The 106721-nt window shown below is 38.9% G+C and overlaps 3 protein-coding genes across 4 annotated transcripts; 1 reads left to right on the forward strand and 2 right to left on the reverse strand.

Moving 5' to 3' along the window:
• Positions 1-11002: 11002 nt before the first annotated feature.
• Positions 11003-11700, forward strand: LOC135717312 (multiple coagulation factor deficiency protein 2 homolog). Its single transcript, XM_065239310.1, has 3 exons — positions 11003-11197; positions 11254-11477; positions 11534-11700. The coding sequence occupies exons 1-3, from the start codon at positions 11046-11048 to the stop codon at positions 11671-11673; spliced, it is 516 nt and encodes a 171-aa protein (XP_065095382.1). The 5' UTR covers positions 11003-11045; the 3' UTR covers positions 11674-11700.
• An 83-nt stretch (positions 11701-11783) lies between these two features.
• LOC135717313 (uncharacterized) lies at positions 11784-18320 on the reverse strand. The gene is made up of 3 exons (XM_065239311.1): positions 17882-18320; positions 12366-12486; positions 11784-12083 (listed from the first exon to the last, which is right to left on the reverse strand). The coding sequence occupies exons 1-3, from the start codon at positions 18155-18157 to the stop codon at positions 11803-11805; spliced, it is 678 nt and encodes a 225-aa protein (XP_065095383.1). The 5' UTR covers positions 18158-18320; the 3' UTR covers positions 11784-11802.
• An 8672-nt stretch (positions 18321-26992) lies between these two features.
• Positions 26993-98760, reverse strand: LOC135717389 (uncharacterized). Of its 2 annotated transcripts, none has more exons than XM_065239450.1 (4): positions 98522-98760; positions 74707-75065; positions 50555-52992; positions 26993-27543 (listed from the first exon to the last, which is right to left on the reverse strand). In XM_065239450.1, the coding sequence occupies exons 2-4, from the start codon at positions 74716-74718 to the stop codon at positions 27438-27440; spliced, it is 2556 nt and encodes an 851-aa protein (XP_065095522.1). In that variant the 5' UTR covers positions 74719-75065; positions 98522-98760; the 3' UTR covers positions 26993-27437. The 2 variants fall into 2 exon arrangements, with proteins under 2 accessions (XP_065095522.1, XP_065095523.1); XM_065239451.1 differs by having other exon boundaries at positions 98512-98760.
• Between the last annotated feature and the right edge of the window lie 7961 nt (positions 98761-106721).

Genomic DNA, 106721 nt, shown 5'->3' on the forward strand with positions numbered 1-106721 from the left:
TGTCTCAGACGTCATTTTGATCAGAAGTGACTATTTTGTGCTACAATTTATTGAAAAATGTTAAACACGTCATTTAAAAAGAAAATAAACAATTAGTCATAATTTCATGCAAATGCAAAATGCTCGAGAAAAAAATAATTTTTAAAATTCTGATATTTGGATCATCGATTTGTTGCAGCAAATATGATATTCTGGTTAAGGTCCCCATAAAGATGCCAGTAAGTTAGACATTTAGAATAAGTAGTTGAATATGAGTTATGAATTGTCATTTCCAATTGCTTTGCTGTGATAATCCCGTTTTAGCTAGCATTTTTCGGTCCGCGCTGAATAACTAATAATTGACATACTCAGTAGGCGTAAATATCTAAGCCCCGAGCTCACGTGCCAACCATTTGACTTCTTGTCACAATATTTACCCTTCGTTTTTCGCACACCACATGTCAGTTAGGCAAACCATTGTGTTCTAATTTTTATTAATTGGCGGAATGCGCTACTGTAGCATGAAACGAGGCAGATCCTGCAGCGAAAATAAGCTTTCTATTAAAATGATAGGCGTTGAAGTGCTGCCTGCACGTGCGTCAGTGATTTCATTCTATTCTATAGCAAGGACAAACCTCCACTTCCGTACCATGTAATTATCTGGAATAAAAATGTGTGCTCGCTTTTTATGGTTTTTTTTCTCTTTCTGTTCCCACCGTATGAGTCCTTTAATCTACGACTGCCGAGTTGTGATGAAAAAGCAACATTGCATTAGAAGCAAAGTAACGGTTTCAGTTTTAGCTTAATGTACTAAACCAAATCTAATTTCGGATCAGGATACATACATAGCGAGAGTAGGGAAAATAAAAAAGAAAGAAGTTAATCTATGAAACCGACAACGATGAGCTACCCACATCCATCGGAAAATGGACAAAAAAAAATCTAAAAGGGGGTGGGGTAAAAGTGAAGTTGAAAAAAAAAGTTGAATCAATTACCAAACATAAAACAAAACCATCAAAAGTTTTATTTGCAGAAACGGCAGCAGGCGACGCCGACGACGATGACGAAGAAAAAAAAATAGCTCAACCTTCGAGCGACACATCAAAGGAACCTGGGGAAAAACTTTGATAATAGTCAGCGAACGGTGTGAGTATGTGATGCATGCATGTATGTCTGTGTGTGTGCGATATCTCATTTCAAAGCTACGACCAAGTTTGTCCTCTATCGAATATCGGCAGCTGGCAAATCTCCTGAATGCTCACGTGGTTTTGGTATAGTTACTACTAAAAACTTTACCATAGTACATAATACCATGATCCCATCAGTAAGGTTCATTTCCATTAGCATGCAAGCACCGCATCGGAATCATTTTGGAGCTAATTGTCTTCCAGATTGTGTGTGGAAGCTGTTTCATCTTGTTTTAATCTATCAATTTGCTGATGTTTTGAAGTTTAATCACTTCTCCGAGCCGGGAAAACTTTTTCCACGCATTCAGCTTAGCGTTTCGAGCGAAGACCGTCAGTCAGGAAAAGTGAAAAGCGTTACCTCTAGCGTAGCTATTAGCAACGAATATAGTTTTTGTTCAAACCAGCTGCGGAGCGGGATGGAGTTTCGAGCTTGATACCTAGCGTCATTGTACCAGGCATTGGAGTCCATCCCCAGCTTACTACGTCGTGTGTTATAAGAGTATGATGGGATGGGTTCGATGCTACACTGACAAAAAAAATGAACCATTTGCGCTTTGTGTGGTTAATCTATCCAGCAGGAGCAGGACACTTTTCGCAAAAGTTGATGTAATTATGTATTTTGTATTATCAATCGACGGTGTCATCATGCTTAAATACAATTATTTTTGCAAATACTGCTTGAACCGATTAAAACTTAGTTCGTAGTGTAGTTCTGTATTTTAATTGATGCGTGATTTGAGGTGTTCATGTCGTTGTAGCCCAACAATAGGTGACTTGCTTTGAATCCCTTCGGAAATGTGTTTGTTTTATTCATGATATGACATAGTTTTTCACGATCATCACGAAGTTGTGGTTGTAGTGTCACCGAAAATGTTAGTTCGGTTGTCATCATTAAAGTCAACGTCATGTGCCCATGGTACCATCCGAGAGCTTTCCACGAATCTGTTATCAATTCCAGAAAGACAACATCCAAGGCGTCCACAAGCGTTGAGAGGCAACTGTATTTTAAAAAGCTGAATAATCTAGAGATGGTAAAGTAAAACTGTGGTTGACAAGTTAGGTAATTTAAATTATAATACATATACTTGAAGTATTTAGGTTGTTGTGATAATATCATCTTGGCTGGAATATATCAAAATATTTGAAATATATCGAAATACATTGTTATTGGACTTGGGCGATATGGACAAAACAACTTTCGTCACTCACTCAAGCTAAAGATCATCTTCAAGGGAAATCATGTCTATTATCAGTGTCAAACATGTGTAGTTTTTTCATCATCAAAGGTGTAGTTCACTTTGATGATGAAAAAACTTATTTTTTTTTTGACAAAATTTGTCTGCAATCTGTTTTATACCTTTTAAGTTGTTTTTCCTTTTAATCCTACTACTATTTTAACTACTTACAAACTTCTTCAGTGTCTAGTCATAGAAGTCTATGACTAGACACTGAAGAAGTTTACAAGTAGTAAACGAAATATATAGTTTAATGTGAAATTCGTATCTATAAAGTGACAGTAAAAGTAAATAGAGAAAGTGGGTTAGTGAAAGTGAATTAGTGAAAGTGAATTAGTGAAAGTGAATTAATGAAAGTGAATTAGTGAAAGTTAAATAGTGGAAGTGAATTAGTGAAAGTGAATTAGTGAAAGTGAAAGTTATACAATAGTAGTAGAATAAAAAATGAAAAACTCAATTCTTCCATTGACAATGTCAAAAATTATTCTGTAAATATCACGACAATGACAATTCTCTGCACTGCAGTACCGAGTATGTTCAGTTTTAAATGCACGTTTGTACTGAATAAAACGTTAATTTTCTAAATTATCTGCCCCTAACGTCATTCATCACAAACAATTTTCACTGTGTACATCTCTCCGTGGTAGTTGATGGCTGACAGCAGGGGCAGGGGTAGTAGCAGAACATTTTCTATTTCGGAAGGATCGTTTCCAATATTTTCCAAGGACCACCAACCACCTACACAACCCATCACCAGCATCATCATCGTGGAAAACATCGTAAGCATTGGTCACCCCAAACGAGTACGAGTACGATACAGTACCTATACCTATAGCTATACAACTTCCCATCAGTTTGGAGCATCGCAGCTCAATAAAGCATCGTTTAACCGATGGCTGAACGGTTTTGCCTCAGCCCGAATGCTCGAAATGAACCCGGCTGGGGATGCCAAACCCCTTGACGTATGCGATATGCCATAGGCATCATTACTGCTCACCGTAGAAGGCATCAGCATCCCCAATATGTGATGCCGCTTCATATGAACCGGGCGCCAGAAAAATAGGATGAGAGTCAGAGAGGGATGGGTGGCACAGGCTGCTTGTTTTTCATGTTTGGAACGTATCAGCTTTTATTAGTGTTTATCCAAAATGAGAAAAACGTTTTTGCCTTTATATTTATTGGAAATACATTTAAATGCTTTTATGAAAAATATAACCTATATGGAAGGGAAGCGCAGCAGTAGGAGTGTCTGGGAGGGGGTGGTCGTACGAAGAATTTCGTTTCGTATTCAGGCATCAGGGAGGGAAAAGTAACAACAACCAATATGCGCCATAGCTTTTCACCGTCCATAACAGGCGAAAACCCGAATGAAGGAGCAAAGCAAGAACGCGTGCATTTTACCAAGTGAAAGCTGGCGGGCAGGTACCTAGGTATATATCAAACAACAAAACCGTGATGTAGGAGGCTGTGATGAAACGACGACGTCGACGGTGCGTTGTCAAGGGGAGACAAAGTAGGCGCCGGCGTTGGAGTGTGGGGGTGAGCGCACGTACATTAAGCTTTTTATGCTCTCGCAGATAAAAGGAATCATGTTTTTTTAATTAAGATCGTTTACTTTTTTTTACGTTCAGTTGCTGCTGCTGCCGCCACCGCTGTGATCCTGGAAAACGTTTTAGTAACTGTCCGTAAAACGGTTTCCGGTAAATTGGCTAATGTATCCCGCATAAAATATACATCTTGTTTTGCGTTTCCGACAACCCGTTGATGGTGGTTTGAGAGGATCATGATTTTTTGTTCGAGATTCGTGGATTGGTGAGCTTGTTGTACGGGAAACAAATGTTTTTTAGGGTTTTCTTAGGATTCCGTTTCGTTAGATTTGACTTATTCCCACACCTTTGTCGCTATTTTTAGATCAATTTGGAGAATGGACATATTTTTTATAGTACAACTTCATATCTCACATGATGTGATGTGATCCCAGAAAAGTTCATGGATTCGTATAAATCTGGACATCATACAAGACTGTGTTGGGATTCTAAAATATTTAGTCATTACAACTACATATCCCGCATGATTATATGAGCCCCCATGAAGCTTTTTGGGTTCACTAATTTAGAGAAGACATCGTATAAAAGCTCATTGTATCTGTAAAACATCACGATGTAAACTTCAAGACAATTTGGAGAATGCAACATATTGTGTTAATATCTCACTTGATGTCATGAGGTCTCACGAAGTTGCATGCATTTGTATAATAATTATTGACATCTTAAAAGACTTTGTTGAGCCTGAAGAACATAAAGTCCCAATCATCACGAAAGCTTGTACACGAAGGTCATCAAGATGGAGTGAATCAAGCGAGCCGCCATCCGGGAAGTTGAAGCCTTTATTTAATAAATAAAATTTTGAAACATGACAAGGTAGGATGTAACATATTATTCAGACAGTGATAGATGAGGATCCAGTGAGAGTGCAGTTTCGAACGCCTTTGGATACGGTTGTGTTTTAAGTTTGTTCTCTGTTTTGTGCGTGCGTTCGCGTCCATAGTTTTCGGCTGCATTTGCCGGATTAGCGCTGGCGCTCTGCCTCCCGGACGTTTATGCGTGTGTGATTGGTAGTTTTCTCGCTTTCCGGGAAGTTTTAGAATAGAGAAAGAAAACGTGATTCAACATGTTTGCAAGCATCAGAAGAGATGTCGCAATCTGCGTTATTTGATTTTCTCCCGGACCAGAAATTAGTGGCATTGCGAGTGATAATTTTTAATTGCAGTTTATTTACGCGCTGCAAGGTGCGTGAAAGAGTTTGGCACAATCGGTGTTGATGTTGGCTCGCTTGCAACTTTTTTTTTGTGTTTTCGAAAGAAATTGATCGAAAGTGTACCAAAAGTGCTTCTGAACGTGTTTCGCAGTTGGTAGTGGTGAAATTCTTAAATTCGCGGTTTATGTTCAGTGAAAATTCCGTATCACAAAATTGTTCACCGAGTTCCCTTTTTTTTGCCGTTCGACGACGACGGGCATGCGAGAGAAAAATAAGCAAAAGTAAGTAAAAGTGACCTCGGAGTGGTCGTGAATTACCAGGAATTCTGAAATGGGTCACTGGAGCTGCAATAGAGCTAACACCTTCTAACTCCCGGACTAAACCTGCTTTAATTTAAGGGTAATAAAAAGCAGTTTTCTTCCATAATAACACTGCCGGACAGTGGGGGTTTGATTGTACACACATACACACACAATCATCACGATAACTTGTACACTTCAAAATATTTTGTCATTACAACTATGTATATATCCCGCATGATAATATGGGATTCCATCATGAATTTGGGTTCAAACATTTAGTCGAGACATCGTTTAATACCTACTTGAGTCCATACAAAGTCACAATCTGAACTTCGGGACAATCAGAAGAATGGAACATATGTGGTTAATACAATTTCTTATCTCGTAGGGGTCACATATAACCCCGTGGGATCGAATCGGTTAAACATCCATATTGATGAATGAGGAAAATTTGGAGTTACGGTTATGTGAAAATTGAAAGTCTGATGCGTGGAGGGGCTGAAAAAATCGGCTCATTACTGTATATATATATACATCTTCAGGAAGATCCAAGCGAGTGTTATTGTAGTAACGATGATGAATGAGTTTTAATAAGTTAATAGTAATTGTTTCACAGTATCTTCTCAATAATTTCCAAATCTATTAATTACTAGACTTACAGTCTATAACTTTTGAAAAGTAAACATCTCTGATGAAAAGGTAAGACCTACACTCAGGCGCTTTAGTTAAATTATACCGTATTCGAGATGTTTGACGAATCTAAGCATTAAATCACATTAGAATTCAAAGATAAGACCATTGGTAGTTATATTGAGAATCCAGGATAATATAGACCACACCCGGACACGTTCCGGGTTCTCCCGGAGCACTAGAACAAAATCATTTAATTTTTCCCTGGTGCTCCGCGTGTAGCAACCACCCCATTTCCGGCCTATTAAGCACAACCCGCACTTAGTCTTTCTTAATCTAGCGCAGTTTAGCACCAAACGGCATGATATTATTACTGATTACCAAAATTATTTACCTTTTCGTATGAACCGTTAGATTTTATAAAGAGAAACCAATCCTTGAGATATTGTCAAAAGTCTAACACTGCTTTTTGACGCCAAACTCGGCCTACGGACTCGAAACTCGGCCTAACGCATTGAAACGCCAATGAATTCACTTCGGCCTATCGGATGAAGATAAAAATTGATTCGGTCGGAGCACTTCTTTTGTTTTGACGTAGGACTACTTCTGTGATTTCTATATGGAGGTACACTTTGTGAAAACCGAAAATGGAACATGTAACAAAATTATGAAAGATTTTGAACGTTAATAACTCAGCTGCCCCTGAACCAATTTCAATAATTTATCACCAATCGATCAGACATATTCCTACGCAACTATTAAATCTTAGACAATATCATTTTTCAAAATGTAACTATTGAAAATTGCACGACTGTACAACTGTTGCTATGATAATTAAAATTATCACCTATTACCTGCGAAAAGCGATTTCCCGAACACAGATTTCAAAATTGAATTTCATCCGGTCTCACCAAACGGTGTTTATTCAATCACCGCGGTGTGAGTGGTAGTGTTCTCCAGTACACAACGAAAGGCTACCTGCAAGCAGCGAACTGCAGCCCACATGAGCATCCATAGAAGGAGGAAGAAGCCGCACCGCTATTGATCAGAATCAGTAGCTCTTCGTGAGTCGCTGTGGGCCATCTATGCCAAGCGCGTCATGCTAAGGCTAAGATTTACCAACTTGTTGAGAGGAGGAGTTTAGTGAGAAAAACTAAAAAGGGGAAGGAGCTTTAGCTGATATTCTACGGCCTTTCAACCTGTCGCAGACACCAGTTCAACCCCTGTTCAACAGCAGACTCTTGCCAGTGCTCAATCATTGAACTGAAAAATATGGGACTGTCCGATTTGCTGATCCAGCTGCCTACACGTCATCATCATCTTCCAAAGGCTTTAAGCCTGTACTAACATCGGCCCTTTTCAGGACCACCAAGATTTTCCAAAAGAGTTAAACTTCTGAACCTGTCCCACTAAAATGCATATCAAAAGGTTCTTTCCAGGAAGAGTATAAACAATGCATATACAAAACAAAATCTCCTGCTGCAGTTAACAAATAACATTTATGATATAAGACCACGTAGTCCTACGTCACCATTGCGTACAACCCCATAGGGCTGTCCCTTGTAGTTTTTTGGGAATAATGGGTGCAAACCTTCATATCACGCGTTCTCATTGACTTCGTTCCGTAGCTTATTAACTGAAGTATCGTACCAAACGCAAGCGAAATGGCAGCAGTAGCGGAAAAGTCCGATCGGAGTAAGCCTATTTGTCGGATTGAAAACTAGTTAGAACCAAATCGACTTCGGTTAGGCATCTTAATGCCATTTTTGACAACTGTCAAACTTTCCGTTTCCGTTCCGCTTCCGCCCACATTGCGTTTGAGCCTTTACCATCCATTCTCCAAACTGTGATGAGTCGGACGACTAATTCTTCCACAATTTTGTAGCACTAAGGACTGTTCATTATTGAAAGTGGACACCTGTTTATCAATGGCTTAGGGTTAAAACGTAACGAAAAATTGGGAATAAGTGAGAAATTTCGAGCGATGGGTCGGATCAGCTTATTAACTCGCAGATTATTTCTGCACAAATGGTTTTTCGAAAAGTTGTCGTTTCCAGAATTGGCAAAAAGCATTACTGCACAGTAAATCTACAGTGTTCAAGATTGTTAAGAAGCTTGGAGAAACGTGTTCTCTTGAAGATTTACCGAAATCTGGGCGCAAAAAGAAGGCATTGGAGCAGAAAAAGGAGTTGGCAGCAGTACGCCTTTTGAAATCGCATAAACCGTCGGAACTGTGCAGAATATCAAAAAACGTAACAATATCAGAAACTACACGAAGCATAAAGCACCCAAAATGACGGATGCACAGAAAGCTTCTTCGAAAATACGGTCACGAAACTTGTACGACGTTCTCCTTCAAAAGCCGAACCGGATACCAGAAAATATGTGCCTGATGATGTGCGATACATCCGAACAGAAAAATTTAGAAAAAAGGTTTTGGTGTGGCAAGCCATTTGCTCCTGTAGCTTGAATAGTTCATCGTATTTCACAACGGGCACAATCAATGGTGAAAATTACAGAAAAGAATGCATCAAAAACAGCTTCTACTCATCTACCGAAAGCATACTGATCCTTCATTGTTTTGGCAGGATCTGGCATCTGCTCACTATGCTTATGCTACGTTGGAGGTGCTCAAGAAGAAAAAAGGCGATTTTGTCGAAAAATTCCAAAATCTCCCAAACTACCCTGAACTGCGTCCTATCGTAAGATACTGGGCAATAATTAAACGGCTCTGTTGACTGCTTTAAGAAAATTTGGTCAGCAGCCCAACGGAAAGTTAAGAAGAAAGTTTTGCAGAATCTAATGGGCGGTATCAAGAGAAAAGTCCGAGCGTTCTGCAGAAATGAGAAGTAAACATTCAGACTCACGTGAAATCGGTCATATGTATGTTGATTTTCATTTATATAAAGTAAACTTATGAATTTGTTCGAAAATAAATATTTTCTTATGAAAAACAGGTGTCTACATTTATAATGAACAGTCCTTAGTATGAAGCTTCAAAATGGCTACCAGCATGAATGCCTCGGTTTCTCCCTTTCTCCTCTATTCACGATACAAAAGAGGTTAATAAAATGTATAATGAATGTTGATTCAAGTGTTTCTTAAATGAGAATGATCCATGCCTTCGTCAAATGACTAAGCAACTGATATCACCAATTCGAAGAAGGTCCTCTTTGTTAGCTGATAGCTGCTTTTCTAATTTTCATCAAAAATGTTCAATTGATTTTGAGAATTTACAGCACTGGCTTGTATAGTCGTATCCGGTGCCTTTTCTCATTTTTTATCAATTTCATTTGCTTTCTCCTGAGGGGTGATTATAAGCCGATCGTCATCATTTTCATCTTTGAGGGGTGAAATGGGTTTGGGGTGCGTCTTTAAGACCTTGGCAACTTTCCAGAATGGTCTGGAGCGGTCGTCCAGATTCTGAACAAGCCGCCCGAAACTTTCGTTCTGGAGTGAGACTATTCTGGAAGCAATCTCCTTGTTCAGATTGGTCATTTCACGTTTCCTCGCTAGTCGGAATGTCGACTAAGACTCCGTTTATGTGTAGCATATACTAAATTGAATGATATCAAGTGACTTGATATCATTCAATTTAGTGTATGCTACACATAAACGGAGCTCTAGTCGACATTCCGGCAAAAAATCTAACCCAACCCGACACCAAGCTGACTCCTACCAAACCCCAACCCGATGTTGACCCGACATTAGCCCGACACAAACCCAAAATTGACTCGTCGTTGACTGTCGTATATCAAATGGTAGTGAGTGACTCAATTGACAGTGACGATGAGCTTCGAATGAGAAAGGGGCTCTTCAAATTATGGTCATGTGAGAATTCGTTTTCACAGAATTGATTGAATGATTGTATTGGTTCAGCTTCATTCGAATGATATGAACATTAACAGCACTATCAAGCTATGCGTACTGTACTGTACAAGATGGCGTGAGGCAAAACTGTCGTGTATTTTACCAAACAACCCTCATTTTCATTTAGTTTGTTTATACTCTACATGTTTGAGTTCAAGTGACGTAGAATTTTCTTTTCAAATTTAGTCTAAAGCAAATTTAAAATTAGTTCTAACAGTGCATTGTCATAACAGACATATTTCGACCAAACAACCCCAAAAAATTGATCCATATGTATACTGAACTAAACACATGTATAGAACCACCCTACAAATTTGGTTTTTATCTGATAAATACGTGAAATCTGAGAGCAAATTAAATGCGTTGCAATAATTTCGTGTTCGTCCTTTAGTCACAAAGGCACATAAAATTAAATTCTTTATAAGCGCAGCTTTTGTCTTTGAGAATAATGATGAATGTTAACATTAAAATTATGCGTTCTTATACACACTTAGATTTTTTCACCGAGATGGGCACCACCGAGCAGCTCGGCATTTTATTTTGCTGGATCTCAGTGAAAAACTTGCCGACATTCAGCTAACAAACGGGAATTTTGCCGAGATCTCAGCTAACAAACATATTTTTTGCTGAATTTCCAGCAAAATAAAATGCCGAGCTGCTCGGTGGTGCCCATCTCGGCAAAAAAAAAAATCTAAGTGTGTAGATGTTGTAGTAGCTTTTGAACTAAGCTATCGTGCCAAACGTATGATTGATTCGTTCACGTCGAAATCATTGATATATTTGATGTATCTGCTCGATGTGACGGAAATACGCACTTATGCCGAAGTAGTTCTCTACCCTACTACCCATAATCGCATAACAGTCCCATATGGATAGAAAATTATGCAAAGATGGGACTGATGTGCGATTATGGGACCGAGAAATTGCGTCCACTTGATGCGCATGCGCGCCATCTGTCAGGACGAACATCAATCCTTGGTCTTGAAATTGCTGCTATCAATTTAATTCGCATCCCTTTCGTGCCTCGACTTCACTGTTACTGTAGTTTGGATTCGTTCAGTTTGTTTTGGTAAAACTTTTCCACCATGATGACACAGCTGGTATTCGTTATTCTGAACACACTAGTCGTCGTAAGTCGGTTTGACTCTGCAGTTGCCAAAGGACCACATCATCCAAGAGGAGATTTCTCCCCCAGAAGCAAGAAGCATCTGGATGAGCATCTCCATGCCCAAGATGAGTGAGTCTGCGATGATGTGTTGTGATTTCTTGAAAATAATGACAAACCTTTTCCAGACACATCCAACAGGACATGAAGGAATTTTCGTTCGGTGAGCAAGAGTTGGCAAACATGTCCGACGAGGAAAAGAATTTCTACTTTTTCAAGTTGCACGATTCCGACAATAACGACCATTTAGATGGGCTGGAAATAATGCACGCAGCGACGCACCATTCGGACGGCCATGTACGCAAACTGGATCGGGATGGAGAAGATGAATTGGAAGATAATTCCGTGATTGGTAGCATTGTTTCCTCATTTCATAATCATTATTTACCGTTATGATTTGCTTCCTAGATGTGATCGATGATTTCATCGCCTACGCTGATTTGGACCAGAACGGCCTACTAACTTACCCGGAATACATGAAAGCGATCAACACTGATGACTGGAACAAAAGAATGGATGTTACTGAATCGCCTACCGCGTTGATCTAGATAACTTTGAAATAAACAGGAACGGATGTCATCACTCAACAAAAACAACTTTTCTTTTAGCCAAAGCTAACTTCAATATTGGCGGGAATGTTACACTATACACAAAAGTACACTACTGCGAACGAGTGCTTACAGGTGACAAGGATAGATCATGTCGCATGGTGCCCCCTGAAGACCTTCCATGATGGCTCGATCGAGCTGAATCAGCATCCGGTTGTATTTGCTGCTCTTCGGGATTTCCGGATCGAAAATTTCCGCTCCCTTGACCAGTGCGTTGGCGGCTCGGGCGTACTCGTTGGCCGTGTGCGGGGACATGCAGGCACTTTGCAACATACAACCCTCCTGGCCAGAACCTTCCGCCGCAAGGTAGCCAATCATCAGACCCGATTCACCAGGTTGGAAAAATGATCCTATCGCGTAAACGAGGGAAAATTATACAGCGATAAAATAATGCTCGTGCTGGTGCTAGAATTGCATCATTTCTATTGTTACCGCACAGGGTGTACCAACATATGTGTGTCGCCCAATTTACCTAGATAATTTCCCTGCCTATTGTCTCCGAAGGCAGGAAGACACACAATGGCGGTTTTGGTTGGTTACGCTTTGCAAGTTTAGGTTAGGTTGTGTGGCGCGTGGTTGTTATGACATAGTCAGTACAGTAAGGAAATAACCTACTGTGATTTGAAACTTACCACCTTCGCTTCTTCCTCGGCCGTAAGCACCCCAATTGCCCGCTCCAATGAGTCCAGCGGCAAAGATGAGCGCTTTCAGTAGAAATAGGATGAGCAAGTTTGTGAGGTTCAGACTCAGAACCTGAAATTATGGGGAAATGTTCAAATTAGATGTAAAGAATTGATAAAGAACAACCGTAGAAGTTTTTCGATTAGTTGCTTGACCTGCAGTTTTCAACGGGTGTTTTTTTAGGACTGGAAGCTTTGTTGACTGATCTTTGATAAGTATGATTAACATTAATTTCAAAAAGATTCCTGATTAGTCCGAGTAATTATCAGTAACTAGATTTCAATGATTGATTTCTTGGAGAGAATCTCATCATGGTAAGATGAAATTCTAAATGGATAACTGTGCAATAATATTTGTACGGGCAAGCTGATGAGGATTTCTGAGAAATTAAAATAAAATGTTTTTCAAATGTTTAACAAAGGAAGCAATACGGCAAACAGTAATGAAGGAAAATATTTCTCGGAAACACAAGCGACAAGGATTAATTTAATTTTAATAAGCTGACGTTCAATGCCATTCAATATCAAAATTCAAACAAACGGTCATCGGACTGTAATGATTCATGTTATCAGCTTAAAATCTGCTTTCATCTACTAGCTTAGTGTCACTGATTCGGAATTATTTAACACATTACGTTATAATGTTCCCAATATCAGGTAAACAAGGGGTTTTTTTCCGAGGGGCATGCAGGACCGGTGCGTCGGACTACAAAATGCAAGTATTTTAAAGTTGTAATTCAATTATTTTGCCGTACTTATTGTGATTAAAAGTACTCAAAATGTAATTAATGGTGCAGAAAATGTTGTTACCGGACTTTAGTTGTGAATTTAGGACTGTAATTCATGGACTTCACAGAAGTTGAAAGGGAGTATTTTTTCCGCGTCGGAAATAAATGTTATTTTCGGATTTTTCGCAAGGTTCCTAGTGATTTTAACACTCCGAATACGATGCCTCCGAAAAACGTTAAAAATAGAATCGTCTTCTTTCTAAAATGCGAAAAGAATTGTTACACGTTTTTTTAAAGTGTTTTTTATGGGTTTTGCAATTGACTTAATTAGATTTATAATCTATATTAATAGGCACAAATGTTCATAATTAGTTTGAATATTTTCATGGTTACTATACATGAATCGTGGAGACGCCGGAACGGTCCTCCGGCAAATCAGGAACATCCGTAAAAGTGGTCAATCCACGAAACTGAGCCTAGAGCTCCGCGTTTTTTTAAACATTAGGAACTGTGATATAAGACTGAATTTGTGGTCGTGACATAAACATGGACCTGGATGGCCATGAGACTGGCCTCTGGAAGATATGGAAAATCCGTAAAAGTGGTTCAGTGGTTTCTTATATCACAGTTCCAAGTGTTTATAAAAGAACTGCAGAGCTCTAGAATCAGTTTCACAGATTGACAAATTTACGGATGTTCCGAATCTTTTAGAGGACAGCTCCATGGCCATCCGGATCCATGTTTATGTTACAACCATAAATTCTATCTTATATCGCAGTTCCAAGAGTTTAAAAAAAAACACGTTTTTTCCCAGTTTCATGGATGATCCACTTTTAAGGATGTTCCGGATCTTCTGGAGGACGGTCCAATAGCCATCCAGGATTATGTTAATGTCTCTATTCCAAATTCTTTCAAATATCACAGTTCGAAGTGTTTTCGACAAAACTACAGAGCTCTAGAATCAGTATCATGGATGGATCACTTTTACGGATCTTCCGGAGGACGGTCCCATAGTCATTCGGGTCCATCTTTATGTTAAGATCCCAAATTAATTCTAATATCACAGTTCCACGTGTTTTCGAAAAAATCCTGGAACTCTTGGATCAATTTTATTGAGTGACCATTTAACGGATGCTATTGATCTTCCGCACGGCGGTCTAATGGCTATCTAGGTGCATGTTTATGTCACGTCACGACCCCAAATTCATTCTTAGGTATATCACAGTTGAAGTTTCTAATGTTTTTGGATAAAACTGCGGAGCTCTAGGATCAGTTTCATTGATTGACCTCTTTTACGGATGTTCTGCACTTACCAGAGGATGACCCCATGGCCATTTGGGTCCATGTTTATGTCATGACCCCAAATTCTTTCTTATATCACAGTTCCACATGCTTTCGAAAAAACCGTTAAACTCTAGGATCAGTTTCGAGGATTGAGGACGGTCTCATGGCCATCAGGGTCCATGTTTATGTCACGACCCCAAATTGTTTCTATCATCACAGTTCTTAGTGTTTTTCAAAAACTGTGGAGCTCTAGGATCAGTTTCATGGATTGACCACTTTTACGGATGTTCCGGATCTTCCGCTGGACGGTCCCATGGACATCCAGGTTCATGTTTATGTCACAACCCCAAAATATTTCTATCATTACAGTTCCTAATGTTTAAAAAAAAAACGTGGAGCTCCAGGATCAGGATCGTGGATTTACCACTTTTATGGATGTTCCGGATCTTTCGTTGGACGGTCCGATGGCCATCTGGGTCCATGTCCCAAATTAATTCTTATATCATAGTTCCTAATGTTACAAAAAACCGCGGAGCTCTAGGATCAGGTTCATGAATTGACCACTTTTATGGATGATCCGGATTTTTCGAGGACCGTTCCGTTGTCTCCAGGATCCATATCTAGGAACCATGACTAATTGTGAACATTTGTGCCCATTAATCTAAATTACAGATCTTGCGCCAATCTTTTTACAATCAAATATTCTACAGACCCAAGGGATTTTAAAGGTACCACATTTTTTTTTAAATTAATCAAGAAATGGCTAAGTTATGCCATTTCAAACTTGCCGTTACACGTTTTTCGGAGGCTTCGTAGTTGGCGTGAAGTTTTTTACCACCGTATTCGGAGTGTTAAAATAAATTGCCCACATTTAGGTGCAACGGTGCATATTAAGAACTTTTGACGTAGGACTACGTCTGTGATTTCTATGTGAAACCCAGAAATGGAACATGTAACAAAATTATGAAAGATTTCGAACGTTAATAACTCAGCTGCCCCTGGACCAATTTTAATAATTTCATCACCAATCGATCAGAAATATTTCTACACATCTGTTAAGTTTAAGACTTTATCATTTTTCAACATGTCACTATTGAAAATTGCATGAATCAGGAACTGTTGCTAAGATAATTAAAATTATCACCAATTGCCTGCGAACAACGATTTCCTTAACACAGATTTCAAAGTTGAATTCCATCCGGTGGTGAGTGGTGGTTTTCTCCAGTACACAAGCTCCCCGCAAGCAGCTAGCTATCAAGGCTGACCTCATCCGCTGATCGGATTCAGTTCCAATCACTGTGTGTGGTGGTGTGTGGTCGTCGGTATCAACAGCAGCAGCAGTGCTTTCGGCGCGTGGCTTTGAACATTGTTCTCCAGTACACAACGAAAGGCTGCCTGCGATCGGAATCAGTAGCTCTTCGTAAGTCACTGTGGGCCATCTATGTCAAGTGCGAGAGGCTAACAGTATATTCTTTTTGCCTTTCTCGTATACTGAGATTTTAAACAATATCTCAACGATTTGTGGCACTTTATCAAATCCAACGGTATATATGGAAAGGTGAATAAATTTAGAAGTCATTGTTGCGTTTGCAACCGCATGACGAACCCCTTGAAGAAATGTGTGATATTGTTGTGTGTTTGTTTGTCGTTCTTCGGGGTTTTCTCCGACACGCCCGTGCTGTTAATGATCAGGCACAATAGATCAGTGAAAGCAAGCGACGGCACGGGTGCATTGGAAGAGATAATCGTTCTGTTGGCTGTTCTAATGCGAGAAAACACCGAAGTTGTAAGTACAGCAATTTGTAATATATTGTGTTTTGATATGTCTTTTGATATGTATTTTAATTATATAAATAATACAGCTTTGTAGCATGTGGCAAATATTGCAAATGTGCATTTTATTTGCTCTGCTGAAAGATCAGTGCCCACCGCCATTGTTTTCAACAGTCATCTTTGACATAAATATTCCATGTTTTGTTTAAACTCGAAAAGAGAGGTAAAGTGCGGGTTGTGCTTAGTAGGACGGAAATTAGATCAAAAACCCTATAATAATTGCAAAAACTTGCCCAGGAAACACTTAAATGTATGTATGTCCTATGTGACCATCGATGATCAACCAATGCACAATGGGAATTTTTTCAAAAAAAGCAATTTAGTTCAATATCTCAAAATGCCGCTGGATATGATGGGATATTTATACATCAAAAGTTAGCTTTTTTGACTAAAAATCAAATGCCTAGATGGTTTTGCATAACACGAATAATTTTCGGGTAGTTTGAGGCATAAATAAGGAATTTTACTCTATTTTTAGTGCCTTTATTTGTGTTATAGTCGATCACTAAGTGAAATGTCAATCGTTTTTAATAAAACCAGATTCATTTCAAAGCTAAAATTGTCCTTCATAATTGTATGTGTCAAATTGAAAATAGAACTTAAAATTGTTAAAGTTCAGCAGAACCATTAGCAGTAAAAACAATAACAATATGTGAAAATAGTACTTTTTTTGAGTTTATAGATGCAAACTGAATAAATCATATCATTTCTAAACGAAAAAAACCCCGAGGAGGTTTAATTCTGGTAAAAATACCGAAAGTTGGGATTTAAGTGGGTTTTGTCCTCAAATACCCTTTATCATTAAATGGTTAGTATTTATAATTAATTTTTTTACAATATTAATTTCAATTTAACACATACAATTATGAAGGACAATCTTAGCTGTGAAATAAAACTGGTTTGATTGAAATCGATCGACATTTCACTTAGTAAACGACTATAACACAATTTCAGACACTAAAGAATAGGGTAAAATTCCATATTTTTGCCTCAAACTACCCAAAATTGATTCGTGCCGTCCACTACCACCTAGGTATACGATTTCTAGTCAAAAAAGCTAACTTTTTATGTATAAATATCCCATCATATCCAGCGGCATTTTGAGATATTGAAATAAACGCCTTATTTTGAAAAAAAAATCTCATTGTGCAATAATTGTGTACCGATACCGATTGCATATGCTTAAAATTTATTTCCCTAGGAGAAAATCACATTTCCATTTATTCCTCCAGGGTATATTATGCAATTGGTTCATTCTAAGGTTTATATTGTAGCATGATAATGTGACTTCCTAACACACATGATTTAGAATTAATCTGATTCTTATTGTTTGGAGGAGCCATGCTTTTAAAGTGTCTTTATATTTATTTCCCCTAGTGTACAGCTTTCCCCCAAAGAACACTGAGTTCTACCCACCGCTTTGTCTCGGTGGGTTTTCAACCAAGCACTCTGATTTTATGCGAGTGACTAGATGTTTATTGGCACTACTCACATGCGAAAAATCAGACCGACTAGTTGAAACCCCGCCGAGAAAAAGCGGAGGGTGCAACTCAGTGGGTAACGCGTTCTTCGGGGGATAGCTGTACAATCGGTCACTTTTCTAAACGCTCAATCCACACTCACCTGGCTATTTCCGGCGGATCGACTGATCATTTCCTTCGCAAACGAAACTGCCATCTGGCCGGCTGGACTCATTATCAAGTCCTTCGCCGTATCCGCAAATCCTCGTCCCATCGATGAAGACGACGACGACGACGACGAGGAGCTCGGCTGTCTACTGTTCACATTGTAATTCAAATCATTCCCATCGAATTCATGCACATTGCAGTTAATTTCACTGATGATCAACGCCAGAAGCACAGCTCCTACTGCCAACAGAGGAATATTCCAGAATTTCATCCTTTCCCGTATTGATCTTAGCACGTAAACACACGCACTCGTTCTTCCCCAAAAAATATCCGTGTCCTAATTTCCGACCAACACCACTTCTGGTATCACTGAAAGGTTGCACAAAACTGAGCCCTGTGTGACGATCGAAGTAATATAAATATCTTTTCCTCTAAGTACGTATCCCTGTATGACTGGAATGTGTCTACCTGCGCTACCTATCGTCCTCCGAGTAATGATTGAACAAAACAAAAACGCAACAATAAAATATGCCTTCAGCAAACGCAAAAAAAAAAAACAGAACTAGCACGTGTAGGAGGAAAAGAGAGACTCCCAGCGGAGTGCTCTTCTTCCGAACACTTTTTCCTAAAACTGACTCATTTTTGCCCTTGGCTAACGACAAGTAGGCAGTGGTCTTAAGAGACCTTTTTTCCTAATGACTGCGCGAACACAATAGATCCCCGACCATACCCCTTGCATACGAGTAGGTCCGCCAACGACGGTGACATTCGCACATACAATGCATCATACCTATTGCTGTCATCAAAGCACACATTGGTACATTTGCCATTTTCCCATTGTTATGAAGATGGTTGTGTTTTTCTTCCTTATGTGATTCTGTCACAGAGTGGATCAAATTTGAACCAATCGAGGTGGAAAATTTGGCCATTTTTATGATGACTCGGTGGTGCACACCAGAGATCACCGATCTGCTGCTTTACAAATGACTTTGACTTGGCTAACAAGAGTGATTTCTGCTGATTCTCTTATATAATGCTTCGTTCCTGAACGATGAGAGGTTGCTGCATTTGGTAATCGAAAGGTACACGGAAAGGCTTTTATCTGGCGTCTCCTCGTTAGAGGGAAAGGATAATAAGAAATGTTATTGACGGATTGACTCATTATGATCATAATCGCATATCAGTCCCATCGTTGCTTAATTTCCTGTCTATATGGGACGTAAGGGCCTCCCTTAGCTCAGCCGGTGAAGCCGCAGCTATAAAACAGAAGGCGACTAGGTTAGATCCTCGGTCCGGTCTAGGAATTTTTCGGGTTGACAAAATTTTCGACTTCCTCGGACATAGAGTATGATTTTACTTGTCACACAATAATACTAATGCAAAAATGGTACAGGATTCTGAGCCTAAATTGTGTACCCTTTAAAATCCGCACACAAGTCGGCGCCCGTGGTGTAGTGGTAAGCGTGACTGCTTTCTAACACCCCGATGGGTCTGGGTTCAATCCCAGCCGAGGTCGGTGGGATTTTTCTGAGGCATAAAAATCTCTGGTCACGTCTTCCTTCGGAAGGGAAGTAAAGCCGTTGGTCCCGGCCCATGTGTGTTGAATGGGTGCGATATCCTACGCAGGTGTGGAAGCTGCCTTCCTGCACATTCGATTGCCGTCAATGGATGACAATCGATGTCCGTCGGTGATTGGCACTAGATTGCGGAACAGAGACCGACGTTAAATAAAGGAAAGAAGAAGGATTTATATATATATATACTAGCTGAGTGTGCCCGGTCTTGCTCGGGATTCAATATTAGCTTGAGTTTATGCGCCGATTTAAAAAAAAGCATGCTATATTGTACGTAGCCCCCCCCTATTATCTAAGGGGCTACCCCCTATGATTATTTCCTTATACCCCCACACTCGCCCCCACATGCCTAATTTGGTTCCATTTGCTTGATTAGTTCTCGAGTTATGCAGAAATTTCTGTTTCATTTGTATGGGAGCCCCCCCTTACAGAAGGGGGAGGGGTCTCGAACCATCATAAGAACCTTCCACGGCCCCAAAAACCCCTGTATACAAATTTTCACGCCAATCGGTTCAGTAGTTTCCGAGTCTATAAGGGTCAGACAGACAGACAGACAGACAGACAGACAGACAGACAGATAGACAGACAGACAGAAATTCATTTTTATATATATAGATAGATAGATAATATATATATATAATATATATATAGACTCGAACCATCATAAGAACCTTCCACGGCCCCAAAAACCCCTGTATACAAATTTTCACGCCAATCGGTTCAGTAGTTTCCGAGACAGACAGACAGACAGACAGACAGACAGACAGACAGACAGACAGACAGACAGACAGACAGACAGACAGACAGACAGACAGACAGACAGACAGACAGACAGACAGACAGACAGACAGACAGACAGACAGACAGACAGACAGACAGACAGACAGACAGACAGACAGACAGACAGACAGACAGACAGACAGACAGACAGACAGACAGACAGACAGACAGACAGACAGACAGACAGACAGACAGACAGACAGACAGACAGACAGACAGACAGACAGACAGACAGACAGACAGACAGACAGACAGACAGACAGACAGACAGACAGACAGACAGACAGACAGACAGACAGACAGACAGACAGACAGACAGACAGACAGACAGACAGACAGACAGACAGACAGACAGACAGACAGACAGACAGACAGACAGACAGACAGACAGACAGACAGACAGACAGACAGACAGACAGACAGACAGACAGACAGACAGACAGACAGACAGACAGACAGACAGACAGACAGACAGACAGACAGACAGACAGACAGACAGACAGACAGACAGACAGACAGACAGACAGACAGACAGACAGACAGACAGACAGACAGACAGACAGACAGACAGACAGACAGACAGACAGACAGACAGACAGACAGACAGACAGACAGACAGACAGACAGACAGACAGACAGACAGACAGACAGACAGACAGACAGACAGACAGACAGACAGACAGACAGACAGACAGACAGACAGACAGACAGACAGACAGACAGACAGACAGACAGACAGACAGACAGACAGACAGACAGACAGACAGACAGACAGACAGACAGACAGACAGACAGACAGACAGACAGACAGACAGACAGACAGACAGACAGACAGACAGACAGACAGACAGACAGACAGACAGACAGACAGACAGACAGACAGACAGACAGACAGACAGACAGACAGACAGACAGACAGACAGACAGACAGACAGACAGACAGACAGACAGACAGACAGACAGACAGACAGACAGACAGACAGACAGACAGACAGACAGACAGACAGACAGACAGACAGACAGACAGACAGACAGACAGACAGACAGACAGACAGACAGACAGACAGACAGACAGACAGACAGACAGACAGACAGACAGACAGACAGACAGACAGACAGACAGACAGACAGACAGACAGACAGACAGACAGACAGACAGACAGACAGACAGACAGACAGACAGACAGACAGACAGACAGACAGACAGACAGACAGACAGACAGACAGACAGACAGACAGACAGACAGACAGACAGACAGACAGACAGACAGACAGACAGACAGACAGACAGACAGACAGACAGACAGACAGACAGACAGACAGACAGACAGACAGACAGACAGACAGACAGACAGACAGACAGACAGACAGACAGACAGACAGACAGACAGACAGACAGACAGACAGACAGACAGACAGACAGACAGACAGACAGACAGACAGACAGACAGACAGACAGACAGACAGACAGACAGACAGACAGACAGACAGACAGACAGACAGACAGACAGACAGACAGACAGACAGACAGACAGACAGACAGACAGACAGACAGACAGACAGACAGACAGACAGACAGACAGACAGACAGACAGACAGACAGACAGACAGACAGACAGACAGACAGACAGACAGACAGACAGACAGACAGACAGACAGACAGACAGACAGACAGACAGACAGACAGACAGACAGACAGACAGACAGACAGACAGACAGACAGACAGACAGACAGACAGACAGACAGACAGACAGACAGACAGACAGACAGACAGACAGACAGACAGACAGATAAATACAAAACTGGCTCCTAGATTTTCAGGGTCCGATTAGATGTACAAAAATCCTGAATTTGCTGAAGTCGCCTTAGCTTTAGCCTTCGTCTTTGTCTTCGTGTCTTCGTGTCTTCGTGTCTTCGTGTCTTCATATCTTCATGTCTTCGTGTCTTCGTGTCTTCGTGTCTTTGTGTTTTCGTGTCTTCGTGTCTTCGTGGCTTCGTGGCTTCGTGGCTTCGTGTCTTCATGTCTTCATGTCTTCGTGTCTTCGTGCCTTCGTGTCTTCGTGTCTTCGTATCTTCGTGTCTTCATGTCTTCATGGCTTCGTGTCTTCGTGTCTTCGTGTCTCCATGTCTTCATGGCTTCGTGTCTTTATGTCTTCATGTCTTCGTGTCTTCGTGTCTTCACGTCTTCATGTCTTCGTGTCTTCATGTCTTCATGTCTTCGTGTCTTCATGTCTTCATGTCTTCGTGTCTTCATGTCTTCATGTCTTCATGTCTTCATGTCTTCGTGTCTTCGTGTCTTCGTGTCTTCGTGTCTTTGTGTTTTCGTGTCTTCATGTCTTCATGTCTTCGTGTCTTCATGTCTTCGTGTCTTCATGTCTTCATGTCTTCATGTCTTCGTGTCTTCATGTCTTCGTGTCTTCATGTCTTCGTGTCTTCATGTCTTCATGTCTTCGTGTCTTCGTGTCTTCGTGTCTTCGTGTCTTCGTGTCTTCGTGTCTTCATGTCTTCATGTATTCGTGTTTTCGTGTCTTCGTGTCTTCGTGTCTTCGTGTCTTCGTGTCTTTGTCTTTGTCTTTGTCTTTGTCTTTGTCTTTGTCTTTGTCTTCGTCTACGTGTCTTCGCCTTCGCCATTTCAAGCTATTAGCTTATAGCTTATTTGAGTAAACCAACAAATTTAGCACCACAAATGTTGCCATGACAATCAAATTTTAAAAGAACAGCATTTCAATTCAAACTTTTGAAAAAGAAGTTAAATATTTGAATGAAAATTTAAAGACTTGCGCTTAAATGTATATGCTTAGGAGAATCAGCTAATTATGATAAGTCTTTAGTGGGAATGACACTGATGAAGACTGCACATTGTAGCCGAAATACGTATCTGAAGATAAATCTTTTTTGTTGTTTTATTTAAGCATTCCGCTAACAAAACAAATTTCATTACTTCCTTCAAATTAATGATTTTTATGTTGATAGGGTTAATTGCCTATTGTTGCACAGCTAAGCACGCACTTTTGGTTATTTAGCGAGATTACTTACCTCAAGAAATCATCAATTGCGATTCATGAAACATTACCATAGCTCATTTGCAATTTATATTCGTTAATTTTTCCTTATACTATAATAAATCTTTTTAATGTGTCTCATAGCCCGATAGCTACACGCACCATTTGCAAGATGGTGGCCATCGGTTCAAGAAAAACTGTCAAATACCCTACATTATGGGATGACGTGTAGAGGCCGGAAATCGATGCCAGATGCCATTTTGAAATCCAAGCTGGAGGCCATCGGTTCAATAAAAACTGTCAAATACCCTACAATATGGATATTTCCGAAAAGGAGACGACGTGTAGAAGCCGGAAATCGATGCCAGACGTCATTTCAAGAAAATCTACACGTCGTCCCCTATCCGAAAATACCCATAGATTTCAAAATGGCGTCTGGCATCGATTTCTAGCCTCTACACGTCGTTCCCTTTCCGAAAATACCCATATTGTAGAGTATTTGACAGTTTTTCTTGAATTGATCACCACCATCTTGCATTTTAGAATGGCGGCTGAAATCGATTTACAGCCTCTCTACACGTCATCCCTATTCCGTTTCGTGTCCTCACATTGTACAGCAACATCTTATATGGACAAGTTTTCCAGACATAACATATTGAGAAAGTTCATATGAACACTAGCGCTGCGTAGTGAGAGAGTTCTTTAATAATATGAACACTATACAAAAGGACTTGGCACCTGAACAACTTTGCTGAAGACAGCAACGTTCTATATGGCCAGGTTCTCGAGATACAGTTTATATAGGAAGTTTGCATACTAGCGCTGCGTAGTGAGAGAGTTCTGAATTAATATGAACACCATACAAAAGAACATGATCACTAGGACTGATGCAAAATTTGAAAGTTTCACTCCACTATGCTTAAACGGTTCCAAATTGGGCCCAGCTTAGCCTCCCAGAATTTGAACTACTTTAGTAAGAAACTGACTTGGCACAAACCATTTCAAGTTTATATGGGAATTACTATGGGAAAACTTATATTTTTGTTCATATCTGTCTAACAATTCACCACATGAATATGCTTTTGAAAATTATAACAGTGATTGTAGCAAATTTTCTCAGCTACAACTTTGTTGAGAACCACTTTTCAATGAAATGCAACGAACAAAAGTTATTAATGATTCAAGTCGCTGGTGTCTTATGATTATGCTCATTCAACTGTTCAGCAGGCAACATTGGTGTTTCTGGTGCGAAGAATAGAGCACAAATATCATGGCTACTATGTCACACTGCAGAATACAGTGTTGCCCACAGAACAGCTGCTTGATCATGCCATAAGGTTATCAATCTCTCAAACGATTAATAACAATTTAATTTGACATTTGGCTGAAAAACGATATTCTGCAAAGTTGTAGCTTAGAAAATTTACCGTAAGAATAGATATAGAAATTTTTGAAAAAGCAATATGGAAAATGGGTAGAAGACAATGAACAAAAACTTTGGTTTTCCCATAGTAATTTCCATATACACTTCGAATAGTTTGTGCCAAGCCAGTTTCTTGCCAAATGAGTTTAAATTTTGGGAGTCTAATCAGGACGTGATTTGAAACCGTTTGAGTACTGTGGAGCGAAAATTTCAAATTTTGCATCAGTCTAATGATCACCTGAACAACTTTGCTCAAGACAGTAACCTTCTATATGACCAGGATTTTGAGATACAGCTTGTATAGGAAGCTCATGTGCACACTAGCGCTGCCTAGAGAGAGAGAGAGAGAGAGTTCTGAACTAATATGGTCACCATCCGAAAGGACTTGGTCACTTGATAAACTACAAGGGACAGCCCTAAGGGGTTGAACGCAATGGTGACGTAGAACTACGTGGTCTTATATAATAAATCTTATTTGTTAACTGCAGTGTTTTGTGTAGGAATAGGAATTTGAGTGAGGTTCTCTCTGTTTGTACTCTTTAGTTTGACGCGCTTGACATAGATGGCCCACAGCGACTCACGAAGAGCTACTGATTCCGGTGCGGCTTCTTCCTCCTTCTATGTATGCTCATGTGGCCAGGTGCACGCTGCTTGCAGGCAGCCTTTCGTTGTGTACTGGAGAACACCACCACTCATTGAAGAAACACCGTTTGGTGAGACCGGATGGAATTCAACTTTGAAATCTGTGTTAGGGAAATCGCTTTTCGCGATTTTAACTATCGTAACAACAGTTGCACATTAGTGCAATTTTCAATGGTGACGTTTTCAAAAATGAGAAAGTCTTAAGGTTAGCAGATGCGTAGCAATTTTTCTGATCGATTGGTGATAAAATTATTGAAATTGGTCCAGGGACAGCTGAGTTATTAACGTTCAAAATCTTTCATAATTTTGTTACATGTTCCATTTTTGGTTTTCAAAAAGTGTACCCCCAGATAGAAATCACAGACGTAGTCCTACGTCAAAACTTTGCTCAAGCCAGTAACTTTCTATATGGTCAGGATAATGAAATATTCTATGTTGGACCGCGCCCGTCATAAGTTACATAAAAGTGAAGCGCCTCTAGTGGCGTAGTTCCCAATTAAACCTGAATACAATGACACAAGCTTGTTGGTCTATCTCAGTACAACAGCTTTGTCGAAGACAGTATAGCGGTATATATTGAAATAAATGAGATAATCCACCACAACCCCCATAAGTGAAAATCCCATAAGATGTGACAGTATATGAACCATTGCATACCTTTAGGCGTTATCTCCATCGACATTAATCCAGGACCAAGCGTCTAAATACGATTCAATTATTGATCATTAATGTCTATCCTTAAAATTTGACATGGTAATTGGATGAACACGGTTTTTTGTTACTGTCTTTTTTACACGGGTTTGTTTAACCGGGTGGCACCGCTGATTCACCATTTACATGGTACGTTTTTAAAGATTTCTCGATAACGATACAACCGATCGATGATTCGAATCACATTATCCGTTTCAAGCCAGAGGTAATCGAATGGCATACTTAAAAAATAAACACAATTTTTTGCAGCAATTGATCAACGATCATGTCATCATGATCGGTAAACGTCATGGTCGGGGATACATACCGCAAAAAGAGCATTGTGAAGTATGCATAAATTGGCAACATACCTTATGTATTCCGAATAGTTTTAAATTTCTAACATATTTCATGAAGTGTGATACATCATTCGCAGTAATTAAAATCTCCAAACCTCTTCTTATACATTTCTTTATTAAATCTTCGCCGCTGATTTCAAATCACAATAACGTCCTATCCTTCTGCTTTAAACAAGACTAAATAGTAAATAACCTATCTCTATTGTTTATAACACTTCATATACGTAGTGTCGTCAGTAAACCTAATTAACATCGAATGTGTAAGTGGACATTACGTTCAACATCGTCATTTAGTGTTTGTTCTGTTAGTTCGGTCAATGAAGTCGTGACAAAATGTGCAATCTCATCTTCTTCCTGCTGACAGGGAAAATTTGTTACGTGGTTCATCTTGTTTGACATTAAAACGATTATGGTCTATCTGTCCGCAATGCGAAACTATAAGGGAACACGCGAATAAATTACGAATTAAATAATCGCTCACATTAATTTAAATAAAATCATAATAAATATGCGAGATTTCTCATTTTGTCAGACATTTGTTTTGGCCCCAAAAAACGTGGAAAGGTCTCAGCGCTATAATAAGTTAGGGTTTGATTATTCATAAACATCGTTACGTTATTCGTCCGTCCGTCCGCGATAAGCTCCTAGTGTAAATATTCATCAGATGGATGCAAAATGTTGCGCTTGGCTCTGAATTTTATGCAATTATTATCTAAAGGCACTAAATACAAACGATACTGTCTTCCGAACCTTAAACTTAACACAATTTTTAATTCTCCTTCCTCTTTTAGCTCAGTTCGCGCTTCCTAATCATCCTTTGGCATTTCAAAATACGGTATGTAGGTGTATGTATGTGGGTTAATGTGTGTGTGGTCAGGTCTTGGGTTGCATCGGGTCTATCTTCGAACCTTCGGGTCTTACTTTGAAATCCAACTCAACACCTGGATAGGTAACATACTCGTAGTGTCCCGCTTTTTTTTTTTTTGATAAACGCAATTTTAATATAAAATCTTTTGAACCACCAGATCCTGGTTGTCTATTGCTTATTCGTTCACAGATGTGGATGTGTGTTTGTGAGTTTTACGTTCGCTGATGACACACAAATCGCGCACAGTCATGCTGTCTGATGGCATCGGTAACCTCCGATAGGTGAGTGGTCAGGCTTGCTCCCAGCGTTGGATGCATCCTAAAATGAAATGGAATAATTAGAGCTCGAAACATCATTCGTGAGGAGAGCCACACTGTTGGAACTCACGCAGTCATACTATATTTGAGAGAGTTACATATGTTGGCTTAATCAACTACTTTCTGACGAGAAGTGTACACAGGATTTAAATCATTTGATCTTTGAAGTGACGTGACGTCTCCATCAAATGCATCACTGCTTTCCCTTACCATGGTAAATTACCTTCATGATGATGATCAGTTATGCATGAGCATGAGAATTTTTCAATTGAAAAATTCTCATGCTCATGCATAAGAATCGAGAGAATCGGATTCTGATAATAATTCTAAATTAATTTTGAAGGAGCAGCAATGTTTATGGAGAGAAACGAAGACAGTAGGCTCTGCCCGCAATCGGTTGGCATTTTAAAAAGCAGTCACGATTTTTCGGTTTTTTTTTCACGTAAGTGATTTTTCGGTATTGTGTTGGTACGGTTGGTCGGTTGATGCAGTCTTTTTGGGGGCTGTTTATAAACTACGTAGACAGTTTAGGGGGGGAGGGCTTTACAATTATCCACGGCCCATACAAATAAAAAAAAATGTATTGACAATTGTCTACGCAGGGGGAGGGGGGGGGTCAAAAATCCAAAAAAAAACTGTCTACGTAGTTTATGAACAGCCCCTTGGTGGCATTGATTCGGTCGTTTGTTTTTTTTAGTTGAAAATTGAGTAGAATTCTTTTTTATAAGAGGCGAGCAGCCCGGAGGCAGGCTCGTAGGCAACATTGTATATGGTGACAGCGGGCCCAGTACAGCAAAACAAACGATTTGGGCCCCGGACATGCTGCCTACTGTCAAACATAGCTGTTAGTATAGGCCTTGTCACCGGTCTGGAGGCGAGAGTATTGCCGTTTCGTCGATGAAGGTTGGAGGAGAAGGAGGAGAGGGTGAAGGAATGGTTTGGTATTTGTGAAGGGTTTGTGAAGTCCTGTATCGAAGTTGTAGAATAACAGTGGGAACGAGAGAAAAGCTATACTGTTGAGACGAAGGAATTTTGAAGATGAAGGATGGCTTCAGAAGTCACGAGTTCAGAAGAGAAGAATGGATGGTAGTGGAAGTATGGTATATGGAATCGGTATTGTGAATGGAAGAAGTGTATAGAAAGAGGAGTGGTGAAAGTTAAGCAGTTTGGAGAAGAACAGGATCCGGTTCAAACTTTAGAGAGATCCATCCATTTAGTAAAAATTAAATTTATTCCAGTAGGGGAAATGGCGCTAAAGTTGGCCCATTGCTAAAAATCTGCTATTTATCAATTTAACGCGTCATTGGGACGGTACTCAAGGATATTTTTGATTAACATTGAAAATTTAGTCGATTGCTGAATTTATGTATGGTCCCAAATTAGGGGTATTTAGGCCCACATTACATCCACTTCCCCTATATAACATAAAATGCATATTCAAAAACTAAATACGTTGCCCGAATGCCACGTAACGTGGATAGATCACCTTTTCGTGGTACGTTCCGGGATGTAAGATCTACCACCGATTCCTAGTCCCGACTACTTCAAACTAGGGGAACAGGATTTTTCAGTAATCAAAATCTTAGTCCTTGTTACTTTTTATGCCTTGCTGATAGTGACAAGACTCGACTTTGTCCACCGAGGATGATCTTGAAACAAGGAAAAAAAATGAGTGAGTTAGTCTTCATCTATGTGGTTCCTAATCTTCTATTCGTTGTTCTCTAGTTTGAAGTGGTTAAGACTAGGGTTCTGATGCATGGTCATTATTTGTTGCTAAGGAATCCAATTTTGACTGACAAAGGGGCACGTTTTTGGAGGGTATTCCAACACTCTGAAGGGTATAAATGGCGGGACCTTTCAATTAGAGTCGCATCCTTGCGATAAATGCAAGAATGACAACTGTAAAAAAATCGAATACTTCATCATTTCTCTATAGTGATGGAGTAATACGACATGCACTAAACTAAGGACACGGGATGTACTACAAATTACTGGTCGCAGTGGTGTTAGGTCCCGAACAGAGGAAAATAAATACGATAGGTCATCGTTTGCTGGCTGTTGCCGCGGTTATTGTGGGTTTCCCAGGCTCTTCTTTTCCTTTTATCCCTGAATAGATAATGCGAATAAGAGCGTCTAAAGACTGGAACGCGCAAAAATTGGTCGACAAAAAATCGTTTCTTTCAGTCAAAATTCATATCACAAAGATCTTCTTATTTTTCTTTCGGTAGTTCAATTCATATATTTAAAGGAAAAATGTTCGTTTATTCTTTTGGTTTGCCAAATACAAACTGCCGTGCCTTCCGCTTAACTCCTTCCATTAAATTTTGCACAGTGGTCTCATCGACAACCATGTTGATCGCATCGTACCACTCGATTGCCTTTTTCCCATAGTGGCAGCTCGCCAAGTCCAGCCAGAACAGCACAGGTCTATTATGTTGCTTCAGGAATGGTAGCAGCCGCTTTTCCAGGCACTTCTGGACGTAGATCTCTTGATTGATGGTTCCCGTAGTAATGAAAATGCCGCTTTTTAGACCACACGTGCATATGGCCTGCCAGACGAGATAGTTTTTCGGGAACTTCGATAGTTTGATGGTTTTGAAAATTTCAGCCACCTTCCCTTTTCCTGATGCGGCATGAAACTCCTGTCCCGGAAGCTGCTTGAAATCCGCCTTCACATAAGTTTCGTCATCCATGACGACACAGTTGAACTTTGTGAGCAGATTTGTATACAGCTTTCGGGACCGCTGCTTTGCCGACGTGTTTTGTTTGTAATCTCGGTTCGCCACCTTCACCTTCTTAAACGTCGACAACCCGGCTCGTTTCTTGGCCCACTGCACAGTAGTATGGGAGACACTGAGCTTGCCAGCGACGTCCCGGATGGAGACGTTAGGACGTTATTCTTACGGGAAATTTTCTAAGCTACAACTTTGCGGAATATAGTTTTTCAGTCATATGTCAAATTAAATTGTTATTAAGTGTTTAAGAGATTGATAATCTTATGGCATGATCAAGCAGCTGTTCAGTGGGCAACACTGTATTCTGCAGTGTGACATAGTAGCCATGATATTTGTGCTCTATTATTCGCACCAGAAACACCAATGTTGCCTGCTGAACAGTTGAATTAGCATAATCATAAGACACCAGTGACTTGAATCATTAATAACATTTGTTCCTTACTTTTGATTGAAAAGTAGTTTTCACCGAAATTGTAGCTGAGAAAATTTGCTACAATCACTGCTATGATTTTTAAAAGCATAGTGATGTGGTGAATTCTTAGATAGATATGAACAAAAACATAAGTTTTCCCATAGTAATTCCCATACAAACTTGAAATGGTTTGTGCCAAGTCAGTTTTTTTTACTAAAGTAGTTCAAATTTTGGGAGGCTAGCCAGGACCCGATTTATAACCGTTTAAGCACATTTTTACAGAAATACACCAATTTGAAGTTGACCAATTTTTGCGCGTTCCAGACTTTATGTGATATTTTACTGTACCTGGACAATTAGTATATCCTTTTTCTTAAACTTGTTGAGGACGCCTTGTCTTGCCTCAAATTTTATCCTTTTTAAAGTACTGATCTTCACAACATAAAGGGCACCATTACGGAGCATTAGATTTGATCAAATTATTCGCAGTTCTATTTGTTCAACGCTCCCAGCTGGGTGAGGGGTAGAGGATGACACACACACACAGAAGCAAACTTTATGGAAAATTCAAGGTATTCCAGGAGGCAAATCTAAGGAGTATTCCAAGTGAATTCAAAAGATAGTTTTAAAGATATGCCAAGGAATTCAGAGAGGAGTTCCAAAAGAGGTAAGAGCATCCCAATAGTATCCTGATGAGAATTTCATGGACTTTGTTTTTTTTAATAATTATAGATAATGTTGTGAAGAATTTAAAGGGAACTGTAATTTTATCTTAGACGTCATTTAGATTAGATTAGCCGTTTTCATGCTACGATTTATTGAAAAATATCGAGCACACCATTTGAAAAAATAAGGCGTCAGTCAAAATGACTGAATACCGGCACAAACTTGGTTCATTGGTTCATTGGTTACGCAATTTCATGGAATATAAAATTATCCTGGAACTCTAATCCCAATCAAAATTTCCTTCTGAATATTGGAATATCCAAGATTGAGTGTCAAGTCTCAGTATTTAATTAGCTAAAATCTTAAAGATTTAAGTATACTGGATTTCAATTTCAATGTTCAATATCTCACTATCCACATTTCAATCTAATGAACCATTCCGTCCGATAGCTTTTGATCCATAACCATGAGGATAGGCAAAAGAGAGGTGGAGGATAGTGTTCAAGTTTCATACAGAATTGAAAAAAGGGACAGGAAGCGTTTATGAAGGCTTGACATTTAAACATAAGGGACATGGCTCTAACGTTGGCCTATGAATCTAAGAATGGGCCCATCGCTAAAAATCTGCTATTTATCAATTTTATCTAGACGAACGCGTCATTGAAAATTTAGTCGATTGCTGAATTTATGTATGGCCCCAAATTAGGGGCATTTAGGCCGTCATTACATCCATTTCCCCTATATCAAAAAATGAGTTACAGAAAAACGCAGTAGGCTCTGTGCGCGAACGGTTAGTTTTGTTTTCGCTGTCGTTGATTTTGTCTGTTTTCCGCATATTTTGGCTAAGTTAAAACAATATTATATTTCACGTGTGGATAAGTGTAAATTAAGATCGATCCTATTTTATGAAGTTTTTTTTATGAAATTGCAACAAAAGTGAAAACTCTAGGACAAAAATTTGTTTGGTTTTTGTTTTAGCCTCCCTCCCAAAAAGAGCTCTACCGGTTCTTTATCGTTTTATGGTGCTGCCGTTCTGCCTTCCAGAGGATGCACGTGAATTAGGTGGCAACAATTATGTGCAAATGAAAAACTTCGCTTATGATTCAAAATGTTGTGTTCGGTTGTAAAAAAAACGCGGAAGAATTTTTAGCGCAAGTGCTCTTTGGAGGCAGAATTTGGTGAGATCTATCTGATTATTAATCAATCCTAAATGCCTATTTCTATATACTACTAAATACGTGCTAGATTTCGAAACTTCACGTTTCGAACTGTGGAAGTGTGTTATTAGTACCTACCATTATCCACATGATAACGGTAGTGTTTACTTGCGGGGCTTATTGTATGTGAAAGTGACCTCGGAATGGACGGGAATTACCAGACATGATGAAATGGGTTGCTGAATCTGCAGTAGAGATATCACTTTCTGACTCCAGGACTAAAATAGCTTTCAATTATCACAACATGAACTGGGGTTAAAGCTGGACGAGTTATCTTTAAGATAATTAAATGTAAACATTTCAACCAGGTTTGCAAACAAAATCGAGCTGGTTACAATTACAGATATAAATGTCCTGTTAAATATGCTATAGGCATCAATCAAAAACATTCAAAGTTGTAACTAGTTATCAAGAGTCCAAGTATAATCCTCGACAATACTTCCATTTACACGTGACGTTTAGGCTTCCGCAGTGCCAGGACTATATCCAAGGAAACGACTGCCAGCCAACCCTTTACTAATTCAAGGCTTTTGCCACAATTTCCACGTATTAGTAATTTATACCTGTATTCCGCGCGTGAGGCTCAAACCATTGTAGACTACTCAAAGCTATTTTTACAATTACTACTAGAAAAATAAAAAAACAACTAAAAATCTATCATTACCATCGAGGTAAACAATGTAGTTTTCTGTATATGCTACGCAAATTACTAAAATGTCTTTATGACAGTCTCCATATAAAATAAGCCGTTAGAGATAACTTCGTCAAGATACATGATTTATCCATTCATTAAAATTTACCTGCTCAATAAACAGCTTTTACATGTGAAATGCAGCGTCTCTTAAATGCTGTAAGTGTAATTGCACGCTTGATGTGTCATTGGCATTGAATTGAAAACATTTATACCTTTGAAAACTAATGAATTTTGTGAAGCATTATTCAAAAGATGCGGTGTTCTTACTTCATCCGCGTTTCTAGTGTTATATATATGAAAATCACTTCGTCTTTCAATCTGATCACACAAATATCGAGGCAGGAAATCGTTAACTACTTTAAAAATGAACACCATAGTCAAATATACAATTCTTTGCTTCACTGACAGCCATTGCAAAGCGTCCAGCATAAAAGTTGAGGAAGTGAATCTATTACATCTTAAAATCAAACGCATTACTTTATTCTGCAAACGCTGTAATCTCGATATTTGTGTTTCATTGGCCAAAAATAAAATGGAAGCGCAAAAGTCTAGATGAGGGGAGATGATTGATTTGTATAATTGTATTTTACTACCAATAGTTAAATCGTTTTTCAAGCGACATAGAATTCCATACTTCTTGGCAATTTTCTTGATGACATTGTCAATATGAGAATTGAGCTTGAGTTTGTCATCAATAATCACGCCAAGATATTTAATTTAATGTTTAATAAAGTTTATCAAATATCATATTTAATTTCCTGAACGCGATCAATTGTCTTATTATCAATAAAAACAGAGAATACACGATTCCGCGAAACTACCATGAATTTAGTTTTACTTGTATTCAATTTAAATTGTTTATATTGTCAAAACCGTAAAACTCGTCGCATGTCATTAATATACATAATAAATAAAATAATTAAAATGACGTCTGAGAAGCAGTTGTAGGAAATAAAATGATCTTAAGTATAATAATTTAGAAAATAATTATGACATTGAAATAAAGAAAACTCTCAATAACTACATTGACAATTTTCTCAATCGACCCCTCTATTCGATTTTTCTATTTTGTGCATGTGAAGAAAGCTGAATCTTGTTCAATGTTTTGGATGGTAAAATGCTTAAAAGTATTTTCGTGATAATGAGATTTCATTAATTAGCTCATACTCTCCCGTCCAAGCGAGGAAAGATTAAATTTAAGGACATTGTGGATAATATTTTGAATGCCTGATAGGCTTTCCCGACGAATCGCCACTTCGAGGGCTTATTGACCTGCTTGTTCCTATAGTCGGAAACTACTTCAAGCAATTGACTGTATCATGGCCCCTCATTGGTGAATTCATATCTTTCGATGGATAATTCGTCGAGTGAGGATCAAGGTATGATCACTTTATTACAATGGAACTGTCGTAGTTTAATACCTAAATTAGACTCGTTCAAGTATTTGATTCACAATTCTGATTGTGATATATTTGCACTCTGTGAAACTTGGCTTTCTTCTGAAGATGAACTAAACTTCCACGATTTTAACATTATCCGCCTGGACCGAGATGATTCATATGGTGGCGTACTTTTGGGGATCAAAAAGTGCCACTCCTTCTATAAAATCTCAATCCCAATAATTTCAGGCATTGAAATTGTCGCTTGCCAAGTAAATGTGAGGAAAAAGATCTTTGCATAGCTTCTGTATATGTCCCTCCTAGGACTTCCATAGACCGCCGTCAGCTTTGGAGTTCAGTTAATATCCTTCCATCTCCAGTTCTAATACTGGGCGATATGAACTCACACGGTACTGGTTGGGGCGAATCATACGATGACAATAGATGACTATGATTTGTGCGACGATTTCAACTTGACTATCTTGAACACTGGTGAAGCAACACGTATATAATGAGAGAGAGAAGGATTAGTATTTTCCATTTAATTCCACTACTTTATTTGCTTATCCTTGACAGATACGCGTATTTCGTCTACAATGTGCAGACTTCTTCAGTGTCTTGTACTAATACTCGACTCGAGTATTAGTACAAGACACTGAAGAAGTCTGCACATTGTAGACGAAATACGCGTATCTGTCAAGGATAAGCAAATAAAGTAGTGGAATTAAATGGAAAATACTAATCCTTCTCTCTCTCATTATACAGGTATTCCACTAAGACGCCCACATTCATCAGGATTCAACACGTATAGCAAACCCTCCTGCTCGAGAGAGCCGTCTTGACATATCTTTGTGCTCTAACTCACTATCATTAGATTGTCTGTGGAAGGTTATCAAGATCCCCATGGTAGTGATCACTTACCAATTATTATTTCAATTAAATGTAGTCGTCTAAAAACAGATCAGTCAATTCAAGTTCCTTTTGACCTCACGAGGAACATTGATTGGCAAACATTTGTATCGGCGGTAACTCTTGGTATTGATTCTACCGATCCTCTACCACCACTGGAAGAGTATCGTTTCTTAACCGAACTAATCTACAAAAGCGCATTAGAAGCTCAGAAACGACGTGTTCCAAGTGCATCCCTCAAAAGAAGACCAACCCGAATGCACAAAGTTGTATCTTGAGAAATCCGATGCCTTTACAGATTATCGTAGACATGAAAGATCTGAGCTTTTTGAAAAGTATCTAAAGCTTGAAAAAAGCTTAAAAACTTACTAAAAGCAAAGAAACGAAATTACTGGCGTACTTTTATCGAGGGACTTTCTAGAGAAACCTCGATGACAACGCTTTGGAAAAAGGCTCGCTATATGCGAAACCGCTCATCTTCCAATGAGAGTGAAGAATACTCCTCCCAATGGATATTCGACTTCGCTCAAAAGATTTGTCCAGATTCTGTTCCAGCACAACCAACTTTACGGGATACAGCCCGAAGTAACGGTTCTCTGGATGAACCATTCACAATGCTGGAATTTTCAATGGCACTTCTTTCATCGAATAACTCTGCTCCGGGAAGCGATATGATCAAATTTGACCTTCTAAAAAACCTCCCCGATATCGTTAAAAGACGATTACTTAACCTATATAATTCATTTATGGAATTAAATATAGTTCCACCAGCATGGAGACAGGTTAAAGTAATAGCTATTCAAAAGCCTGGAAAACCAGCGTCTGATCACAATTCTTACCGTTCGATCTCTATGTTATCATGCCTGAGGAAATTATTAGAAAAAAGGACCATTGGGTTGAATCAAACAATCTACTTTCAAATACGCAATTTGGTTTTCGGAAGAGTAAAGGAACAAACGATTGTCTAGCGATGCTTTCATCTGATATTCAACTGGCCTTTGCGCACAAGGAGCAATTGGCTTCAGTCTTTTTGGATATTAAGGGCGCATTTGATTCGGTTTCCATAGACATACTGTCAGACAATTTTCACAGTAGTGGACTACCCGGTATTTTGAATAATTTCTTGTATAATTTGCTGTCAGAAAAACAAATGACCTTCAATCTAGGTCAACTGACAACTTCTAGAATTAGCTACATGGGCTTACCCCAAGGTTCATGTTTAAGTCCCTTACTTTATAATTTATATGTCAAAGATATTGATAACTGCTTAGATAATCTATGCACGCTTAGACAGCTTGCAGACGATGCCGTGGTTTCCATGAGAGGTACACGTGCGGAAATCTTGCAAAGACCATTGCAAAATTCTCTAAATAATCTGTCTTTCTGGGCAAGAAATTTAGGGATCGAGTTTTCACCGCAAAAAACTGAATTGGTAGTGTTAACAAGGAAGCGGTTTCCAGCCCAATTGCGTCTAAATCCTTTGAGCAGAGACATTACCCAATCTTTAACCTTCAAATACCTTGGAGTCTGGTTTGATACAAAATGCACTTGGGGTACCCACATTACGTATTTGAAACAAAAGTGTCAACAAAGGATCAACTTTCTACGATCAATTTCCGGGACATGGTGGGGTGCTCACCCGGAAGACCTCATTAAACTATATAAAACGACTATTCTTTCAGTTCTTGAGTATGGCTCTTTTTGCTTCCTCTCGGCAAGAAAAACCCACCTAATTAAACTGGAACGCGTTCAATATCGTTGTTTACGTATTGCCCTTGGCTGTATGCATTCAACACACAATATGAGCCTAGAGGTCCTAGCGGGCGTAAAACCCCTGCAGTTTCTGGGAGCTCTCATTAAGATTATTGATCAAATGTAGTGTCAGTAACAACCTTGTGATTGAAAACTTCGAAGAAATGCTCGAATTGAGCATCCAGTCTAGATTCGTGCGAATCTATCTTAATTATATGTCATCGGATATTAGCCTTCCTTGCTATAACCCCTCTCGTGTATGCTTTACTAACTACAGTTCCCCCATTGACTATGATCTCTCCATAAAACAGGCTATTCAAGGAGTTCCAGATCAACTTCGACCTATCTCAATTCCCCGCATTTTTGCTGAAAAGTACCAACAAGTCAATTGCAATAGAAGATTTTTCACTGATGGATCACGCATTGATGGATCCACTGGCTTCGGCGTCTTCAATGAATACTCAACCGCCTTTCGGAAACTTCAGGAACCTTGTTCCGTTTATGTTGCTGAGCTAGCAGCAATCAACTTCGCATTGGGGATGATTTCCGATATGCCCATAGACCATTACTTCATCTTCTCGGATAGTCTCAGTTCGATTGAGGCTATTCGGTCGATGAAACAAGGTAGGCACTCATCTTATTTCCTTTCAAAGGTAAGGGAGCAGATGAGTTTGCTGGTCGAAAGATCATATATGATTACCTTTGTATGGGTCCCCTCACATTGCTCAATCCCAGGCAATGAGAAGGCAGACTCTCTCGCAAAGGTGGGCGCATAACAAGGCGAGATTTATGATAGAAGAATTTCACATGATGAATTTTTCCCATTAGTACGTCAGAGTTCTCTTTTGAGTTGGCAAAACGATTGGACAAGTAATTCTCTTGGGCGGTGGTTACATTCCATTATTCCAAATGTTTCTTCGAGAGCGTGGTTCAAAGGTCTGGATGTAAGTCGGGGATTCATTCGAGTGATGTCAAGACTTATGTCCAACCACTACTCGCTAGACGCACATCTCTATAGAATAAACCTCGTTGACAGCAATATATGTAGGTGCAGAACCGGTTATGATGACATCGATCACGCAGTTTGGTATTGCCCGGGTAATGACGCCTCCAGAGCACGACTATTGGATACCCTAGTGGCCCGAGGTAGACAACCCTTCCGTAAAGTAAGAGATATATTGGGAACACGTGATCTTCCCTTGCAGGCGATCTACGAATTCCTTTGTTTGTCTGATGTTAGAGTTTGATGTGACCATCTCATCCTTTCCAAACAATTTCCCGCCATTGTGTCCCAGTCTTATTATCCTCCTGTTCCTGTGCTACTTGCCCCTGCCCAGCCGGGATTTGGTCAACCGCCCGAGAGTAGTATCTGAAGGAGGCTTCAGAAACCAGTTTCCTACCTAGCTCCTTCCAATCGAAATTGTTACCCATTAACCTCGAGCCCGCCACGAGTAATTGGTACCCAGTACTAACCTAGAACTACTGCTATTTAAAATGTAAAATCAAACATTACTGATTTTGGCTCCGCAAAGTGTCACACACGACTGAGCCTAGTAAATAAACGAACTAGTAAAAAAAAATATTAATTAGCTCATTCAAGCGTAACTATTCAAATCGGCGTATTTACTTTTGTTAACAATCACTTCAATCGACGGTTGTCTTAACTGCTAACTCACCCACGCAAACAAACACCATCATCAGGTAGGAGAATCTTTCCCCTACTAGCTGGTGTTGTTAGTTTCTGTGAGTGAGCTAGCAGTTGCCTCAAATCGTTGATTGAATTGATTGTTTACAAAATCAAATACGTCGATTTTTTTAAGCTAACTCATTCTCACGATATTGGACATTTTAAAAGTAGGAAATTATATATTAACTTTTCGAATGTTAGTCACGATATCCAGCTATAAAATGTATTTTTCATAAATCATTCTGTCAGAATCACCCGTTCTGTTTTAGACGTAACCGAAGAGAAACAAGTTGATAATGTCCCATATATGAACAGTTCCACGCCAAATGACGAAACGGTCAGACTTGACCTACTCTGATTTACATGAAACTTTGCATAATTACTTGTTTAAGCCAATCATGCTAAAATTCGGTCATAATGAATCATGTTTTTTTTTCTAAATGGCCTATATCTAAGACGAATTTCACACCAGTGGTTGTCAGCAGCCTCTCAGAATTCTTAATGACACTAATTGGGTGTAAAGACTTTGACTTATTAAGCATCTCTACATACTAGTTTTCCGAAACAAATAAGCCAGGACTACTTTTTAAAACGGTCTATTATTTTCGAATTAGGATTTTTTCCCAGTCGTCAATTTGATAAAATGTACCGTTATGTTATGGTATGTTATGTTTTTTTTTTTGAAAAAAAAAACCAGTTTTTTTGCATACACCCTTTTCATAAGTCCGGATAAGTGACATTTTTACTGAAAAATACCACCTTGGGTGGCAACCAAAATATGTGCAAATTTTCATTCAAATCGAAGAGAGTTATCTCTAAGCGATTCGCTATTTTGCGTGGAAATGCTCTATAACTAATCGAAATTACAATTCAAACAGAAAAAAGTGCATGGAATGTACCTATTACGTGTGAATCCACTCGAACGAAAATGGGGCCACAGAAACACTCGAATCAACGCGTGTGATTCATTTAGTCAGACACGCAGGAATTCGCCGCAAGGACTTTTCACTGCCATTTCGCTTGTTGTTTCCCAAGCAGGCAGCCCCAGCTCGGTTATCATTCACCTTAACGCAACACGCCTTTATTCAGTTATAAAACATCACCACAACTTTCTCATGTTTGTATGCTCATTTTACTTTTTTTTTTGTTTATTTCCACATCTCCTCCCCTTCTCCATATAAGAAGGTTGACCAGCGAGGAGCATAGGCTCAGGCATTGCCCGCGGTGAAAAAGCGCATGTTTAGTAGGTATACCTTTGCTTCACCCCATATAGCATAACCGTAGGTCCGTCCGAATCACTTTCGCAATTTCGCGAGCTCATTCCACATTCCTCTGTTTCGATTTTACTCTCATCGGCGTGGCGCGTGATTGCCAAACTTTTAAGATGACGATGACGACACACGTCAGGGCAAGGGCCTTTGCTTGGGCTAGGAGGGGATGAGGAAAATGGCGTAAAAGGACCCGCGCGAAAAATGCACCAAAATTGTCCTCATCCCACATGTACCTGAGGAGTGTGATCTTTCCTCTTTGTGTTACTGGAACAGCACAGCAAGAAGCAACAGGTGAAAGTGGTTTTTCTGCTGCAGGTTACTGCCAGGCAGGGTTGCTTCCACTCAGAGTGAGCGTTCACGAATCATAAAATCGCTGATTGTGACTCTCTGACAGTGAAATTGACAGGTTTTGGGTGTCAAACGCATACTTCACAACCTGTTGTTGTAGCGTACTAGTACAAAGTATCATTATTACATCTATGATAAACATTTTTATAGCTAACTGAGTGGAAGCAACCTTGCTGGGAGGTTCGCGGTCCTGATGGTCGTTTCAATTTTATGCTTTTTAAACATAATCGCGAACGAAAAACACTTGAGCTGTAATAAGGTGCGGCGTTGAGCTAATTGGTACCTACGTCTGAGAATCGATTTGGGAAAAGTTATGTGATGCAATTTATTTATCGTCCTGCGGTGGAATATGCGACGCATTTTAACTTCTTGGCTCAGGTATTGTTGCTATTTTTAAGTTTTACTAGCAATTCAGAGAGGATTTAGCACTATATTAAACAAGGGGTTAGGCAAAGAAGTGTGCGTTTGACTTGTATTGTCGCATTAATGGCCCTTCGCTCATTTTCAACTTCTATTCAATTTTCATACTGCCGTACTCTAACTGAACTGTCTACTAGAGTGGGTCATCGTTATATGGAAAAACGCAAACTTTACCTCACAAATTGAGAACAACCCTTTTTTGGTTCCATTTGGAGTCCCAAACAACTGTGCAAAATTTGGGGACGATTGGTTGTAACTCGGCTTTCCGCATTGCGTTTGAAATTTGAATGGAAATTAGTATGGGAAAACCAAGTTTTTTGCATTTTTATCCCTAGAGACCATAATTTTGCAAGAACCATGCAACTAAGTACTTACAAATATAGTCCAGTAAGTGTCTAACAACTTTGCCAAAGAAAGTACGGTGCTAGAATGTATCTTTAAAAAAAAGTTATAACTATTCAAATATTTATGATTTGATTGATTGATTGATTAATCTTTATTAGGGAGGCTTTCAGCCTGGGGCTGGTTCGCCTCCAAGTTATGATTTGAATTAAACTCCAAAAATCCCTTTTTTCTGCCAACACTGCTGGTGTACCAATGGGAGTCAGATTCCAAACTGAAATATTTTCGGAGTTTCTTATCTTACCGATTTGATATGTTCAGATGAATTCTTCAAAAACATTTGCTCAATCTCATAAGCGTAGTTAGAGAGCGAGGGTGGGGGCTTACTATATGCAGTTTTTAAAACGAAAATTGTTGTAGTGTAAATGTTTAATATCCACTTATCCGTTCATTTTTAGTGAGGATATGTTGTTTGAATTATTAGTACAATTGCTATATTATTTATATGTAAAGCTTTTGTTAGAAATATTCAACTGTCATTCGGTCCAACCGCATATAGAAAATACAGAAGTAGTCGTACGTCAAAAACCAAATACATCTTCACCAGTTTCGTCTCAGACACAGGTACATTCGGATTTCGCTTGTTGGGCTAATTGAGTGGGCTACGTTTCAGTTGGGTTCCCAAGTCAAACTTCATTTCTAGTAGTGCTGATTCCTTTTCTAACTTTTGACCGGCTTCATGCAAAAACCGGCAAACGAGTGGAGTAATGATACAGATTATTTCAATGCGATACAACGAGTTGCTTCCTTGATGGTTGCCAACGATATGGCTGAATGAGGGGTGAAGCTAATTTCTGACTTATCAAATCCACCAGAGACCTAGTTCAACAGCAATATTTGCCACAGGGGATAGAAGAGCATCGAAAAGAGTACCCTGAGAAATCGTAGAATATAATCAATTACAACAATTGTGTGAATGTATCTGACATTGTATATTGTACCAAAAGAGTAGGGAAAGGGAATGGGGGTACTCGCTTTACAACTACTCTTATGAGATTGAGCAAATGTTTTTGAATAACCCATCCGAACAACTCGAGAGATGGGAAACTCGTCTCTAGTCTTTATCTTTACTTTCATTGATATAAGTGAGGACCGGAAAGCATACAGTAAGCCCCCCCCCCCCCCATATCTAACTACGCCTATTAAATGGAGCACATGTTTTTGAATACATCTGAACATACCAACTTGGCAAGATCAGAAACACCGAAGTTATTGCAGTTTGAAGCTTTACTTTCATTTATATGAGTGAGGAGGGTGAGATGAGATTCAAAAATTGTTTGTGAATAATTCATCTAAACATACTAAATCGATAAGATAAGAAACTCCGAAGTTATTTCAGTTTGGAGTCTGACTTTCATTGGTACACCGGCAATGTTGGCAGAAAAAGGGATTTTTGGCATTTAATTCGAAACATTGATCTTTGAACAGCTATAACTTTTTTTAGGGGCATTCTAGCACGACACATCCTTCGGCAAACTTGTTAGGCACTTTCTTTATACTTTAACGTATTTAGATGCGTGGTTTGTGCAAAATTGTGTTTCCCAGTAATAAAGATGCAAAAAAGAAAGTTTTCCTATACTAAAGGGTGATACGGTCAAAATTTGGTCAAGCGAAAACGCGTGTAAATCGGTGAAATCGTTTATTTAAAAAATCAAATTAAATTTCTTTTTCAAGTTCAATTAGTATAAAATTCAGGAAAAATATTCAGTTAGGCTTCCGCTTTTCCAAATCCGAATTGCCGGGCCTTACGCTTGACCCCTGCCATCAGATTTTGTACAGCCACCTTGTCCACCTTCTTCGCCGCAGAAAGCCAGTTTGCCTTGAACTGCTGCTCGCCCTTAGCAGTTTTTTTGGTCTTCTTTAGGTTCCGCTTGACAATAGCCCAGTATTTCTCAATTGGGCGGAGCTCTGGCGTGTTGGGAGGGTTCTTGTCCTTGGGAACCACCTGCACGTTGTTGGCGGCGTACCACTCCATGGCCTTTTTACCGTAATGGCAAGATGCCAAATCCGGCCAAAACAGTACGGAACAACCGTGTTTCTTCAGGAAAGGCAGCAGACGTTTATTCAAACACTCTTTCACGTAAATTTCTTGGTTGACAGTCCCGGAAGCTATGAAAATGCTGCTTTTCAAGCCACAGGTATAGATGGCTTGCCAAAGCAGATATTTCTTTGCGAACTTTGACAGTTTCATGAGCTTGAAAACATCTGCTACCTTTCCCCTTCCTTTTGCCGTATAAAACTCCTGTCCCGGAAGCTGCTTGTAGTCGACTTTGACGTAGGTTTCGTCGTCCATTACCACGCAGTCAAACTTCGTCAGCATCGTCGTGTACAGCCTCCGGGATCGCGCTTTGGCCGTCGTATTTTGTTTATCATCGCGATTTGGAGTCACTACCTTCTTGTAAGTCGATAGTCCGGCTCGTTTTTTGGCTCGATGCACGGTTGTAGACGATACACCCAGCTTATTTGCGGCATCTCGGAGAGAGAGGTTAGGGTTTCGCTTGAAACTACCGGCAACTCTCTTTGTCGTCTCAGCGGCTTCCGGTTTTCGATTTCCCCCCGATCCAGACTTCCTGGCTGTCGACAAACGTTCCCCAAACACTTTAATTACATTTGTAACGGTTGATTTAGCAACTTTTAGCGATTTTGCCAACTTTGCGTGCGAGTAGCTCGGATTTTCGCGATGCGCGAGCAAAATTTTGATACGCTGCTCTTCTTGCTTGGACGGCATTTTGACAACTGAAGAGTGAATTCCAAAATCAAAATAGGAGCAACATTCTACACACACACACCTTCAAAATGAGGGGTGTTCAGGTTTTTTAAATGCAAAATTGAAAGAAATACGTCAAGTTGATATTGACCAAATTTTTAACCGTATCACCCTTTAATTACAATACAAATTTCAAACGCAATGCGGAAAGCCGGGTTACAACCAATCGTCCCCAAATTTTACACAGTTGTTTTAAACCCCAAATGGAACCAAAAAAACATTGTTCTGAAAAAATGATCATGATGACCCATCTTACTATCTGCCTACCCTCTTCTAAGGCCATTCTCTAGCTAATAAATTATCACACTAAAGGCCCAAGCGCAATGAAAGCGGAAGCGGAAAAGCCCGATCTGAGTAAGCCAACTTGTCGGATTGAAAACTTGTTGGAACCAAATCGACTTCGGTTAGGCATCTTGATGTCATTTGTGACAACTGTCAAACTTTCCGTTTCCGTTCCGCTTCCGTCCACATTGCGTTTGGGCCTTAAAGCTTCATCTTAGGTAGCATTTCCAACCAACTCTGAAAACCGCAACATGCTGGTATTTAAAGCTGTGGTTGTCAATTCAGCTGACGCAGGATACTATTTTTCTACGAATTATGCAATATTGCAAGTTTGACATTCGTGTGGGATCGAAATGTGATGTGTTCAAAAATGAACGTAGAGTAAGGGTGGGCAAAAGTTCGACATTGATTGAAAAAATTGACGTCTTTCAATACTCTAAGCATTTGGAAAAAAAAACTAGTTCCATACACAGGATCGCTAGTTCCAGGCTTGAAACTTTCTCTCGCAGAGCCTTGATGAATTTACAGTTCTCAAGGGGGTGTGTATATGTAATTGATTTTCATAGTTTCATGTCAATTGCCACCTTATGCACCATCTCGATGCTGTTCATGTATCTAAAATTTTCAAAGAAGATCGGTTGCTCCATCACATGCACAATCGCGATGTAGTTAAATTGTTACTATTTGTATCGCTATTTTGCCGGAAACTCGGGTCTATTTTGGCCCTATATATCGGTAGCCAATGGGACCACCACCAATTGATTCGGTAGAGTTTTTTCTTCAAGAATAGAATAGATATTCAATTTAGTCAAGGTTGCTTGGCACACTACAAACGTGCAAGAGAAGGTTAAGCTACGTCGGCAGCCACCGAGCTATATGAACTATCCATAAAGAGTAGCGTACTTTACCAGCGCTTGGACAACGGTTACGTGGCGCAATACCAACGTGCGAGAGAGGGTGAAAAGACATCGGGTGCTTGTATAGCCACCGAGATATATGAACCATCCATAGAGAATAGCGAGATTACTCACCGCTAGGGCAGCTAGTGATGATAAAACGAGGTTGGCTGTTTGTATAGCCACTGAGATATATAAACTTTGCAACGAGAGTAGCGAGCTTACCCAGCACTAGATCAACGAGTAGTTGGCGCAATACTACCAACGACCGAGAGCGAGTAAAGTAAGGCTGGTTGCTTGTATAGCCACCTATTCATATGAACCATCATAGAGTGTAGCGAGCATATCCGATGCTAAAACAACGATCGTTCTAGAGACTCTACCTGAAATTTTGGTGACAAAGGATATTTATAAGGAGGGCAGGGGATTTTTGATGATTTGTGCCGTGTACAATCATGGCGATTTTTTTCTCTCCCTCTGTTCGGGTTATAATCCCTTCGACCAATACATTGATCTTTTGTGATATGTACGTGTCCTTTGTTTAGTGCATGTCATAGTTACCTCACTACTAGGGTAAATGCATCAATAGTGGAGGTACGTTAATGCAATGTGTTCCTATAGTGGCTTATGGAGACTCCATGAGCTACTATAGGAACACATTACACTAACGTACCTTCACTATTGGTGCGTTTATCCTATTGAAAACTAAAGATGTATTCACATTCGATACAGTTAAATCATACATATTTTATGTTCTACAAGAATGTGATGTTCTGCATAATTCGAAGCGTTCCACAGTGGGATAAAAAAAAAATGAGACATGGCTATTTGCGATGAAACTATTGAGTGTAGCATTTTGATATCTTTTAGAGTGTTTCTTCATTTTTTGAGTACTTTAATTGAGTAACGATCATTTTTGATTAAGGGGGGTATACACTAAGATGAAAAAATTACATTTTATGTCTTATGAAATTGATGAATATCTATAGAAAAATTGTAGGTAAAGTCATTTTAAGAAACTTTGTCTAAGACATCAATTTTCTATCTCTCAAGTGGACGAAGTTATAGGGTGAAAATGGAGTACCCTCTTAAAAACTGCTCTTTTTACCATAACTTTTTAGTTTGAATTTTCCAATTTTTTTTCAATGTTCTACAAAGTAGTAAGTGCTCAAAATAACGTTGTGATTTGCTGTTAATACCTCTTGATTCTGAACAACATAGAAAAAATCGCAAGGTTCCAGCACAATTTTTATAATGTGGCCACTTTATCGGTCAATCCAGATTATCCGGTGAACCAGGATATGGCCACCATATGCCAAAATATGTAATCCAAGTGAAATACGCTTTGATCTCTTGATTCTGAACAACATAGAAAAAATCGCAAGGTTCTAGGACATTTTTAATAATGTGGCCACTTTATCGGTCGTTCCGGATCCTCCTTTAGGCCAGTAGAGTTTTCCTGAGGGCGTATAGGGTGTCTTTACACCATATATACTTAGTACTATCAATTTCCATTAATATACGTTAAGTGAAGTCTAAAATTATGTCGATAGATAGTGGCATTTCCTACATTACCGGGAACTCGGGTTGATCCCGGCCCTCTAACTCGGTACGCAAAAGTCTCCGGCAGCCGAGATATTCAATTTAGTCGCTGTTTTGTCATTTTTTGCCCACTGTGCAATACCTTGGTTTTCTTTGCATGCACGTAACCTATAGCTCATACCGTAGTAGGCTGTGTATAAAAGAAAATGATTTACTTAGACGCAAATGTCGCAAAAAGACATTTCAATCGCCGTGGGAGTGTTCCGGTGGACCGTCAAAAGGGTTTTAAACCGAGAAAAGAAAGGACAACTATCCGCGAAGGTGGCCACCGGTCGTCCGAGGTCAGCTCGGGTTCCGAGGGTTATCGCTGCTATCAAAAGGAAGATTCGGGTGAATCCAGTGCGTTCAATAAGGAAAATGGCAAAAAAACATGGGATCAGTGGCTTTACGGCACGGAAGATCGTGAAGGAAGATTGCGGGGCGAAGTCGAGGGCACGAAAAAAAACTCACATGATTACCAACCGCATCTGGGAGCTACGAGTCGAACGATGCAAGAAAATCTTGAACTTCCTTAAGCGACAAAATCCGGTAATCCTGTTCACCGACGAGAACATGTTTACCGTCGCTCCCGTATCAAATTCCAGAGCAGACCGGTATATTAGTTCTCTTCCGGTAAAAGACGTGGCCGACGAGCACAAGAACGTGTATCTGATCAAGCATCCTGCTAGCGTTACAGTGTTTGGATTGGTGGCTTCCGATGGCAAAAAAAAATGGACCCGGTGTTCATTCCAGAAGGCGACAAGGTCAACACGGAGGTCTACATCGGGATTATAAGTAAGTATGTTCTTCCGTGGATCAAAGAACAGTACGGTCCGAAGTCATATGTTGTATTTCAACAAGATGAGGCTCCGTGCCACACTTCGAACCGCACTCAGAAGTGGTTGCAGGAACATCTTCCGTTCTGGGCGAAGGATATGTGGCCGCCATCTAGCCCCGATCTTAATCCGCTGGATTACTCAATATGGCACGTCATGAAGGCCAAGGCCTGTTCTAAACGCCACCCGAGTACAGCAAGCCTCAGACAAACATTGACCCGTATCTGGAGAGAAATGGATCCAGACTACATTATTAGAGCCTGCCGTGCATTCCGGAAGCGTGTGGAGGCCGTAATTGCAGCAACTCGATCGATAATTAACATAGTTTAAGACTCTGAGAACCATTTGAATAAATAAAAAAACTCGAAAACGAAATTTTTGAGAATTTTTTTAATTTTCACATTGCTCAATGGTGCAAACATTATCACGCATACAGTACAGATAGCGTTAAAAACTTATAAAAAGGGACTTAAACCTTTAAAACAAAGAGATAGCGATTTGTTTTCAGTAGCAAAACTTTGCAATTTTAGAGCACTTACAACTTTGTAGAACATTTAAAAAATTATAAAATTCAAACTAAAAAATTATGGTAAAAAAACGGGTTTTAAGAGGGTACTACCGTTTGTACCCCATTTTCACCCTACAACTTCGTCCACTTGAGAGATAGAAAATTGACGTCTTCGAAAAAGTTTCTTAAAATGACTTCATCTACAATGTTTTCTTAGATGTTCATCAATTTTAACAAGACATAAAAAATCTAAGCTTTATCTAATTGCTCTCACACTATCACTTTAGTTTGGGTCCCTTCTCATTGCTCTATTCCGGGTAACGAGAAAGCGGACTCGTTGGCTAAGGTAGGCGCTATGGAAGGCGACATTCTCGAGCGACAAATCGCCTTCAATGAATTTTTCTCAATTGCTCGTCAGCAAGTCCTCAGAAACTGGCAGCAAAAGTGGAATGATGGTGATTTGAGAAGATGGCTTCACTCTTTTCTCCCACAGGTGTCGAACAAACCATGGTTTAAATGGTTGGGCATGGATCGTGACTTTATCCGCGTCATGTCTAGGCTCATGTCCACCCTAATAAAAATAACCATAAAAGAGAGCTTAACGACGTGTTCGGGGTATCATCCAAACCATTTGTGGGATAGTTTACCTATCCGGGATACCGTTCGTTTATGGTATTTGTTTATTAGGGCAATCACTTTTCATTAGACTCACATCTCTATCGGATTGGGCTCTCAGACAGCAATCTATGCGCCTGTGATGACGGTTACCACGACATCGAGCATGTTGTTTGATCTTGTACTTTATACTGTGTTGCCAGGCCCGAGGAAAGCAACCTGCTACATCCGTTAGAGACGTTCTGGCTAGCCGCGATCTCAAATATATGAAGTTGAATTACAATTTTCTAAAACGGACTGATTTGAGAATTTACTGCATTAAAGTATTTTAAAATTGCAGAAACATTCCAGAAGACATCACAATGCTACACTCAATAGTTTCGTCACAAATGGTTATGTCCCTCTTTTTGATTTCGTTCCACTGTGCGTTCCAAAGTCGAAATAATTTTCATGAGAATCCTATTTCAATTGAGATGTTCAGTGTCATTTGGGACTGGGGCACCTCTGCAAAGACGCCCCTCTCTTCAATCAAAATAAGACTCACATGAATCCTCATTCAATTCAGATCTATGGACATAATTCTGGGATCTCTTCAAATATGCGCCTTCGCAACAATCAAAATAAGTTTTCTGAGTGAGAAAAACAAACGATGGTACTGATATTTAACCATGCATCGGAACCCTGGTCCGAACCTTTTCTTGTCTCCAATCTCCCGATGGGGATTAGGATGGTTCAAAACCGATGGGGATTAGAGTGGATCTAAATATCGAATTTGTTCCACCCCACTCAATCGATTTTGAATCAGGTCCTGATCATCCTCCCAAAATTTGAGCTCATTTGGTGCCGATCTCATACTGCACTGTCCCATTGAAATTTATATGGGAATTACTATGCGAAAAGTGAACTTTTTGTTCACCTTACCTTTACCTTTCTCCGTAATAACTTATAGATAAACTTACTATCTGTACTTATAGGAAATTTTCTCAGCTATAATTATGCTAAAGACCTGTTAGTTAGTTAATAAATTCCAACATTTCATCGGATGTAAGAGCAATTGGTATTGCGTGAAGGAATGATGATGGGAACATTGTCGTGAATATTCTGGCAGCCAAAACCAGGGTGGCTCCCATCAAACAGCAGTTGTATTGTCAACACTCATGAAATCATCATCTTCTTTGCACTAAATAAATGATAATTTTAGTCCTTTTTGGCAAGTAATATTACACCATATGTCGACACGATTGAAGTGCATCTACTTTGATGAGATCTTAAAACTAATTTTTTGCTGTGCACGGCTGCAATTCAATCCAGAAAGAATTCAGGCAAGAGAAATTTTCGAAAGAAGCAATTGTTTATGTATGCGACTTAGGTCATTATGAAAGCTTAGTAGATATATGATTTATTTGTACGCTTGTGTTTTTCAGAATCAATTGTGATCCAACAATCATTCGAAAAAAATTCCCCATTTGAAACCAGAACTACTCCGAAACCAGGTGGCCAATTCCAGTTCTTTTGAAACATGAAGAGTGCCCGGTTCTTATGAGACCTCAAGGCTCAAAATCGGATCATAAATGGGCATTATTCGAAAAATCATACATCAGTCAGTGGTTCGAGAGTTCATAGCCTTATACTCACATTTCCAGCATGGTGTACATCTTCTTCTCCATCAGCACCACATCGTCCGCGCCCTGTTGGACCATGACGAGGCAGAAGGTTCGCTTGGCACAGGAAGGATTCTTCCAGTTGGTCTGCCTGAGCTGCTGCTCGAACCCGTCCCTCGAGGGGCGCGGAGCATCCCGTTCCACATCCTGCAACGTTTGGCCAAAGCTATCGTCGTACGCTCCGATGGCACGCCTTCTCCGCCGGTTGCGTAACCCATTCGATTGAATGCTGTCGTCGTTTTCGTTTCCACTGTCATTGTCATCGTCATCGCTGTCATCTTGAGATTTCAAATCAACAATCTCAATCACGTCGCCTTGATCGTCGAATTTATCATTTCGGTAGATATCATTATCCTGAACAGTACCATCTTCCAGACGGTACATGTTCACTGATCTTTTCGAGCGTTTAAACGGCTCTTCTTGTTGCTGAACTGGCTCCAACCGAGTAATGGCGGTCGTCGGAACAACCAGATAGTACTTATCTGGATGAGTCTCAATGCCTTCCAATGCTCGCTTATGCTCCAGGTCGTCCAGTTCCATGACCAACTGTTCGCCAGACCTCCTCAGCAGATCCATATCGAAGAATCGTCCAAAGGCAGCGGCACCCAACCCCAGCGCCGCACCTCCAGCCAGCATTCCTAGAGCTGGGAAAACAATTGAATTTGCTGCTGGTGCCACCAACAGATCAGATTTGTCCTTAGCTTCGCTGGACTTCTTCGCGAATCCCAGGTTCTTGGAGATCTTTTGTCCCGCTTCGACCAATGGGTCTAGCACTGGTTTGGCGAATTCATGCACAGAGTGAATTCCGGTTTGAAAGCCATCCTTCACTTGTTCGCTGATCTTGACCCAGAAGGGCCTCTCAGGTTTCACGCGCCTGATGAAGCCATAGTTATACGGGTAGGTGGCTGGCATCTTCACCGGTTGATACATTTCATCGTAGTGATTCTTCTGAGCGAACTTCATCTGAGGAGATGCTTCGTAATAGTCCTTACCCAGCATGGCCGGTTCAATGGCAAATGGCGAATGATCATTGTGTTTGCTAAACTCAACATTGAGGATCTTCTTTGTCGCCTTGGTCGGCTTACTCTCCGGTGGAACAAACTTTGCCGGTTGAACTCCCAGCTCCGGATGGGCGTACTGCAGAACCGGTGTCCTGGAATCATCCAGCTCGCTTTGAATCTGATTCGATCCAGGGATGGCATACATTTTAGACACCGGATAAACCGGGTTTCCCGGATTTTGCAGCATTCTTCGCTGGATCTTCGGTTGCTCGGCATAGATTTCCTTGTTGGGAACTCGAGCTGCGTAGTAGTGCTTCCTACTTTCCTGGTCATTGATCTTCTTAATGTACTCGATCAGCTTAGCATTCGAAACTCGAGCATTATCTGCACGTGAAAATGGGCCAAAGCTCATCGGAACCCTCATCGGTTCCGCATCGTTAGCCCGCACGCTGGAGCGTAAATTGTCTTCAACGCTAAATGGACCGAAGCTTTTCGATTGTTGTTCATTCAGTGGGAAGTTATCGGCCGTCGTAAACGGTCCAATGCTCCTCCTGCGACTCGCCTGTTCACTATTACTGAGTGGCCTTGCGAAAACCAGCTGCCCGTAGGTATCCGGTAAGCCTTCCATTTTCTTCGGAACATGACCCTTCTCATATGGGACCAACTCGCCATTGATCACTCTAGCATTTCGCCATACCTTTCGTTTATCTTCTTCATCATCCGGGACGCGAATACCATGCACAACCGGTATGCCATCCTCTCCGATCTCTTGCAATGCCCGGGCTTTCTTTTTAGTTTTAGCAAAAGGATTATCTTTCATGTAGATTGTATCCGAGCTGATAAGCACGGGTGCAGGAACGTTGGCTGCCACGGTATCATCAACCGGTCGACTGTTCACGGCGATTCTCACCGGGCGACGATCGTTCTTGATCGAGCTCTCGTCTTCATAGAACCGTGCGGGTCTTTCGATCCTATTCACATGCTCCAGGAAGGCGTGGATGATATCGACCGATCCTGGGGAATTATCACTTGCGATCCGATAGCCATCGGACGATGCTGGCCTTACACTCTGAGGCATGGGGACACCTCGAGAATGACCACTCTTATCGTCCCGCTTCTTAACGATGATTTCCACCATCCGGCCATTATTGGAACGGACGTTCAGTTTTTGAACGTTTTCCGGTTCCAGGCTTCGAGCGACTTTCAGTTCCGTCCGGGTGTAGGTGGGTCGCAGAAACCTCAGTTTGGGCTCAGATGGGGAGGATTCGGAAAAAGAGAACGATGACGTTGAGGTTGAGGTTGAGGTTGGGGAGGTGATTGTGGCGGTGCCGTTGCCAATGGACTGAGACGATTGGGCTGCCGTTTGGTCCAGTAGCAGCCAGAGGCTCAGCAGCAACAGTGGTCTGGATGTCTGCGGGTGAGATTGAAGGGGAAATTGTTAATGTGGGCATATTTGTAGAGACGGAAAGTTACGTGTAAATATTTATATTGAGGATGATATGTTTTTATTTGGGAATAACTGTTGGATGATGATGGTCTGGAAAATCCGACAGTGGAAATATTACGTATACTCAATATCCGGGTTACAGACCGGATTCGCTATATTACAGCGATTTAATTTTTTAGGGTTTGGTTTTTTCCGTTGATCTACTGAGTACCAATGCTATCGACCCATCAATTCATAGACCAGGGTCGCATAACTCAAATCTGTATCTCTTATGCATCACGAATTAGAGCGGGCAGAACTTCTAACTGTTACATTCACTGAAAAACAGTAGTGGCTTCTGTTCGATCTGGTTCGTCTTGCATAAGAGATACGGATTTGAGGTTAATGACAGTTGTAGGTAATAACAAAACCTACAAAAGCTCCACACATCATTTTGCGAAATTCTGTTGATGAAAAAAGTTAGGGACAAATGAATGTAAATGAATGTAAATGATTTTCTATGCCTGACTAGAATTACAAAATTTTGAATTGTACAATACTTCTTACCAATAATTCAAAGGATTTTCTGATGAGTATATTTTTGGGAAATTCCAAGGGGGTTCTAAGAATAATTTCTTGGGAATTTTTATCATATCATTTATCATCAAATTTATTATATTCTTTTTATTATTATTTTAATTGTATTTTCTTTGAACCGGAGTTGGAGTCGAGGAGTCGGAGTCAAATCAGAGCAGTTGGAGGCGAAGTCGAAAGATTTAGATCCAACACCACCATGAAATTCTATCTTAGCTCAACATTTAAGGCTCAAGCGCAATAGCAGCGGAAGCGGAAAAGCTCGATCTTAGTAAGCCTATTTGTTGGATTGAAATCTAGTTAATATCAAATCGACTTCGGTTAGACATCTTGATGTCATTTGTGACAACCGTCAAACTTTCCGTTTCCGTTCCGCTTCCGCCCACATTGCGTTTGGGCCTTTACGTTTTTTTTTTGTTTAATCTGTGATGTTTCAATCTGTGGTGTTATTAAAAATTTAGGTTTTTTAAAGACTGAAATATCGAAAAGTTCACATGAATTTTAAATCTGACCTAACCTCAAAAATTTTATCATGTAATCTTCTAAAAATTAACTCAATCAATCTATCACTTTATGAAAAATAACTGATAGTAATATTTACAAACAATTATCTAAATTATAATAGGTACATAATTTCTAGACCAACAATTGAAATAGGCGGAACAACCAAACGTAAACAATGGCTTTAAACGCAAATTCCTCGAGAATCAAAGCACATACAAGAAATCTAACATAATCATCTGATAGAGCAAACTTCCTTTATCGAATTGCTAGTTTGTATGTTTGTGTGACATTGCTAGTTTGTGTGGGAGTATTTTAATTCTCGAGAATTTTGTGTTTAAAGCCATTGTTAACGTTTGGTTGTTCCACCTATTTCAATTGTTGGTCTAGATTTGACAATCACTTGCAAGATGGATCGAAGTAGGTCGCGCTCCGCAAATGACGTGTTTTTCGTTTGCAGCGTCGTTTGTGTGCTTGTGAAAATGTTAAAAATTGCATTTCTTATAAAAACAAAGTGTTAATGTGAAAGTACAGAAGTGGTGTTGAAAAGTGCATTAAGTGAAAATCAAATTCCTCGCCGTTGCATGCGGTGCTGTCTGTTCCAACTAACGCGTAGCAACGCTCAGCTAAGTTTATTTGCCTTTTCGTTCCTCCTTTCTCTATAGGATCATTTTAAAACTTACTAAAAAAGCGTCAATTATACTGCTTGATTGAAAGGTTAGTTTCGGAAAAATCTTTCAGTAGAGACACACGCTAGTCTGGTCCTCTTCCTTTTCGTGTGAAATTTCGACTGGCGTTTGGGGTTAGTTCCCGGAATCGGCGGTACCGGCAGATACGCGAGTGACTTCCTTTTTCCGGTCGCAGTGAAGAGAGAATAGTGTTTCGGGCCTACGGCCAAAACTGACGCAGTAACAACTAGTCCTGTCCCGAGCCTTAGAGTTATCACCTTCTTAGAGCAATAGAGCTATCACCTTCTAACTCCCGGACTAAAGCTGTCTACAATGACCATAAATGCGACATTGTAGAGAGAGTTTTCCATAATAACACTGCCGGCCAGTGGGGGTTAGAGGGAACTTGCAATCTTGGAGCTTTGTACATTTTCATAATTTTTGTTTTCTTAATTAAGTTATTTATCCCTGGATTTATCATTTTTTTTGCTATAAAAATGAAATCCTATTCCTGTATATGTACCTATCCTGTATGAATTTCTAAAGAAAAAAGAACGACACCCTAGCTTTACTTGGAAGAAAACACTAGATCTGAACTTAAGTATGTAGATATTCAAGTATAAATCCTAATAAATGGGTATTTTTGGCTAAAGATAGGAAAAAAATTAAAGTTAAAGCTGAAGAGATTTATAACGAAGAGAATAGCGAAATTTTCTATGGGGAATCTACAGAGTACGAAGGCAAGAAGGATAGACACGTGAAAAGAAAAAAAAAAGTTATTACTCAAGGATGCAGTAGTTTTCATGATAGGTACATTATGAAATAAACTTCATCTTCGGAAATTAAAAAAAGTAATAAAAACTTGAGGAACGAGCAGAAGGGATAGCAATGTACTTAAGGAAAACCTAAATAGTGAGATGCATACTCGAAAGATTTTTGTACGATTTTTTTTCCGCTGCTAAAACACATAATGTTATTTGAAAGTGTGCATATCACAAACAGTTTCATGTATTTAAAAAATAAATAAGTTAAAAAAAAACAAATTATCAGCTCGGTAAGTGACTTCATCATCGAAGGTAAGTCACCATATATATTTTCCCAAAATTATATTATTATGTGGACCAATAAATGCTGCGAATGGGTGGGATTGGGTGCCTTCAATTGAAGCGAAATGGATAGAGAGGGTGGAAATGCCAACTCCCTGTCTTTAACATTTCGTGAATAGAGGGCGGGCCAAGGGGTAAGTCACTCAGCACAGTGTGCAGAATGTAGACTCGACATAGCTTGGGCACATCAACCGGCACACCTTCGGCACAATCTCGTAGGCATTGGATTGTTCATTAAATAAAATGGGAGCACTGCTGGTCAGCTGTCATTAAAGTTGTTCACAACATTACGTGTTGTTTGACTGTGTATTTCAGAAACATACTCTAATTGAATATACTATAGGAACTCAGACCAGCAATTCACTTCTTGGTTCACATTTAAATTCGAAATGTAGGTTTCCGTGGGCTGTCAATTGCTATCGATGCCAGTCACAAGTCTTTCAGCTACTACGCAAATGGAGTGTACTACGAACTGGAATGCAAGAGCAATTTGGATCGATTGGATCGTGCAGTGGTGGCGGTTGGATACGAAAAACTCAAAGGAAAAGATTACTGGCTAATCAAAAACTCCTGATCCAACTTCTGAGGCAACGAAGGATATGCTTTGATGGCGGTGAAGGGTAACAACTGTTGCCTTACCACCAATGCGACGTATGTAAATTTAAGGTGAGAGTTCGGTTTAAATATGAATTAACTAGGTAAAAGAGTAGTTTTATTTTTGGATATGCGTCATCTTGTACGAGATGAAATAAATGGGTTTCGATTTTTGTAACAAAAATAAAAGTTAATTAGGTTGATTGGAAGCATTAAACATTTCGTGTGATTGTGCAGTGAAAAGTAGTCGGTCAATTGGTCGTCTACCAAACCAAACTCATTTGATCAATACCGAACTAATTTTCACGGCACAATCACACGGAATTTTAATAGCTTCTACGCAACCTAATTAACTTACAATTTTTAAACTGAATGTCACTTGTTGAGGTGCTACGATCGAATTCTCCCGGAACTCCAACCCGGTGGTAAAACCGAACGTCTTAGATTGAGATCCTTCTTCTTGGCATAAACCATTCCGACGTCGAAAACCTCCGAGAGCTTCTTGTCCGGAATCATAACCTTCAGCAGTTGCTCTTCCAGATTGAGCAGTAAAGTGTAGTGCTTCTGACCAGCAACGTTCGGACGATATTGGAGTAGTAGGACTTGTAACGCACACCCAGAGCACAGATGATAGATCCAAAGGACAGATAGTTCTTGTCGCTGAATGCACTGAACTTCAAGCTGTAATTGCCACCTGACTGGATAATCGACGTGTAGCACATGTCAACTAGTTGGTATCCACACCGGAGACGTACCTTTCATCCGTCAGTGCCTGCTCGACACCCTCCGACAGTTTGGTATGTTTTACTTTCTTATCAACATCCATAATCTCCATGATGTGATCCTTGAGGTACTTTTTGAATACGTCTACCATCTGATGGTGATAGCCTTGGAGTCCTCCTTGGAGGGCATGATGTACGCAATTGGGACGCTGATGCCCACCGTGTTGAAGCTCTTGTCCTTGCTGAAGGCTCGCCACGATTCACAGAAATCACCCGGGAAGTTGTTCTTGGAGAAGACGCCCAACGTGTTGCCATCCTTGGATCTCTTAATCGCCTCTCGCATCTTTTCAAAATTGGCCTTGTCTTTGTCGTTCTTTTCCCGAACCGTCCTTCTCGATCTGCTTCAGGAAATCAACCTTCTTCTTGCTGGTCAGGAAAAATATTGACTTTTCGCACAGCACCGTAATCGTATCGATCAGCTAGTATCCCAGCAGCCAGGTCTTTAGCGATAGCAGCCAGGACCGCCGTCAGAATGCAATCCACCTTCTGCATGGGAAAACTCTCGTTCCTTCCAGCTGGCTTAGAGGCGTTTGATTTGTCGGTAGAAGAAATCCTTATCGAGCACGATATTCGACATTTCCGGGGCCGTTGCGATTGCAAACCTAAACAATCGAGGTGTCAGAAATACTGGGTTACCAAATATACCATACTATTCGTATTTTTTGAAAAATCGCGGGTTGCTCTTTGCCCGGCACTGCCGGAATAATCGGCACACCAACGGTACACTTGCGGCACACTGAGAAAAATGTTGACCCAAGATTGGTGTGCGGAGTGACCTACCCCTTGGGGCGGGCTCTTCTCTTTACTAATTTGGGCATGCTCCTGTTGGATGGCTTGTTTTTTGACTGGTTCTATGATTCTGCTGTTGGAAGGAGATTCTCAATCATCCCGTAGATGCACGTGGGCGATGTTGTCTACCCAATCCGTTTTTTTGACCCTTCACACAATGACTGACAGGTGTCTTGCTACAATAAACAATTTTATTTATGTTTATTTTATTGTTGTTGCTTTGTTAATACATCACAAATCTATTGAATTAAACAACCGTGGTTCTGACTATCATGCATGTGCCTCGATCCAGAGAGTAATTTTCTCTTTCAACTAGTTTGCCTTCATGTCATACCGTGCACTTCACAATATACCTATGGCAAAAGATATAATGTGAACACCACCTCATTTTCGCTCCTAACACACTTCCCACAGCGAAACGGAACCGACGAATGTCCGATAAATTCAAAACAATCGGCATTAGAAAAAACCCACCACGCTGGATTACAGCATCGCGCGTCCCAAATTATATTATTACAGCATAAGCCGGTAGAGTTGACCACCACGAATGCCACCGCCCGTCCGGCCAAGACTCGAGGAGGCAAATGAGGAAACGAGTCAGTTCACACATATTTGATGCCATAATAATTATCGCGATCGGCGCGCGCTCGCGATCGATTTTTCGACAGTCTCTTTCCGCTCGGTATTCGCCTGGATTCGACAACTCGAGCTTGGACTTGGATTGGACTTGGAGTGACGCATCGCATTGCCACGGCCTCGGTAGGAAAATATTCGGATATTATGTAAGTTCCTTCCTTCTTCGCTACTATTTTTTATATGCTTACTTAATTGCCAGGCGACCGAGATTTACACACAACAGAATCGCGTTGAAATGCGAACAAACAACAAACACGCTAAGGAATGATGCAAAAACTTTCTCACCATCGTCGTCGTCGTCAGGTTAAAAAAGCGTAACACTTTTGCTAATTCGGAGCCGGTGAACTGAGAAAGACGAACTGAATGTGTATAAGAGGAAGAGCTTGATGGCGTTCGGTATGGAACTTGATTGCTATTCAGTTCAACATATGAAAGAGCATGTATGTTTGAACTAAGTGTAATCTTTGGAGAGGGAAAGTTAAGTGAGATAATGAAAATGAAAGTTGTACCTACTTTAACATTTTGGAATTTTGAGGCTCACCATACCGAGAAGGCTTCTCCTGGCACCTCGAAAAAAAAAAATCATTTTGGTTTTCTAAAAATATTGGAAAAAGATGCCAAAAATTTAAGAAAATCTGATTTTCTCTCATTTTTAAAGAAAATTTACATGTAATAACATTTTTTTTTCTAAGTAATCATGACAAAAAGTTGGACTCAAAAAACCGCAAAATCATCCAACTTTTTTATAATTAGATGGAAAAAATTATATGTAAAGAAAAAACTGATCTTCTTGGATTTTTTAACAAATCATTATTAATCATGAGGTATAATTTATAAAACCAAAGCACTGCCTGACTGGTTTCTCGCTCACTCGTGTTCGCCTAAGTTCTCGCGTTGTCAAAAGACGCATCGTACGACCCTAGCATGAGAAAACAACCGCCTTGTGATTGGCACGTGTGAAAATCCAACCGGGAAACGGGGTAGTTTCCAGTTTCTTACATGGACGGAAACCCATTATACGACACTTTAAATCAAATCAGAATTAAAGAATAAGATCATTAGCGATTATATTGAGCTCCCAGATCAATATTAGTCACACTCGGATAAATTCCGGGTAGCTTTGGGAAACCAAAACCTGTCAAGACAACACCCCTTTTTATAAGAAACATCAAGTCACATGAATTTAAAAAATACACATATCTGGCGGTTATACTTATTTAATACCATGGACCACATTGTCCGCTCAATAACAAGAATATTGAGAACCCATGCTCCGGGTACCACCCCGGGAAAGTGATGAAGATCTTACGAAGACTGAAATCACATAAAATCGCATCAACATTCAAGTGATCTTTGGCTGTCATTTTGAGCGCCGAAAGTTGCATTTGCTATACCCTGGCATGTTCCAAGTGCTCCCTAGCTAATAGACAAAATTTGCCATGATCCTAAATTGTACTGCATGAAAATGCAGACAAAGACCAACATATTATTCAGAGATCGTAGTGAGCTGTGCTCGAAGAGAGACTTAGAAAATTTTCAGCCGTCAATTTTTGCTCCGTTTTTTCTAGACTTTTGTGAAGTTGTAATTAGTGTTCCTTCAACTATTTGCCACCCCAGAGTTCTTAAACCACTGATCATCTCGGAACCTAGCACCATTGGTTGTTCTTTGTGGCTCTTTGTGTTCCTTACAAGTGGGTAAGATTCTCCGATTAGCAGCCTGAATCCATTCAGCCACAATTGTGCTTTCATCATCTGACTAATCAACTGATTGGCCATACAAGATTTTTGGTTCGCTTGTCCGATACTAAGAATAGGAAAACCTATTTTCGAGCCCAGTCAACCAACCCTTGAGTATGGAGATCACTGTAACAAGACATCGTTTATGGATCAATTTGGTGAGTCCGTTGCAATTTATTCTGGTGCTAATAATTGGCAGGATCCAATATTGGACAGTTTGATGTTTATAAAGTACTATCAGTTAAAACTGTGTTTTTGAGATTTGTCTATATATATTCTTTGGTGCTTCCTACATCGGTTGCAGGACAGTGTTACCGATTTATATTGGATAATCCAAAGCTATGTTGATCATTATAACATTAAATTTTGAATAACAACCCTAATAAACAAATACCATAAACGAACTGTATCTCGGATAGGTAAACCATCCCACATAGGGTTTGGATGATACCCCGAACACGTCGTTAAGCTCTCTTTTATGGTTATTTTTATGAGGGAAATGATAAGACAATCTTATTCAAATGTCGTAATAATACCTCTGACCAAGGAAGAATGATTTATATAGTTTTCATAAAAGTTGACGATACAAATACTAATGAGGAAAGGAATTCCGCATTTCCTTTTCCCAAGTCCTTTTCCTCTCCTTCCCTTCCCTTCTTCTCTTTTCAGAAAGCGAGTAATGGCGCTATAACCATATGCCATATAGGGCTAGGACAAGAGTTAGTGCTCAGGTCCCAACCGCTAGAAGAAAATGGTAGCGAGCAAGGGCGCTATAACCTAGGCGAATACAGCATTCCCTCCGTATAGGTTACGTCCGCACACCGCTCTCTGTTGTCCTTCGACTGAGGTCGGCTGGATCGATTGAGGGATGGCAGTGGGTTGGCGGTGCCGTCCACGCTTGTACGGAGGGAGGACTGTACGCTCGAACACAAGGGGTAAATACCTGTGTTCCATCCCAGGAGATCGGACAATCAAGGAGTGTACATTAACTTTCTTAGCTCTGTCACTCCCAACGATTTATATAGCCTATTTTCAAATCCTGCATACGGAGCGGTTGGTACGGTATGTCCCCGCTCTTTGATTACCTGTGGATTAAATGTTAACCACTGTCTATACTTATTAAGTAGACATGGTAAACATTCACTTCCACAAAAATTAACTTAACGCTACACAGTAGGCCTGGCCGCTTTATTGTTTGTTTCACATCCTTGATGTGCAGCAGGCATTAATAATGACAAGAAAAATGATAGATGTATCATTTTCCAGGATTCTTTCAAGTACTGGCTGTGTATGTGTAGACTAGACTAGACTAGACTAGACAAAGACCAACATATTATTCAGAAATTATCCTACTTCTTTTCTCGGACTTTGGACTTAAGCATTTTTAGAGGAATTTAAATATGGAGGAAGCGTCAGATCTCACCATAAGGTGGATACATTTAGGGTTTAGGTTTGAGTTTAGCTGCTGATGTGTCCGTGCTTTTCTTTTCGTTTACGCCCAAGTGTGTGTGGCTCTAACTGTATGTTAGGTTCTCTATCTTTTACAAATTTAGCCGAAAATGGATCGACCATTACTTTCAAAAATTCTTCATTGTTTAAATTTATTTCATTCCTAGATGAAATTTGGTTCCACCACTCTTTATGGGGTGTTTACATCTGTGCGGATTTAATCGCACTAGTGTACTCGGCAACTAGCACGAATTTCAGTTGCTCCTGAAATTTCATGCTGGTAGACGCTGATGCCCTGTTTACATTATGCTAGTGAGCTTTTTTGCTAGCAGCTAGCTCATTAGCGCTAGTGAAGTAGCATAAATGTAAACACCCCATTAAGGATAATAAAAAATATGTTTTTCTACTAATTCATTAATTTGCGTGACAATCGCCGAGCAGAGGAACATGGGTTATATTTCAGGTTCCTTCTTATCTCCATATGACAAAATGACAAACGATCAACGAACCGAATGATAACGCTATGTCAGAAGAATAAAGCAATAATGATATAATCTTCTTCCTTTTTTCATGACAAGCAGCCCGTGCGACACAGCTCACTCGGGGCGGTAGAATGAAACGAGCAAATTGTTGGCAAGATCAAGCTATGTCCTCATCCGTGTATTGAATTCTCCAAGCAGGATCTCACGAACACTACACTAATAATATTATTTTACACACACTAGCGTATACTGTCATGTGCACGGTAAGAATCTAACATCCATTTATGAGTAAAAATGAACACATTGTAATAAAAGTGGCACTACTAATTAATGAGTATCTTATTATACCAATTAAGTAGTAACTGTTAGCTACTGTTTGCAGAAAGTGATTGTTGTTTTAATAGTTTACTCATTAAGGTGTAAAGCCACTTTTATCAAAAATGGGTTAACTTTTACTCATAAAAGGTTATTTGACTGTTACCGTGCAAGCGTAGGGTTTGTTTTTGTTTTGTTGTTTATTTTAACTTTAGAATGACAGTTCTTACAGCAAACAAAAAATTTCTCACAGCTAACAAAAAAATTAATCTCACTAACACACGCAAATCGCACCAATACGAACCCGCATGGAGAGGACTATATTGCAACAAAGCAGGCAAGCAATATATCATTATCTTTCTATCACTCCGATCAAGCTATATCACAGAGCGAGTTTGTCATGGTAGTTGTAGCAACCACTTTGTCTGTATTGTTGGTTGCTTAACGTGTTTGGATTCGCTGCTACTGATAGAACAATTTGCAGTGTACTCAAAATTGATGATCTTGGTAATTTTTGGCATGCTCGATCCGCTTTCTAATTTCATACAATTTTCATGTCACGGGGCATAAGCGATCATTGGTTTGCTGAAATGTTGAGCAGATAATTGTTGGGTTGCTAGGGTTGCTTTGATTAATCGAAATTCCAGGTTGTATTTTTTTAATTTACATTAATTTCTAAGCCATGGCCCTAATTACGGGTGTCACTATACGGAGAAAACGAAGTGAAGTGACCAGTTGTCACTCACGGTCAGCGTTGCCAGTATTCCAGATTTATCTGGATTTTCCAGATTGTCAGTCGTCTTGCCAGACACACAGACACATCACGTTTATTTCCAGATTTTTAAATTTTGTTCCAGATTTTCCCTGATTTTTTTAATATGTTGCTTTAACAATATCACTAATGTTGATTTACCGTTTATTTTTCCAAAAATAAAAAGCCAAACCTGCGACTTTTGCTTATTAAAGGCCATCACTGTTTCCATTGTACACTGTTGTAGCATCGTACTTGGAATTGTTACACCATGTTTGCTGCTTGTGGGAGCTGAAATTTGAGCCATTGAAGATTGAAACGATCATGACATCTGCCAGAAATAAAAAATTTCCAACGATTTACCATGAAAAATATGGTGTAAAACAGCAATTTCGAGCATATGTTAGAATTCTTTTATTTTTAACTCAATTTACAATCGAAACTTATTCATTAACAACATAAATTTATAGCATTTTAATATTTTTTGTAAGTTCATCTACCATGAAAATTTGATAAGTTCGAAGATTGCAACAAATTACAGTATTTCGAGGCATGGAGACATTTTTAAAATTTTGAAACTAAGAGCAATGTTTAGAGCTTAAAACAAAAAATTGAGCCTTGGAAAATAAGCATGGGTTTAGAATCTAGACAAATTTTCGGGATCCTGGCACCTGGCCTGGCCTGTATGTTGGTGAGATTTTTGAGGATAATTAATAAGATTTTTAAGGAAGAATTTAAAAGGCATTTGATCATTCCTAGCATTTTTAAAGTATTTTAGAATTCTGAGTTACCTTAGAATTCTCAATTCCTTTTGAATTCTGGATTGCCTTAGGTTTTCTGAATTTTATGTTTATTCTGAAAAGAGTTGATAGGGAAGTGTGAGGTGAATTCAAAGTAGCATCCCAAGAAATTTTGAGCAGACTTGATCGAGCCTCACTCGCGAGTTTGAAATGAGCCGAGTGTAGCATTTTTCTGATGAGTAGAATGCCTACTGCCAAATCATTCCACTGAGCTTCAGAGCTTGTGAGCGAAGGGGATAACATGAGAGTGAGGTTTGCTGCCATTCATGTTCATGTTTGCTCTCACTCTCACTCTGGGTGAACTCTGAGCTTCTTGCGTCGAACAAAAAAGTCATCCGGAGTCATCTTGAAAAGCGCACCTCACGTCAAATCATCCTCTCGCTGTAGTCCTCTCCCCCCTCTCTCTCTCTCTCTCTCTCTCGAGGAGATTTTGTTTATTTCTTCCATATTCCTGGTGCCTCTCACTAGATGTGAGGGCAGGCTAAACTCGCAGGACAAGAGTGTTTCAACAAGCCTGATATTGAGTAGAGTTTCATCGTAACTCAGATGATAATTGCATGGAGAAGAGATTGTGTGGCGAAAGCGAATAGAGCATTTGTAAGGCATAAGGGAATCGTTAAGATATTTTCAATGGAATTCTGACGAATGTTTCTATGAAATTCCGCGATTAATTATAATCAAATGTTGACGAATTTTAAATGAATTCTCGGAGAAGAACCTCAGATAAGGGTGTACCAAGGAATTTTTGAAGCATATTCCAAGGAAATTTTGTAAAGAATAATGAATAATGGGAATTATTGCCAGTTTGAGGGAATTATGGAATTTTTTGAGTGATTTCTAAGAAATTTTTATAGTTATTCATGTGGTCTGCAGAGAACGCCTACACAGCAAAAAAATAATTTTGATATCACATCAAAGTGGATGCACTACAATCATGTCGAAAATTTCATGTAATTTTTATGACCACATAAATAAACAAATGCAGTAAAAGCAGCGTAATGCCAGTTCATGCATTGTATTAATGATAATTTTGTCCTTTTTAGCAAGTAATATTACACCATATTTTCGACATGATTGTAGTGCATCCACTTTGACGTGATATCAAAATTATTTTTTTGCTGTGTAGAATGTTATTGAAAATATGGAGATTATCAAGATTACTGCTAGTGAACTCAGAAAATAAGTATAATGAAATTTTAGGATGATTCAAAGGGAACTCTTGAAAAAATGTTGTAGATATCCTGTGAAGAGTTCCAAGGAAATTCAGATTAGCAAAAATTTCCATGATCTGGGACTTCCATTTGAGTTATATAGTACAGTCAGGAATCCTTATTGCCGGATTCCTTATTGCCGGTATCTCTTATTGCCGGATCCTTATTGCCGGGCTATCCGCGAATAAGGATACCCACAGCTTATGTGATTTTCACTATTGGGGGCTGTAGTGGATTATCTCATTTGTTTCAATACATAAAGCTATACTGTCTTCGACAAAGTTGCTGTACTGGGTTAGACCAACAAGCCTGTGCCATTGGATTCAGGTTAAATTGGGAACTACGCCGCTAGAGGCGCTTCACTTTTATGTTACCTGATCCTGACCATATAGAAAGTTACTGTCTTCAGCAAAGTTGTTTAGGTGACCAAATCCTTTCGGATGGTGGTTTTATATTAGTTCAGAACTCTCTCACTACGCAGCGCTAGTGTGCATGTGCAATTCTTATATAAACTGTATCTCGAGAGCCTGGCCATATAGAAAGTTGCTGTTTTGAGCAAAGCTGTGCAGGTGAGCAAGTCCTTTCGGATGATGTTCATATTAGTTCAAAACACGCTTACTACGCGGCGCTAGTGAGCAAGTAAATTTCCTGTATAAGCTGTATCTCGAGAACCTGGCCATATAGAAGGTTACTGTCTTCAGCAAAGTTGTTCAGATGATAAGTCCTTTCGGATGATCGTCATATTATTTCAGAACTCTCACACTACGCGGCGCTAGTGTACACATGAACTTCCTTAATATGTTATGTCTCCAAAGCTTGTCCATATAAGATGTTCCTGTGCAATGTGAGAACAGGAACCGGAAAAGGGATGACGTGTAGAGGCCGGAAATCGATGTCAGATGCCATTTTGGAATCCAAGATGGCGGCCATCGGTTCAAAAAAAAACTGTCAAATACCGTACAATATGGATATTTTTGGAAAGGGGACGACGTGTAGAGGCCGGAAATCGATGCCAGACGTCATTTTGGAATCCAAGATGGTGACCATAGGGTCAAGAAAAACTTTCAAATACCCTATAATACGGGTATTTCCAGAGAGGGAACGACGTGTAGAGGCCAGAAATCGGTGCCAGACGCCATTTTGTAATCCAAGATGGCGACCATCGGGTCAAGAAAAACTGTCAAATACCCTACCATTTGGGTATTTCCGGATAGGGAACGACGTGTAGAGACCGAAAATCGATGTCAGACGCCATTTTGGAATCCAAGATGGTTGCCATCGTTTCAAGAAAAACTGTCAAATACCCAACAACATGGGTATTTTCGGATAGGAGATGACGTGTAGAGACCGGAAATCGATGTCAGATGCCATTTTGTAATCCAAGATGGCGACCATAGGTTTAAGAAAAACTGTCAAATACCCTACAATATGGATATTTTTGGAAGGAGACGACGTGTAGAGGCTGGAAACAGACGACATTTTGGGATCCAAGATGGTGGCCATCGGGTCAAGAAAAAATGTTTCATAAAAATAAAATTACCTAGTGATCTACTTGGTGTTGTATGTTGTACGTTGTCTATTATAGTCAATTGTCAGTCTGCCTAATCTCTGTTAAAAATATGTCATCAAACCTGTAGTATATTAAGAACTAATCAAATCTTTGAGACATAATATGGTGCTAGGATACATGAAATAGTAAAGCCTAGTAAAAAAATAGTTATAAACTCATTATTCTTTAAAAATCCATCCATTCAAACTTACTAGATTCTTTGCTTCTTAATATTTTCAAATAGTTTACAGTTTTTTTTTTCCTCTGTTCGGGACCTAACACCACTGCGACCAGTAATTTAATCTATTGTAGTATATCCCGTGTCCTTAATTTAGTGCATGTCGTATTATTTGATTGAGAAATGATGAAGTATTCGATTTTTTTTACAGTTGTCATTCTTGCATTTATCGCAAGGATCTGGCTCTAATTGAAAGGTCCCACTCTTTATACTAAAAACTTTTTTAAATGTTATAATGCGCACTACTTCCGAAATTATGTATAACGTATAAATCTAGAGTAAAATCAATTTTCGGTGGTGAGTTATTCCAGTTTTCAACTGTATGAACAATATTTTAAAATAGGATTTTTACGTATTGGGATGTTTCTGAGCATTCCAGATTTTATATTCTAACAGGAACAGATTTTCTTTAAAGTTACCTGGCAACGCTGCTCAAGGTGAAGTGATTGACATGTAAATCAAATGGAAATTACTTCACCGTGAGTGATAAGTTGTCACTTTACCGTGAAGTGACATCGGTAATATTTATTTATTTATTTATTTATTTCGTCAACCAACGTAGACTAGTACATATTAGAATACAGTTTTGTTTTCTTAAATTTATTTATTTATTTCGTCAACTTTGGACAAAAGGTTAAAAGTATAATTTTTTCTTTAATAAAATTAAGCAGTGTCAGCTTTCCTATTTTTTATGAGTTATAATGCCTTATGGAGTAAAAATATTGTTTTAGTTTATGCCGAGACATTGTAAAGTCAATGGTTTCGCAGTATTGATTGTAAGAGGCCATCATGCGGTTTAATGGCCCATATTTTGCATAATTTGTACGATGATGTTTTATGGCAAATAAATTTTGATTTCGGAGTTGCCGAGTAGGTGCATGGAAATTTAATTTTGATAAAAGTTCTGTGGAGTCAATGCGTTGCAAAACGATATCGTTTACAAATGAAACCATTGCATATTCACGACGCTCTTTTAATGTGGGCCCATGATCACATCGTTTTTCACGTGGAATCCTGATCCCACGACCTCAACCTACTAACTAAATCTCCCTTCCTAAAATAATAAAGGTTACTCAGTCATTCCTAACATTACTCCTATCGTCACTGAAACTTGTACAGTGTGAATGAACGGTTACTCCCAGCTCTATTCTGTTGAATCATTGTGTAATTTCACTGATTCTGGTCAATCACGGAGTAACAACCATTGATATGTGCAGCCAGTCTAAGCTAAGCTATCATACGCGGTTGATGATACATGTAAGTCAATGTGAAATTTGTTGTTATGTAAAATTTCTCCCAAACAAACTTGCGAACAATTTTATGTTGTTGCTAACACCATTCGGATCAAGCTATATTTTAGTCGATAATATTATAAGCGTGGATAGTAAGAGTCAGCACCGTACTCAACAGGTGGCAAAGTACAGTGGCACAAATCTGCATAAAGACGGTCAAATATATTTTCTACTCTTTTTTGACGGTTTGGAGACTAGGTATCTTCGAAGAAGTTGCTTAAAATGATATTCCGCATCTTTTGAAATACACATCTGAACTAGGGGCATCCCACTCTAAACTTTGAATTTATCGCATTGTTCACATAAAGTCCTTACTAATCTAAGATACCTGGACATATTTATAAATACTTAAGAAATATTTAGCGTTAGTTTATTGCCACCTAGACTACCACCGTTGGTATACAAATTTAATTTGTTTGTTTATCTAATATCGTCTAGCATTTCTCAGCGAATATTTTTATCCTTGCAAGAAATTCAATCATTATAATGCCTTACATGAAGTGACGGAATGTTATCCCGATTATGGCTTCTATTTTGAATGATGCCGCGCTACAAGCACTCAAACATTTCACGTTATGGTTTAAACATAACTCTGTCTAGCTGATAGTCGTGGGAATCTTCCACCCGTTCCTCGTTGGTTTAAATGCCTTCGTTGTGTAATAGGTGGCTATTGACAGTGTGACACTAACTGAAGTAATTTAGGCTGATCGGAGCTGAATTAGAAGTTGAAGAGGATTTCCACACCATTACTTTACTTTCAGCATCCTGAGAATTACAGAATGTGTTTATCTGAAAATGGGCAATAATTTCTCGTATTTGGAACCTTCGACGCTCTTATTCTAAACCATCGATCTTCATATGTCATGAACCATCGATCTTCATATATCAACATTCATGGGGTTCACGAACCCACACTGAACGAAAAGCACATAAAATGAATTAAGCGATATAGGTCAAGCTGATCGGTGGGGCAACGTTGAGAATCGATGTTGTAAACGATTATCAAGTCTGGACAAGATCGAAACGGCATATCCCCTTTTTGATAATGTTGGAATAGTTTAATCACTACTTCTATAAGCCCTAGAGCGTGATTAAATCTCATCCCAGCAGGCCTGGGTTCAATCCCAGTCGGCGCCACTGGGATGTTCTGAGGCATAACATCTCTGATCACGCCTTCCTTCGGAAGGAAACTAAAACCGTCGGTCCCCGGAATAGTTTCTGATGCAGCAACGAATTCACCAGAGATTCGTCCGGTGGAAAGATTTTGGGCCATAATGAAGGCCAAAGTTCGAACATCGTCCAAGGTGTTTAAGAACGAGCTGTAGTTGAAGAAAGAATGGATGAAAGTGACCAAAAAGGCTCCACCATTGCACAAAATGTAATGAGGGGTCTTAAGGGAAAGGTGCGGGCTTTCGGCGATGGAAAGGAAATTGAATAAAGTAATTATGCCGAAACATAATCCATATGTATTAGTTCATTCCCTGAAAGTTTTAAGAAAATCCCACTCAAAAAAACACTTTTGCATTTTTTTTTCGAGTACAGTTCTGAATAATCATTAGGCTAGTACTACACATAATGAAAGAGAGAAGGATTAGTATTTTCCATTTAATTCCACTACTTTATTTGCTTATCCTTGACAGATACGCGTATTTCGTCTACAATGTGCAGACTTCTTCAGTGTCTTGTACTAAAACTCGACTGAAGAAAAACATCGCATTTACCGAATATATATTAACACAGGTACATTTTCACTTAGAAACTAGGTAAACTTAAATTTAATTTTCTATAGGAACAGGTACTCTGCTGCTTACTCGTTGATGTGTCCTAGGTAGTAACTTGAAAAGCCATGTCTTTTCAAGTTACTACCTAGGACAGATAAACGTATTACTTCTGCGTGAAGTCAACTATTTACATAGTTTGAAGATGCTAATTTCTAATAACAGGCTGAAGTGGTAATTTGTGGTGGGCGTTGGCCAAATTTGGATTTTTCAGATATAATCCTAAATAGGACCTAGATTTTTTAATACTCTAGTAACCTCAAGTCCGTGCTCTGTCACAATGTTTCATTGTGATTAATCAACACTCAAAGGGGTAAAATATAAAATTTGGGGTAAATTTGAAAGAAAGGGAACTTGGAGTGTAGAGCGCACTGCCCACTGGACGATTCTGAAGCCTGGCCTGGAGTGGGATATGGGTTTATTTGATTGAACGTCATTTCCAAGGTATATATTGATGCATTCAAACCATTGGCATTTAAGATAAGACAGAGATAGGATGCGGTGCGGAGGGCCCGCTTAGGAGGAGCGTAACCCATGTTATGGCTTCCATTTATTAAATAGTTCAGATAGGCTAGAAATGACAGGTTTATAGTGAGAGAATGTACCATTTTGGGAAAGCATAATTTTCATAGGATTCAGAGCGGCTGAGCTGTTCGTTTGTAGTTTGACCTTTCTTCAAAACCAATTTGGCTCTAGAACAATTTTAAACTTGTTCTGCATTATTCACATGTTGCAATTATTGAAAACAGCTCGATATAAGATAGCCACAGTGAACAGACGTTGAGGCTCCAAAATTTCTCTAAAAACTTGTGTAAAGATTCCTATTCGACTTAAGCGCCACTAACGGCGACTTCCCCACTAAAAAACCCTCTTTGACAACATGATGGCGCTGGCGTTGCAAAACTTACACTAGACACTAGTGCTGGTAGCGCCAAGTGGCAATTTTCAGCAGATAATTTATCGATACTAGCGCCAAATTGGTCGAAAGTGATAAATTTATAGAGGAAATCAGAAGATGCTAGCTACGTATCGGCAACGTTTCCACTTAACTTTACACAAGTTTCTGACCGAACTTGGACGTCTGGTCTCTGTGAGATAGCTTAATACAATTAAATAGAAATGCCAAAAAACTTACCGAGTAGTTTAGCTATATTGATTTCGGTACAGTTTGTTGAGATCGGGTATAGTTTCTGAGTATGGATGCCCATTTTAAAATAACTCATTAATATGAGTTATTTTAAAATGGGCATCCATTAAAATGCACAGAGTAATAGTTTTATTGCTAGGGAACTTTCTTTTGCGATCGTCTTTTCTTCATACAATTCTCATTATTCATACTATATTATTCATGATCAGTCTTAGAAAATGTTATATGTTTGAGCCCAGTTCTAGATTAGTTTGTTATTAATATATTTTGAATTGCGCTTCGAGAGGTTACCAAATATGGGTTCTCTTTTTCACCCATAATAGTTTGGGGGGAGGGGCGATCTGAGAGCTGAATAGAGGCAAATAAAATAGGGAACACAACACCATGACCCAAACGACTAACCACCCGAGCAAAGTCTGAGATCAAATGGAAATCTAAATTTGATGTTGTGATTTCGCTGATAATTATTACACAGGTTGTTGTCGTTTTGGTCGTTTTAACGGTTAAAATATCAAAATTGAGAGCAAAAAATCTTCCTGTGACATCACATTGAAAACTATTTCTGCTTTCAGTGAGAGCAAACTGAAAACTCAATTTGATATCATTTTTTTCCTGTTGATAACAAAACACATTTTTGAAGAGCAAATTTACAGCAAAATAAAAACAATATTTGGTATCAAAACAATATTTGATTTCAGTTTGATGTTGATATCAAAACTTGATTTCAATTTGCTGTCATTTTGATGCTGAACTTTGCTCGGGCAACGCATGCGGCTCACACTTAACTTGTTCTATTTCTTTCTTCCCCTCATGTACCAATATTATCTACCTGAGAACAAATGGGAACACGGCCAGCAGATTTTTAGCGATGGGCCCAATCTTAGATCCATAGGCCAACATTAGAGCCATTTCCTCTACCCCTCGATAACCAACGCAAATACAAAGTTGTGTATTTCAATGATGTCAAAAATTTCTTAGAACATGATGAATTGATCAAATTAAAAAAACACACACACACTAATTAACTCAAAAAACCAATATTAAGGTAGTCCAAAAAGAAAATCAATTATATCTCTTTAGTGTTAACATGTAGAAACCTGGTGTCTTGAGCAAATGTTCATAAAATCAACTGTTCTGCTACTTTGTGGAAGACATGGGCCCATGCAAATGGTTAGAATTTGGATGTGTAATACTAGCTTATTGATTATGCAGGTGTGTATTTCAAAAGATGCGGGATATCATTTCGAACAACTTCTTCGAAGACACCTAGTATCTAAACCATCAAAAAAGGACAGCAATTTTTTTTGACCGCCTTTATGCAGATTTGTTCCACTGTACGAAGGTGGCATTTTCCACCAACAAATTGCTGATTTACTGGAAAATTGCTCCATCAATTTCGTCCAAGTACCATAATTATTTTTCCAAGTTCTCTCAATTCAACAAAGATCTCAAGACATTTATGACCTTCTACAAAGACAGTTTCTTCGAATTTTCATAAACATTTTTATGAATTTGTTTAAGAAAAGTTTGTTAAACTGGAATTTCGGCTCCGTGAAGCAAATGAGCCTTAACAAATAATCAATTTATTCGAAATATATATGAAACAAAGCTCCTAAAGCATCCAATTAGTTCCATATCAAGCCCTGAAGTTCTAAGAAGTATGCTGAAGTTTTACAAAACTCCCTGGACCTCTAAGAAATTCGCTGAGTTTTTACAATTTTGGCTGAATTTCTCCGGATTTTCTTGAGGTTTAACAAACGACGCTTCTATGAAGTTTAAGGAAGTTTCTTGAATTGCTTTGTAATTCGCTTGAAGTTCTCAGAATTTTTAGGAAGTTCACTACACAAGATCGCTGAACTTTTTTGAATTTCGTTGAATTCCCGCGAAGGTCTCTGAAGTTCTTCAAAGATCCCTAAATTTTTACGGATTTAAGAGTCCATTAAACTCTAACGAAGTGCCCTGAGGCTAAAAAAACTTACAAATTAAACAAAGTTCCCTTAATTTTAACGAAGTTATTTAAACTTGTATAAGGCTGATGCTAGTAATATTTTCATTTTATATCCGACATAACTCGAATAGGTCGAGGGAAGGGGACAAAAAGAAATAACGAGGGACAAAAAAAATAGTTTCACAACTCATTCAATAATAAATTCTCAGACAACCATATAGAAATCATATAACAACCCTAGCAGCACACTTGTCACTGAATAGTTGTGGTTACGTGCATGTAACTTATGTCAGTCACAATCAAATTTCAGCAACTTATTATCACAGACAAACAGACGTAACTCTTCATTGTGTATCTTCGTTCACGCAATTAACGGTTGATTTGAATATTATCAGTTCCGCGAACTACTCGCCGCAGCGCTGGCATCGGATCACTTTGACGTTTCTATACATTTTATAGAACTTTTATGCAATATTGTTTGCGAGTTAGCGAACAAGCTTGTTTTCCGTGAGAAGCCCGAGAGATGTCGTTACTGAGGTCCTGTGTTTTGAGATACTATGTTTTCAAGAAAAACTTTGTCAAAGAGTTACGTCTGTTTGTCTGTGTTATTATGATCAACGTATCTTTTATCTTATATCTTTGATATCCGTACTGAGTACCAATGCTACCGACGCGAAGGAGTCGCCTTCCACACCTGGATCCTACACACTTAGAAAAAATGATATAAATTTAGGTGCTCTGAGACTAGCATATACGAGCGTCAATTTTGACATAAAATTGAGTCATATCAGAAGCGCAATTCAACTCAATCAAACGTACTATCGTCGAATAACGATCTTTTCAGTCTCGGAGCACTTAATTTTACATGAAATAATTGTTTACGTCTGATCCTTTATGTCAAAGATGGATTGCGTCACGTGTAAAATTAGTTATATCTAAGTGTGTACCTATCGACCCTTCAACTCATGGACCGGAGACCAACGGCTTTCGTATGTGGAGAACTTCAATATGAATAATTCTTCCGAAGACACTAGGGCTTTATAGTCGAGCCCTAAGTTGCAATTGAATTCAGTTTGCGGTATTGCACTTTTAAACCACTGTGCAGTGTGGCAGTTCCTTATCATCATCATTATTTGTGATAGCAATCGGAACTAGTTCGTTTTTCTTGGTGTTCTTTTTTTTAGTTTTTGATACAAAAAGTAATGGAAGTAAACCTAACTTTTCATCCAATCAGCGAATCTAGAGTTTTTCATCACATCCTAAAACATGTTCAACAAGATGGGAAATCAAAAAAAATATATCAAACCCAACACCATTCATCCCTGCACCTACCTTTGACTTCATGATGAATACGCGCTTCGTGGCGTTTTTCCCGCTCCTGAATACCGCTTACATACAGTGCCCGCCTTTGTGGGGAATCTGCTCACATACACAAACTCGTTGGCCGGCCGCGAAGGCGACGAACCTGCTCGCCTGTTTCCGTTCGATCGGTCGGACTTTCCCACCTGTTCCGATAGGTTGTTTCTTCTTCCGAGAGTTTTCCGTTCTCTACAGGTGCGCGTTTGCAAGAACTTTTGGCATACAAAACACAGACATCAGCCCTTTCGTTCTTTGTCACACCAGATAATTCTCCAAAACTGCGACTACAGGCTGTGACTTCTCCGCTGGCTAACGCTCATCTTGCGCTTAATCTGAATGTCGTGGATCGGAAAATTTTGGCCAGAAGAAGATTCAAAACGAGAGGAAGAAAGAAAGAAATCTTTTTCTTCGATTAAGTTGTTTGATTAGAAATGGTGGATTTTTTTTGGAGGGAAGCCATGCATAAACAAACGATAGAGAGGTGGCGTGATGAAATGAGCGTTTTTCGAAAATTGCTGCTATTTTCAGCTTTTGTAACGAAAAGCAGCGTGTGATACAAGGAAAGCTAAGAGTGAATTGGCAATAAAAAAAAAGCAGAGCACAAGTGCATGAATGCTTTACAAATGAGCTGAATTTGATACACAAAGTAGGCGTTTTATCATCGGTATTTGTTGGTTTTATGTTTCTGCTTCTTTCATCATAGCTATCCGGAATGAATTTCAATCGATTGCCGTGGCAACGCTGGCTGAATGGTGTGCATTGATGGTTTTATTTCGTTTTGGGAACTGGCGCGAACGAAATTTTTGGGAGCGAAAATCGGATCCGAAGTGTGAAGCATTTATATAATTTCACGATAAGTCACACACAACTAGCGATCAAAGCTCCGGGTGCGCACAGTTGCTAAGAAATGCAATATATGAAAGCAAATTAACATTGTTTCCAATAAAACAAAAAAACACCGAGCATAAGTGGAAAGAAAATCTTTGCTTGGAAAATTTCACTTTTATTTGACGCAACAGCTGCAGCTGAAGGCCCGTTTAGTTTGTCAGAGACTGCTTTGATAAGGACGGTTTAGGTCTGTGCACATTCCATTCGAGATTGGCTGGGTTTGCGGAGATTTACTATAGCCGGCACTCGGCGCACAAGTTGCATGATGTGATGCGTGCTTTTTTTTCACTTCGCGTAGACTGTAAATGGACGGTATTACTCCACATCTCCACTGAACTGTTACGTTAATCCGAAACGTCGTCATCGACTTATGGTCGTCGTCGTCCAGTGGCGGTATCTCGTTACTGTACACGGAGTGGTTGCCCGTTCCGTTCGTTTCAAATGCCTACGTGAAAGTGGTCGTTGATACGCAGGCTGACAGGCAGTTGGACAGGCTGACTAGATTTGGGCATCAACGGCAGCGGTCAACGGTGAAGGTGAGGATATATCTGAGTAGGCTGCTTTGTTTACTATGCGATCAAAACCCTTATGAAACGTCAGTATATGGCAAGATTTATATCTGACAACATCTGTCGGAACTTGTTTTGATTTTCTGGTGATGAATGTGATAGCAAATATGACTTCAATCGAGAGCCTAGTACAGTTTATGTGAGGTTGTAAAATTTTATCTGTAGGGGAAACGCTCCTATAGTTGCGGTACGTTAGAAGCGTTAGGTTCCTATGGTTGTGCATGGAGAGTCAATAACTAAAGTACTATAGGAGCGTTTACCCTAATTAATTAGGATAATCAATCAAAATTTAGTCAAGGAAAATCCATCGAAATTAAAAACTATCAGGTTGTAAAAATTGTTCAACCAGAAATGATAATGTCTCCATTCAAATGGATCTAATTACACTATGCAACACGACTTTCTAGACAGAAACCATATTTGACTTTCTTGCGGTTTACCGCTTCTTAATAAGGCTTTGCCACCCTACAGGTGTGTATGAGGCCAGCGAGCTTGCAGGACAGAGGTGCTCCGCGTACTAAAGACACCGCTAAAGTATAAGATATATCACCGGAATGAGGAATAAAACATTGAGATAGCGTTTTCCAAATGTTCTAGATAAACGTTACTTGAAACATTTGTATGGCCTTGGTATATGGCCAAAAATGTGAATAATGTCCCAAGAGGCTGATTTTATAAAAAGACGACACGCCAAAATTGGAAAAATCGATTTATCTATCAAAGTCATAGGAAAAGTTATTCCAATCGAACAGAAGACCTGTCTAATGTATAAGATGTCGCCTCTTTACCCAATTCAGTCTCTTTAGGCTGTGAACCATTTGGCGAGTTAAATTTAACTCGTGGTTAAAAGTGACATTTCGAAAGTTATTTTCTATGTTCGAAAATCCCCGTGCTGTCGATCGACCGGTTTTCGAGCCACGGTTGTCAAAATTTAACTTCTTGTCTGTCAGAAATAACCATGCTCGGATAGCAGGGTTCATCGATAACTTTCTATCTGTCAAATTTTAACCAAATGTTAAAATAATCCACCAAATGGTTCAGAGCCTTAGTCCCAATGTGTAAAGGGGGCCGTGAATCGAAGTAGGCTGCGCTGCGAAAATGACAAGTTTTTGTTATGCTGCGTCGTCTTCAATCTTGTGAAAATGTTGAAAATTTGCTGTTTCAGTTTTAAAAAGTGTTAATTGACAGGACTGAAGTGGTGATGAGAAGTGCATTGAGTGACCATTATCAAATTCCTCCCTTTCCATTGCATCAGGTGCCGTTTTTCGTAACTAACGCGTTGCACCGGTCAGGTAAGTTTATTTGCCTTTTCGTTCCTCTATAGGTTTTATCCCTCTAAATTGAGACAGTAATTTTAAAACTTACGCATCAATCAAGTGTTGTACTACTGATTGATTGAAAGTTTCAGTCAATTATCAAAGGTGTATATAAGCTTCAATAATGTTTTAGAGCAGGACTTATCGTGTGTGTGGAAATAGTTTTGGGAAATGATGAAGTATTCGGTTTGATACAGTTATCATTCTTGCCTTCATCGCAAGGAATCTATTATAATTTAAAGGTTCCGTTATTTATACCCTTCGAAGAGTGAGAGCACCCGCCCCTCTGTTATTCGAGAGGCACGACCCTTTGTCATTCAAGATTGGATTACTTAACAACAAAAAAAGCTATGACACCGATAATGATCATGCATCAGAACCCTAGTCTTAAACACTGCAAACTATAGTATAACGAATAGAAGATCACGAATCATATAGATGAAGACTAACTAACTCATGTTTCCTTGTTTCAAGATCATCCTCGGTTCAGGCAACCCGAGGCCTTAAAAATTCTTAAAAACTAACAAGGACTAAGATGTGTTCCTTTGATTACTGATAAATCCTGTCCCCTAGTTTGAAGTAGTCAGGACTAGGAATCGGTGGTAGATCTTACATCCTGTAACGTACCACGAAAAGGTGATCTATTCACGTTACGTGGTACCTTCTAACTCCAGGGTTCAAGCTTCTTGGAGTCATAAGAAATGATTGCAAACAGATTTTATTCATAATTCCACTGCCAGACAGTGGTGCCTAAATAACGTGACAAATATCCGGGTGTAAGGGAATGATGAAATAGGAAAATTAGTTTGCATCTTGGAGGTAAATTCATAGCTACAAATTTTCAATTTCCTATACATAGAACATATTAAAAAATGAGTAATCGGTACTCAAACTGAGTAAATGTTATTCAAAATTAAGTATTACTTGAGAAAAATTAGCATTAACTAGATATTTAATATCTAATATCAACAAATTTTGTTCTTGCATCTACAGGGTTACCCACTCGAAGTGTTACCTATTCAAACGACTATATTTTTTTTGTGTGAAATATTTTTTATTGATTCCAATGACAAAAATGTTTGAAAATACTCAAAATTTCAAAATCCATTCACTTTAGCTCGATGTAGCCACCTTTTGCCTTGACTATGGCCTTCAAACGGTCAAAAAACGAGTTGCATGCTGCACGAATGTGAGCTTGTGGTATTTTGGTCCATTCACGTACAATCGCTTTCTTCAGCGCATCCATACTGGCATATTTTTTAGTCCGCACCTTGCTCTCTAAAATGGACCAGATGGAAAAGTCCATCGGATTTGCGTCTGGTGAATTCGAAAGCCATTGTGTCGACGAAATGAAGCATGGAATATGATTTTTAACCATTCTTGGTTAATTTTTGCTTTATGTGACGGTGCCGAGTCTTGTTGGAACGTCCATGCTTTGCGCCCAAAGTGTTTGCGTGCCCACGGCTCTAAAGCAGCTTCCAAAATATTTTCACGATAGTAAGTCGCATTTACTTTGACACCAGGCTCGATGAAAACGATTGGAGAGCGCCCATCAGCGGTCACGGCTGCCCATACCATCACTTGCGATGGGAAATTGCTTCGGGTGGCCATTCGTTGGCTTATATTCTCGTACGTGCGTTCGGTCAAGTAAACACGATCGTTTTGAGAGTTTACGAATTGCTCGATAGGGAAATTTTTCTCATCAGAGAACACAATGTTTGTAAATTCGCCACGTTCGTGCAAGTGCAACAACTCCTTTGCTCTTTCGAGTCTAACTTTTTTTTTACTGTGGTGTAAGATCGTGTGCTTTTTGAAACTTGTAGGGCTTGACCTTTAGCTCAGTTTTCAACAGTCGTTGCATTGAACTTTGTGAAATTTTCAGCCCTTTAGCCATTTGATTGCCACTTCGACGTGGATTTCGTTCAAGTCGAGCCTTCACTTTTCGAATCATCTCAGGTGATGTTGCGGTTTTTTTACGACCACCTCCATGGCGTTTTGCAATGCTGCCAGTACTATTGTAACGACTTATGGTGCGATACACGAACATTTTGTTTACTTTGAGATGTTTTAGCTGCCGAACAATTGCTGGTTGTGATTTTCCAGCCAAATATAAAGCAATCACACTATTTCTTTTAAATTCCATCACGAATAACTTTTTTCTAAAAGACGGAGAGAAAAATGCTTTTGTAAGCTTGTAAACAATAGAATGAACTGTCATTGGTATAAATTTGAGCGCGCTGTCATTAATAGTGTGGTAGTTAAAGCAGTTTGAATCTGGTAACACTTCGAGTGGGTAACCCTGTATGTATTCTAAGTACACAAATTTTACCGAAATCTCAACAGCTGAACATTCGGCAAACAGTAATTTTTTACAGATATCTGTGAAAAATCACAGATGTTTGCGAAACAGTACAGGAAATCTGTGAAACTGTTTACCGAACGTTCAGCTGTTGAGATTTCGGTAAAATTTTACAGATTTCTGTAAAAATTTCTAAGTGTGTAGCCTAGATTTCCATCGAGTCATACAGAATAGCGTGTTAGAGAGGGATAGTTGACTGTGTTATAAATGTGATCTGATAACAATGTGAAATATCACGGATACTTATCAACAATTATTCTTTACATCAAGTTGGGAAGGTTTTGTTTATGTTAATGTTCATTTTACCTAGGTTATCCTTGTTTCAACTTATGATATCATTGTAATCTTCAATAATCCTTATGTCTCTATCAGCAACATCCAAATTAGTTATCTACTTTGTTGGTTCCAATATAGGATTCATGACACAAGAACATTCAAGAACACTAGCAGATCTGCTATATACAGGGTGACCGGTAATTTATGTTATAACTGAAAGAAGGTGAAAGCAGATCACATGTACAGTACAAATTGTATGGCAGTAGGTCGAAAAATCATTCCTTACCAAGTTATTGTGCTATTTTTTTTCTACTGATTTAAAGGGCCTCGTTTTGCTCGGGTATTCATAAACAATCAAAAATGTTGCACGACCGTGCACGGAGAAAAAATACTACCAAAAACTTGAATTTTCTTTAATTAATCATGTTTTGTTGTTTCTGACATCATCCCCATCCAGAAGGCCAATCACTTCGAATGTATGGGAATGGTAGGAAACCATTTGGAAATGCATGAAAATTTTCATGTTTTATTCATTATCGTCTTTATGGGCAGTTTTAGGTGCACACAAATTGCACGAGTACATTACTATGGTGATAAGGTAAACACTTGTTTATTTGTTTCCTTCTGTGAAAGCATGTTTAGTCACAAATCGTGGATTTTCTGATATTCTCCATACTGCAAAAATAATTTTCCTACCACTGAAGGGGCGACATCTCTCGGATCTTCAGTATAACTACTACTCTAATCATATAATTAATTAATTTTGAGTTGAGCCTCTCATCGTAGCCATAGTGTGTGGCCGACCCACCTCCACTTACGTTCTCGAATTTCTGTATTACAATTAAATTTAATATTAAACGGTTAGAACCTGATCAAATCCATCCGAAAGTAAGCCTGTGGCGCCTATTGAATAGAGTGGTTAGTAAATATGGTTGGGCCCACCATCGCCCTACCGTTAATACGACACTGGATTCTGGAGTCATTTCTAATGGAAAAATCCACCAAACTAATTTTGATCAGGTATATACTATAAGTAGAGAGGGTCTAATATAAGAGAGGAGCGGATTAAAAACAAACTGCCTTGGCAACCTATGCCTGGGTGGTTTCTAGCAACACTGCCAATCCAATCGAAATAGGCGCTGCTCGATTGGCTCTGGCTTTGACAGTTCGTTTGGCTCAAAACCAGCCAGTCCGCTCCTCTCTTATACTAGACCCTATCTACTATGAGCTCCACCAAAGAAGAATGCTATGATAAAGCAGTGCGAAGAAAAAACTTTCTATTTTAGTGTCCTCTTTCACGATCCCTTTCATCCAATAAATACCCCCGAATGCAAGGGTTTTTTTTAGCTAATGCTGCCCCCTCGCTAGAGTTGAAATTTTGCGTTTTTTTTTTCCACACCAAAAATGAAAGATGTTCCATTTTTATCACTTGATTAATAACTAATCGATTATTGATTGATCGCTGTGCAGTCATTTTTGCACCCATTAGAGTGCAGAACATGTTTGAAATGATGGTTGATGATTCTCTGGTTAAATTAATGCTTACTTGGCATGATGTAACCCATTTTTCAATTCGTTAATCGATTAATCGATTATTCAAATAAAAATCGGACACCACCGGAATGAGAAACGTCATTTTGGCATCCACCGTCAATGTGAAATATAAGGGCCGTTATCAAATAATGAGACAATTTGAATGGGACCGGGGCTAATAACAAAAGACGTCCCCACGGTAACTGAAAAAAAAAACACGAAAGCTAACCGATTGGCTACACTATGCACCGTGAAATTTTCGAGGAAAACATTTTTCAGATTATATTTTCAATGGATTGCTGAGATAATTTCCTTACCATTTCACTATAATATAATCGCTGAATTAGTTTTTGTGATAGGGGAATTTACGTATTCTCGTCAATCTAAGCAGCGTCCGAACTTCTATTAGTGATTTCTCAGCGTCACACACATACATGACAGGTTTGTTTGTTTACATTTATCTGCTGCTTGCTGTTCTACCAATTCCAATTGACAGAATTGATCAAAACGGGTTGAACATGTTTTTACAACGCTCCAAACTTCTCAGGTGAGTGTGACTTTTTTTTTTTTTTTTTTTTTTTCCTTTATTATAGAGATTTTTAGCCATAGGCTAGTTCATCTCTTAAAGAGTGTGACTATTGTCGGCAGTCTCTTTTTCTTCGGCACCCTTTCCATTTGAACTGCGTGTTAATCAGCTGTTCTATTATCGGCAACTCGAAATCAACCGTATTTTGTAGTGTGTATATTTCATTTAAAGAAATATATGGCATAACAGGATTGCACAGTCGTAAAAATGTAATCAGATTGAAGCTGAAAAGGTAAGGAATCGGTTTAATACATTCAGCGAAGAGTTTTAATGGGAAAATACAGTGAAATTAACGTTTCAATTTCGGTTGCCGAAAACAGTCAATGGGTGCCGAAGCCATAATTTACCCTACTTGGTTCATGCAAAAATCTGATAACTTCAACAAACATTTTTCGAGAAAAATGATCAGCTAAATTAGTTTGCATTTTTTTTTGGCCAAGTTTCATAACATTCTGAGACCCTTCGACCCAAGCCTGTCAAAAAAAAAAACAAACCCTCCAACAGTAAAGTAAAACATTGCATCAATAAATCATAAGGAAGATATGCAAATCAAATGTTTGGTTCCACTCGGCTGTCGACAAAAGCAGACCACTCTCGATGTGTGTCATGCGATCATGCAACCATTGTGTGGTCCTCCTCATTGTTCTTCATCGGTCGACTTTGGAAAGCAACCGTTTAGTGATGAATGTTTGAGTGCTGACCATGTTTTGCGTCCATTTCTGCAATGGAAGCACTGGAAGTGGCTCCCGTTCTGATGAAGGAGGCTTTTTGGATAGCGGAAGATAAAGTGTTTATTGTGTTGTACCTTTTGACCATAGTTTTAAGATGTTTTGTATAGTGAACAAGAATCCTCGGCTCTGTAAAATTAATTCGATTGAGCCTTATCAAATAAATTTATACACAGAAAAAAAATGTTTTGGGCTGATAAAAAAAAAATCTAGAATGTTCCCTAAATAATTGAAGAATTTCTAATTTAAAATTTGAATGTGGCAACATTGCCAATTCAGAGAAAATAATCATCATGCGTCAGATTATTTGACAATCACAGTTTCGAAAGCATACTGCGATTGTCAAATGCAATAGTAATTTTTCTCCGAGTTAGCAATAGCAAATACAAAATCAGGGGACGGCGTAGTGGTTAACAGCTATACACACTTAATCCTACTCGGTAAAACCTCCAACAGCATTTACTTTTGCTGATTTCCCGAGTAAAGGATTAAAATACCAGATTGATAACAAGTTCTGATACCCGGTTATCAAGATATGATAACCGAACATGTTATCATTGTGGTTGAATAAACAGCCAACATAACAAATATAATAACAAAATACTACTCCTTGGATATCACAAAAATAACTGATTTAGTTATCATTGAAAACATCTTGATAACAAATCCTGTGATCCATGCGATTTTTTTCAACAAATTTCAAATTATTTTATCGTTTTGGTATAACAGCTTTACGCTGATTAATGAAATATGTTTTTGTTTCTTACCATGTGGATAATATTGGAAGTTTTGAACTCACCTTGAATCATTTTATTTTCTTCCATGATAACAACTGATAACAAAATTAGTCGAGGTTGATAACTAAATTAGTTATGTAATAACAACTGAAAACAAAATGATATCTGGAGTAACAAAACTTGTTTTCAGGATGATATCAGGTTGTTATTTTACTTTGCTCGGGATCTCTGCAAAATATCTGTTCGTTAGCTGATGTCTCAGCAAAATGTTATTTTTTAGCTGATTCTCGGCAATTGTTGTACATCTCACGCCAAAGTCATGAGTTCAAATCTCATCCCCGGATAAGTCACGAATGACCAAAGAGCAGAGCTGGTAAATGTTATAAAAATTAAATGGTGAAAAATGTCCTGACATTTTACCCCATACATTTTCATAGTGACATTTTTTTTTTGGAAAAAAAAGTCTCGTTACAACCTCTGCCCAAGAGTATTAAGGGAAAGCTTGCCATCACGAAAAAATGCGTTTTAAATTATAAGTTTGTTTCTACTTCCCTTAAGAAATCTACGTGTAAAAATATTATACAGCCATTCATATATAGCAAAACGAATTCAGTTCTCAGAATTTCGTAAAAATTTGTAGTATTCTTCCTTGTAGCAAAATATTAAACTCGTACCATTAGAGTGGTTCAAAATTTCTTTATTTTTAAATGACATTTTTTCAAACTAACTTTTGAATCACTGAGAAGATTTCAGAGATCAAAATATTAAATGAAAGTTAATTAAGAATACTTTGTAGGAAAAATATAATGATATTAAAACATTGGGATTTTGTATTGAAAAACATTGAATGTGCTTGTTTTTTATGGTTCTCATGGTTTGTAGACAGAGGGCGCATTATGTTTTATGTTTTTCCTTGAAAATTTAGGCTTTGTTACACAATATATAAAAAAATTAGCGAAGTGCTTTTCTCGTTTTTGAGTTATAGTTGCTTGAAGTTATCAAGTTTTGGGTTATCACTCAATACTCCTATGTGACTAGACTACCATGCGTCTCCATTGATTTATAGTGACTGCAACATAGTCACGACGCACGGTAGTCTAGTCGCATAGGAGTATTGAGCGATAACCCAAAACTTGCTAGCTTTAAACAACTAAAAATCTGATATTGATCAATTTTATCTAGATGAACGCGTCATTGGGACGGTACTAATGGATATTTTTGGTTGCTATTGAAAATTTAGTCGATTGCTGAATTTATGTATGGGCCCAAATTAGGAACACTTAGGCCGACATTACATACATTTCCCCTATTTGTAAAAATATAAAATATAATTGATATTTGAAATCAGCCTAGTGGTTCAAAAGTAATAAAATTTTGAAAAAAAATTAACGGGTCCAATGTTAAGCGATAAGGAACAAAAATTTAAGAAACACTATATCGTTTTGCTATGGAATGGCTGATGTCTAAGTCATCATGGCAAAAAGTTGAACCCGAAAAACCGCAAAAAATTACCATTCGTTTTTGTTTAGAGTCCATCCTTTTTTCAAGATAAGTTAGAAAAAATATGTTTACATGTTAATTTTCCCAGAATCTATGGAAACACTAATTTGCTTGGATTTTTGATATATTTTTCCAATAATGGCCATAATAATGGGATTGCTACTATTATATTATTATTAATATTATTATCTATATAATGTTATTATTGAACTGCCAGGTATCAATTAATTATGGACTTTTTTAATTATTCCGTTGCTCATCAACAAACAGATTCATATGCAATTTTGATAAATTTGAGAGCAAGATATGATTTTTTTTTAAATCATTATTAAGGAGATTTTTAGCCACGGGCTAGTTAATCTCCGATCAAGAGGTGAATTCTTGGGGTACCGTTTATAATTTTACCATTTTCCTTTTAGTGCATCATCTACTTGTACTTGTCCAAAGTTAACACCTCAGAGACTCGCTGACCATCCTGCAAACACGTTAAACTCCCCAAGCAAACAGTTCAATTTGCGCTGGATTTCTTCAAACACCGTGATCTACCATCAATGATGATGAGCTGAGCATGTTGTTAGTGCATTAACAAACAGCACCACTCAGTGCAAGGAGCGCGTGCAAAATAATACACATTATGTGAACACGGCGAGAAATAGCTGGCCCCATTTGGCGCATCACCACAAGCAGGCGGTGACTGCGGTGGCGGAGTAGCAACAGCAGCAGCAGCAGCGGAAAAAGAAAGTGAAATTCCGTGCCATCAATTTACAAATGAAGTAAAACAGAATGGTGGTAGAGGTATTACATCATCGAAGGAGGCTCCCGTGAACGTGATCTTTTTTTTTATTCGACAACGACGACTGCCTCGATCGTATAGTGGGCCTAAAAATGTCACATAATTAAATAATTACTCGAACCAGCTACAATAAAGCTTACATGGCTTGTTAAGTTGAGTTCAGGTTTGCCTTTTTTTTCACTTTTAACAAGTGCTATGGAACGTTTTTTTTTTATTATTTAAGTTTGGTTGCTGTTACACCCGTCTTGATGCGAGGCACCTTGGACGGACAGCGACAACAGATTAGTTTTAGTTCGGCAGACCAAGCGAAGACATCAATGAACTGGTTATGTCCACATACTTAAAGGGAAAGAAGAAAACGACGATGGAAATAAACTTGCATCATAAAATAAAAACGAGTAAAATCATGCAACAAGCTGGTAGAGCAAACTGGCTGGAAAGATTCACTTTTACTATTATTTTGTATGAAAGCTAGAGCTATGATACTGACTGGATTGATGAGCCGGTTGAATGAAGGAAAAGGGCCATAAAAAGTCAAAGTTGCTCATGAGTTGCATTAAGGCCTAAAGCGATCGTTTGGCGGGTTTTTTTTTTTATCAGATTGGGATTGCGTGAATGGATGAGGGCTTGATTGGATGGGTTTATAGTCAGGCAGGGTATTAAGAATCAGGAAGTGGCGGATTCGATTCCCGGTCCGTTCCAGAAAATCTTTTTCACTCAACATAAAATGCTCAATTGATAACAGTGGAAGTGCTTCACACATGCAAAGAGAAAATGTTGGGCACAAGCAGTACTGTTTGCAATACTTGGAGTTCACCGTCTCTGGAAACATTAAAGTTTATTTACTTTATTCATTTGGTATGCCACTTGTCAGTTCGATTGATACTTCTGGCTTCACTCTAAGCGGGACATCGACTCTGAGATTACTAAGATATAGAGTGCTCACTAGGGTGGGGCAAGTTTGTATGGTGGATCAAACTTCCTGCTTCCCACTGTGCTTGCGATCTGTATTGATGTCCCTAACAGTTATGCCAAATGTCACCAAATTTCGTTACGATCTGAATTTGTGAGAGAATTTAAAAATTTGTATTGGAAAATGTATGGGAAATGGAACAAAACTATTCAGTTGCTAGTCAAAAAAAACCACAAATCGATTCGACTTCTGTACAAGAATGTATTAACCTTTTACTTTAGGCCTAGTGTTCCGCGCATACCTACTAAAAAATACCCCCCCTAGTGTATTAACAGTATGAATCGGGGATTCAAGATTACGTTAATTTTTGTTAAAAAAAAAAACAAATTATTAACTGATTTGAGATCTTCACCCTATAGTAGATTTGTAATAGACCCTAGTTTTTCAGATACATATAATATTTCAGAATTTGAAGCTACATCCCAAAATTATCAGCGGCAGAAATTGCACGTTTGACATAAACTCAAAACATCCGGAATATTTATCAACGTGAAGTACTTATTGGTCTTGCCAATATCAATGAAAACCATCATTGGTGAAGTCGAAAAGAAGCGATTTTCGTATAAACGCTTATATGAAAACAGTCGTTTCGACTTGGTTCCATAATGTGGCTCCATCTAACAGGGATACAATTTTTTCATTACTCAGAGATATGATGAGCCTCTCAATATCAACAACAAAGAACTTTTTTATATTAAAAAATGTTGTATAAATAGCAGCTTTCCTAGTGTTTGGGAGTTTTCCTGGGTCATGAACCCTATATTCACGTGAAACAACATAGTTAATAATTAATTAGGACGCTGAAAGTGACATCATGATGATTGGATGATTGGATGGTAGCATAAGTTGAAACATGGATAATTTCCTATACCTAGTTGTAAATGTAAATCTTTAAAATCTTTCCAACATGAAGAAAGGAACAATTGTTGATAAGTATTCTTAATACTTAACGTTGAAATCAGATCCTATTTCAATGACAGTCAACTCTCCTTCTCCCTCGGAGGGTATCTATGCTACTTCGACCACATTTCCTCGTTGTTCGCTTGAATATCCATTTTGATAGAGTTTCACCTTTTCACCTTCCTTTTCTCGTCTCTTTTTCTCTACCATTCTCCTTTTCTCTCTCATTCTCAAATGCGATTTGTCATATATTTTAAAAACGAGAGAGGATATCGACAACATTTTCGCTATTGAGGATTTACTTAAAGAAGCATATGTTTTATTTGAAAAAGCTCATCCATTGACTATTTGATTTCCTTCATATTTCTTCATTTGAAGTTAGTCTTCAATTTTTTTTTTTTTTTTTCTTTATTAAAGAGATTTTTAGCCATAGGCTAGTTCATATCTTAACAAAGTCTTCAAATAAGCTTGTTGAATATTATATTCCTCCCGCAAAAATCCTTCGGGTGATGGAGTAAAATTTTTCCTTGATTTCCCTTAAATATCTGCTTGATTACACACGGCCAATGAGAGTCACTTCAAATTGAGACGAATTCAAATCAAAATTGCACCAAGTGTGGTGACTCAGTGAATAAGTAAAATGTGCCTCGATTTTCCAGAAAAAAAATATTGACTATAAGGAAAATCGAGAAATATTTCACACAGTCTATTACTATAATTTTCGACTGAGTGAAATTTAAGTTGATTTTCCTCATACTCAATCAGTTTTTTTCTGGATAAGTGAGGATGAGTAACTTCTCAAGACTCAAGCCAAGCTGACGCTACTTGATGACTGTGCTAATTAATCATTGGGGTCACCCTGAGTTACCGTTTTGAAACGTATACTGGTCTAGAACAATAAGAGATGGTAAATTTATATCTTTAGTAAAGTTGCTTCAAATAAATTGTTCCATAACTTTGTCCAGCATTATGCTAGTCTATCTGAAATTTCTAAAAAAAATATTGATTTTTTGAACTCAAAAACCACCCCTAACTTCACTTTCATACATGAAAGGAAGAGGTTCTAGATAAGACAATGTTAGCCTCCCATCCCGAGTTCAGATTGACGGTGACGAAATCGACGTGGTCGATGAGTTCGTGTATTTGGGCTCACTGGTGACAGAGGAAAATGATACCAGCAGATAAATTCAAAGACGCATTATGGCAGGGAATCGTGTCTACTTTGGACTCCGGAGGACGCTCGGGTCGAATAAAATTCGCCACCGCACGAAGTTGACTGTCAAGACGCTATTAGACCGGTGGTCCTCTAAGGCCACGAGATCTGGACTATGCTCGTGGAGGACCAACGCGCCCTTGGTGCAGATGTGCAGATGGATGACGGAACGTGGAGGAGGCGAATGAACCACGAATTGCACCAGCTGCTGGAGAACCATCCATCGTCCACATTGCAAAAATTGAGCGACTACGGTGGGCTGGGCACGTCGTAAGAATGCCGCACGACGACCCAGTGAAAATGGTTCTAGAAAGCGACCCAACAGGAACAAGAAGAAGAGGCGCGCAGCGGGCAAGGTGGATCAACAAAGTAGAAGGCGACCCGCAGACCCTTCGCAGACTACGAGGCTGGCGAAGTGTGGCTATGGATCGAGTAGAGTGGAGGCCTTAGCCTGATTGGTAAGGTCTAGTAACTCCACTTTCATCAAAAGATTGGCCAAAAAATATGTAAAATCTTTCCCGAAGACAACATTTATCTAAAAATAACCGTTGTGCTTTGTTTGTATTCAATTCCCACAGTAAAACAATTCTTTAAATCTGATTCCCTAAATTCCATTAGGCCGAACTTTTTGGATACATTACAAACGAATCAGTTATAGGATTATTATTGTTGCAAAAATTTAACTAAGGACTTAAGTTGCTTCAAAATGTAATTACAGTCCGTGTGCTTCTTTGAAACATGAGTGGTTCTTTCGAGGTACCGTAAAACGGAGTGAAGTTGATCACTACACCGTTCAATTCTCGTATCTCAACAATCCGTTTTCACGATATTATAAGATAATTTGCTTTGTATTTCATTAAGTAGTTTAAAATAGTAGTGTTGAAACGTTTCCCCTAACAAACAATGCATTCTAACACTCTAAATATACAATTCTGTGGAAGTGCTAAAATGTGCAATTTTTAACTGTTCCTAAACATCTAATCAGAATCGACATTTATGATGGTTCTGTGTTTGGTGAAATTGCTTATTTTACTTAATTTTGGGTCGCTGAATCTGAACCTGAAATCATATTTTATTAAAATTAACGATTTCGTATCATAACATGATGTTATGTGGAAAACTGATGTCAATTAATCATATCGTCAGGCGCTGTTCCGCTGGTAGGATCAATAAAAATCTCCATATATAAATTGAGAGAAGTGGGAATAATTCGATTGCAATGCATAATCAGGTCAAAAACAGTGAACGACAGCCTAAATAAATCATTTATGGACATTGCCGTTCACTTATTTCCCAGACATTATTGTTAAACAAGCTATAATTAAATAAAAATATTTTTCCCCATACAGTGTTACCCGTTATACTAACAGTCTCCAGAGAGCAAAAAAAGAGAAAATCCGCTCTCACGAGTTCAATCTCTCAACATACTATGTTTTTTGATGACACTCGATTTATGATTTCCCTCTCACAGACTACACAATAGAGTACCTGCCACTGCAAAACATGTTTAGTGCCTCTCAGGCATGGAAAATCATTTACATTCATTTCATGCATTCATTTACATTCATTTGCCTCTAATCTTTTTCATCAACAGCATTCTGCAAAATAATGTAAAGAACTTTAGTAGGTTTTGTTATTAGCTACAACTTTTGCTTGTAACTCAAATCTGTATCTCTTATACATCACGAGTTAAAGCGGGCAGAACTTGTTACTGTTCATTCACTGAAAAACAGTAGTGGCTTCTGTTCGCTCTGGTTTGTCATGCATAAGAGATACGGATTTGAAATGTTAACAAAAGTTGTAGTTAATAACAAAACCTACAAAAGCTCCACACATTATTTTGTGGAATTCTGTTGATGAAAAAAGGTAGGGGCAAATGAATGTGAATGAATGCACGAAATGAATGCAAATGATTTTCCATGTCCGGTGCCTCTATATATGCATTTAGATTATCATCCGAAGTCCCTCCACAAAATATACTTCCTGCCCCTCCGCATTCATAAAAAATGGTGGGAAATCCTGTCGATCCATCCTATCTATACTTTCTATTCCCAACTAATTTGGTAGTTTTCAGGTCGACCGAGAAGCACTGCCATACTGCCTGTCAGTAAATAAATTTTAAAAAAATATAAAATAGACTACGGATCACTCGTTCATAATAGGTTGCGGGAGCAAGAACATTAAGAGCATCATGGACGAGCCAGCAGCACACATTTACTTCCCGGACCAGGCGTCGGTGTGTGGTATCATGGAAGGTGCCGATCGGGCACGATGCCACTGTTTGATTTCGTTCGAACTGCTGATCCCCGGGAAAAGCCTCACTGTACATCGAAATTCCCTATGTCAAGCAGGTGGAAAAGGAATTCAACGTGCAGGTCATTTTTTCTTCTACTCAGCCCAAGTTCTTCTCGTCGCTGGTACTGTTCAAGGATTTGGAGAAGCTAATGATGAAGGAATCCACCTACCGGCTGATACACTTTCTGTGCGAGAATATTAAGAATCTAATTCCCGTCCAAATACAGCTGGGAATATTAGGCAAAACCTAGTCATTCGTCGCCATCACCCGTTCCTCTTACAGTGCAGTTTCGACCTATTCGATACGGAACCGTTTTGCCACAAACGAAGTGACAGACGACTAACTGGCGAAGAAATCAATTAAAATAATGTGGTTCGCTGTAATAGAATTTTCTTAGAAGTTGATTTTGTGTACAATGATTCTTTGACAGTGTGCAAAGAGTGTATCATTTTGTCATTTTTTTATGCATTTCAGTTTTGAGTAGAGTGAAAGAGATAGAACCAAAACATTCTAGTACATTTGGTGAAAATGCTAGTTCAATCCAGTAGTAGCAACAATCAATACGAAACTAACGATTTTAAATTGGCTCACCACTTTAGTAGCCTATTGGTCCCAAGCAAACGATTAACGTACCCTATTCTAGTTGAAATTATATTACTACACTATGTTTGTTTTGATTCGCTATGAAAGTTTGACAGATAACATCAGAGGTGTGTGGTGTGTGCAGAACATGCAGGGGTGAGTGAAATAGCTTGGGACTGCTTGGGACCGTTGTTCTGGTACTGAGTGAGCCAAAAATAATAATGATTTTCTTCGGGACCCAGTGGTCTTAGAGTTACCTCTATGGTAGTGTTGCCATGTGGTACAATCCAGTAGTAGTGGTGTTGCCATGTGGTACACTGAAAAATTGCAATAGCAGGTTAGTCACCAAAGTTTTTGAGCCGCTCCGTCTGTCACTTCGTTTGTGGTTTTGCTGTGAGTTTGGTTATGGAGTGTTTGTATATGTGCTGGAGCTAGTGAACTAATAAGTAGTCAGCATAATGTAAACGGGGCGTCAGCATCTACCAGCATGAGATTTCAGGAGCAACTGAAATTCATGCTAAGTGGTTGAACTGGTTGAGCTAGTGAACCAGCATATATGTAAACACCCCATTAATATTGTTGCAGCAGATGTTTCAACTTTTTACACCTATCTTCTTCCATTGCCCTTCAATAAGATCCAGTTCTTGAAACTGCCGAAAACATCAGCAGCTCTGCTGCTCAATAACATATTTAAGCACCGACCGTGTAACATTAAATGCGGCAAGGTGGCAAAAAATGTAATGCCGTAAAAACCATCAGTAATTTCCCACAATGGTCAATTAAAAATTGATTTAGTTGTTTTAGAATTTACGTGCGCAATTTGTGTGAATCCTGCCTTACTATAACGTTAACTAGAAAACTTGCCGTACTTTCCGCAACGCTACGCGACATGTACCAAGTTTAATCGTATAGGAAAGGAGTAGCTGTCAAATTAGGACCAGAGCAGCACATAAATTTGGCTTCACTCGACTTGACAGGCGTTGCAGTTCTGTTTCCTCTTCGCGTCGTATCTCTCTGAAAGTATTTAACACCCCTAACATCCAATCCATTCCCTGATCCATTCCCATCTATTTTTTCTATCCCTGCTCCACAGACAAACAGACATAACAATCGCAAGTTGTTCATCGAACAAGCATTTAACGGACAATATAAAAGTATCGTAGTTGGTAGTACCGCCACCTGCGGCGCGCAAAGTCAATTCCCTTGCGTATGACGTTTACACACTACCGCCATCTGTTCAGCGTACTACCCAGCACAGTGTGCTCAACAGATGGCGGTAACGTTTTAGCGACCATGTTTTACATTGAGAATTATTCAATGATTTATGTCTGTTTGTCTGTGCCTGCTCTATTTTCGTCAAAACGACACACTAAAAAAAAATCCCATCAATTATTTTTGTCTCCGAAAATCACAAGTAATTACTTAACTGAAAAAATGCATCCAAATAAGTGTCGTTCCCCCTGGAAAAAGGTCGAATTCTTCCGATTAGTCATTTGGCGTGGAACTTCCCATGCAACGTTAGCGCTGGAGAAAATATTTTAGGAAAGATATCATGGTTGGCCTTGAAACAAAGCAAACACTAAACTTCCGTGTGACAGCAAAGCGACGTATACGCTAATTTTAACTTTTTAACAGTGCTACAAACAACTTGAATTAGGACCATTATTCATCATAGGGAAGTTTGCTCTCCGAACGTCACATTGCTTCAAAATAACGATATGAAATCTCATTTTTGCATCAAAGTGAGTTTCAGAGTTGGTTGGAAATGCTATCTAACATGAAGCTTTAGTGTGATAATTTGATAGCTAGAGAATGATCTTAGAAGAGGGTGGGTAGATAGTTCCGTTAGAGTACGGCAGTATGAAAATTTAATAGAAGTTGAAAATGAGCGAAGGGCCGACAGTGACGTTCGTAGAATCAAATTTCAATACTATAAATTCGATTTATCCTGACATCTTCTTGCGTGAGGATGTCAATATCATTCGATAAATCGAATTTATATTTTTGAATTTTTCTATAAATCATTATAATTGAAATCAAACTACGGTGCGATTTTACCCATTAATAATACCTGAACTAGCGTTGTCAGATTGTTTTCCAGCTTATCGGTATCAACAGTTTTAAGAGATCGGTATTTATTGGTATTTATTATCATAATTAATTTTATATTTTTTTTCCGTGGCGAAAATTCAAACTTTTGGACTAAGAACGGAAAATTTGCTTTCCAGGAGAAGTCGGAAGAAATTTCCGGGCAATGTTTGAACTAGTTTCTGATGGAAGTCGATAAAACTTCCAGAGAAAGGATAAAATAGCTGGTGTTGAGTACTTGGCACTGATGAAGTCTGCAAGTAGTAGACGAAATACGCGTATCTGTCAAAAGATAAGCAATTATAACGGAATTTAAAGGAAATAAACGAACCCATTCAAAGCTCTTAATAAAATAGCACTTCTGGTGGAAGTTTGAAGAAATTTCTTAGAGAAGTCGAAAAAACTTCAGTGGAGCTTCCAAGACAAACATTCAAAAATTTCTGGTGACAATTTAAGGAAGCTTTCGGGAAAAAAAATCGGATTACGCATCCAGAGGCTGCCCGACAAGATTCGTAAATCTGAAACAAATTCCAGGAGTAGTCATTTTCAGGGAAAGCCAGAAGAAGCTCAGAAAAACCTTCCAATAGAAGTCGAAAAAAAACTACGGAGAATGGCTTATGGATAAAGTTCCAGAGAAAGACGAACGGTAGTTCTGAACAGAATTTCAAAGAATCCTGAATAGGTTAAATGAAAACAAAAGTTTAATTGATACTCAGGAATTGCTGAGGTTGATTTCTTTGGAATTCTAAAGAAATTTCCAAGAGAATTCTAAGGATGATTTCATGTTAATTCTGAAGATATTTCAAATGCAATTCAAAAGAGAATTTCAATGGAATTCTGAGGAGAATTCCAAGAATTTTCTAGGATCATAAAATTTCATATGAATTTTTGGATACTAAGAAAGGTTGCAAATTAATGATTGAGTTCTGACTAGAACCCCAAATTTAAAAGAATTTCTAGGTAAGAGGATGGAGAAAAATTCAAAGGGTATTCTGAAAAGAAGTCATTGGAAATTATGAGGATAATTTCAAAGCAATTCTTAGGAGAGTTTCACGGGAATTCCGAGGAGCAGTGAATTTAATACAGAGGAATGTTTTGATGAAATGTTCAAGAAAATACCTAGGAAATGCTCCAGGTGAGTTTGTAAGGGAATTCCTAGGTGTATTTCAAGGTTATTCCGGTGATAATTTTTGGATCATTCGAAGGAGAGCTCGAAGGGAATTTTGAACAACGTTTCATGGAATGTATGGAACATCTCCAAGATAATTGTGGGCAAAAATTAACTAGTCTTCCTTTTCTGCTTCTTCTACTTCTTCGTCTAGGCATTTTACGCTTTTTGTCGGCTCTCAACTTAGTGTTCTAGAAGCACTTCCACAGTTATTAATTGAGAGCTTTATATGCCAACCAATGCATGAATTGGTATATTGTGTGGCAATACTACTAGGTTCAGGAAAGTCGATAAAATGTCCGAAAATCGTACTCGCCGCCTTCATACCTTACCTTTACTGACTAGGCTAGCTGAGTCCCTTGAAATAATAGTGTAGAAATCAAATAGTGATCTGCAGATTTATCATTGGATTTCATTTCTAGTGAATTATGCATCAAATTATATGGGAATTCCAGAGACAGATAGAGAGAGTGAGAGAGATGAAGAGAGAGAGAGAGAGAAAGAAAGAGTTCTAATATTAACTCTGAGTGAATTCTGAAAGTAAGATTTTTTTTTAATCCGGTGATGAGTTCCAAGGGTATAAAATGACTCAAACATAGACAAATGTTCAAAATTCACTTAGCAAACGACATTTTCTTAATAATCGAACAATTTTGAACAATTTTGACGATAAGTGTTCTTTAAGTGAACTTTGTTTCAGTTATCGGACTAGAAATTGAATTACATTTCTGTTAAGGAAGGATCTTTATATTAGCGATCATTCAGTGTACTGAAGCCCAAGAGCGCTCTTAATAGGGGTTCAGATCAGGGTTAATTCCCTACTTAAATATTTATTTAGATTATGGAATCATAAGATATTATGATGATATTTTGTATTTGTAAGTAACAACAAGAGGTTATAAAGTTTATGTTTGACAAATAAAATCATATTTTTTCGCTTTATGAGAGTATCAATAAGCGATTTTATCAATTTCTCTCAGCAGTTCTTCATTTTTCATTCTTTGCGAACAGCGCTTAGAAAATCGCTAAAGTAATTCTTTCAAAGCAAAATTGTCATTCTTGTAAGTTTGAAATACAAAATATAATTTTAACATCCTATGATTCCATACATAATACCATAACACATTTTATTTATACAAAATGAATTCTCCTTGACTGTGGAATGGGAGTTTTAAGAAACTTTTCCTATTCTAGCGTCAATCAAGCCGATTGAAAACAAAGAAGGGGAAGACAGTTCAAAACGCACCCCTGGGGTAAAATGGACCGACACGGTTTCCACTGCTTTAGGAATTATGAATTAAGAATGTCACAGCATTAATAGCTTGCTTCGATTATAAGTAACACTGGAAATGTTCGCATCCGCTGCCCAATATGTCCTCAGTTCCCGGCAGATAGTAACTAGAGTTTGTGTATAATAAATCGGATCGAACGAGCAAACATGCAAAAATATAGACGCAGAATCAAAAAAAGATCAATTCTTTAAGTCAAGAGCAACCTGCACTGACGAGAATCTACCGAGTTGCAAGTATGTGATTATTGATTGAAGTCATAATTTAAATTTCTTTGACTTTGTAGATGTAACCATTAAGAATTTAGTTGTCAAGACGTATTAAAATGAGCACTAATAGGGTTTTTCAAAGTAGTTTTTGGTTATGACCATTTGGAAACCCTGCGGAAAGTTATTAGAAGATTACGCATAAATCTAGACGAACGTGTGAAAAGGGCCAATGAGCCAAATGTAACCAAATACTTTGAACGAACTCGCGGATTAAGAATCATTCTGGAAAACCAATAGCAGCATCTGGTAGAGGAAGTTTACTCTATCAGATCGTGTGGTAAATTTGGGTGGGTATGTTGTCATTCGTGCGAAATCAACGATGAAAGTCATTGGCTCATTGGCTCATTGGCCCTTTTCATATGTTCATCTAGAAACACTTGGTTGACAAGCGTAAATGCAAGGCAATTAGCCGAAAATCGTTTTGGTAATTCCTCTATTTTTTCTCTCTACGGGGCTCTTATTATACACAGAGTGTATGTCCTTAAATGAGAGAAGAATGCCAAACCAGCATTATGGAACAATAGAAAATTTCAATATGGTTTGAAGTTACGCTTCTATGCATGTCTTCTACGCACAGAGCCATTAATTCACCTACCCTGCATACTGTTTTCGTATATCAACTACGAGTAACTACTTCCGCCCTTTGATACAAACTTTCTCAACAACACACAAAAAATCTAAACAGCCCATCAAACATACCCTCCACCTTCGAGTCCACCTTGAACCTGCAAATCAAAGCAACCGCGTCGCGTAAAACCGATTTTCACTCCCAATGTCCAGCGCAGCCAACTGTGACGTCGATTCATTGCCGCCACCGCCACAAAACCGCTTTTCCAAACATTTCAACGAAACCTGAGTTAAAATTTCCATTTCAACTCCTCCCTCGGTGCATTGCTGTTGGCTGCACATGCACCACCAACGACAACGAAAACGATGCACCAGCGTCTCTGCCGCCCACCACCACCGACCAGAAAAACTCCGACGCTCGTAGGGCCTTTTCTCCTCTCCTGGCTTGGCTTATATTTCAATCGACGTTTATCATTTTCCACTTTTCACTGCATCTATTATTTTCTCCGTATAGTTTCCGTCACTTTCTTGAGACGCATCAACCGGAGAGTATGTAGTTTCAATTGAAAGTGTGGATGCAATTAATTAGCAGATATCTATTATTTATTTTTCGTCTTAAACACACATAAACACTCATTTTCTTCGTACCAATTTCAGCTCATTTGTAGTGGAAAACGTGGAAAAAGAAGAAGGAAAAATCAGAAGCACTTGCGAAACACAGGGAACGTGAGTGATGTGATGTGATACGAAAAAAGAAAAACAGCACTTAATAGAGCATAAACTACCAGCAAGAGAAACTTTTTTTTTGAGGAAAATTGATCAAGTGTTTTCGTTTTCACGATAAGCGTCTAAGTACTATTTTTTTTCCTATTTCCCGGGATGGTACGCACTTTTGCTTCAGAAACAAATATTCATCGATAACATTTGTTTTGCATTTCAAACAAAAATCACACTCTTTTTCATTTTCATTGGATTGTAATTTTTTTTTCTGGGTGGTATTCAACGTTCAATAAAGTTGGAATTATTTTTCAAAGTCCTAGTAGGCGTAGGTGAAAAATACCACTATTGAATAGAGGGGCTCTAGCTTTCGTTTTGCACTCTTTGACACTCTAAAATCAAACCCTTCCAAAAACACACAAAAATTCAACCAATCCGTACAATTTCAGCTTGCACAAAAATCGTCTTCACTAAACACGCACGCGTCGAGGTTCTGGAAACTGCAGAACACGTTAAACAAAAACAAAAAAAAAACAGAATGGGAAAACGTTTCGTATTTCTTGGCAGGTCCTCGCGAACAAAAGTGTAAGTCCAAGCACTCCGGTGTATGTCCGTCCTGAGCGGTCTACTGATATGCACTGATGTCTGAGAAAAACTGATCGCCAGCTGGAGAAAAATTAAAACTCGAAGCGGCGCACGAGGTTGCTTGACGCGCGCGACACTCCACATCCACATCCACTATTACCTATGCTTGCCGTGATGGTTGCAATTTGAGAGCATACAAGCTTCGCGCGCGCAGACACTACTTCGGCGAGTAGCGAGCATAGCAGGCGATGCGACGGACGCGGCGGTGGCGGCGTGAGCGCAAATTAATAACGTAATAATGACGGAATAAACATAAATAACAAAAAGCGACGGTAAGAAGTAGGCGATGGCAGAGGCGAGGAGTGGTGAGTGAGACTCGAGAGTGAGCAAAAATAGTGAGAAAGAGAGTGAAAAAGGGAGCGAAGTTGAAGCTGGGAGTATGGCGATGGGGACTTTGGGTTCAACCCTTCTCCCGAAGAAAAGCGTTTTAAACTTGCGGAATATGAAATTTGGTGCACGCGAGCGAAGGTGAGGTGCATTTGGGTATTGAATAATTATGAGATCAGCTGTAATCCGAATTTTCTGGAATTAGCAAATGTGTAATCTTTTAAAAATCAAGTTCAATCGTATAAATTCGATTGAATAAAACTACTGATTAAGATTAATTAGACCACACCATACGGCAGCGCTTGAGGTAGCGGGTACAATTCCTTCATCGATGATCTTTTCAGGTTCAAATTTTTTCTCAATTCTGTTTGCTACTCGAATAGCAAACCCTTGTAATAAGTTTGGTTTTATAATCCAGCATTTCCTGAACTTGACTTGAAGTACTTTAGAACCACAATAATAGTTGTAATCTGGTAGTAATTTTATTTAAGAAAGTCAAGTCATGAAGACCATACCAACCAAATTTCTAAATCATTAAGTAAACTCAAGCTTAAAATCATCTCCCCGAAAATGTCAGTTGACACTTGTTATTCAGTGTTTTGTCTGTTACCATCCGCAAGCAAATTCCAACGTATAAACATTGCGTTGTTTCTTCCGAGTAGGCCATTTACCATCACCACCGCGTCTGTAATTACCACGCCTGCTACGACGAATACGCAGCAGCGCACCTTCATTGGCGATTATGTTCATTGAATCGCTTCGCTGCATTGCAAAATGTTCCCGAGTTGGCGTTCAAGTTGCTCGTCACGCGATAATCGCCTAAAAATGTGCGGAATGTTGGTTTTTTTTTCATGACCCCGTCAAACCATCACCGTCCACCAGTCTCAACCGAGTGGGACGTTGATGATGACAGTCGGCGATGTTGGAGGCTTTATCTCAGTTTCGTTTGCATATTAAAGGCAATCAATTTGGAGGAAGGAATGATTTCAATGGGTTCGTTGTCTTTTACTAACAATGAAATATACTCCAGCAGCTGGAGAGCACTTTCAATAATCCCTTCAATGCTCGCTGCTGATAGCCAACCCAGTCGGCACTGTAGAGTGAATGTCACTTTCTATCGGCTTTACGATACAAACGGCTTCAGGGCGAGTTGGTAGTAAATGGTCATCAATAAAGTTGAGGGAATTGAAGAAAAAAAAAACTATTCAACAATTAAACTGATCGAACCGGATGAATCATCTCATATCACACTCGCATCGGTTGTAAGATGCTCACTACGATCGGCGTCGCCATGGCAGATGTCAGTGGCCGCCAAAGCCGTTGCTGCGCAGCATTTCTATATGCATACTTGGATCGGTGACGACCGCATCGAACAGTTTGATGGGTATTTTAGTATTATGAAAATGCGTTTCTTCAAATGAGCTGTGTGTGCAAACGCTCGTCTATGTCGCTGGATTAGAGGGAAAAATGTAAAAACTTTCTCCAGGTTTTTATTTGCCAGCTCGATTGGATTGTTGTGCGAAAGTTACGTACGTTTTCCTAATAACAGACGCAGGGAGAAAAATACACGTAACATGATGAGAGCTTGAGCGCCGCAGTTTGATGTGATTGCTAATTGAAGAGGCAGAATGTTTTTCATAGCTATTGCGAATAGTTGGTACGGTAAGCGGAGGTAGCTAGGACCACTTGCTAGTATTTTTTTTCTTAGATACAGCACAGTACTTGCTCGATGGAATAAAATCAAGAGTGAATTTTCAAATAGCCGTATCTCTTAGCTCGTCCACGCAAACCAGCAAGGGAAAATACCTTGTTCACAAAAGCAAATATGGCAATTTGGAAGCACAGTCTTGAAATTCAATCTACCTACCACTTATGGTAGTAGCTTCAACCGGTATTATCTTCGGATTAAATTCCGATTAAGAATGTCCGGCTGCTGTGATGTCGACATCAGAGTTAATCAACACGGCTCTAAGCAAACATTTAGCAAATTATCCAAACAGGGACGGCATTAAAAGTTAATCCGAGTTGGAGCTTACCTCCATTATGGTGGTAAGCTCCAACCGGTGTTACCCTTGGATTAAATCCCGATCACGAATGTCGGGCTGTTTTGTTGTCGACGTCGATGTTAATCAATACGATCCTTAACAAAAAATTGGCAGATCCTTCAATCAGGCCCGGTATTAAAAGGAAATCCGAGTTGGAGCTTACCGCAATTAAAGACTATCCCAGTATTAAAGAAATTTGATTATATGGTGTAGATAAGTGCTGGGACTCGGATTATCCGGATATTTTGATTTTTCAATTTTATTAAATTTTTGCAATTAACAAATTTGCCATATGGGCACCTAAAAACCAACTTTTTGACGAATATTTGGAACAGTAAAAAAGAAAACTGTTAAAGGGAGAACAAATTTGAAATTTCACTATCCCGATATCCGGATAGTTACTATCCGCCTGATAACCATCTCAATGTTTTCTCAATAAAATTCAATATTGGGCACTAGAAAGCATGATATTCTGTATACTGAATACCAATTCATTGATATTCCATTTGTCTGAAAGTCATATCACTGAGAAAAAAAACTGAAGTATCCGAATAGTTGAAGTCCCAGCTCTAGTGTAGATCCATTGGGTCATTAGGCCGAATGGGTCATAAGGCATAAGTTTGAAAATTGAAAGGCAGGACTTAGACTATTCTTTGGAATAATTTTCAACACTCTTGAGCTTCGAATATGTTCCAAGATCTACATATATGAATTCAGCTGGAATTATTCAAGAAATGACTTTTAAAATCTATCCCTTGAATAAAAATCCAAAGATTTAGGGTCATTACAAAATCATTTAAATAGCACATTTAGAAATTAAATCTTTAAGAATATTTTTTATAGTTTTATGATACTGAATAATTTTAAGAATCTCATTCGAAGTTAATCAAACTCTTTACTTATATGAAGATTGTCAATATGGAATCTAAGATTGTGAACTTTTGATCAATTTGAAGATCATAGGCGTTGAAATTTGAGAGATCTCGCAAACAGGAACATTTTTAGATGAGAAATTTTTAGCCTTTGATTTTTCATAGTAGATTTCTCGTTCTTTCAAGTTTCAACCAGTAGTTCTTCCGAGTTTCAAAATTTTTATCTAATCATATTTCTAGAATTAGATGTTCCTTCTTTGAAACATGTGCAGTGCTTTTGGGCCTTTTTAACATCTTGGATGAACATAATGTCACTTTCTCTATTTGCTGGACCCTACCCCTATCGACCCATCAACTCATGGACCGGGCACCAACGACCTTATTTCCAAGCTTTAACTTCAGAGATTTCATGCCTCAGAAAATCCCGGTGGAGCCGACTGAGATTGAACCTAGGTCGTTTGTGGTGAGAGGCAATCACGCTTACCACTACACCACCAGCGCCGTTATTCTATTCGCAGCTGATTATTATTTTTTTAAGTTAAGAAGTGTTACGGCCTTATATCCGATGAACCCATCTTTAAAAATAAGATCACAAATATCAGGTTCAACAATAACAATATGAAAATAAATCCCAACTTATGCTGTAACATGGAGTTGCATTTTAAAAGCGTGAAGTTGATGTAGTTTTCGTCACTTATACTCTAGAACATTTAAAAGTGAAGCTTGGGGAAAATACTTCTTTCGAAAAAAAAATGTCAAATGGTGGTAACGAGAATTTTTCCAAAAAAAATGTGACAATGAAAACGTATGAGGGGAAAATGTCGGCCTTTTCCGAGTCGTGATCAAATTATTGTAAAAAATGGATGTGTTTGCTTCGTCACATTATATGCAGCGTTGGAGACGGTTGGTTTAGGTCCGGCATCGTTGGCTCATGCCGTAACAGAATAGCGTCATGAGCATGCGATGAGGATTACTGAGCTTCCCCTCTATGATGAACCATTGCATAAGAGAACCAAAGTTCTAGCCTGAAGTGATAGTATCACACTTGTTACTCCTTTATTTGATAGCCGCGTTGTAGTACGCTTACGTATAGGCAGTGACGTTGGGTGCGATACTGGCGGGTTTTGCCGCAAATCACTCTTATTTTATTTATTTTTACGCAGATAGATTCATTTGGGTTTGCAAGGGAATTATACTATTGAAATATTTCAGAAAGTGCCCAACAGTGCTCCTTCTATTTGCGTGACAAGCTTTCATTGTTGTTCTCATTGAATTATTACTCAGGAAACAATGTTAAACATCATTTTTGTACATGGTATTGTAACTAATCTTATATGTGCTTCATTTTGATTTGGGATAAGTGTTTGAACTATGGCTCGGGATTTCCACTGTGGTGTGCTTCTTTTGTGACATACCCATATGTATATTTGTGGTGCCACATAGTGGAAGTGTGAGAGCGTAGTTGGAACATTTACCCTATACAATATACAATTTAAAATTAGCTTGGAAACTAACTTCAAAGTGAAGCATTTGAGTCACTTGAAGGTGTCATCTGGGACGAACAAAGATATAATTAATATATGTAAAAGCCAGAAGTACTTGAAACACGTTAAATTGTAGTTTAAAAGCATGGGTTATGATTGTGTAGGTAGATTAGAGATTTCAGTTATTTATTAAATAAACTTCAATTATAGAATTCAGAAAGTTAATTAACATAAGAGATAGGACGCGGGGGGTCCACTTAGGGAGGCGACTAGCCTATGAAGTTGTATAATAAATCTTCCTATTTAGTGTATTTGTTAATTACAGACAATGTCAATAGCGAAAGTCATATCTTCAACCAGGCGCTTACGAAAAAGTGAAGTTTTAGGAAAGATGTGTTAAATATGTTGATAGGTTTGAAATAAGAATTAGGATTGTTGTGCTTTAGTTTTCGGTAAGGTATGATGTGTCAACAAAGCCCTTTTGAGCAAATTTTCGAACATCAAATTGATTGAGTGATTTATTGAAAGACATTGCGTTGCGAAAATTGACAAGTCATACATCTAACATAGTAGAAGTAGCAGTGTCGCATAATCTTATCACAATTGCTGCAAATAGTGCTGGAGGGGCCGGCAGGACTGAATACGGATCAAAACTAACATAACTACGAGCACTAAAATGACCCCGGAACTAACACTTATCCATTGCACTTTTAGTTATATATTAGTTTTATGTTTCTACTAAGTCATCTATGCTTCTTTCTATTGTTTGGATCAAGTACAACTAATACTAATCTACCTTTATGTATGTTTTACTCCCTTTTAACCCATTATCTTTATGAATGGTGAATCATATGACGTGAGACACGTACAAGCTTGAACTCAAAGAATTACTTCGAACAGGATGTCAAACAAATTCAGGACCAATCCAAATGAGACCAGAAACCAACAAGGCATCGGGGAGTTATATATTCTGGGAGAGGTATTTGATAAATAATCAAAAAGTGGTAAGTTAAAATCAGAGCCAAGGATCATGAGAGGTAATTGTCAATAATTCATTAATTAGTAGAAATCTCGATAACTTTTTCAAGGGAGCGTATCGGCTTTTGTAGGCGGTGCGTTTGGTCGTCGATTTGGCTTAACTGGTGGCTCGCCCACGCGGGCTGGCACTATCATCAGATAGGGGAAATTTTCCTCTACCTGTTGGTGGTGTTGATAAGCGTGTGCGAGCTGCCGGTTGCGCCGGATCGACGATCGGATGCATTGTTTGCAGGAGCTGGTGCTGCCCTTTGAAAAAGTAATCGAGAAATAACCATATTATCCTGTAATTGATATTACTATTTTTACATATCAATGAAATTAGTCATGACAGAATAACAGATGGGGAAGGACAATAGACACAAGTTGACACAATAAACAAGACAAGTGGAGGTTAATACACAAGACAAAATGACAAAATAAGTGACGACAGAAGACAAGACTGGGACAAAATCAACTTTAAAAAAAAAAAGAATGCGCAATTATATTATCAAAACTATTTGGATCAGCACAAAAACAACAGTGACCAAACGGGCACCATAGCCTAGGAACGTCTGTGTGTTGATTTAAAATAGAGGCTCATAAAAGCAAAATTTATCAATAAAAGAGGTCCAGTGTAGAGTTTAAGCAAGTTGCTGCCATTGGATCACTACAAAAAAAAAAAAAAATCAAAGACATCATATCAAGAAGACTGGCAACTTTGCCAGAATTCAAGCGACAGATACAGTAGCGCTGCGCTTGTGTGAAGGTGGAAGCAGCGCATAGAAAAATGAGCAAATACACAAATCTTTCTTCTGAGAATGTAATCTTTGCTATCAAATTCGTTCGAAGCATTTACCTTTGAGCGGCAGATGACGCGATTTTACCTGTCTCATAGCGTCCGTATGAAAAATGGAGAAGTGGCCAGTCTTCTTGATTTGTTGTCTTCGCTTCAATTTAACTTACTCCCAACTCAAACGTTTAGAATTCTGACTGCTGATACTGAGCGGCAATTTCAAATACGCTACTTGAAAACTACCCAAAAATTGGAAGAATCTACCCAGTTCGGTCAAAACTGAAACTACCCAAAAATTTACCAGGTAGATACAAAAATTTACTAGCCAGATTAAAAATTACATGAAGAGCATCCTACAAAAGGATATTAAGACTTCTAAAACCTTGAAATGATGTGATGTGATTGGAACCCCCATCAGTGCAAGGATTACCAATGTCTGCAGATACTTTACCGGTTGTAAAGTTCTGCCTGATGGTTTGTGGCAGCAAGGTTAATCAGCTTCGTTGAAGACCTTTGGAAAACAAAACGACCAGATGGTCATCTGTTATCACGTAACAAAGGACTTTGATTCCCTTAGGCTTTTGATCCACATTGAATTGCGGGAGAAATGACTGTGTTATAAATTAGTCTCTCAATTTACAAAATTGAACAATAGTTTTTGCTGATTTTATTGCATTAACGCATCTCTGTCTTATTGTTGCTGGACGATTAAGTGTGCTTGTAAGATTCATTCCAAGATGTTTCATTGATTCGCAGGTATCATAATCCTTACCATTCAATTTTATCGTTTTCGGTGTACTCTTCGTGGCATTCGGCTCCCTGACTCTTTTTTTTAGTTAATTTCTAATCCAACCTCGGCCAAGCATTTTTCCAAAGCTGTTATGATTTTTTCCAGATCATGTTGATTTTCAACTATTATCAGAAGGTCGTCAGCAAAGGCCAGTATTATTGGTAAAATGAGAGCACCAATCTCAATCAATCTTAAATGTGGCACTTTAGCAGCTACGTTCTTTAGTACACTTTGGATTACTAAGTTGAAAAGAAATGACAAACGACACCCCTGCTTTATGCCCTTTCCTCGTTTAATTTCATCTTTTCGTTATCTTTTTAACGCATAGTAAAACTCTGTCAATAATATGAGTTGGCACTCTAACTCCAATAAAATGTCCTTCAACTTATTCAGTTTCACATTGTCGAAGGCTTTCTCAATGTCCACTGACGCCACGAGTAGTGTTTCACCAGCATTCCAAAATTCCTCCATCAACCTCCTTGCCAAAAATATATGATCGTCTGTAGAACGTCTATCAGTAAATGCAGCTTGATGCAGGTCTGGATTACCAGTAAAACTCCTCAGCCTGTTTCGTAACCACTTATACAACATTACATAAACTTGTCCTGCGAAAATCATCAACTGTTCTAGGGTTCCTTATTTTTGGTATTGGCACCTGAATTGATGTG

This window comes from Ochlerotatus camptorhynchus, unplaced genomic scaffold (genome assembly GCF_037179485.1).
Source record: "Ochlerotatus camptorhynchus isolate MF236.1 unplaced genomic scaffold, CSIRO-AGI_Acam_v1.1 ptg000055l, whole genome shotgun sequence".
Lineage (NCBI taxonomy): Eukaryota > Metazoa > Arthropoda > Insecta > Diptera > Culicidae > Ochlerotatus > Ochlerotatus camptorhynchus.

Coding starts and splice junctions, on each gene's coding strand:
- LOC135717312 (XM_065239310.1), top strand. CDS start 11,046: ATGATGACACAGCTGGTATTCGTTATTCTGAACACACTAGTCGTCGTA. Junction 11,198..11,253: donor CATCTCCATGCCCAAGATGA/GTGAGTCTGCGA, acceptor AACCTTTTCCAG/ACACATCCAACAGGACATGA. Junction 11,478..11,533: donor GGAAGATAATTCCGTGATTG/GTAGCATTGTTT, acceptor TTTGCTTCCTAG/ATGTGATCGATGATTTCATC.
- LOC135717389 (XM_065239450.1), bottom strand. Junction 27,544..50,554: donor ATGTACACCATGCTGGAAAT/GTGAGTATAAGG, acceptor ATTTCATTTTAG/GATGCATCCAACGCTGGGAG.
- LOC135717313 (XM_065239311.1), bottom strand. CDS start 18,157: ATGAAATTCTGGAATATTCCTCTGTTGGCAGTAGGAGCTGTGCTTCTG. Junction 12,487..17,881: donor GATCCGCCGGAAATAGCCAG/GTGAGTGTGGAT, acceptor CCATAATTTCAG/GTTCTGAGTCTGAACCTCAC. Junction 12,084..12,365: donor CCGAGGAAGAAGCGAAGGTG/GTAAGTTTCAAA, acceptor TTTACGCGATAG/GATCATTTTTCCAACCTGGT.